Source organism: Oryctolagus cuniculus, chromosome 4 (assembly GCF_964237555.1).
Source record: "Oryctolagus cuniculus chromosome 4, mOryCun1.1, whole genome shotgun sequence".
Lineage (NCBI taxonomy): Eukaryota > Metazoa > Chordata > Mammalia > Lagomorpha > Leporidae > Oryctolagus > Oryctolagus cuniculus.
Window position 1 is genome coordinate 129,483,521 of NC_091435.1, and position 102,836 is coordinate 129,586,356.

Consider the following 102,836-nt stretch of genomic DNA (forward strand, 5'->3'; position numbering starts at 1 on the left):
AAACATTAATGTGCAGACTGCTTTTTTGTTTGCCAATTTCATTTCCTTTGGGTAAATTCCAAGGAGTGGGATGGCTGGGTTGAATGGTAGGGTTATCTTCAGGTTTCTGAGGAATCTCCAGACTGACTTCCATAGTGGCTTGACCAGCTTGCATTCCCACCAACAGTGGGTTAGTGTCCCTTTTTCCCCACATCCTCTCCAGCATCTATTGTTGGTAGATTTCTGAATGTGAGCCATTCTAACTGGGGTGAGGTGGAACCTCATTGTGGTTTTGATTTGCATTTCCCTGATGGCTAGTGATCTTGAACATTTTTTCATGTGCCTGTTGGCCATTTGGATTTCCTCTTTTGAAAAATGTCTATTGAGGTCCTTGGCCCATCTCTTAAGTGGGTTGTTTGTTTTGATGTTGTGGAGTTTCTTGATTTCTTTGTAGATTCTGGTTATCAACCCTTTATCAGTTGCATAGTTTGCAAATATATTTTCCCATTCTGTCGGTTGTCTATTCACTTCCCTGACTGTTTCTTTTGCAATACAGAAACTTCTCAATTTGATGCAATCCCAAATGTTAATTTTGGCTTTGACTGCCGGTGCTTCTGGGGTCTTTTCCAAGAAGAAATTGCCAGTACCTATATCTTGCAGGGTTTTTCCAATGCTCTCTAATAATTTGATGGTGTCAGGTCATAGATTTAAATCTTTAATCCATGTTGAGTGGATTTTTGTGTAAGGTGAAAGGTAGGGGTCTTGCTTCATGATTCTGCACGTGGAAATCCAATTTTCCCAGCACCATTTATTGAATAGACTGTCCTTACTCCAGGGATTGGTTTTGGACCCTTGTTCAAATATGAGTTGGCTGTAGATGTTTGGATTGATTTCTGGTGTTTCAATTCTGTTCCATTGGTCTATCCATCTGTTTCTGTACCAGTACCATGCTGTTTTGATTACAACTGCCCTGTAGTATGTCCTGAAATCTGGTATTGTGATGCCTCCAGCTTCATTTTTGTTGTACAAGATTGCTTTAGCTATTCGAGGTCTCCTGTGTCTCCATATAAATTTCAGCATCATTTTTTCTAGATCTGAGAAGAAGGTCTTCGGTATCTCGATTGGTATTGCATTGAATCTATAAATTGCTTTTGGGAGAATGGACATTTTGATGATATTGATTCTTCCAATCCATGAGCATGGAAGATTTTTCCATTTCTTGGTATCCTCTTCTATTTCTTTCTTTAAGGTTTTGTAATTTTCATCGTAGAGATCTTTAACGTCCTTGGTTAAGTTTATTCCAAGGTATTTGATTGTTTTTGTAGCTATTGTGAATGGGATTGATCTTAGAAGTTCTTCCTCAGCCATGGCATTGTCTGTGTATACAAAGGCTGTTGATTTTTGTGCATTGATTTTATATCCTGCCACTTTGCCAAAATCTTCTATGAGTTCCAATAGTCTCTTAGTAGAGTTCTTTGGGTCCCCTAAATAAAGAATCATATCATCTGCAAAGAGGGATAGTTTGAGTTCTTCCTTCCCAATTTGCATCCCTTTAATTTCTTTTTCTTGCCTAATAGCTCTGGCTAGAACCTCCAGAACTATATTGAATAGCAGTGGTGAGAGTGGGCATCCCTGTCTGGTACCAGAGCTCAGTGGAAATGCTTCCAAGTTTTCCCCATTCAATAGCATGTTGGCTGTGGGTTTTTCATAGATTGCTTTGATTGTATTGAGGAATGTTCCTTCCAAACCCAGTTTGCTTAGAGTTTTCATCATGAAAGGGTGTTGTATTTTATCAAATGCTTTCTCGGCATCTATTGAGATAATCATATGGTTTTTCTTCTGCAGTCTGTTAATGTGGTGTATCACATTGATTGATTTGCGAATGTTGAACCATCCCTGCATACCAGGGATACATCCTACTTGGTCTGGGTGGATGATCTTTCTGATGTGTTGTTGCATTCTATTGGCGAGAATTTTATTGAGGATTTTTGCATCTATGTTCATCAGGGATATTGGTCTGTAATTCTCTTTCAGTGCTGCATCTTTTTCCAGCTTAGAAATTAAGGTGATGCTGGCTTCATAGAAAGAATTTGGGAGGATTCCCTCTTCTTCGATTGTTCTGAATAGTTTGAGAAGAATTGGAGTTAGTTCTTCTTTAAATGTCTGGTAGAATTCAGCAGTGAATCCATCTGGTCCTGGGCTTTTCTTTGTTGGGAGGGCCTTTATTACTGTTTCAATTTCTGTCTCAGTTATGGGTCTGTTTAGGTTTTCGATGTCTTCCTGGTTCAATTTAGGTAGATTGCATGTGTCCAGGAATCTATCCATTTCTGATAGGTTTCCCTGTTTGCTGGCATACAAGTCCTTGTAGTAATTTCTGATGATTCTTTTTATTTCTGTGGTGTCTGTTGTTACGTTTCCTTTTTCATCTCTGATTTTATTGATTTGGGTCTTTTCTCTTCTTTTTTTAGTTAGTTGGGCCAATGGGGTGTCAATTTTGTTTATTTTTTCAAAAAACCAGCTCCTCGTTTGGCTGATTTTTTGTAATGTTTTTCTTGATTCAATCCTGTTGATTTCTTCTCTGATTTTAATTATTTCTCTTCTCCTACTAGATTTGGGTCTGGTTTTGCTGCAGTTTTTCTAGATCCTTGAGATGCGTTGAAAGCTCATCTATTTTGTGCCTTTCCAATTTCTTGATGTAGGCACCTATTGATATAAACTTTCCTCTTAACACTGCTTTTGCTGCATCCCATAAGTTTTGGTATGTTGTGCTGTTATCCTCATTTACTTCCAGAAAATTTTTGATTTCTCGTTTAATTTCTTCTATGACCCATTGTTCATTCAGGAGCATGTTGTTCAATCTCCATGTGTTTGCGTATGCTCTAGGGATTCCTGAGTTGCTAGTTTCCAACTTCATTTCTTTATGATCTGAGAAGCTGCATGGTATGATTCTAATTCTTTTGAATTTGCTGAGACTTGCTTTATGGCCTAGTATGTGGTCAATCCTAGAGAAGGTTCCATGTACTGCTGAGAAGAATGTGAAGTCTGTAGATGTAGGATTGAAAGTTCTGTAGATATCTGTTAGATCCATTTGGGCTATAGTGTCGTTTAAATCTACTGTATCCTTGTTGATCTTCTGTCCTATTGATCTGTCTATTTCTGAGAGTGGAGTATTGAAGTCCCCCAGTACTATTGTATTGGGGTCTAAGTCTCCCTTTAAGTCCATTAACAAATCTTTTAGATAAACCGGTGCCCTGTAGTTAGGTGCATATACATTGATAATTGTTATATCTTCTTGTTGTATTGATCCCTTAACTGGTGAGATCACAGTGGAAAGAATGGGTCATCAAAGAAGGAGGTACCTTTCTCTGAAGGGAGGAGAGAACTTCCACTTTGACCATGGCCTTGTCTAAAAATGATCAGAGTCAGTGAACCCAGGGGGCTTCCATAGCCTTGGAAACTCATGACAAGAGCCTAGGGTGATTACTGATGCCATAAACAAGAGTGTCAGTTTGTTAAGTCAACAACAGGAGTCACTGTGCACTTACTCCTCATGTAGGATCTTTTCCTTAGTGTGCTGTACATTGAGATTTAATGCTATAACTAGTACTCAAACAGTATTTTTCACTTTATGTTTCTGTGTGGGAGCAAACTGTTGAAATCTTTACTTAATGTATGCTAAACTGATCTTCTGTATATAAAGAGAATCGAAAATGAATCTTGACATGAATGGAAGGGGAGAGGGAGTGGATAAGGGTAGGGTTGCGGGTTGGAGGGACGTTATGGGGGGAAGTTATTGTAATCAATATTCTGTACTTTGGAAATTTATATTCATTAAATAAAAGTTAAAAAAAATCAAAAAAAATTAGAGGAGAAATCAACAAAATTGAAACCAAAAAAAGTACAAAAGATCAGCAAAATGAAGAGCTGGTGTTTTGAAAAAATAATCAAAATTGACACACCATTGGCCCAACTAACTAAAAAAAGGATAGAGAAGACTCAAATCAATAAAAATCAGAGATGGAAAAGGAAATGCAACACTAAACACCACAGAAATAAAAAGAATCATCAGAAACCACTACAAAGTGCTATATGCCAACAAACTGGGAAACCTAGAAGAAATATGTAGATTTCTGGACACATAAAACTTACCTAAATTGAGGCATGAAGATAAAGAAAATCGAAACAAAACCATAACCAAGACAGAAACTGAATCAGTAATAAAGGCCCTCCCAAGGAAGAAGAGCCCAGGACTGGACAGCTTCAATGCTGAATTCTACCAGATATTTAAAGAAGAACTAACCCCAATTCTTCTCAAATTATTCAAAACAATTGAAAGTAAAGGAATCCTCTCAAATTCTTTATATAAAGCCAAGATCACCTTAATTCCTAAACCACCGAAAAGACGCAACAATGAAATCTCAAATTGAGAAGCTTCTGTTCAGGAAAAGAAACAGTCAGGAAAGTGAAGAAGCAACCAACAGAATGGGAGAAATTATTTACAAACTGTACAACTATTAAAGGATTAATAACCAGAATCTACAAAGAGATCAAGAAACTCCATAACAACAAAACAAACAACCCAGTTAAAAGATGGGCCAAGGACTTAAACAGACAGTTTTCTGAAGAGGAAATCCAAGTGGCCAACAGACACATAAAAAAATGTTTGGGATCACTAACTCTCAGGGAAATGCAAATCAAAATCACAATTAGAACAGCTTTCATACAGCAGTTAGAATGGCTTTCATACAGCAATCAACAAACAAATGCTAGAGAGGATGTGGGGAAAAAGGCACCCTACTCCACGGTTGGTGGGATGTACACTGGTAAAGCCACTACAGAAGACAGTATGAAGGTACCTCAAAAATCTGAAAATAGACCTACTGTATTACCCAGCCATCCCACTCCTGGGAATTTACCCAAGGGAAATGAAATCAGTAAACAGGAGAGCTATCTTAACCTCTATGTTTATAGCAGCTCAATTCACAATAGCTAAGAAATGGAATCAACCTAAATACCCATCAACTGAAGACTGGATAAAGAAATTATGGGATATGAGGTCGGCGCTGTGGTGCAGTGGGTTAATGCCCTGGCCTGACATTCTGGCATCCCATATGGGCGCTGGTTCGAGACCTGGCTGCTCCACTTCTGATGCAGCTCTCTGCTATGGCCTGGGAAAGCAGTAGAAGATGGCCCAAGTCCTTGGGCCCCTGCACCCACATGGAAGACCCAGAAGACTCTCCTGGCTCCTGGCTTCTGATTGGCGCAGCTGCCATTGCAGCCAATTGGGGAGTGAACCAGCAGATGGAAGACCTCTCTCTCTCTCTCTCTCTGACTCTCCTCTCTCTGTGTATCTCTGACTTTCAAATAAATAAATAATCTTAAAAAAAAAGAAATTATGGGATTTGTACACTATGGAATACTACACAGCAGAAAAAAAATAAATGAAATCCAGTCATTTGTAACAGAAATGTATCAATCTAGGAAACTTCATACTTAATGAAATAACTTAGTCGCAAAGGGAAAAATGTTCTCCCTGATCTGTGAGAATTAATAGTGTTCCTATAATGAAAGCTATAGAAGTGAAATTCACACTTTTAGAAACAATGACTTGAATAGCCCTAATCCTGATTTTCAAAGGACAATTTTTTATTTTTATTTTTTATTTCCTTTTTTTCTTTGTTTTCCCTTTTTTCTTCTTCCTACTATATGTTGAACTCTTTACGTAACATAGAGTCAATTATAAGCATATTAAATCAATTGAAAATAGATCACAGTTAAGAATAAGAGGGATAATAAGAGAGGGAGGAGGTATTTTATAACTGTAAAGCTGTATAGCTCTGCACACAGTCCTACGAACAATAGAAGTCACTGTGCACTTACTACCCACATAGGACCTCTGTCCTTAATGAGTTGTACTATGATAATTAACTGCAAAACTTGTTCTCAAACTGTACTTTATATGTTGGGTGTGTATGTGGGTGCAAACTGTAGAAATCTGTACTTAGTATAGAGATGGTCCTCTGGATATAAATGAACTATAAGGAACTATAATCAAGAAGGAGATGGGAGAAAGAGTAGGAGGTGGGATGGGAGACAGGGTGGGAGGGCGGGTATGGGGGAAAGAACCACTACATTCCTAAAGTTGTACCTATGAAAAATGCATTCATTAAATAAAAGCTTTAAAATAAAAATAAATAAATAAAATCAACATCTAAAAATAAAAAGCATTTGTATACACAAACAATGCCATGGCTGAAAAAGCACTTGTAATATCAGACCTCTTTACAATAGCTACAAACAAATCAAATACATTGGAGTACATTGAAACAAAGATATGAAAAATCTCTGCAAAGAAACTACAAAACAATATGGAAAGAAATAGACAATAGAAAAAATGGAAAATCCATCCATATTAATGGATTGAAGAATTAATATCAATAAAATGTCCATACAACCTGAAACAATTTATAAAGATTCAATGCATTCCTAATCAAAATACCAAGGAGATTCTTCTTTGATCTAGAAAAAGACCTTAAAATTCATATGGAAACAAAGAAGATCCTGAATAGCTAAAGAAATCTTAAACAATTAAAACAAGGCAGGAGCCATCACAATACCAGATTTCAAGACATACTGGAGGTAGTTATAATCAAAAAAGCCTGGTACTGGCAAAAAAAAATAGACATGTAGAACACTGGAACAGATAATAAGCCCCAGAAATAAATCCATACATCTATAGCGAACTAATATTTGAAAAATGAGATAAAAATCACTCCCTGGAGAAAGGATGTCTCATCAAAAAATGATCGCTGCATGCAGAAATATGAAACAAGACCCATTACCTTACACTCTATTCAAAAATTAATTCACAATGGATCAGGGATCTAAATCTAAGACCTGAAACTATCCTATTACTTAAAAAAAAAAACAGGTGAACTCTGCAAGACATTGGACTAGGCAAAGTCTTCTTGGATAAGACCCCAGAGCCCAGGCAATAAAAACAAAAACAGACAAGTGTAATTACAACAACCTAAGAAGCCTCTGTACAACAAAGGAAACACTCAACAAAATGAAGAGGCCACAGACAGAATGGTATAAAATATTTGTGAACTATACATATGATAAAGGATAGAAGACACTCAAGAAATTCAACATTCAGAAAACAACAATCCAGGTAAGAAAGGGGCAAAAGACATGATGAGGCATTTTTCAAAGCATAAAATACAATGGCCAACAGGCACATGAAAAAATGCTCAGGATCAATAACCATCAGGTAAATGAAAATGAAAACCACAATGAGATATCACCTCACCATAATTATCAAAAAAAAATGCTGGAAAGGATGTGGCAAAAAATGTACCATAATGCACTGTTGGATGGAATGTAAACTAGTACAACCATATGGAAGATAGCATGGGAAGTCCTCATATATCTGAAAATAGATCTATCATGTCACCCAGCCATCCTGCTCCTGGGAATTTATTCAATAGAAATCAACATATGAAAGAGTTATCTGCACCCATATGTTTATAGCAGCTCAATTAACAATAGCTAAGATCTGAAATTGACACCTGAGATTTGATTGCTGTTTATGGCCTTTGTCTATACTCCTGTGGAACAGTAGTCTTTCTAATTGTAACTGACTGAAATCTTTATTTAGTGGAGGATTAAGCTTGTGATTATAAAGTAAACTGAAAGTATATTACTGCAAAAAATTTTTAAAAAGGGAAGGAAAGAAGATGGAGGGAGGGTAGGAAATATCATTATGTGCTTAAAATTGTACCTATGAAGTACAATAAATCTATTCTCTTTATATAAATAAAAAATTATTTTTAATGAGTATATTTATTCAATAGACTTTCAGAAATTAGAATAGCAAAAAACTGTTCCACTTAGGCTTTGAGCAATAAAAGATTTCTTTTCTCTTTAAAATCAAAGAAAATAAGCATATTTTAACATATTTTTACAGTATTCTAGTTGTTTCAAAAATTGGGGTTAAGATAAGTCTCTTCTTCGGAAGGTTGAAATTGAAAGTCAAGTACTTATTTTATTAATTAAATGAACATTAAGGTAAATGTCATTACAATCAGAATTTTATCTATGAGTGACATGAAATCTGTTCTCTTTTTTTACCATTAGTGACATGACAATTGAAAAATACATATGTAATAGATTAAAATTTTAGCCACAAAAATAAAAAGACAAAATGAACATATATTAAACTTCAAGGATCTTTTTGTATAGTACTATGGATTTGAATACATGGATATATATAGCAAGGTGCATAATAGTTCCATCACTCCCCAATACTAGCGTGTACTATACTTCTGAGGTCACACATTTTCCCCACTGCTAACCCTTGATAACTACTGATCTATTTTTCATGTTGAGAGATTTCTTTCTTTTTAAAAATATTCTACCATAGATCAATTTATTTTATTTTATTAATTTGAAAGGCAAAAAGAGAAGAGGGATGGGCAGCAGAAAGACTGAGAAAGAGCTCCCATCCCGATTCACACCCCAAATGCCTGCAACAGCCTGTGCTGGACCAGGCCAAAGCCAAGAGCCAGGATCCCAACCTGAGTATTCTATATAGGTCAGCAACCCAACTTCTAGGGCCATCACCACTATTTCTTAAGGCCTTGATCAACAGGAAGAAGAATCAGGAGTAGAGATGGGACTCAGACTCAAGCACCGTCATGCAATGCAGGCATCCTTGGTAGCATTTTAACTATGAGACCAAATATCTGCCCCCAAATAACTGACTTTTTTATATAGGAAGTTATCTATTATTTATCACAATCAGAGTTTTTATAGCACATTTAATTTAAGAATATTGGAACAGCAAAGGCAATAAGAAATGCTTATTCTTTTCCAGCTAATTCTGGAAATAAGTCATAATGACTTTACATAATATTTGGTTACTGGTTTGAACTCAACATTGCATTTTTTATCTACAAATTATAGTACCAAAGATCCCTTTTTGTTCAATGTCATTTAAGTGTGGGATTTCCACTGCTTCATTTCATTTAATCTGATGTGTAAATTCTCGTGAAAGCCATTCATTCTCATTATTTGTACTGGTTTGTCTTTGGCAAAAGACTCAAGAGCCTTCTTTCATTGTATTGAAAGCCAGTAGTATTGTTATATTACAATGTACTAACATTATTTTTCATACATAAAACTGAAAGCTGTTAGCAATATTATATTCCTTCAATGGTTAAATAATCCATGTACTTCATCATATTTTTAATATCAATTCAGTTTTTTTCACTTCATAAATACTGTTTCTGACAGTTGCCACTGTATTAATTATGGGAGATCTGGAAATTTTCTTATAAGTAAATAAACATACTATTATCATGAAAGAGTTTCTTATTCATCCAAATTGTTGTTGAACTTTAAAATGTCAAAAAATTATTTCTAGTTTCTGCATATTCAAATGTCTTATATACAGTAGTTTTAAAAAGTGTGTATTTGATCTATTCATCTATCTCAAAAGAGTAAAAGCAACAAAAAAGTTGAAAAATGTGTAGAAAGAAATAATAAAGGTAACAGCAATAATTAATGAAGTAAACATAAAATAAATAGGATCGATAAAAAGACAGAGAGGCATTGAAAACAATAAATAAATATATAAATCTTTGAGCGGCTCTACAGGGAACTCATAACATAAATGAAAAAGAGACAGCACTCCAAACTCTACTGGCATTGACCAATATAAAATATAATAAACAATACGATGGGGACTGGCACTGTGGTGCAGCGGGTTAAATCCCTGGCCTGAAGCGCCGGCATCTCATATGGGCACTGGTTCTAGTCCTGGCTGCTCCACTTCTGATCCAGCTCTCTGATATGGCCTGGAAAGCAGTAGAAGATGCCCAAGTGCTTGGGCCCCTGCACCTGCATGGGAGACCCAGAAGAGTCTCCTGGCTCCTGGCTTCGGATCAGCTCAGCTCTGGCCATTGCAGCCATCTGGGGAGTGAACCAGTGGATGGGAGACCTCTCTCTGTATCTCTACCTCTCTCTCTGTAACTCTATCTTTCAAATAAACAAAATAAATCTTTAAAAAAAAGCAATAGGATGACTATAAACTTGAAATCTTGGATGAATTGGCTAAATTCCTTGGAAATAAAAAAGATTACTAAAGCAACTTAGGATTAAAATTTTAAACAGTCTGATTATAAATAAAACTATGTAGGGTTTTAACGTGTAACTTTAAGAGTTTTCTATAACAGATACCACAGGCATGATGGGTTGATTGCTGAATTTTTCAAAACTCTGAACAAAGAAATACAATGAGGCTTATACAAACTTTTCAAAGAAGAAAAAGCAAGTAGATAGGGTACTCTTTATGAATCATTTTATGAGACCAGCTGAACACAGAAACAAAAATATGTCAAGACCAAAAAAAAGAAAGTTAATAAACAAAAATGTCTCATGAAAGTGAGGATAATAATTGCTAACACTCTACAAATAATTTTATATTACATACAAAATACATTTAGAATGGGTTTTAAATTATTTCATATACAACATGTATAAACAAAATAAGCTAAACTTATAGGTCATATTTAGCTGAGGAAAATATGATAAATTCTATAGATGAAGAAAAAGCATTTGAAATAATTAATCATATGATAATATTAATTTCCTTAACAAACAAGCAATAGAAGTAAAAATCTGCAACCAAATAATGGAAAACCTAGGCCTAATATAACATCAAATGTATTAGTGAAATATAAATTCCATTACCCTTAAAATTAGGAAAAAGTTAAGATACTTGTTCTGCCTCTCAAATGTACCTGTTTTGGAGGTTTTAGTCAACGCTATTAGGCAAGGAAAATCAAATCACACCGTCAAAATCAAAATCAGTCACACAGACTGAACAGAATTAAAACAGTCTTTCTTGGAAGATGATATTTTCACATAATATGAATTCCTATGGAATTTGGAAACAAAATCATAATAAATAAATTTACCAAATACCTAATATATGAGGAGCATTCAAAAAGTTCCTGGAAAACAATTATGAAAAAAATATGTATAAGTCTCAAAAAATATTTTGAGTCAAAATAAATAGTGTTGAATTCCATTTCCATGAACTTACTGAAGTACCCTCATGTAAGACTAATACTAAAATATGACATTCTACTGGGTGATCTGAAAATGTCAGACTCAAATTACAGTAACAGTAAGATATTCACCTTGCACAAATAAACAACACAATGCACACCTGTATGTATGTCACTATAAGAATCTTTTTTTTTCCCCTGTGGGTGGCAAGGGCATAATCCAGAAGTATTCACATTTCCAGATTTCAGGATCTGACAACAGTAGCCACATCTTCCCTTTCATTTCAGAGTTTAAGTCCTCTCGCTTTGTTCCATTCCTATGTTTATAGGAATGGAGCTGTGAGGAAAGGCAATGAAAGAAACAAACAAACAAAAAAGCTATTATGAAATTAGAAGAGGCACAAAATGTTCACAGAATTCAATGCATGAACAATTTTCCAAAAACTCTGTTATATATTAATTGCCTTCTGATGGATGCTTGAAAGAATGTCTGATTTCAAACGAACAAGTAGACACAACATTTTTTCAGGGATTTGCTGGACTGTGAACATTCACACACAGACAATATTCTTCTTTACTGCATTTCCAACAGCTTAGCTTGATTCAGTTTATTATGCTTAATACTCAGATCCATACTAGCATGCTAGAGATTTCTTTTCAAGCAATAAATCTTCAACTTCTTATTTTAGGTTTTGACTCAGCAAAAGGTCTGAAGAAGTGACTTGTTTTTGAGAAACTGAGATAATATATATGACAGATTTTTGGAAAAAAAAGTTTTACCCCATATTCACATGTGCTTCATTACTGAGTGCATATTTTTTCCTTATTTTTCCTTTTCCCACTCTCTACTACTACACTTTCTGTGCCTATCTTGAAACTGTCTTCCTTAATTTGCCAATAATCATTCTTATTTCTCAACTTCAGTAAGTTTTACTGCTTATTAGGGCCAACATAAGTATAATAAATTATAAGTAAGGGGAAAATAGACAAATTACACTGATAAAATTTAATAATCAGCTCAGAGATATACAGCAACTGTTATAAATGATTCAAATCTAAATTTTGACAACATAAATTATATTTTTCTTTGCAACACAGCTACAAAGTATTCACAAGTTATAACTCACTGCAATATATATTCATATATTATTTATAAGTTTTTATCCAACCAGTCAATGTACTTGTCTCTTATCCTACGACCTAGATGTAAATAAAATGGTGATGTCATATATGATAAAGCTCCATGGAATCCATTCTCCATATGGTCATGAGCAACTTGAACTCCAACATTTCGCAGTCTTGAAACATACATAAGTCCATCATCTCTTATGAGATCATGTTGACAGGTAAGGATATAGGTTAGTGGCAACTTCTGTAACTGGGAATCATTGGCCAACAAGGGTGATGCTCTGTCATCCATAAGTGCTGGCAATGAAAAACTAGCTCTTCCAAGAATTGGTTCAGTATAAATGTAGTCCTTCTTATAGTTCGCAGGAAGAAGAGTACTCCAGTTAACAAACTTAAATAGATGTCTTGATTCCAGGGGCATATACTGGTTTCTTCTCATTGCCTCGGGGAGTGTTTGATCCCTGGTGAAATACAGACTGACCAGCTTTATGGCCATTTCCCGTGTCAGAATTACACCATGCTCATTTTCTCGGTGAGATGGCAAGTAAGAATCAATTGCCTGTAAGGCAGGGTAAAGTAAAGCATGTGCTTTGATTTTATGTTCTATTTCAGGATCATTCTGTACCTAAAATACAAATAGTAATACATTGTAAGGCAAAGATTTCTACAACCAGGAGGAGAAATCTAACTTTAAACATGAGATAAGCCATTCTACATAAATTGGCAATGATAAACTGTAATTATTTTCACAATATTTATAATATCTTTCATTGGCATGAAAAACTCATGCTCTTTTCAAACACTAAAGTTTTTAAATAATGATAGAGTGAGTGAGAAAGAAAGAGAAAGAGAATGGGAGAGATAGAAAAACACAGAAACAGAAAAAGTAAAAGAGGAGAGAGAAACACAGTGGAAATAACCTGATCCTAAATGGATTCTAGGGGAAATTGATAGTATGCTCATATTAAAGTTTGTAAAAATTCTTTCTGACTGAAGCTAACCAAAGTAAATGAAATAAACATAATACTTAACTAGTATTATTTTAATGTTTATTTTTAAAAAATAACAAAATAATAATTTTAACATTTTGCCAATATGAAAATGTTTAAAATCTTGAAACATTTTTTTAAATGTGGGACAATTTTAAAATAATATATTTGATTATTAGGCAAACATTCACAACATCATACCATAAATTCATGAAACATTACACAGATGCAAAATACATGGACAAAATTGGAGGGAAATGCCAAGCATTACTTTCTGAGAGAATGGTGGAGTGTTTGGAAAACAAAAGGAGAAAACTATGAAAAAAATATGTTGAGGTTCACGAAGTTTGATATGCGGGAAAAACATATAGATTATTTTGCAAGGAACCCCTATACCTTGGCAGAGAAGCAGAGTATGTTGAAGCCCCATCTATGGCCCTGCAGACTGCAAGAGAAAACTTTGAATTAATCTTATAGGAGCTATTGTCTCCACCAGAGGCTGCATCTGCAGCAATGTCATCTGAACAAAGGAAAACACCCACTGCTGTTCCAAGTGAAAACCTCAGGATAAGAGAATGTGTCTCTAAACCACAGCAGCACCTTAACCACTAGACTAAACATGTGCTCCATTCTAAATTCTTCAAAATGGCATAAGAGTTTTTCATGGATTTGTCCCAAATTTTGGTATAAACATATGGACAACAGAACAATTTTTTTTCATAGTGTCAATAAACTACTCTCTTGATGTCCATAATATCAGTGGTATGGCCTATAACTTGAAGAACCAGTTACAGATTCAAATAGAGTGATTAAGAAGCCTATGTCACAGATCCAGCTCCTGACTCTAGCTTCTTGTTGAATGCAGATCTTTGGAGTAAGTGGAAAATATATTTGAAATTAATAAAACAAAATTTTGAAGTGAAGTGGGCCAGCACCATTTCACTCTTACATCAGTTTCTCTGTTCATAAACAGTCTTCATAGGTGTCTTGAGTTGGGAGAGATGATTGCTTGAGATAAAGCTGGTAAAGGTCAAAGAAGAAATTTTTCATGACTATTCCCTGCATGGAGAGGCCTGCATCAATGTATAACTGAACTATTCAAAACCTATTCAAAGGAATTCTCTGTAGTGGATACCTATGCTTTGTATAAAGCTCACTTCATTCAGTCCAATGTGTTGGTAAATTCTTTCCAAATGCCCTGTGACCACCAACTGGGCATAAAATTTGCCTTTACATTGGTAAGTTCCTCATGTCAAAGGGTTATATTGAAGTCCCTATATTGAGACTCTCATCAACTACTACCCTTCTCAATACAGTCACTGGTTGACACGGGATGGGATCCTACCATTAAGCCCCCAGGATCGGATGTGTGTTTCTCCAAAGTCCTGCACATCCACACGAATTGATGCACGACCTATCACCCAGAGAAAGATGGATATATGCAAAATAATATCTGTGGATAATTTTTAAAGATATATTTATTTATTTGAAAGGCAGAGTTTTAAAAAGGGAGAGGCAGAGAGAGAGAGAGAGAGAGAGATTTGTCTTCTGTCCACTGGTTCACTCCCCAGATGACCACAATAGCCGGAACTGCGCTATCCAAAGCCAAAGCCAGTAGTCAGGAGCTTCTTCCAGGTCTCTCACATGAGTGCAGAGGCCCAAGAACTTGGGCCATCCTCCACTGTTTTCCCAGGCCATAACAGAGAGCTAGAGAAGAAGTGGAGCAGCTGGGACTCGAACCAGTGCCTCTACAGGATGCTGGCACTGCAGGCACGGCTTTACCCATTTTGGATGAATTTTTTTTCCCACAAAACTTGGCATATATGTTATTTTCAACCCAGACATCTAGCATTGTAACGGTTGTGATTGCTATCCCACTAGAAGGATTTAGACAAAGCCTGTGAATAAGCCATCAAGCATAACACAGGAAATATTGGTTCAGCTCCAGTTTTGTTTGAGGATGCAGAGATGGTGTTTGGACAAACATCTTAGTAACCTGTGGCCAGGAATATGGCTCAGGCCCATTAAGTATTCACAATAAAGGATCTCTGCAGACTTTTCTCATTTCCTTGGACCAGGAACCATGGAGAGAAACAAACAGTGACTATGTAAACAGGGAGAGGACCGGATGAACCCACCCACACCCTACTTGGGCAAACAAATTAAACACATCTGAATCCATAGATGAGTAATCATTTACTACTGGTTCCAGAGGAGTGCAGGGACAATGTCTTTAAATGTGTTCCATAGATTCACATTAAGAATAATCTGTGGGATTGTGTTGTTATATGATGGACCAGGTTAAAGGAAGTTGCTAATCAGAAAACAGAAATTGAAGAAAGGCAAGGAATTCAAACCCTGAGATATTTTGATGGATGAGGAAAGCAGAAATATAGATGTGATGTCAGGGTTTAAAAGCATGGTATATATGTATCAGTGAATATGACCTATGTCCATATATATCAGATTCCAAAGCACTTAGAGTCTAGATGGGGATATGCATATGCAACAAATAATGGGATAACTACTATGCTCTAGTAATGTATAAATTGTTCCCAGTAACATACAGAAAAAAAGAGAATAGATTTGCTTGGAGGAAAGTCTGGCTTATACAGAACACCAAGGAAGAAATCAATTTGGGTATCTGAATTCAGAGATCAGGACAGTTTTCTCAGAGGAAGTTTCAGATTTCATAGTCTTCAACATATAAATCATAACTACAGACTTAAGAAATGGCAGAGAATGGTATAAAAGACAAAATAACCCATGTGTCTTTTTAGAGTCCACAAACTATTGATCTATCAGCAGCGAAGTTTTACTGACACCACAGGTTTTTTTTTAATTTTATTTATTTATTTATTTATTTTATTTTTTGACAGGCAGAGTGGACAGTGAGAGAGAGAGAGAGAGAGAGAAAGGTCTTCCTTTTCCGTTGGTTCACCCCCCAATGGCCGCCGTGGCCAGCGCACCGCACTGACCGGAAGCCAGGAGCCAGGTGCTTCTCTTGGTCTTTCATGCGGGTGCAGGGCCCAAGGACTTGGGCCATCCTCCACTGCATTCCCAGGCCATAGCAGAGAGCTGGACTGGAAGAGGAGCAACCAGGACAGAATCCGGCACCCTGACCCGGTGTGCTGGCGCCGCAGGCGGAGGATTAGCCTATTGAGCTACAGGGGCACCGGCTGACACCATGGTTTGTAAGCATTAAATCTGTAATATATTGCCAATCAATTGTAACATTATGAGACTATAAGAAAGCTTTATATTCATCATAAAGTAAAAGTTGGTTCTGGTGACTCGGATAAACCTAGTGAAAAGAAAAATTTTTGGATCAAAATATGACTCAGGTAGAAAGTTTTGTAGTCTGTTCTCACTTCAGCAGCACCTATACTAAAAATAGAAAGTTTTGCAGTGCAAGAAGAATACATATCTTAAAGTATGATCATATAGATAAATATGAAATGGTAAAAGAAATCATGTTTGTAAATACTATTTAAGTACATTGAGTTCTGATGCACTATTACCAGCAGCAACAATCCCTTTGAACAGACAGAACATACTGTGTAAATAGATGCTATGTTCCTTTATACTTCATTAAGGGACTAGAATGAAGGTTAATTTTAATTGAGAACAATTCACTACAGATTTTACTGAGACTCGCTTCTGTTTCTGATGCCTGTGTTAATATTTATGATTAGCCTGTTGGAAAGCTATAAGGAGCTATAAGGTAGGCCTTTCCATCTTCATAATCTTTATGGCTATATAATTATTTAAATTAAGCTTCTTTACAAAGAGAAGCAAATGCATCAAATATGCAGGTATGTCAAGATGTTGCTTGATTACTGCTGAGTAATTATTAAATATTTTTCAGAATCTACACTTGCAAAACCAGTTCCAGATAAAATTTAAGGTCAGCTTGCTCTGCAACATGTTATAGCACTTAATATAATAATCTCAAAGCAGGGAACTCTTCAATATTAACCTTCCTTACTACCAGACCACCCAACTCCATAAGATCCTTCAAATAAACAATGCTATTTGTAAGATACAGCAAATTAGTTCAGGCTGCAAGATAACTCAGGAATCAATCAGTCAATAGTTTCAAACTTTCTTTTTGATAATGAAATTCTTCTTTATTTTTAGAAAATCTACATAGAACTCTAACCCCAAAGGGGATTAAGGTGGAGCAAGTTGGATTAAGGGGTGACCTTTGGTACAGAATCAAAGGTGAGGCTTTGCTATCATAGCTGCTTGGAATCTACAGTATGGTTTGTGTGTGTGTGTGTGTGTGTGTGTGTGTGATGTTACTGATTACTATATATGAGAACACTCAAAAAGCCAATAAAAGGACCCCAGCAGCTGAGAACATATGCACCAGCATTGGAAAGTGAGGTAAGACCAGACTACTGCAGCCCATGCCACTGGTGATAAAGTGACAGGAAGAGCCTAGTGGGAACACGCCTTGGAGCCCCATGGAGGATAGTGTACCAGCCAATCTAGAGGAGAAAAAAAAGGAGGGATACATTTCTCTCTCTCCAGTCACCTTACAACGGCATCCTGTAACAAGCCAATAGAGGGGGGTACCATTTTGGACATATGTAATAGCTGCACCAGCTTGCGTCATGCTCAGCAACCAGCAGAGTGGAGACTCCTGACTCTGCTGGGGAGAATTAACAGAGTTCTGGGTCCATGTGACTGTGGGAAACTTGTGTGCTAGGACTGAATAAAACTGAGGCTGTGTGGGAAGTCTCATAGTGTAGCTGGGACTGTGGGTAGTCACTGTGGGAGACTCCACATGCTCAGGGCTTCCTAGTTCACTGGTGAGGGACATTGCTGGGGAATCTGAGCTTACACTGAGGACTGCACAGATTCTTTGTGTGGTCCTTGGGGCAGAGCAGATGAATATTACAAGCACTGGGGCTAGCACTCAGGCACTGGTCTCCTTAGAGGAGAGGAGCTCAGCTGAGCGAAATAAATTTCCCTTCTGATTAAAAAAAAGAGGATATTTACCACACCAAACTTGGGTATGTCACATTAGACATGCCCTTCACCCTGGAGAACTGAATAGAGCTCCTTGACCACACTCATGACATGCCTCTAGATATTCACTGAAAGCAGACTCTCCACTTAGCCACAGAGGAGGCATAGTACAAAGATAAAAGCCACCACAGGTAAAAAAAAGGAAGAAACCAACAAGTATCTCTACAAATGCTGAAATAAGAAACAAGAATAAGAATAAGGAACACAACATGGCATCCCCAAATAAACACAACACTTCAATACTAGATTGTGAAGATGATGAGACTGAAGAAATGCCAGAAATTGAACTAAAAAAATTGATCATAAGATTATATAGAAATAATCAGAAGCAAATGCAAGAACTACTGAAATCTGTAGATGACATGAAAGAAAATTTCTCCCGCAAAATTGAGATCTTAAAGAGAAAGCAAAATGAAATGAAGAATTCAATATAACAAATTTAAAAATGCAGTGGAAAGCCTTAACAACAGAATCTGTGAAGCAGAAGAAAGAATATTCAACTTAGAAGACAAAACAATCCAAAAACAAAAAGAAGAAATTAGAAAAATAAAATCACTGTTAGGAATCTACAGGATACTATCAAACAATGCAACATACTGGTTCTAAAAGTTCCTGAAGGCACAGAAAGACAGAAAGGGTTACAAGGGCTTTTTAGTGAAATAATAACAGAAAACGTCCATAATTTGGAGAAAGGAAGAGACATTCAAGTACAGAAAGCACATTAAACTCCTAATAGCCATGACCAGAAAAGATCTTCACCACAACACATGGTAGTCACTCTCCACAATAAAACATTAAAATAAAGATTTTAAAATGTGCATGAGAGGGGCCAGTGCTATGGCGCAGCAGGTTAATGCCCTGGCCTGAAGCGCCAACATCCCACAACTGAGAATTTACCCAAGGGAAATGAAATCAGTGATTAAGAGTTTTCGGAACCCCCATGATTATTGCAGCTCAGTTCACAAGAGCTAAGACACAGAATCAACCTAAATGTCTGTCAACTGAATAAGCCTGGATAAAGAAATTATAGGATATGTACACTGTGAATACTACACAGTAGTAAAAAAAATGAAACCCAGTCATTTGCAATAAAATGAATGAATCTGGAAAACATCATACTTAGTGAAATACCCCAACCCAAAGGGACAAATACCATTTGTTCTCCCTGATCTGTAATAACTAATAGAGCACCTAAAACAAAATCTGTAGAAGTGAAATTGACACTTTGAAAAGGGATGATTTGAGCTGCCCTTGTCTTGACTGTCGAGGAACAGTTTCTTTTTTTTTTCATTTTTTTCTTCATACTATTTCTTGAACTCTTTACTTAGCATAGAGTTAATCAAATGTGTATAAAGTGAATTGAGGATGGATCTCAGTAAAAAATAAGAATGGGAATAAGAGAGGGAGGAGGAATTTTATAACTGTAAAGTTTTATAGTTTTGCATTAATTCCTATGGAGTTACTTCTAATGGTACAGTTTAAAACCTTGTCATGGGACCCCAAATCTCATTAAGCTTGGTGGTAAAAATGCCATCTTAAGTGTTAAAGTGATCATATTATTAATGTTAACATATAAATAGATAGGATTAAGTGTTAAAGTAATCATATAAGAAGGATCAAGTGTCTGGCAATAATAACAGATAGAATTAAAAAGGAGAGAATGTTCCAACATGGGAAGTAGACTCATAGAATGACAATTGCTTTAAATAAAACTCTGACCTCAGAATCAGCCCTTAAGGCTTCCTGGTCTGGTTGAAAAGCCTGTGAGAGCATTTCAGACATGGAAAGCCAAGACACTGTGGCAAAAAAAAAAAAAAAAAAATATTCTACATGAAGGATCTCTGTGAGACCCCAACTGAAAGAAGTGGCCACCAAAGAAGGATGTACTTTTCTCTAAAGGGAGGAGAGAACTTCCACTTTGCATATGGCCTTGTTGAAATAATGACAGCATCTGTGGATTCAAAAGCATTCTATATCCTAGGCAGCTCATGTCAAGAGCCTCGGGTGGTCATACATAAGAGTGTTAATTGTTAAATTAAAAATAGAAGTCACTGTGGGTTTTTTTTTATTTATTTATTTATTTTTATTTGTTTGACAGGTAGAGTTATAGACAGTGAGAGAGAGACAGAGAGAAAGGTCTTCCTTCCGTTGGTTCACCCCACCAAATAGTTGTTATGGCCTGCGTGCTGCACTGATCCGAAGCCAGCAGCCAGGTGCTTCCTCCTGGTCTCCCATGCAGGTGTAGGCACCCAAGTACTTGGGCCATCCTCCACAGCAGAGAGCTGGACTGGAAGAGGAGCAACTGGGACTAGAACCAGGCACTAATATGGGATGCCAGAAGCGCTGGCGGAGGATTAACCAAGTGAGCCATGGCATTTTTAAATTAACTTTAGGAGAAATAAAATTTCATAACAGGCAGTCATCCTAGCCAGTAAAGTGTTTCCTTTTGTTCAGGCCCACTTTGATATGTTCCAAGGTGTTCTAAAGTTTCTTCATAATGATTTTCCATATTTTTTGTTAATTTTATTTCTATATATTTAATTTTCTTTGATACCATGGTAAATGGGTTATCCTCTACTGCTGCATTTGATTAGAACCCAAACCCGGTGCCAATGTGGGATCCAGCACCGCAGGCGGAGGATTACCCAAGTGATCCACTGCGCTGGCCCCACAATAGGAGTCACTGTGTTAACAATAGGAGTCACTGTGCACTAACTCTCCATGTAGGTCATTTGGGACCTCTGTCCTCAATGAGTTGCATTATGAGAGTTAACTGTAACACTAGTTCTGTGTGTGTGTGTGCGCGCACACACACAAATTGTTGACATCTTTACTTAGTATAGAATTGGTCTTCTGTGTACAGTTAATTGAAAATGAATCTTAATGGAGAATGGGACTGGGAAGGGGAGAGGGAGGAGAAAGGGTGTAAGGCTGGGTGGGAGGGTGGGTATGGTGGGAAGAATAAGTATATTCCTAAAAGTTTACTTATGAAATTTGTATTCCCTAAAAAATAAATCAATTAACCAAAAAGCCAATAGAAAAATGGTATTAAAAGATTAGCTTATTTTAGTCCAAAAGTTTTTTTTAATTCACACATAGTTTTGTTTTTATTATACATTTTTCATGAACTTCTGAAATACCCCCTGGTAAGCATGGGTTTAAAAGTTTTTGCCCAAAATAAACTTACCTTTTAATTCTACAAAGTTTTTGTAAGCCTCATAGATTGATAGATAGACAGATAGATAGATATAGGTACATGTACATGTATATGTATATGTGTGTACATGTTCGTATATATGAGTAGATATTCATATAACTGTGTTTATACATGGATATAACTGTATGTGCATGTGTATATAAATGTGAATATGTGTACATATACATATATGTATGTGTGAACTATAAATTTCTAAGTGCTCTAATTTAGTATTTTTTTAATACTTCAGAGGAAGTAAATGGAAAAACTGACAGATGGAGAGGTATCTGGTCTGATATTTTGCTTTTTATTTCTTCACAGCACCCGTCTGAGGATTTATTTAACCAGGAAGAGGATCGTTGAGAGTGGCACCCCTGCAAAAATGTATGAAAGATCTGGGGGGCTATGAAAAAGGGGTGATAAATATGTACATGGGACCTCCCTTCTCTAGCCCCCTCCTGCAGCCCTAGGAGGGCATGAGGACATGTGTGGTAGGTGAGAAGAGGGGGGCACTATGGCCTGTGGTTTAGTGAGCTCTTGGGGAGGCAGCCCAGGGGCCTAGAGGCCCTGAAGGGGCAATGGTGCACCTCGGGAAATCTGGATCTGAACTCTGGACCTTGCTGTCATGTACACACACAGACACTCACCCCTCTCTCAAGGGGCTGGTCACTGCTGCCCTCCCAGTGACCCCACGGTCCATGGGACCTGTGCTCTCCTTGGGGGTTCCAGCTTCTGCTCCTGGGTTCCATAACCTCAGAGGTGGCTGTTGAGGTCACAACCTTTGCCCTCCAGACCTGGCTTAAAACCTCAGCCCTGGCCAGGGCCATGGCTCACTTGGTTAATCATCCGCCTGCAGCACCAGCATCCCATATGGGTACCAGGTTCTAGTCCCGGTTGCTCCTCTTCCAGTCCAGCTCTCTGCTGTGGCCTGGGAGTGCAGTGGAGGATGGCCCAAGTGCTTGGGCCCCTGTAACCGCATGGGAGACCAGAAGCACCTGGCTCCTGGCTTCGGATTGGCACAGCGCAAGCCATGGCAGTCATTTGGGGAGTGAACCAATGGAAGGAAGACCTTTCTCTCTGTCTCTCTCTTACTGTCTGTAACTCTGCCAAAAAAAAAAAAAAAAAAAAAAAAAAAAAAAAAAAAAAAACACCTCAGCCCTAGGACTTTGTCCAAAGGAAGGAAGGAAGGGGGGATGGAGCTTTGCCCCTGGCTCTCCTCTCCCTCACCTGTCAGCCTGTGCAGGGCCAGTGGCCTTGGGTGGGGAACCGGGCTGGGGTTCTAGTACAAGTGGAGGTGGTGCCCCCAACAGGGCTCCCAGTGGGGTCTTGCAGAGGAGGTGAGGGGTTCCTTGGGCCACAGTGGGCGGTGGTGGAGGTGCCATGCGGCTGTAGAGCAGGGGATGAGCTGGCTCCAGGCCGCAGAGACAGGCAGCAGCCACAGCCCCAGGGCACATCAGCTCCTCCCCTGACTCATAGAAGTGGTGTGGCTGGGCGAGGCACAGGGGCCCTGCCAGCCAGGTGGGCTCTAGAAAGCCAGGCAGCCATCTGAGGGGCTGGGACCCAGGTAGGGGGGCGGCCGCGGCTTCTCCTTCCACAGAGGAAGACTTTGAGTCATATTACTTAAAGTACAGAGCAGCTTCCCACCTCCAAAAAAAGAATGAAGAATACTAGCTTCATCACACTTCTCTCTTTAAAAAGTGGAGAAAGTTGATATAATGAGCAAATATAAGAAAATAAACAGCATTCTTAAAAAGCATTAAGGCCATGAAAGGTAATGAAATACAAGCAGACTGTCACAAATTAAAGGAGACTAGTGAGATATGACAACTAGATGCAACATGAAAATCTAGATTGGAACCCAAAAGGTACCATAGTAGAAAAACTGATGAAGTTCCTAAAAAGTCTAGCTTAATTACTTATGCTGTGATCCTACTCTGGGATTCCAGGATGATGGAATAGGGAAAGGACATACTGCTTTAGGCGAGGGGAAACAATAACTAAAAAGTGAAGAGAGTGCATTCCCAGGGGAGAGTTGGAGAGAAATCTGCAGTGGAAATTTTACAGAGGGAAGAGAAATGCCATGGATCAGCGTGGATGGTCTGGATATGCAGCAACTAGCCAGAGGAAGTGCCACCTTTGTAAAGCAAAGTGAGAGCAGCCTGAAGTAGCCCATGCCACTGGCAATGTAGCTGGAGAGCTTGCCTAGTGGAGTATGCCATCTTTGAGTCCGGCCTGGAACCCTTAAGAGGACAGTGTACCACCTAACCCAGCAAAAAAAGAGTATGTTTCTTTCTCCTCATCCCCCCCACAAATGGCATCTGGGGACTGGCTGTGAGAGGGCACCACTTTGACATCAGTAGTGGCAATAGATGTTCATGTGTGTGCACCCAGCTACTGGCGGGGCCAAGGTGCCATCTTGACACCACTAGTAGCTGCAGCAGGTCAGGTACATGTGTGTGACCCAGGGATTTTACCAGAGGGGAAAACTGGTGTTCCACACTGAGAGTCAGGCTGGGAGGATTCACTGGGGGTGGGCACTCATGTAGGATTGTGAGGTGCCCTCTGCTTCTCAACATACCACAGGTTCCAGGGCTTAAACTGCCAAGGCAGAGCATACACAGGCAGCTGGCTCTGGGAATGTCTGCCTCTCAGAGGATGGGGTGGGCTAGTGGGTGCCTCTCCACCCTGTCATTGTGGGAGTTTTGTGTGTTGAGACTGTGGGAACTCTGTGATTGCATCATAGGGCATAGAGTATAGATAGGTCACTGGGCAACCAGGTCCACACACTCAGAGCTCCCTGTCTGAGGTGGGTCACTGTAGCAGGATCCACATTCACACAAGGACTGCAAATATCCTTCATGTGACAGCACGGGTGAGTGTTGCATCCACTGGGGGCTAACCCAGGGCATTGATCACCTTGGAAGAGAGGAGGTGAGGGTGTGATTATATCAACAGAGGAGATCATATCTTCTTCCCTGCTGACAATAGAGGTGACCTACCACATGCAACTTGGGTACCAGCCTGGATACTCACCCCACTCTGGAGCACTGATAAGAACTCCCTGGCCACACCCAGCACATGCCTCTGGGTACTCACTGAAACAGCAGACACTAAACTAAGTCACAGAGGCATAGTTCAAAGGAAAAAAGCCATTGGAGGAGAAAAACAGAAAGAACTTCCACAAATGCCTAAAAATAAACACAGAAACTCAAGAAACAAGAATAAGGAAGACAATATGACTCCCACAAAGGAACACAGCAACAATACAATATTAGAATGTGAAGACAAAGAGATGGATGAAATGCCTAAAAAGGAATTCAAAAGATTAATGATAGGATTACTCAGAAGCAATGAGAAGCAAATTCCTGAGTTAAAAAAATCCATATGGGGCCAGCGCTGTGGCATAGCAGGTAAAGCTGCCACCTGCAGTGCCGACATCCCATATGGGCACTGGTTCATGTCTCAGCTGCTCCACTTCCAGTCCAGCTTTCTGCTATGGCCTAGGAAAGCAGTAGAAGATGGCCTAAGTCCTTGGACCCCTGAATCCACGTGGGAGACCCAGAAGAAGCAGAGTTGTGGCCATCTGGGCAGTGAATCAGCAGATGGAAGAACCTCTATCTCTCTCTGGCTCTCCTTCTCTCTGTGTAACTCAGACTTTCAAATAAATAAATAAATCTTTTTTAAAAGAAATCCACACACGACATCAAAGAAAAATCATCCATGAGACTGAGATTGTGAGGAGAATTCAAACTGAAATATTAGAAATGAAGATTTCAATGTCAAATAAAAAATACAGTGGAGCATGTTATCCTGAGTGGTTTTTCATGTGTCTGTAGTCCATTTGAATTTCATAATTTGAAAAATTTTTGTTCATTTCTTTAATTTTTAAAGACTTATTTTTATTTTTTGACAGAGTTACAGAGAGAGGTAGACACACACACACAAACACACACACACACACACAGAAAGAGAGAGAGAGGTCTTCTACCTACTGGTTTGCTCACCAAATGGCTGCAATGGCCAGAGCTGAGCCGATCTTAAACTAGGAGCCAGGAGATTTTTCTGGGTCTCCCATGTGGCTTATGAGCCCAAAGACTTGGGCCATCTTCCTCTGCTTTCCCAGGCACATTAGCATGGAGCTGGATCAGAAGTGGAGCAGCCGGGACTCAAACAGGTACCCATATGGGATGCTGGCACTGCAGGCCAGGGCTTTAAACCACTGCACCACAGAGCCAGCCCCTTTTTTGCCATTTCTTAACTGGATTGGCTTTGTTGTTGTTGTTCAATTTTTTGAGTTCTTTATAGGACCTGGATTATTAATTTTTTTCATTTTCAATTATCTTTATATACAGAAGTTCAACTTGGTATATACTAAGTAAAGATTTCAACAGTTTGCACCCACACAGATACACAAAGTATAAAGTACTGTTTGAGTAGTAGTTTTACCATTAATTTGCATAGTACAACACATTAAAGACAGAGATCCTACATGGGGAGCAAGCATACAGTGACTCCCATTGTTGATTTAATTAACACTCTTATTTATGACATTAGTATTCACCTGAGGCTCTTATCCTGAGCTGCCAAGGCAATGGAAGGCTCTTGAGTTCACAAACTCCAACCTTATTCAGACAAGGCCATAGTCAAAGTGGAAGTTCTCTCCTCCCTTCAGAGAAAGATACCTCCTTCTTTGATGGCCCATTCTTTCGTCTGGGATCTGACTCACAGAGATCTTTCATTTAGGTCATTTTTATTTGCCACAGTGTCTTGGCTTTCTATGCCTGAGGAACTCTCATGAGCTTTTTACCCAGATTTGAGTGCCTTAAGGGCTGATTCTGAGGCCAGAGTGCTTTATCCATCACATAGTTTGCAAATATTTTCTGCTGTTCTATCAGTTATGACTTTGTTGAGTGTTTCCTTTACAGAGCAGAATAATGTTAGCTTAACATAATCTTATTTGACTATTTTTGCTTTTATTGACTGTTCTTCTGGGTTTTTTTCCAAGAAGTCTTTGCCTATGCCAATGTCTTGCAGAGTATACCCAAAGTTCTTTTCTAGTAATTTGATGATATCAGATTGTAGATTTACATCTTTAATTCTTGGATCCATTTTGAGTTGATTTTTGCATACTGTGTAAGGTCAGGGTTTTATTTCATACTTCTGCATGCATAGATAAAATTTTCCCAGTGCCATTTGTTGAAGACATTGTCCTTTCTCTAGGGACTGATTTTAGCTTGTCTGTCAAATAATTAGTTGGTTGTAGTTGAGGGGATTAATTTCTTGGTTTTTTATTCCATTCCAATGATCTACATATCAATTTTTATGCCAGTACCAGAATGTTTTGATTATAACTGCCTTGTGAAATATCTTGAAATTTGGTATTATGATGCCTCCAGTTTTGTCTTTGTTTTTAAGGTTGCTTCATCTATTAAGGTCTCTCATCAATTTTAGCATCACTTTTTCTAAGTCTGAGCAGAGTATCCTCAGTATTTTGATTGGGATCACATTGAATCTTTAAATCATTTTGTATGGACGTTTTGCATAGATAAAATAGTGTCAACATTTTGATGGTATCCATTCTTAGAATCCATGAACATGGAAGATTTTTCCATTATTGTGTGTGTTTTCTATTTATTTCTTTAATGTTTTGTAATTTTCATTATAGAGATCTTTTACATTCTTACCAACAGACATAAAAAATTACTCAGGGTCACTAATCATCAGGGAAGTGAAAATAAAAACCACAATGATGTTTCACCTCACCCCAGTTAAAATGGCCATCATCCAAAAACCAAAAAATAAATACTGATAAGGATGCATGGAAAAAGGTACCCTAATGCACTATTGGTATAAATGTAAACTAGTACAACCATTACCAAAGACAGTATGAAGATTCCTCAGAAATCTAAAAGTAGATCTACTATATGACCCAGCCATCCCACTCCTGGGAATTTACCCCAATGAAATAAAATCAGTATATGAAAGAGTTATTTGTACGCCCATTTTTTTAGCTCAATTCACAATAGCTAAGATATGAAATCAACCCAATTGTCCATCGATGGGTGACTGGTAAAGAAAATGTGATAAATATATACCCTATGGAATACTACTCATCCATAAAAAAGAGTGGAATCCTTTCTTTTGAAACAAAATGGATGCAACCAGAAACCATTATATTTAGTGAAATTAGCCTCTCAATCTAAAAATTCAAATATCATGTTTTCTCTGATATGTGATAGCTAATATAGGTTATTTAAAAATTATAAAACAACATCTTGTGATATGATTGTTATTTTTATCCCTTGTTTATATTCCTGTGGAACCATGGTCTTCCCATTTTTTAACTTGTTGAATATTATGGTTAATGGTGAATTAAGCCTTTGGTTATAGAGTGGACTGAAGTATCTTTGCAAATATTAAAGAAAAAAATAAAGGAAGAAAGGCAGGAGATTGAGGAAGGTAGAATGGGAGAGAGGGGAGTAGAGTTATCTTCTTAGAATTGTAATTATAAAATACATGAAATCTGTTCGCTCTATACTAATAAAAATAAATAAGTTAAAAAACAGTTGAATCCAGCATAGTATTGGCATAAGATAAGCATACAGGTCAATGGAAAAGGAACATTCAGAAAAAGATTATGGTCAATAGAATTTCTACAAAGTACCATGGTAATTCAATGGGCAAGGATGGTCTTTAACTACTGGCGCCATAAGAACTAGATATCTGTGTGGAAATGAGAAATGAGCCTCAACCTCTACCTCCTTTGCTGAACACAAAAATAATGTACCTTTTGAGTCACTGCTGCTGTTAACGCACCTCCAGAACTGTCTCCTGAAATACAGATTCGGGTAGGATCCACTCTATATTTTGTAAGAATTTTATCCTGAAGAAAATACTTGACTACAGTTAGGCAGTCTTCAAACTGTGCTGGAAAGTGGTGTTGAGGAGCTAGTCTATAGCTTCAAAAAAGAACAATGAAACATTAGGTTTGCATCTGTTCAAACGGTGCTCAGTGACCAAATAAATGCAATTTAACACTTATTGTTCAATCGCTTTAAAACAAAGTATGAATTTTCTACTAATATTACTTGCTTAAAATATTGAATTGAAAGTGAAACATGTTTTTCAGTCTTGTACCTGAAGTCCATGAATGGTGTTGTGTAAGCAGATTCATGGGAGTGGTATGATCTCCCTGGGTATTGTAAGCAAAAACCTAGGCCAAGCGCATTTTGGATTGGAGATGTTCTATAACTTACATCATGTTCTCAGTATAACAGGTGATCCAAGCATTTTGGAAATCAATTTTTTAAAAAGTATCAAGAATTTGCTTAAAGGCAACAGATCTCAGTGTATATTCTAGCCAAATGTACTATATTTCAAAGACATTTAGATAAAAATTCTACAAGATGGCAACACATACATGAATAATTGAATAATTGAAATCTAAATTAAAATATTGAAATGCAAATAACACTAAAATAGCCTAGGGATTTTGCCGGTTTCTGTTCAATGAATTTTTAAAGCAAGTTATATCCAATTATTTTTAATGGATATTTCCCTAATATATGTGGGTCAGTAAAGCCAGAATTGTACTCTGTTAGCCTGTTCTCAGAGCTGAAGTATTATTTTCTTCAGGGTGATAAAATCTATTAATATTTATACTTGATATTAAATATTGGCTATAGAGTTCTTAGAATTCTATGATAGGCCGGCGCCGTGGCTCAATAGGCTAATCCTCTGCCTTGCAGTGCCGGCACACCGGGTTCTAGTCCTGGTCGGGGCGCTGGATTCTGTCCCAATTGCCCCTCTTCCAGGCCAGCTCTCTGCTCTGGCCAGGGAGTGCAGTGGAGGATGGCCCAAGTCCTTGGGCCCTGCACCCCATGGGAGACCAGGATAAGTACCTGGCTCCTGCCACTGGATCAGCGTGGTGCGCCGGCCACAGCCCGCTGGCTGCGGCGGCCATTGGAGGGTGAACCAACGGCAAAGGAAGACCTTTCTCTCTGTCTCTCTCTCTCACTGTCCACTCTGCCTGTCAAAATAAATAAATAAATAAATAAATAGGGCATAAATAAATAAATAAATAGGGCAAAAAGGAAGACCTTTCTCTTTGTCTCTCTCTCTCTCACTGGCCACTCTGCCTGTCAAAAAAAAAAAAAAAAAAAAAAAGAATTCTATGATAAATTGTATCTAGAAAGTTCTAAATAAAATGTAAAACATATATAGATGTATCTGGAACATTAGATATGTTGTGTGCATTACTTGAAATGCACCATATTTAAGGTATTTTAGGAATAAATATCAACAAAATTTGTAAGGATTCATACTATATAAAGCAGAAAAAATTGTATCACTGTATTAAAACAGGTAAAATTAAAATACACAATGGTGATAATGATAAAAGGTTGAAGTTCTTTTAGGTGCCCTTCTGATATAAGTATAATGAATATAAAAGCAAACATTCTATTTAAGTGATTAAATCTTAACTCTTTTTAACCTTCTATAACTTCCAAGTTAAAAAATACATAAATAAATAGAACCAAAACCGCTAAATCTTATAAAATTTTTTGTATCAGAAATCTGTAATATTTTTGTAATTATTGTTATTTTTATGGAGTAGAAAAATGTAGAAGAAAATATTCTTCCAGAGGATGGCAGATATCCTAATTTATCCTAGATTTCAGAAATCCAAAGTATACTAGTATGGATATGAAATTACTGTTCCAGCTTAAGACACTCTGGTATATTCTAGACAAATCCAAGTATAAAACCACTTTTCTTAAGCATGGCTTAATATTCTCAGCTAGTCCTAATCTTTATCACCTTCATCATTCCAAACAAGAATTATTCTTAAGTTAAGCATTTTCTTACCAGCCAAAATATGACTCAATATCCCAAATGCATAATGATTAATTTACTTTCTGTTGTCCAGGTGTTACACAACTAGAGACTTATAGCATTTGAATTTTATGTAGTTAGAGCAGTAGTTATTCCAAGAAAACTCTTTTGGGTATAACTGGGAGATTCCCACATTTCTGGGAGAATAATTGGTTATTGGACCCTTCCAAGGAGCAGTCTATGTCACAATGGTAATGAGGAAACAAATTAATTTTTTAAAATCATATTTGAAGCATATCTGACTTGATTTAAAATAAAACCTCTATTGGACGAAGGTAAAAATCAAAGTTGCCAAAGGAAAACATTCTCTTACTCTACTCCTACGACGACAGCATCTAGTGTCTTTGCCGTCCATCTGTTTAGGAAGTCGAGAGCCGTCTGCTCTGAAATGAAGAAACAAAAGTCAAAATAATACTTTCAAATAAAAAAACCTTAAATTATAATTATAAACAGAGAAAGAAATGTGAGCACTGCACAGGAATCTCTATTTCACACTCTTGTTTCAATGAGGGGGACTAGAATCAACATCACATGGTCTGCTCACCCTAGTATTGCCAGTCACTCTCTCCAGAGGAGAAAGATGACTTTGCAAATAAGTATTTAAGGGAGAAAAATTAGTCTTGGCTCATTTTAATTTTTCATTGCCATCAGCTCTCTGTACACAACAACGCTTCTCCAGTGCCTCTGTGGCCTTTTGCATTCTCTATTTTTCTGCAACTCTAGGCAGCAAGTTCCATAGGGAGTGTGTGTGTGATTGGACAGTAGGGTAGACCACAATGACTGGTTAATCTCTGTAACTAAAACATGACATGCCAACCACCTACATATGTTTTCTCCAAAACTTTCATTGGAAACAACAATAATAATATTTTGACTTTCATTAACTTGAATTCTGTGTATAATCTTTCATTTGGTTCTAAACTCAGGAAAAAAAATTATAAATGATTTCTGACTTAATACAGTTTAACTTATTATGTTTTTACTTTACCATGCTGCATAAGTGATAAGCATTCCAAAGAAATGGTACTGCAAATTTTTAATTTTCCCGAGCTAGCAATATGCTTTTAGATTTCTGCCTTGAGATAGAATTGTAAGCTAATGCAAGTGTTAAGAGCACTTAAGGTAGGAAGCTGTTGTTTGGTAGGTCACATGTATTAACTACAGTTTTGACTTACTTATTTTCAGTTCACAATAGCTTTATTAAAACATGACCCAATTTTAAGTTGCAAGGCATCTGTAACAGTATGTATTGACTCCCTAAAACAACAGTGGTCAATAACATAATTCCTCAAAACTTCCATTCTCTTTCAATATGCCACAATAGGAAATGGCCAAAATAAACTTAGTATTAAGGCAGAAGCTTAGGAACAGCAACTAGCTTTTGAGAAAGCCTGTTCCAAACCAATGTAAGTCTTAGATGTACAGATGAGTCTTGGCATGCTTGCATACAAGCCATTGACTGTCTCCCAATACTCATACATACAGACACACTCCACATCTTTCTCCAAGTATCCAAAAATCTGATTTACCAGTGCCATGGTCAAAGCACCTTAGCAAATTATGTGACATCTGATACTGCTTTCTTTTTTATACAAGACCCTAGAAATTCAGAGAATTCTAGAATTATGCTCAATTTCCAAACTTTTTTAAGTCTTCTCTGGCACATTGACAAAATTTCAAGTTAGATACATCAAACTTAATATTTGGTGCATAACAACCTGGAAAACAGAAAAGTAAATCACTTAGTCTTTTAGTTAGAAAAATAATATTTCCAGGGCTGGTGCTGTGGTGTAGCCGGCAAAGCTACTGCCTGTCACGCCAGCATCCCGTAAGGCACCATTTCAAGATGCAGATGCTCCACTTTCTATCCTGCCCCCTGCTAATGCTCCTGGGAAAGCATCAGAACATGGTTCACATGCTTGGGCCCCTGCACCCACGTGGGGGACCCAGAAGAAGCTCCTGGCTCCTGTTTTCAGGTTAGCCCAGCTTTGTCAGTTTTGGCCACTTGGGAACTAAACCAACAGATGGAAGATCTTTCTCTCAGTCTCTCCTTTTCTCTGTAACTGCCTTTTAAATAAATAAATAAATCTGTAAACAAAAGAAAAAGAACGTTTCCATTAAATGTTGAATTGATAATTTGGGGAGGGGAGGGCAATACACAGATAAAGACCAAAATGTGCAAGATGTAAAAGCACTCTATCTTTTACATTTAATTTTTAAAGATTTATTTATTTACTTGCAAGAGTGACAGAGAGAGAGGGGGAGAGAGAGAAAGAGATTTTCCATCCACTGGTCACTACCTCAGATGGCTGCAAGAGCCAGGACTGAGCAGAGTCAAAGCAAGGAGCAGGAACTCCATCCTGGTCTCCCATGTGGGTAACAGGGACTCAGCTACTTCAGCCATTGTTTGTTGCTTCCTAGGCAAACTAGAGAGAGCTAGATTGGAAGCACTGAGTAGCCAGTAATCAAACAAGCACTCTGATGTGTGATGCAGCTGTCCCAAGTCGGTGCTTAACCAACTGCACCACAGTTCTGGCCCTTTGACCTTCATTTGTAAAGCCCCTCAATGATTATATTTCAATGATTACATGTGTCTTTATTTTTACATCCAAATTATTTTTAAATTACCTTTCAACTAAAATCAAATCAAGATTTTTTTTGTGTTTTATTCTTATCTCAAAGTGTCCCAACTCACACAGTATTTGCTGATGTAATCTACGGTCATGTTTTTCCTTCATTCCATGCCCATTCATTGATGTGTAGCATGTGTAGGAACAAGTTAGAAACAAGAAGATATTAGGATAAATGCTGATAAAACAAGAACCAAGGAATTATATTTAAAAAACTACCAAAGCCAAATTTTCCTAGATTTCTTAATTTTAAAAGAAATTTTAGGGGCCGGCGCTGTGGCACAATGGTTAACGCCCTGGCCTGAAGCGCTGGCATCTCATATGGGTGCCAGTTCTAGTCCTGGCTGCTCCTCTTCCAGTCCAGCTCTCTGCTATGGCCTGGGATAGCAGTGGAGGATGGCCCAAGTCCTTGAGCCCCTGCATCCACGAAGGAGACCCAGAAGCTCCTGGCTCCTGGCTTCAGATCGGCATAGCTCTGGCTGCGCAGCCATCTGGGGAGTGAACCAGCAGGTGGAAGACTTCTCTCTCTGTCAAAAAAAAAAAAAAAAAAAAAAGAAGAAGAAGAAGGAAGAAACACTGGAACAAAAGAAAAAGAAGATAAATTGAAAATTGCAAACAGCAGAAAACAGCCAGAGATCTCACGCCCACAGACACACAGATGTACACATGAGAAAAAAACAGATTTTATCTGAAGGTAACAGGTGAGTCATCTTCTGGGGGTAAAATATGAAAGATGTTCTAAAATAAGTACCGTTGCAGGGAGAAAGGACAATGCATGAAGTCTTTAGGGAACTAAAAGTAACTCAGTATTGTTGAAAGTAGCGGATGAAGCAAAGTTGAACAGGGAGGCGGTGGAGACATCAAGAAAAGGTGTCTGTGCAAGATGAAGTACTAAATTATGGATATAAAGTCAAACTGTTAGGAAGGAAAATAAATGAGATATGCTAATTGAGTGCGGGCACTAAGAAGCAGTAAAGAACAATAAACAATTGTCACTAAGAACATTCACAAGATTTATATGTTGGTCTTGATAAATGGTGGGTTTTCGTTTCCTTAAGACTGTTTGGACATAAGATAAACTGTATTTGGTCATATATAAGCTCAAGTGGTTTGTGGTCTGTGGTCCATCTAGACATACATATCTAATTGGTTGCATATGTTTGATTCAAAACTCAAGAACAGTATCAGAGGAGAGAGACCTGCATGCCAATAGCATGAGGGTAATTGCAGAATGAGGGATTAGAGTAGAGTTCCAAAAGTCAGAACCACGCAAGGGAGAGAATTTGGGGGCAGAAGGATATTTAAGATATTGATGAAGAGTAAGTATAGACAGCACGTCATTCTTTTCTTTTCTTTTTAAACTATAGGTGAGGGTAGAATAAAGAGAGCAATAACCAGCAGGATTGCTGAGCCAAACACAGCAAGACATCGGTTACAGAGCGGTGCTACGACCAGCAACAACTGGAAATTAATTTGAAATGCAAATTCTCTGGCTCCACCATTGATTTACTGAATCAAAAATTCTTGATCTGCATAACTCACCCTACCAGCTGTTTCTGAGCCTCTAAAATTCGTGAATCTCTGTCTTTGGGCTTTAGCCCTTACAGGCTGGAGATGACTGATCTCCCCTTCCTTGTCACAGTATGTGCTATAGAATTCACTTTCTCGGTTTCCTTCAGAGGTGTTCAAAAGGAAAACTCTTTTAATGAGGATTTCCTCAAGATATACAGAACACAGCAGAACACACACTTCTCTAGATATTATAAAATTCACCTTTCAAGTGCATGTCCCAAAGAGGGTCTTTATCTTTACTGCATCACATTATCTACGCCTAGAACTGCTTTCACTAACTACATGTCTTTGTGTCAATCTGTTAGCCTGTACTTATGAGGATTATCATAAAAATTAATAGCTCATTGTAAGGGTGTTTTAAGATGCTCTTCATGTAGTAGAAAGTCTTTTTGTAACAAAGAGCTGAATTTCTTATTTCAGTCTTAGAATCTATCTACTTTTACATTTTCTTGTTATTTGGGTTTGCTTGTTTTGTTTTACTTTGTTTTTTTGCTTTGAGGACTCTAAAAAATAAAATATATGTGAGATAGAGTAGCATCCCTATTTCCTCCTGGCATTCTCCCTTTGCCTGGTAATTGTTCTTGTATTGCTTTCTACCTTCCTATTCTGTGAACTTTGAGTGGTAACGGATAAAATAGTCTGGCAAGTGTAACATGATTCTAATTTGTTTCAGGACTGTACAAACCAAACCAAGCAAAGGACATAAATGTGCTCTATAATTGATTATATTTGTTTTTCATGTTAGCTGTTAGAAAACTGGGTAGGAGAAAACTAGAAAGCCAGAATTGCAGCCTAACCAATTTGGCATTTTGTACATTAATCTATTCTACACTAATATTTGATTAAGTACAGCTTGCTATAGTACCCATATCTTTATGAGATTATCAAGCAATTTTTAACTAAATGAGACTTAGAGAAATACAGAGTGACTTCAATTCAGTTTCATTTATTATTTGTTGACCTTCCTCAATTCCATTTATTTGTTTAATTTTATTATTTTCTTAGATAAAACAGTGGCCTATATGCAAGCATCACTCTATGACTGAATTCTCCAAAGTTTTAATAAGGATAATTTTATTGATTTTTTTTTATTTTGCAACATAGTCTTGTAGAATCATCACTGGAGGCAAGCAGACACCCTACACTTCACGGGAAGGGTCTATTATTGTGATACTCTACTTTGTTTTTTCCTCTTAGATTCAAGACGAGCCACAGCATTCTAAACAGCCACCATTAATATTATTGTTATTAGTAAATGCAAAATTCCCTTTGTAGTAACTAATATATTTCTTATTTGATTTTTAAAACATCTGTATCACTTCAGTGCCCTTATTTATCAATATATTATGATTAAAAAGAAAAATGTTTTAGTAACTGACTTGTTCATGCCTTATTTTCCTTTGATATATGAGCATGTTTATTCAATATGAAAGCACAGAATAAAATGCTGAACAAAACAAAAGTATATTCAAAATCTTCATGATACTGGCAAATTATATTTATGTGCATGATTATGTTTCCCTTAGAATTATAATATTTATAATCATATTTAAATGTGTCCACATGAACATAGTGTATGCATGTTTAAGCATGTATATTTATATAAAATGTTTCCTGTATCAAAAACACAATGAGTTATACTTTTTCCTTATATAATGAACTTACTGAAGCTTCCAAAACAGAAAGCACCACCATGAATATAGATTACAGCTCGTCTTGGGGTTTCTGACTTTCTCTTCGGCACGTACAGACGTACTGGGATGTCAACAAATGTAGTATCAGTCACTGTGACGTACTCATCTGACTGTGGTTCAGTATAATCCAGATGGAATATCATGGAAATAAACTCTTCATATCTCATGATACCTATATTTTCAAAACATATGGCCTGTAAAAACAAACAAAATTGAACACGTGGATCTTTACATAACATTAAAATAAAGAGAAAGCAAAAAAGGAAGTAAACAGAAGAAACACATACATGAAGAAATACAATGTTTATAAACCTTATTTGCAAATAAATCTCTGAAGTTCTTATTATATAACCTTGATTCCTTTGAAAATTTTAAATATTTATTTATTTATTTTAGATTAAAAATTATCTAACTCAAAAACCGTCTTAGGGACAGAGGTTTGGACTAGTGGTGAAGAGATCTGACATCCCATGTCAAAAGTGCCTGAGTGCAACTCCCAGTTCTGCTCAGATTGCAGCTTCCTGTTAATACTCAACCTGGGAAGCAGAGATGATGGCTCCAGCAGCTGAGTGAGTCCCTGCCACCATTCAAGAGGTCTGGATTAAGTGCCTGGCTCCCAGCCTCTGCCTAGCCATTACAGACACTTGGGCAATGCACCAGCAACAGGGATCTATCCCTCTCTCTCTCTCTCACCCCCTCACTCCCTACCTTCCCCCCTCCCTCACACTCTCCCTCTCAAATAAAAAGTAAATTTAAAAATACTTTATCAAAAATCATCTTTTCTAGATGTTTCTGACTACTGATTGTTTCTTCATTAAACAATTCTATTGAAAAATATCCAAGTATTATAATTCTTTTTGTAGGCATGCTGTTATGTTTTATAGTTCATTTTACTTAACCCCAAATTTTAAGTATCATCATGTGAACACACTATTAATGATCCAAGTTTCCTGATTTTAAACTGCAAATATGGTGCTGGCGCTGTGACAGAGCGGGTTAATGCCCTGGCCTGAAATGCCGGCATCCCATATGGGTGCTGGTTCGAAACCCGGATGCTCTACTTCTTGTCCAGCTCTCTGCTGTGGCCTGGGAAAGCAGTGGAAGATGGCCCAAGTCCTTGGGCCCCTGAACCCACATGTAAGACCCGGAGGAAGCTCCTGGCTCCTGGCTTTGGATCAGCGCAGCTCCGGCCATTGCGGCCAGCTGGGGAGTGAACCATCAGATGTAAAACCTCTCTCTCTTTCTCTCTCTCTCTCTCTCTCTCTCTTTTTCTCCTCTCTGTGTAACTCTGACTTTTTTTTTTAAACTTTTATTTAATGAATATAAATTTCCAAAGTACGGCTTATGGATTAAAATGGCTCCCCCCACATAACGTCCCTCCCACCCGCAACCCTCCCCTTACCCACTCCCTCTCCCCTTCCATTCACATCAAGATTCATTTTCAATTCTCTTTATATACAGAAGACCAGTTTAGCATACATTAAGTAAAGATTTCAACAGTTTGCTCCCACACAGAAACATAAAGTGAAAAATACTGTTTGAGTACTAGTTATAGCATTAAATCTCAATGTATAGCACACTAAGGACAAAGATCCTACATGAGGAGTAAATGCACAGTGACTCCTGTTGCTGACTTAACAAATTGACACTCTTGTTTATGGCATCAGTAATTACCCTAGGCTCTTGTCATGAGCTGCCAAGGCTATGGAAGCCCCCTGAGTTCACTGACTCTGATAATTTTTAGACAAGGCCATGGTCAAAATGGAAGTTCTCTCCTCCCTTCAGAGAAAGATACCTCCTTCTTTGATGACCCATTCTTTCCACTGGGATCTCACTCATGGAGATCTTTCATTTAGGTTTTTTTTTTTTTCCCCCCAGAGTGTATTGGCTTTCCATGCCTGAAATACTCTCATGGGCTTTTCAGCCAGATCCGCATGCCTTAAGGGCTGATTCTGAGGCCAGAGTGCTGTCTAGGACATCTGCCATTCTACGGGTCTGCTGTGTATCTCACTTCCCATGCTGGATCATTCTCTCCCCCCTTACCTCAATCGGTAGAGTTAGAAAGATACCAGGGGATTCTAATTCAATCCCATCAAGGTGGCATGTACCAATGCCATCTCACTAGTCCCAGTGATCAATTTCTGTTCACAATTGATCATAATGATAGGACTAAGAACCAAAGGGATCACATAAACAAGAATAGTGTCTGCAAATACTAGCTGATAGAACTCTGACTTTTTTTAATATTACTTTCAAGTAAAATAAATAAATTTAAAAAAACTCCAGATATATCAATCCCTTTTGCCTGTGTCTGTCACAAATCCTATATTTGAAGAAAGCTCATATTTCTGACCAGGTTTCCTAGGACTTTTGTCTAAGATTCTTGGGCAGTTCACTCAAAACAAAAACCGTGCATGGTCCATAATGTTAAATATCCTTTATCATTATAATTATTGGAAAGAATTTGAGGTATTTACATGATATTGCAGAACATTTAATCAATAAACTTTCATGGTAAGAAACATGGATAAACTGTTACAGTCAGTGAAGGCGAAAGACAAACCTATACCCACGTTCCTAGACCAGCCCCTTATTACCACATACTAGTGAATTCTCTCCGTACCTCACTTTCCTTATCTATGCAGTGATAATATTAATATTAATTTTATTACTAATAATAAATCCCTCAGTGGGCTGCAATGTAGTTTAAATTAGTAGTTTCATTAGACAGAGAGGACTGTCTGGTACATGCTAAGTATTCAAAATTTTAAGTACTCTCCACTAATGAAAATTCTTGAATATTATTATACTAATTGAGTATAATTAAGCAGACTATCTTTACAGCAAATTTTTGGTAACTAATTTAATTTACTTAATTTTTCTTATGGTGAATTGACATTTAAAACATAGATTTTTGGCAAATGCCTTGTTTCTCATTTCTAGCATTTTCATTTTTAAGTAGATATTTAAGACTTTATTTTAGAATTAAATAAAAACTGCTTAGAGACTCGTTTGTGCTCTTTTAGGCACTCCTAGCATATATGGTCTTTCATTCTCAGATGAATCCTGTACGGTATTTATTATTAATGTCTCCATTTAATAAGTAAAAAATTGACAATGAAGTGTTAAGTAAAATTCCCATGGTTAGACATAATTTCTTTCACCAGCTCTGCTTTCCAATACAACATATGACTGACTTCATAGCAATGCCTGTATTTTTCGAGACACTTTACCAGGAACTCTCATTTTCATTTCCCTGTCATATGTAAAAAATTTATTATTTGTACTGGCATAACTACTCAAGTCAGAAAAATTAGTCCTGACAATTACAAAATTGTTTCCCTAGAACAATCAAAGGCTTTTAAATTTACTAAAATAATCTTTAAATATTTTGTGTTTTTTCTTATTATCTCTTTAAAAGTAAAAACTAATCTATATAAAATATCAAATACATGAAGTGTACAATTATATTACAGCTAGACAAGGATAAGATTATTTGAAGCAAAGAAAGTGAAGGTAGAGTTTTAGAGTTGGATGTTTTGATAATGTTGTTATTTGGATGATATTGTCAATATCATTCCCTCTGAGTTTTAAATACATATGAATAATCAAGGAACATAACATAGCAGTTTTCTGTGGACCTAATATTTGTTTACCTACATATTCTTTCACTGACATTAAATCGAGGAATAAGAGCATTAGTGAGAGACACTGTTATGGAAAAAAGTGACAATTTGGAAGTGACTAGAAAAATAAAAGGATTTCATGAAGCTAAACCCCTTCCCCTAATGCCTTTGATGTAGACTTGGCAGACATCAGTCAGAGTTGGCTGTAGTTTCACAGAACTAGTGCTTCTCATTCAAAGTATTGTGAGAGAGCTTCTCCCTCTTACAACGCAGTTTCCTCTCTCTTTTTCTGCATCTATTGTTATTATTGCCTTCTTTTAGCCTCTTGTTACTGTCATCAAAGACTCTTTGTGGGAACAAACTGGTTTGGTAGAAAGAGTATGAGTTTTTCAATACAGCAGTCCTGGCTTCCCATTATACTTGTTATTTTCCACTTTCATGTACTTTCTTGTATCTCCTTCTTCTCCTCTATAAATTAATAAAAAGAACTACAGCATAATGGGGAATGGGGGGGGGTTATATGCACATGTATATATATAGAGAGAGGGATATATAGAGATATATATGTATATACAGTTGAAGAGTTCAAGAATGTTAGTTTCTAACTACAGGGGAGTTACTTTTGATGAAGTCATAATTCTCTGTACATATTCAAAGTAAATTAATCTCTAAAATTAAGCAACATAGTGTTAAAAATGGACAATGGAAGCCATTGAAATAGTAAAAGACCTAAATTAACATCAAACAGGTGTAAACATCCTTAACAATTATCTACATAATATGTGATGATTATTTAGATTGACACTGAAAATTCAAGTCAAAGTCAAGCTATCAAATAAGCCTTAAAGCTTTTCCCTTCAACAATATCATTCTTTAATGAATATTACAATATATGGAGACCTTACATTTATACATAAACTTCTTGAAAACAAGAAAGTTTTTCTCACTGTCTTTTATACACATTCAGCAAATTTTATTCATTTATGATATTTGATTAACTTAGTTTAGAAAAATGAACAACAAATGATTCTTCAAAAATGATAATATTAATACTGTTAAAGTCAAAAACATTGATTTTTGGTTAATCAAGTATCTCAATCTCCAGGAAAAAAAAAAGTGTTTATCTTACCATGAATGTACAAGTTTTAGCAATTGTATCCAAGACCATTACTTTCCAGCTTTCTTCAATGTTGGCCGGTAGGGGTGTATAAATATGAGAGACAAAGATAACACAAAACATCCCCAAACAGAGAGTTTTCAACCCCATAATAATCCTTTTTCCAGCTTTTTCACAGTGCTGAGATTATTTGTTTTCTATATACACTGAATAATAAGCAGCAAACCAAACATAGACCAGAGGCCCTGTCAGGAAATATCATCATCTTCACGACGTGGAGATAATTTTCAATTCAAGCATTGCAACATCAGTATTAACTAGTTTTTCAGATAGACAGACTTTGTAAAACAGATGTTGTCATTCAACAGGTCATGCAGGTATTACTGCATGCAGTGAGAGCCTCCTACCATGTTTCTTCACCTTGCAATACCATAATCAGCACAAAATAATTTTTGTTGAGTCTTAAATCAGAGACTAAATGAAAGCACTGATTAACCCATGAAGTAAAATTTTATGATTAGTTACAATATTTTGTAGAAATTTGGGGGGGGGCAGCACTGTGGCATAGCAGGTAAAGCTGCTACCTGCAGCGCTGGCATCCCATATAGCGCCAATTCAAATTCCAACTGCTCCACTTCGGATCCAGCTCTCTGCATTGGCCTGGGAAAGCAGTAGAAGATGGCCCAAGTCCTTGGGCCTCTGCACCTACATGTGAGACCAGGGAGAAACTCCTGGCTTCGGATCAGCACAGCTCTGGCCCGGCCATTGTGGCCAACTGGGGAGTGAACCAACAAATGGAAGACCTCTCTCTCTCTCTCTCTCTCACTCTCTGCCTTTGCCTCTCTTTAACTCTGTCTTTCAAATAAATAAATAAATCTTTAATTTTTTTAAGTTTAAACAAATTTGGAATTAATATAAAGAGAATGGAGTTAATAGAGTTCATGTGTACAATTCTAATTATACTCCTCTTCTTCTCTTCTTCCCTCTATTTTCTCCCTCCCTCCCTTCTTCCCTCTTTCTTTCCTTTTCTTTTTTCTTCTTTATTTCTTTTCTTTCCTTTTAAATTTTCAGATAATACATGTTTAATTTACATTATAATCAAAGGCTTATTGCTCTAATAAATAAAGAATTCAACCAGTTAAAAACCCGTAGTTCAGCAAAAATATAGGCCACGGCTATAAACAATAATCAAATGAAAAGATGCTTATTTCACTTGTACACAGTAAATTTTAAAATAATCATAGATTATTCAAGCTTTGTATCATATTGCTTTTAACCATTCATCTGAAAAGATGTAAACAAAATTTGACAGAACCATACTTGATATTAGTCAAAAGCCAAGCTCATGCCAGTATTATTATTGACCATGTTAACAAGCTGTGCATGTGATGAGCTTGGTTTTGGCACAACAGATAGGGCACATACGCAAGTTTCATCATTCACCAAGCTAGAAGTTTACAGTAAGTTAAGTTACAATGTTTCAAAACCACACTGTATTTTTCAAGAGGATTACATAGTGTTATCCTAAATTTATGTGGCAACTTGACTGGGCTAAAGGATGACCAGATGGCTAGAAAACTGAGTACGTCTGTAAGAGTGTTTCCAGGAGAGATTAGCACTTGAGCTTGTAGACTGAGTAAAGAAGATTATCCTTATGGATGTGGATGAGCACTATTGAATCCACAGAGGGCCCAGCTGCAATGAAGTGTAGAGGAAAGATGAATTTACACTCTCTGAGTTAGGATGTTTTGATAACTGCAACTCATATTAATACTGCTTATATTAGCTTTTCATTATGACAATTAATTGCTCGTGGCAACTAATTTTATAAAGAGAAAAAGTATTTGGCTCAAAGTTTTGGAAGTTCAAATCCAAGATCAGTCAGTGCCATTGGTTTGTGGCAGAAAACAACATGCAGGGAACATGCATTGGATGGAACAAGTTGTCTCATCTTGAGCTAGGGATAGAAAGACTTGGTGGCGCCAAGCTCAAATCAAACAAGCTTCTGAGAGAACAACCATGCACATGCATGCCACAATAATCTAAGGACCTCAGACTAGGCGTCATCTCCTAAAAGTTCCACACTACCCATGGATAGCACTAATCTGGAGACCACACCTTTAACATGTGAATGGGCTGTTGGAGAAATTCAAAGTCCAAACCATAGCACAGCTTCAGCATCCATTTTCTTGCACCATCTCTGGCTTGTCACCACTAATCTACATAACAGAGATGGTCTCCAACCAGTTACTATTTCTGTGATCTATGTATGTAAATCCCCATACCCTGAATCACTTAATTGTGATACTTTTGTTTTATATCCAGTGAACCCAAAAAAGTGACTCCTAAGTTCCTGTGCATTTTTTCCCTTAAAATAACAAATCCTGATTAAAGATCTCTCTCTCTCTCTCTCTGTGTATGTGTGTGTGTGTGTGTTTCAAACAAATAAATAAAAATAAATTTAAAATTTTTTTGAAGAAAAACATGGAGAAAGTTTAGAGTGTAGGACTTCAGATCTCACTATCTGGGACTGATATTGTTGTGCAGCAGGTTAAGACATAACCAGGGATGCCAGTATCACATATGGCCACTGGTTCAAGTGCCATCTACTGCATTTCTGATCCAGCTCCCTGCTAATGTGCCCAGGAGAGCACTGGATGATGATCCAAGTGCTTTGTCTCACCTAAGTAATGTTCTAGACCCCAATAAAAGCTTCAGCCCACAGGTGTCTACCTCTTTCTCCTCATTTTCATCAGTGGTCAAGAGTTCTTCCTAGCTCCTCCTTTCCCACTGGCCTTGAAACTTGTGTTGTTCTTTTCCTGGGAACTGCAAGTTAATAAACTTAATCGTTTGATATGCCAGTCTAAATATTCCTCAGTGTACTCTACCTGACAATACCAAAAAATATGTAATAATCAAAATAGACATGCATCTTTTTCAGGCCTTGGGTTTGGGGCTCTAAGACTGTATTGCTCAGCTTTATCGTTACCTTACCTAAAATATTTGAGAGGAGCGTCTAAGGAAGAAAGACATATTTTGGCTTACAGTTAAGCCACTACAGAAGTCAGTTTGGAGATTCCTCAGAAACCTGAATATAACCCTACCATTCAACCCAGCCATCCCACTCCTTGGAATTTACCCAAAGGAAATGAAATTGGCAAACAAAAAAGCTGTCTGCACCTTAATGTTTATTGCAGCTCAATTCACAATAGCTAAGACCTGCAACCAACCCAAATGCCCATCAACAGTAGACTGGATAAAGAAATTATGGGACATGTACTCTATAGAATAATATACAGCAGTCAAAAACAGTGAAACCCGGTCATTTGCAAAAAGATGGAGGAATTTAGAAAACATCATGCTGAGTGAATTAAGCCAGTCCCAAAGGGACAAATATCATATGTTCTCCCTGATCGGCAACAACTAACTGAGCACCAAAGGGGAAACTTGTTGAAGTGAAATGGACACTATGAGAAACAGTGACTTGATCAGCTCTTGTCCTGACTGTTGATGTACAATGTAATACTTTATCCATTTGAGTATTTTTTTTTGTTCTAGTACTACTGGTTGAACTCTGTAATTAACACACAATTATTCTTAGGTGTTTAATTTTTAACTGAAAAGTGATCCCTGTTAGGAATCTGGAAACCATTATGCTGAGTGAAATAAGCCAGTCCCAAAGGGACAAATACCATATGTTCTCCTTGATAGGTGACAACTAACTGAGCACCAAAAAGAAAACCTGTTAAAGTGAAATGAACACTATGAGAAATGGTGACTTGAGCATCCCTTGCCCTGACTGTTGATGAACAACTTGATATGTTATCCCTCTTTGTATTTTTTTTGTTTGTTCTACTTAATACTTTTGGTTGAATATTGTAATCAATACACAGTTATTCTCAAGTGTTGAAACTTAACTGAAAAGTGATCGCTGTCAAATATAAGAGTGGGAATAAGAGAGGGAAGAGATGTGCAATTCGGGACATGCTCAAGCTGACTTACCTCAAACGGTAGAGTTAGAAACATGCCAGGGGATTCCAATTCAATCCCATCAAGGTGGCATGTACCAATGCCATCTCACTAGTCCCAGTGATCAATTTCTGTTCACAATTGATCAGAATGATAGGACTAAGAGCCAAAGGGAGCACATAAAGAAGACTAGTGTTGGCAAATACTAGCTGATAGAATAAAAAAGGGAGAAAACAATCCAACATGGGAAGCGAGATACACAGCAGACCCATAGAATGGCAGATATCCTAAACAGCACTCTGGCCTCAGAATCAGCCCTAAAGGCATTCCAATCTGGCTGAAAAGCCCATGAGAGTATTGCAGGCATGAAAGCCAAAACACTTTGGCAAAAAAAAAAAAAAAAAAAAAAAAAAAAAAAAAAAAAACACCCTACATGAAAGATCTCCGCGAGTCAGATCCCAGTGAAAAGAACAGGTCATCAAGCCGGCGCCGCGGCTCAATAGGCTAATCCTCCGCCTAGCGGCGCCGGCACACCGGGTTCTAGTCCCAGTCGGGGCGCCGGATTCTGTCCCGGTTGCCCCTCTTCCAGGCCAGCCCTCTGCTGTGGCCAGGGAGTGCAGTGGAGGATGGCCCAGGTGCTTGGGCCCTGCACCCCATGGGAGACCAGGAAAAGCACCTGGCTCCTGGCTCCTGCCATCGGATCAGCGCGGTGCGCCGGCCGCGGCGGCCATTGGAGGGTGAACCAACGGCAAAGGAAGACCTTTCTCTCTGTCTCTCTCTCTCACTGTCCACTCTGCCTGTCAAAAAAAATAATAAAAAATAAAAAAAAAAAAAAAGAACAGGTCATCAAAGAAGGAGGTATCTTTCTCTGAAGGGAGGAGAGAACTTCCATTTTGACTACGACCTTGTCTACATATGATCAGAGTTGGTGAACTCAAAAGGCTTCCATAGCCTTGGCAGCTCATGACAAGAGCCTGGGGTGATTACTGATGCCATAAACAAGAGTGTCAATTTGTTAAGTCAACAACAGGAGTCACTGTGCACTTACTCCTCATGTAGGATCTTTGTCCTTAGTGTGCTGTACATTGAGATTTAATGCTATAACTAGTACTCAAACAGTATTTTTCACTTTGTGTTTCTATGTGGGTGCAAACTGTTGAAATCTTTACTTAATATATGCTAAACTGATCTTCTGTATATAAAGAGAATTGAAAACGAATCTTGATGTGAATGGAAGGGGGGAGGGAGAGGGAAAGGGGAGGGTTGTGGGTGGGAGGGAAGTTATGGGGGGAGCCATTGTAATCCATAAGCTGTACTTTGGAAATTTATATTCATTAAATAAAAGTTAAAAAAAAAGAACTTAATCCATATACAATAGGAACCCAAGAAATGAGAAAAAAAGGGTCTATAAAAAGCAAACAGTGTAATGGAACAGTCCCTCAACTATAAATAAATGATGTCATAAAGAATCACAGTTGATAGTGAAAAAAAGAATTTTTAAAAGCCCTTAAAATATTAGAAAATTGAATGCTACAATAAAAAATAAGATTATTCACTGTGATCAGGGGGGATTGAGTCCAAATATGCAAAGACAGTTTAGCATATACAAACCAATAAATATAATACATTACACAAAAATAGGAAGGACAAAAATCATATGGTTATCTCAATATATAAAGAAAATGCATTCAATAAAATTCTACATCACTTCATCATAAAAGCTGTCAATGGATTAATATAAAAGGAACACTCTTAAACATAATGAACAAACCCACAGCCAACATCACACTGAATGAAGAAAAAGTTAAAAGCATTTCCTCTAAGATCTGCAACAAGGTAAGGATGTCCACATTTACCACTCATAAACAACACAGTACTAGAACTCAGCCACATAAACTAGTAAAGTGAAAGAAATAAAAGCCATATGAAAGGGTTGTAAAGAAGTAATTTGGGGCAGGAGCTGTGGCTCAGCTCATTAAGCTGCCGCTGCCGTGCTGGCATCCCATATGGGTGCTGGTTCCAATCCTGGCAGCTCTGCTTCCAATCCAGCTCCCTGCTAAAGGCCTGGAAAAGCAGCGGAAGATGGCCCAAGTGCTTGGGCCCCTATATCTATGTGGGAGACCTAGAAAAGGCTCCTGGTTCCTGGCTTTGGCCTGGTCCAGCCCAGCCATTGCAGCTATTTAGGAAGTAAATCAGAAGATGGAAGATTCTCTCTCTCTCTCTCTTACTCTCTCTGACTCTCTCCTTTGACTTTCAAATAAATAAATAAATCCTAAAAAAGTCAAACCATCCATTCACAGATATGATTCTACACATAAAAACACCTGAAAATTTCACCTAAAGGTATTAGAACTGTTAAATGAATTCAGTAAAAATGCTGTATAGAAAATCAATACACAAAAACTAGTAATCTTTTAAAAATCAGTAAAGAATTTGCTGATAAAGCAATCAAGAAAGTAATCTTATTAACAACATCTATCCCTGTGCCCCAAAAAACTCTGCGGATAAATTTAATCAAGGAAGCAAAGCACTGCAACAGTGAAAACTACAAAACACTGATGAAAGAAGCTGAAGAGGATTAAGAAAAAGAAAAGACACGTCCTATTCCTGAGTTAGAGGATTTAGTATTATCCAAATGTGCATATTCCTTGAAGTGATTTACCCATTCAATGTGACCTTATTGACAGAACTAGAAAAACAATCCTATAATTCATGTGGAAGCAAAAACAACCTTAAAACAATTTTGAACAACAACAACAAAAACGCTGGAAGCATCACAATACCTCTTCTTGAGATATACAATAGGGTTACATCAACCAACACAACATGATACTGGCATAAAAACACCAACACACAGATCAGTGGAACAGAATAGAGATTCCAAAATTGAATCCACATATTTATGGCCAACTAATGCTTGACAAAATGGAGAAAGGACATCCTTTCTGGATACATATGTAGAAAAACAAAGCTTGACTCCTGTCACTCACCCTGCATAAAAAAAATAAACTCAAAAAGGATTAAAAGACCTAAATGCAACATTTGAAATTATGAAATTAGTCAAAACATACGGGAAACATTTTAAGACATTAGTATAAGCAATGAGGTTTTTGGATAAGTCCTACAGCACAGGGAAGAAGAGTCAATCTAGACAAATTAAACCGTATAAACTAAAAAGATTCTATACAGCATAGGAAACAATCAACAGAGTGAAGAGTCAACCAACAGAATGGGAGAAAATATTTGTTAACAATTCATCTGACAAAGGATTAATACCAGGAATATATAAGGAATTCAAAAAGTTCTATAACCTACAAGACGCAGAATAATACAGTTTTAAAATGATTAATCATATGCAAAGATATTTATGCAAAGAAGAAATGAAAATGGCCAACACATATATAGAAAATTGCTCAAGCCATAAGGGAGATGCAAGTCTGGGCCACAATGAGACATCATCTCACCCCAGTTAGAATGGCTACTATCAAGAAAAATACAATCAATGTCACTAAAGATGTGCAGAAAAGAACATTCTTGGTGGGAACACAAATTAATATAGATATTAGAGATGGCCATACATTGTTTCCTCAAAACAACTAAAAATAGAATTGTCAAAGATCCATCTATCCCACTCTGATTATATAGCCAAAAGAAGAGAAATAACTGTATCAAGAGAGACCTGCACCCTCATGTTTATTACTGCACTGTTTACAATAGCTAACATATTTAATCAACTTAGGCACCTATCAATGAATGAATGGAGAAAGAAATGTGATATATGTACATAATGGAATATCATTCAGCCTTAAAAAATAATTGAGTCATCATTTATAGGAATTTGGTGGAAATATGACATCATGTTAAGTAAAATAATCCGTACAAATATGTGCAAGTGAGAAAAAACATCATGAATGTAAAATATTGGTTTTATAGACTGGGAAGAGGATTGAGGAGGATAGAAGGAGGTTAAGTATCAGGTATCAAAGCAAAGTTAGGGCCAGCGCCGTGGCTCACTTGGCTAATCCTCCACCTGTGGTGCCAGCACCCCAGGTTCTAGTCCCAGTTGGGGCACTGGGTACTAGTCCCAGTTGCTCCTCTTCCAGTCCAACTCTCTGCTGTGGCCCGAGAGGACAGCGGAGTATGGCCCAAGTGCTTGGGTCCCTGCACCCGCATGGGAGACTGGAAAGTAGTACCCAGCTCCTGGCTTTGGAGTGGCACAGCGCCGGCCATAGCGGCCATTAGTTGAGTGAATCAACGGAAGGAAGACCTTTCTCTCTGTCTCTCTCTCACTGTCTATAACTCTCTCTCTCTGTCTCTCTCTCTCACTGTCTAAATCTGCCTGGCAAAAAAAAAAAAAAAAAAAAAAAGCAAAGTTAGATACAATAAATATGTTCCAATATTTTGTACATAGTGAAGTGACTATAGTGGATAATAACCAGTTATGTATTTTATGAACAAATAGAAAAAAATTAAAGCTTCAAGCATAAAGAACTGATAAGGAGCTTAAAATGCAATTTACCCTGATTTGATCAATATACATTGTATACATGCATTGGAATATCACACTGTACCTTATATTTGTGTACAATTATGTGTTAATCAAAACTTTTTAAAATTTTTAAAAAGGTATATATGGAGTATTATGCAGTCTTAAAAGCGATATTATGACATATGCTAAAACATGTAGGAACCTCATGTTTTAGACACAAAAAAACAAATGATCATTATAAAGTAGTTAAAATCATAGAAGCAAAAAAAAGTTGTTCACAGGTTTCAGTGGAAAAAGAGAAATAATGTTAAATTACTATTACTATAGAGATTCAGCGTTGTAAGAAGAAAAAGTTCTATAGCACTGTTACACACTAATGTGAATATAAAGCTACTGAATTAAACACTTAAAGACTGGTGCGGGTACATTAAATATTATGTTTTTACCACTATTAAAGATAAATGTGAAGTAGTTCTTATGAATATATCTGTAATAAAGGTTGCCTTTAGTTAAAAATAAATGAAATAGTATGGAAGGTTTTTTAAATATACATCTATATACTGGTCACAACAATCAAATCTAAAACACAGTACCAAAAAAACTGACATTCAATATGTGGCAAATGTATCCCAGAAAATTACAAAAAGGAAGCTGGTATAGACACATTGCTAATCTTCAAAATAGACTCAAGGCAAAAATAATTTCTGTACATTGAGTCACTAACAACAACAAAAAAAAAACTTGCCTAGTAGATAGAACAATAACAATTCCAGAATTATAACTAATCTCAAGATACGAAAGCAAAAACATTAACAGAATTCAAAGAGAAACTGACAGATGCATTCCATTTATAAGAGATTTTTAACACACTTCTTCCTGTAATTAAGAGACCAAAACAAAAATGCATCACAATGTGGAAGATATGCACCACACAGTCTTAAGTTCAAATTGACAGAATAGGTAGACGCTTTCATCTCCAACAATTGAAAATACACAATCTTTTGAAGCATACACATCATACAGACGGATTTAGAACACTAGCTAATAAACCTAACATCAACACATATTGTGGGATTGTAACAGACTAATCATATTATGAGGCCACATTGAAATTAGCTTAAAAATCTCATCAGGCCATCAGTGAAACAGAAAATACTTAGAGCTAAGTGCCTGGCCTGGGCGAAGCTGGATGACCAGAAGCCGCTTTCCTAGAAGAGCTGCCCCACTGCCCTTGCCCCTGGGCCCAGGCTTCGACCGACACCGTCTGCTTGCACGAGGAATACCGCTGAGACAGGGAGCACCTAGCACCGGGGGCCTTGCACCGTGCGTGCTGCATGCAGCCCAGTGCCCTGGACCCGCGGGACCGTGGGCATGTCTCCGGCGCACCCCAGCACCGCAGGCCCCCTGCGGGCCCAGCAAGTCCTAACCAGCCTAAGGCATACCACTTTCTGTTACTGCCGCCTCTGGGCACCCGAGAGTTCCTGCTGCATGCCCAGGCATCCCCCCAGCACTGGACGCACCTGCCGGTCCCCCACGTCTGCCTTCAGCCTTCAGGAATCCACATTTTGTCACCTTTGAGAGCACCAATTTCATGTTCCACAGACGTGCCATAGTGTGCAGCTGGACCTGAGGGTGCAGGCCCAGGCCCAGCCCTGGATGACATTCAAGGGCACAAGAGCCCCGGGGTCCCAGGGCTGGCAGCAGTGGCCGTGCAGTGCAACAGGCCAACCCGGATGTGGTGGAAGTGCTTCCGGCCCACAGCGCCAGGGTCCTGGGATACGGCTGAACCAGGAAGTACTCAGATTCGCTGACCAGAGCTGGATGGACCGTTAGAGCATTTTCCTGTTGATGGCTACAGGCGGCAGTCAGTCATGCTGGCGTCGGGGGCCAGCCTGGAAGTCAGCACCCAGGGCGTGTTCCTCAAGGTGGGCTCCCTTAGGCCCAAGAAGCTCCCAACACTCACCCACAGCCCCTCGGGATGCCAGCAACTCCACAAACGACTTCACCCAGCGCCAACTGGCCAGTGCTGTTCCTGAGCCCCCGTGTCCAGCAGCTGTTCCAGGTTGGAGCTCAAGGGACCATAGGCAACCCGCAACTCCTGGCTCCCGGTCCGCAGCTTCCTGCAATGACCCGACCATGACTCCAACTTCCCATCAAGGGACAGCCGAAGCCTGGGATTCACATGAACCGACTTCCTAAGACTCAGGAAAGTTACCCATTGAGGATGAAGTCGTGACTAAATCATTGAAATACATTTGCCTAGCTAAAACTTGAATATTCAACTAATTTGGAATAGCAGTAAAAAGTAATCAGTATTTTGCTTACCACTTTTCAATATTAGCTTTTAATGTTAATTTTTACTTTCTCCAGAGACGGAAAATAAGACAAACCTTACTGATGTGTGGTTCAGCCTATTACAATGATTCCACAATGAAACAAATTGATCTACCTGTATGTCTATACTCACTTCCAGTAATCTTGAATTAAGAAATTTTAGCTAGATGAAGAATCCTACAGATTTTCACTATTAAACACTCAATTCCATTCAGATTCTATTATAAAAATTTCCTAAAACTTGAAATTTTTTGGCTTACTCATGTTGAAACCACCTTGATTACAATAAAAGTGAAAGCTTTCTAGAAAGATAAATATGTTACATACACATAAAATTATTTAGCAATTGAGAACAAATAAATAAATTTAAAAACCATAATCTAAAAAATGTTAACTATAAAATTTTAATGTGATCAGCAATGTTTGATTTTATATTCCAGCTTTAGTGCAGCTAAAATTAAATAATGGAAAACTTATGTTGTTTTAGTAACTAAAACTCAAGACAGTAGAGATAATTATTATTTTATGTTTCACATTTTTGACTATTTTTTGTTCCAACACTATTAATCAACAAAGTAACCATTCCTGTGACATTTAACAAGTAAATTATGTTTTGGTTTGAAACATTAGTGCAAAGTCTCAGTGGTTCAGAGGGGTAAACAGTTTGCAGTAAAACTGTGATATCCAAAGAAAGAAATGGCATTTTAAAATGTTTAATGATAGGCCAAAAATATATTATTCTTCTATATAAGAGTCTAACTCTTCAAATTAAATTTATAAACATAAGAATTTTTAAATTGATTAAAAATTGTTTTTTCTTTATTTGTTGAATTTTTTTCTCCTCATTCAGAAAACACAAGAACAATTTTCCTTTAAGGTTTGCATTTTTTTTAGCATTCATTCAACCAAATTTATTTTTTAAAGGTATTAATCTGCCTACATTAAGCTTATACCTTTCTTTCTTTCTTTTTTTTTTCTTTTTTTCTTTTTTTTTTTTTTTTTTTTTTTGGACAGGCAGAGTTAGACAGTGAGAGAGAGACAGAGAGAAAGGTCTTCCTTCTGTTGGTTCACCCCTCAAATGGCCGCTTAAGATTGACTCTAAAAATAGCCTGACAATTCACATAAATAGCTAAAGAAATGAATCTGTATAAATGTATGTCAAATTTTAAGCTGCTGGGCTTGAAACACTGGGTTTGGATATGGACAGGTGTGCTATTCTGCTATTTTTTAAAAATTTTATTTATTTATTTGAAAGGCAGAGTTACAGAGAGGCAGAGGCAGAGAGAGCGAGAGAGAGAGTCTTTCATCTGCCAGTTCACTCCCCAGATGGCCACAACAGCTGGAGCTGTGCCAATCCGAAGTCATGAGCCAGGAATTTCATTCAGGTCTCCCACATGGGTGCAGGGGCACAAGGACTTGGGCCATCTTCTGCTTTCCCAGACCATAGCAGAGAACTGGATCACAGTGGAGCAGCCAGGACTTGAACCTGTGCCCATGTGGAATGCTGGTGCTGGAGGAGGCAGTTTTACCAGCTAAGCCACAGCGCTGCCCCCAATTAGGTTAAATTTGACTTAAATTTGGGGAGCATCTTGGCTTTTGATGTTTTATTCTGACATTTAATCAGAAAGTTATGATTTTTTTTTATGCAATAAGCTGACCTAAAAGTACAGAATTTGTAAAAATGAAGGAAATTCCAAATTATATATTGGCACATAAATTACTTTATATAATACATATATAATAGCCATGAAAATAATTATATATAAATGCAATTTAAAATCTCTGACTCCTGCTTGATTTTCTTAAAGGTAATAACTGATATTACAAGCTGTATTAAGAAGAATATATCAGTATCAATCTAGAAGGTAAAATAAACATGTAGCAAATATTAAGGTCAGAGATAGATCATACTGTATGAAATTTAGTTTACATTGATGAAAAGTTTTTGCTTCTGCCCATTTTCATTTTTACTTAAGCATGAGTGCTACACTAGCTACAATTTAAATCATACAAAGTGTTATTTTTATTGAGATTTCAAATCTTCAGTAGGCATGATCCAAAAGAAAAAAAATACATATCCCTTTAAAAAAAAAAAAAAAGGAAGAAGAGTCAATATAATCTGAATGGGCTTTTTCTGCCAGGTTCACTTTCCAATCCATTTTCCCTCCCAGTCTTTCTTCTAGCCCTCATCATTTCACAGCAAATTGCCCAGAGTATACCTTCTGGAGTAGCCAGTGATGAAACCTGAATCTCAAACACTATGCTGAAGAAGTGTAGAGTAAATAATTTTAGTAATCTGTAAGACAGCTGCATGCAGTGTAAACTGTGTTATAACAGCACCAACTATTTATAAAAACCAAGCACTCCTTCCCATAGCCTTTTATATTGCTGCAGTCTCTCATTCCCATAATTCTGCATATTCCTTGAATGTGAAGGCAGTGCAAACCTGTTTCCAGTGGGTAAAGTATAACATCAAAGACTGGCAGTAAAGTTAGCAATAAGTTCTGAAAAATAAGCATCCAACATATTCTGCACGGGGCTACCGTTCTCTACTAAGCGGCTATTGTAAGTCTTTCTTTTTAGAATTAGGAGAACAAACATCTGAATGAGCTGATGATGTGATGAAGAATGCTGTACAGCACCGTGGAGAAGGTCGAGGAAAGAAGCAGAAGTCGTTTGCTATAGGCACTCCCAAAGCTGTCACTTCTCCAATTCCTTCTTTAACACATTCCAAAATGCCAGTATGTCTCGAATTATTTCACTCCATACTATTTCAATAAAAAGGTATCACTACTAAATTAGTTAGGGATTTCAATAGACGGTGTTCTATTTGTCCAGGATTCCATTTGTGTGAAACCTCCCTTCGCAAAGATGTGAATTCACTAATTATGCCTTCTGCCCCAAGTGTGACTCCTTGGACAATAAACGTACTCCCCATTACTTTCCACAGGGCTCTTGGTCCCTGAGTTTTGTTGAAGCTGTACATAATACTGATGCCTGTAAATGGAATGAAATGATAAGGCCGGTCATGGTAATAAACCTGACATTGATGGCGTAGGACATTGCAAGGAAGGGCCAATGCATTGTCTGTAAAAAGACTTGCAAGTCCAATACCAAATCCAGCGAGTGCATTCAACTGCTCTGCCCCTAAAGCCACCGCCGCCCCTGCCAGGAAAAGGCTCCTTGCGGGGCCTTTGTGCGGTGTGGAGGAGGAGGGCACAGCGAGCCCCGGACCCTTCTCGTCCCAGTGCAGGCTGGCTGCCCGGCAGTCTGGGGCAAGCATCACCCAGTGGCCCAGGTCCGGGCTGGAGCTGAAAGACCTTGAAGGCAAAGTGCCCGCTAAAGCCCTACTCCTCCCGGGCCCTGCGCAGTAGCCCAAGCCACCGAATCCATCCGGGTGCCTCGAATCCATGTCAGAGCTGCAGCACGAGGAGAGCCTACCTGGCTCCCACCGTTACCTGACCGAGTGACCTAGGACAGTCGCTCCTGCCACGGCCCTGGTGTGTGAGGGGGAGATTGGAAGGGGGGATTCTAACAACTGGAAGTCTCAAGTTACATTTTATTAGGCCCATGAGAACCGTTACTACAAGCAGAAAGACCCAGGGCAGGACCCTAGTAATTCAGGTAAGAAATTAGTAAAGAGGCGAAAGGAATATCCTTCAGGCAGCCTCACCATTTGCAGCTGGTTGGTCTGCTTCTGGTTCTTTTCCTCTTGTGTTTCTACAACACCTGATGTGTTCTTCCAGGTATAATAGGAAGAACTGGCAATGGCACGTGCTCCCAGAGGGCTAAAAGAAAGCCTAGAGTAGCTCTGTTTTTCGAAAACTCCTTCTTGGGGGAGTGGAGGGATTGCTGTTGAGCTGCCAAGGCAGTGACGGTGTACCGTGGTCAGAGTGGTTTTTTTTTTTTTGTTTTTTGTTTTTTGTTTTTTGTTTTTTAAATGGCCACTGACTCTTATGTATGGTACTAAAGAGCTCATGAAAGTCATGAACCCAGACGTTATATGTGAGTCAAATGGAACCGCCTAAGCTTCTGCTGGCTAATACCACTATTGAGAGCTTTATCAGAAGATTAGACCAAGAGGAAGAAAGAATTTCTGACCTCAATATCAATATTGCCGCAAATATAGCTTTGTAAAACTTTGTTTTATTCCTTTGTCAAACCAGTGGTTAAGAATATTATACTATAGTTTAAATGATTTGAGATTACTTTAAAATTTACTGTATATGAGTGAAATGGTCATTTTTCCATTCAATTAGTATTTATAGTCATTGTCTATATTCCCATAAAATAGGGCATTTTTTGTTTGCTTTTTTTTTTTACTTGCTAAACTTCTTATTTGGTGAAGTATAAAGCCCTTTTACTGTTTTGTAAATGTAAAATATGTTATCTCAGAAACTAAAAAAAAAAAAAAAGAAAGGAGGAAAGAAGGAGGAGGGAAATAGGAGTACAGAAGGAGGGAGGGAACAAGGGAGGAAGGGAATATCATTATGTTCTTAGAATTGTATCTGCAGGGGCTGGCTCTGTGATGCCGATGAACAGATACAGACTTGCAATTTTGAATAAATGCATTTGGTGGATGTTTCAGTGATATAAATGTTCAAGCTCAGAGAGGTTGGCACACTTCCATGGAAATTTCATATTGCCATGGACTCCAATAAATAGGCATGTAGGTTTCAGGTACTTGTTATATCATTCTACTATTAGGCTAAAGACTTTAAAAGTAGTGTCTGATACCAAGTTTGATTAATAGCTTTCAGCTCCTGATGCTTCAAAGGGCATTATTCAATGTTGATGACTTCAGGGTCACCTTGACTAAAGGGGCCAAACAACCATCCAATCATCCCCAGTATCCAAAGACGCCCACCAGGTGTTTGGCATTGATTTTATCAGTGGGTGACACCAAGGCCAACAACTTGTGCTTCACTCTATCACATTTCTTCAAAGCAATACAAAAACTGGACAACGATACAGACTAAAGATTGTTCAGAATGCTCCATCCAATCACTTCTATGGGTCAAATTAAGATCCCTCAAGAAGTTTATGGAACAACAGAATTTAAGAATATGTTTATTTGGTTGCAAAAATTGTTTTAATATTAATGCATGAGTTTTTCTTAATACAGATTTTCCATGAACCTTTCAAAAAATCCTCATAATCATAGCCAAAGAAAGAGAAATGACCTGCAAAAACAGCTTCATTGGCTGCACAATGTGTAATGAGGCATTTGTTTTGCATAGACATAATTCAATCAAATGGCAGCCTGATGGCTGAGGCTCATTTATTGTCAACCTCTGTACTTGAGTGATAATGTTTAGTTCAAGGTGGCCTGCATAACTAATGAACTGTAGCCTAGCCTGCTGTGTAAACAAAATGAAACCTAACCTCAAAGTATACTTTTATTTTATTTTTTTAGCTTTTATTTAATAAATATAAATTTCCAAAGTACAGTTTATGAATTACAATGGCTTCCCCCCCCCATAAGTTCTTTTTTTTTATTATTTAATAAATGTGAGTTTACAAAGTGCAACCTCCCCTCCCTCCCGCGGCCTTCCCCTCTCTCACTCCCTCTCCCATCCCGCCCTTCATCGAGTTTCATTTTCAATCACCTTCATATACAGAAGATCAACTTAGTATACACTAAGCAAGGATTTCAACAGGCTGCACTCACACAACCGCACAAGGTACAGGGCATTGTTCGACTAGTAGTGTTGTTTTTAAGTTTCATAGTAAAACACATTAAGGACAGAGATCCTACGTGGGGAGCCTGTACTCAGTGATTCCCGTTGTTGCTTTTACAATTGGCACTCTTATTTATGACGTCAGCAATCACCCGAGACTCTTGCTATGAGCTGTCTAGGCTATGGAAGCCCCTTGAGTTCACCGACTCTGAACTTGTTTAGTCAAGGCCATATCACAGTGGAGGTTCCTTCCTCCCTTCAGAGAAAGGCGCCTCCCTCCTTGATGTCCTGTTCCTTCTGCTGGGGTCTTGTTCACCAGGATCTTTCATTTAGATTGCTTTTTGCCACCGTGTCATGGCTTCCCATGCCTATGAGACTCTCATGGACCTTTTAGCCAGATTCGAATGTCCCAAGGGTTGATTCTGAGGCAGGAGTGCTGTTTTGGGCATTTGCCATTCTATGAGTCTGCTGTGTGTCCTGCTTTCCCCCCAGGATCGTACTCTCCCTTTTATTTCTATTCTTCATTGTTTTCTTACACTGGTCTTATTTGTGAAATCTCTTCGACACTTACCCTATCTTTTTGATTGGTTTGTATTTATACTTATCACTTTACCAAGTGCACTGGAATTGGTACCTGCCTCCTTGGTAAGATTGAGCTGAAATCCCCTGGCACATTTCTAGTTCCACCATTGGAGGTAAGTCTGAGTGAGCATGTGCCAACCTATACATCTCCTCCCTCTCTTATTCCCACTCCTATGTTTAACGGAGATCACTTTTCTGTTAATTTTAAACACCTAAGAATGATTGTGCATTGATTACAGAGTTCAACCAGTGGTCTTATGTAGAACAAACAGAGCAACAACAACAACAACAAAAATACTAAAAGGAATAAAATAGTAAGTTGTTCCTCAACAGTCTAGACAAGGGCTGCTCATGTCATTGTCTCTCATAGTGTCCATTTCCCTTCAATGGGTATCATTTCAAATGCTCGTTTAGATGCCATCGATCAGAGAGAACATATGATATTTGTTCCTTTTGGACTGGCTTATTTCACTCAGCATGATGTTTTCCGGCTTCTTGCATTTTGTTGTAAATGCCCAGATTTCATTGTTTTTTACTGCTGTATAGTGTTCCATAGAGTACATATCCCATAGTTTCTTTATCCAGTCATCCGTTGATGGACATTTAGGTTGATTCCATGTCCTAGCTATTGTGAATTGAGCTGCAACAAATATTGAGGTGCAAATGGCTCTTTTTTCTCCCCTTTAATTCCATTTGGGTATATTCCAAGGAGTGGGATGGCTGGGTCCTGTGATAGTGCTATATTCAGGTTTCTAAGGACTCTCCAAACTGTCTTCCATAGTGGCTTTACCAGTTTGCATTCCCACCAACAGTGGATTAGTGTCCCTTTTTCCCCACATCCTTGCCAGCATCTGTTGTTGGTTGATTTCTGTATGTAAGTCAATCTAACTGGAGTGAGGTGAAACCTCATTGTGGTTTTGATCTGCATTTCCCTGATGGCTAGGGATCCTGAGCATTTTTTCATGTGTCTGTTGGCCATTTGGATTTCCTTTTGGAAAAATGTCTGTTAAGGTCTTTGGCCCATCTTTTTATTGGGTTGTTTGTTTTGATGCTGTGGTGTTTCTTGATCATTTTATAGATTCTAGTTGTTAATCCTTTATCTGTTGTGTAGTTAGCGAATAACGTCTCCCATTCTGTTGGGTGCCTCTTCACTTTCCTGACTGTTTCCTTTGCTGTAAGGAAACTCTTCAATTTGAGGTAATCCCATTTGTTTATTTTATCTTTGATTACCCATGCCTCTGGAGTCTTCTCCAGGGATTCTTCACCTGTTCCAATATCTTGAAGGGTTTTCCCTATGCTCTCAATTAGTTTCATGGTGTCGTGGCACATCTCTAGTTCTTTGATCCATGTTGAGTGGATTTTTGTATAAGGTGTAAGGCAGGGGTATTGCTTCATACTTTGACATGTGGACATCCAGTTTTCCCAGCACCATTTGTTGAAGAGGCTGTTCTTGTTCCAGGGGTTGGTTTTAGGTCCTTTGTCGAATATGAGTTGGCTGTAGATGTTTGGATTGATCTCCGATGTTTCTATTCTGTTCCATTGGTCTATCCATCTGTTTTTGTACCAGTACCAGGCTGTTTTGATTATAACTGCCCTGTAGTATGTCTTGAAGTCTGGAATTGTGATGCCTCAAGCCTTGTTTTTATTGTAAAGGATTGCTTTAGCTATTATCGGTCTCCTGTTTCTCCATATGAATTTCAGCATCATTTTTTCTAGGTCTTTGAAGAATGACTTTGGTATTTTGATTGGTATTGCATTGAACTTGTAAATTGCTTTGGGGAGAATGGACATTTTGATGATATTGATTCTTCCAATCCATGAGAATGGCAGGTTTTTCCATTTTTGTGTCGTCTTCAATTTCTTTCTTTAGTGTTTTGTAATTTTCATTATAGAGGTCTTTGACATCCTTGGTTAAATTTATTCCAAGGTACTTTATTGTTTTTGTGGCTATTGTGAATGGGATTGATCTTAGAAGTTCTTCCTCGGCCCTGGCATTATCCGTGTATACAAAGACTGTTGATTTCTGAGCGTTGACTTTGTATCCTGCTACTTTACCAAACTGTTCTACGAGTTCCAATAGTCTCTTATAGGAGTTTATCGGGTCCCCTATATATAGTATCATGTCATCTGCAAACAGGGATAGTTTAACTTCTTCCTTTCCCATTTGTATCCCTTTAATTTCTTTTTCTTGCCTGATGGCCCTGGCTAACACTTCTAGGACTCTATTGAATAGCAATGGTGAGAGTGGGCATCCCTGTCTGGTGCCAGTTTTCAATGGAAATGCCTCCAACTTTTCCCCATTCAATATGATGCTGGCCATTGGTTTATCATAGACTGCCTTAATTGTGTTGAGGAATGTTCCTTCTAACCCCATTTGCTTAGAGTTTTCATCATGAACGGGTGTTGTATTTTGTCAAATGCTTTCTCTGCATCTATTGAGATAATCATATGATTTTTGTTTCTCAATTTATCAATGTGATGTATTACATTGATTGACTTTCGAATATTGAACCATCCCTGCATACCAGGGATAAATCCCACTTGGTCCAGGTGAATGATCTTTCTGAGGTGCAGTTGGATTCGGTTTGCCAGAATTTTGTTGAGTATTTTTGCATCTATGTTCATCAGGGAGATAGGTCTGCAGTTTTCTTTCTCTGTTGTGTCTTTTCCGGGCTTAGGAATTAAGGTGATATTGGCTTCGTAGAAAGAATTTGGGAGGATTCCCTCCCTTTCAATCGTTTTGAATAATTTGAGAATAACTGGGGTTAGTTGTTCTATAAATGTCTGGTAAAATTCGGTGGTGAAGGCATCCGGTCCTGGGCTCTTGTTTTTCGGTAGTGAGTTTATTACTGATTCAATTTCTTCCATGGTTACAGGTCTGTGTAGATTTTCTATATCTTCACGGCTCAGTTTAGGAAGGTTGTATGTGTCCAGGAATCTATCCATTTCTTCCAGGTTCCCCAATTTGTTAGCATACATCTCTTTGTAGTGGTTTCTGATGATTCTTTTTATTTCTGTTGTGTCTGTTGTTACGTTTCCATTACAATCTTTGATTTTACAGATTTGGGTCTTCTCTCTCCTTTTTTTGGTTAGTTGGGCCAATGGTGTGTCGATTTTGTTTATTTTTTCAAAGAACCAGCTCCTGGTTTTGTTGATCTTTTGTATTTTGTTTGTTTGTTTGTTTCAATTCTGTTTATTTCTTCTCTGATCTTTAGTATTTCTTTCCTCCTTCTGGATTTGGGCTTGATTGGCTGCTTTTTTCTAAATCCTTGAGGTGCATGGAGAGTTCATTTGTTTGGTTCCTTTCCAGCTTCTTGATGTAGGCACCAATTGCTATAAACTTTCCTCTTAGCACTGCTTTTGCTGTGTCCCACAGGTTTTGATAGGTTGTGTTGTCATTTTCATTTGTTTCTAGAAATCTTTTGATTTCTCTTTTAATTTCTTCGATGACCCACTGTTCGTTTAGGATCATGTTGTCCATTCTCCATGTTTGCATATGGTGTAGAGATTCTTGGGTTATTGATTTTGAGTTTCACTGAGCTGTGGTCTGAGAAGCTGCATGGTATAGTTTCAATTGTTTTGAATTTGTTGAGGCTCCCTTTATGGCCTAGCATATGGTCAGTCCTAGAGAATGTTCCATGTACTGGGGAGAAATACATGAACTCTGTAGCTGTGGGGTGGAAGGTTCTGAAGATATCTATTAGGTGTATTTGGTCTATAGCGTCAATTAGCTCTGTTGTTTCCTTGTTGAATTTCTGTCTGGTTGATCTGTCCATTGGTGAGAGTGGGGTGTTGAAGTCCCCTGTTACTATTGTATTTGAATCTATATCTCCCTTTAAATCCTTTAGTAATTCTTTCAGGTAGCCAGGCGCCCTGTAATTAGGTGCATATACATTTATAATAGTAATGTCTTCCTGTTGGATAGATCCTTTAATCATTATATAGTGCCCTTCTCTGTCTCTTTTAATAGTTTTTATGTTAAAGTCTATTTTATCTGATATTAGGATGGCCACACCAGCTCTTTTTTGATTTCTGTTAGCTTGGAGTATCTTTTTCCATCCTTTCACTTTCAGTCTGCGTGCATCTTTGCTGATAAGGTGTGTCTCCTGAAGGCAGCATATAGATGGATTCTCTTTCTTGATCCAATCAGCTAGTCTATGTCTCTTGGTAGTAGAATTAAGACCATTCACATTCAGTGTGATTATTGTTAAGTTCTGTCTTTTCCCATTCATGTTTCCTGAAACGAGCTGTTTATGTATTTTGAACTTTGTAGGTTACTCTACATTCGCTTTTTTTTTTGTAGTGAAGTTCTTGTTTTTGTATTTCTGTGTGCAGCATGTCTTTGAGAAAGTGTTGTAGGGTTGGACATGTGGATACAAATTCTTTCAGTTTCTGTTTGTCTTGGAAGATCTTTATTTCCCCTTCAATCATAAATGATAGCTTTGCAGGGTATAGATTCTAGGTTGGCATTGTTTGTCTTTTTTTTTTTTTTTTTTTTTTTGACAGGCAGAGTAGACAGTGAGAGAGAGAGAGAGACAGAGAGAAAGCTCTTCCTTTTGCCGTTGGTTCACCCTCCAATGGCCGCCATGGCCGGCACACTGTGGCCGGCACACCACGGCCGGCGCACCGCGCTGATCTGAAGGCAGGAGCCAGGTGCTTATCCTGGTCTCCGATGGGGTGCAGAGCCCAAGCATTTGGGCCACCCTCCACTGCCTTCCCCAGGCCACGGCAGAGAGCTGGCCTAGAAGAGGAGCAACCGGGACAGAATCCGGTGCCCCGACCGGGACTAGAACCCATTGTGCCGGCACTGCAAGGCGGAGGATTAGCTTATTTAGCCGTGGTGCCGGCCCATTGTTTGTCTTTTAAAACTTGAAATATATCATGCCATTGTCTCCTTGCCTGTAGTGTTTGTGATGAGAAGTCTGGGGTGAGTCTGATTAACTTACCCCTGAATGTGATTTGTCGTTTTTCTCTGGCACATTTTAGGATTTGTTCTTTGTGTGTCACTGAGCTGGGTGTTGCCACAATGTGTCGTGGTGAATTTCTCTTCTGGTCTACCCTGTTCGGAGTCCTGGCTATCTGTTGAATTTGCCTGTTATTATCCAGCTGCGTTTGTTTGAAGTTTCCTGATATTATTTCATTGAAAACACCTTCTAATCCATTCTCTCTTTCTACCCCCTCAGGGACTCCTATTATCTGAACATTACACTGTTTGATTGAATCTTGTAGGTCTCTGACCATATTTTTTAATTTTTTAATTTCTTCTTCCTGTGTTTGAACTGACTGTATTATTTCTGGAAGTTTGCCTTCGAATTCTGATATTCGGTCTTCTATTTCATCTGTTTAATTTCCGAGGGATTCCATGGTGTTTTTTATATGGTCAATTGAGTTTTTCATTTCCAGTATTTCATTCTGGCTTCTCTTTAGGATCTCTAATCCTTGGGCTTGTTTTTCATTCAGCTCTCGACACTGTTTCTCATTATTTTTAAGTGTTCTGATTATTAATTTTCAGAATTCTTTTTCTGGCATGGTTTCAAATTCTTCTTCTTCTTCAGCCTCTGTTATGGTTGGTTTAGCCTGCTCCATTGATGAGTTTATATGTTCTTCTATATTCTTATTGTGGGTTTTTGTTTTGTTTTTTGGCATTCCATCTGGGTGGTTTTTCAGGTTGATTTCCCTCTGCTATAGGCTGCTGTGAGTCTGTACCAATATCCAGTGTAAGCAGGCTGCTCTGCCTTCTAGAACTTGTTTATTTATTTATTATTGACTTATTTATTTATTTATTTTTGTAACTTGAGTGGGCTGGTGTCAGGGCTTTGAGGTGCCAATCTCCACCCCTTGGGGGCCGGTTCCCTTGTTCCTGTGTTAGCCTTATGTGTCTGTGCCTGGGGTTCGTTGGTCAGCCGCTCTCTCTCACTACACCTCCTGCGTGAGGAGTGCCAAGTAGCTCCAGATTACCTTTGGACTCCGCCCCTGCTGCTTCCTCCTTCAGAGCAGAGGCCAGCCTCCTTTAAGCCCAAATGTAAACAAACAGGATGGCTGCACTCTGCCCGCTGCAGCTCTGATTGTGGGTTGGGCAGCTCCTAAGGATCCTGGCATTTTTGATCCCTCAGTTCATCCCCCTGGATCCTGCCCTCTTCCTGCGGGGGCTATTCAATTTCTTTTTCTTCTGGTAACTTGAGTAGACTGGTGTCAGGGCTTTGAGCTGCCCTCCCTCACTGCTTGCCCCCTGTGCGAGGAGTGTCATGTCGCTCCACTCCACCTTTGGGCTCCAGGCTCCGCCTCTGAAGGTTAGTGCAGAGGCAGAGGCAGTTCTCCTTTAAACCCGAATGTAAACAAACAAGAGGGCTGCTTCCCGCCCACTGCAGCTCCGATTTGGGGGAGTGTCTAGGCAGCAAGGGATCCTCGCTTGTTTAGTCCCTCAATTTGTCCCCCTGAATCGCGCACTCTTTCCACAGGCGCTACTCACTCTGTTCTGTTTTCTATTTCCTCCCCCACTCAGTTGTGCCTGTCTCAGTGTCTGTCCCAGGATGGGTTGTGGGAGGGGCGGCGGCGGCTGTTGCCGAAGTGCTGGGGGAGCGCCCTGTCTCACCTAGGCTTCCAGCACTGGTGCGTACACACTCCTGCTGCTGTCATGCGCTTCAGGCATCTGTGTCCTCCTCGCAGGTCCACCCTGTCTCCCCAGTTTCGGAAGAGCTTCCCTTTCCCTGAAACTACAAATTCTCACCGCTCTTTGAACCTTCCCTTCCCGCACCATCGGTGTGCTCCCTCCCTATTCTGCCATCTTCCCGACAATCGCCCAAAGTATATTTTTATATACTCAGCATTTGAATTTCACAGAAGAGCCTTATATGGTGAAATGTGCTGAAAGACTAGTGAGCGATTATTGTTGAAATGACCAAAAGGCAAGTGATAAAACTGCAGATGAAAATTATAAAAATATTATATGATTTTATTATCAATGAAGTTCACAATATACAATTAAACTTACATAGTACCAAATGTACTCATTATTAATGAAGACACAAAACATGGAAATCAATGCCATGTAAACAGTAGTGCCACTGAGACTTTAGAAAATTAGACATTGCTCATATTGCCCCCTGGTAAGAATTTATTTTAATTGTGAGATTGATGTATGTACCCTGATAAGAGTGTAGGATCCCATTAAGGAAGCCAATAGATCTGGAGATCTAGTTATTTATGTAGCTCTGTGAGAGTAACTAATTCACTCCAGAAATTCAAAATAATAGAATAAATAATTCTGAGTTTCATATACAGTTGATAAAATAATTTATTGGATTAGTAATTAGTATGTAGCAGCTACAGTTTGAACATGATTTGGCTCTCAAATTCATGCAGAGTTTAGACTCAAGAGTCATAAGTTATGGTACTAAGAGAATGAAAACTTAAGTCAATCATGGTGGTTGGAGATGGGGCCTCTGAGGAATGATTAGATTGGATGTGGTCGTTTGGTGGCTCTCATTATCTAATCATGGTGGCTTTATCAATATAGTCATAGATACACGCACTCTCTCCATGTAATGCTCTGTTTTTTGGGGGGACTCTGCCTACAACAATGCCATCCACAGGTGCTAAACTAATAGGCTGCCCAATCTGAGACTGTGAATCTCCAAAGCAATAAACCTCCTTTCTTCATAAGCAGCTTGTCTTAAGTATTTCATTGTAGAAATTAAAATGTGAGCAATACAATAGCAATCAATGCAATTAATCACCTATTTTCAAGACCAATATTGCTAAAAATTTGAGTGTCAAATATTTAGACTATAGAAAAAATTTATAGTCCAGATATTAACTTTTTCCTTGTGTAATAAAGGAAACCAAGAATACGCAAGCTTACTTTGTATGGAATATGTGAAAAAAAAAAAAAACAAGAAAATTTATACTAACCAGAACCAATTAATGTATGGACTTTGTCTAATCAAAGAAAAAATGCTGCAATATAGTATAGTGCCCTCCATAAAGATATCATTGTGATTTTCTTTCCATACACTTTCTCCTTACTCATCACTACTATTCCTATCACTGTCTGCAAATCATCCTGCTTAGTTTGCCTATAACCATACTCACATTTTGTCTTTGAGTATTATTGGTACATACTTAGGATTTATCAAGAAGAATAATATTATTTGATGGAAATAATACAGTGAATGTATTCATTTTAGTAAGACTTAGATTTAGTAGAGAAATTAAGTAACTTTTCCAAGATACATAACAACCTTTATTTTGATTTAAACTTAGGTTTGTCCCAAACTCAAATCATATATCTGTCCAGTAAACTCACAATTCAAAATACAATCTTTGAAGTACAATATGAACTGAACTGATTAGATAGCTACATGCACTATTTACAGGTTTTATAGGTTTTCTTCTAACCAACTAATATATTTATCTTGTATTTTTATGCCAAGATCTAAATAAAGTGGCAATGTCATAAGTGATAGAGCTCCGTGGAATCCATTCTCCAAGTGGACATGAGTAACTTGAACTCCAACATTTTGAAGTCGTGTGACATAGATAAGTCCATCATCCCTTAGGATATCATGTTCACAGGTGACAATATAAGTTAATGGCAACTTTCGTAACTGGGAATCCTCATCTATTAAGGGTGATAACCTACTATCCATAAGTGCTGGATATGAAGGGTTAAGTCTTCCAAGAATTGGTTCAGTATAAACATGGTTCTTTCTAAACTTCTCAGGAAGAAGAGTACTCCAGTTGACATACTTGAAAAGATGTCTTGATTCCTCAGGCATATGTTGGTTTATTCTTATTGCCTGGGGCAGTGCTTTATCTTTAGTCACATATAGGCTTCCCAATCTAACTGCCACATCCCTTGATAGAATTGGACCTTGCTCATAGTCTTGGTGAGAGGGCATTGAAATATCAAGCATCTGTAAGAAAGGGTAAATTAAAGCTTGTGCCTTAATTTTAATTTTGAATTCTGGGTCACTCTGTATCTGAAAAAAAAATAAAGTATGAATACGTCAAAGGCTATTCAACTATAGCAGCATGGGTTTGTATTCAATGATCTGAGGTAAATAAAGCTATAAAATTGTAATAGTACCTAATGATTATTTTCATATTTATATTTTACTTTATAAACATTAAAATATGTCATTCTACTTTCATTCTACCTCTCTCTCTCTCTCTCTCTCACACACACACACACACATACATACATCTTTACTCACATATGACCACCAAATAGAAATATGATTATGAAATTCCCAAAGAAGATGACAAATTTTCTATATTGAAAAAGCACCTGGACCTTAAGTAACCCAACTGATTAAAAGAATAAATATAATAATTTAAAATCAACGTCTAAACAGTTATTAACCAAATTTGAAAGGAAATAGTCTCAATATACAATTACTTTTGGAACAAAAGAGTGTAATGTGATAGAAAATAAAGAGTAACTTATGAAAGTTTCAAGAGGAGGAAAAGATATGAAACATTGTATTTTGAGCCTCTCTTTCTTAACAGGGATGAGAAGCATCTTGAGGTCTTGGCTAGAGTTGATTTCCCTTTCCTTTTCTTTTTTTAATTCTGCCCATTACAGGAGAGAACCAATTATGTAAGCTGCAAATCAGCCTCTGCAACAAAGATATCTGAACAAATGTATATATGTCTGCCACTATTCTACAGGAAAGTCTCAAGATCTGAAAGTTGTTTTTCATACTCCAACTCTCACCAGTAGCTGACTTACACTCGATGAGAATTATTTAAAATCTCTATTGTATGTCACAAAGACCAAAATGCACAACCAATGTATATAGATCCCACAACTTCAAAATGAAAATGAGTAAAGAGAAAGTCTCCTGACAGAATCTCCCCCATGCCCTTCATCCCTCTCCAGTCTCCCTTGACTGATAATTTACTAAAAAACTGTCATCTCATAAGGTGAGTAGAAGAAACAGCACTGAGCATAGAACCTAAAATGAGGCAGAGCATCACCTGCTACCTTCTCAGGTTAGTAACAGACATGATATACCACATACCCTCCAAAAATGAGTTAGCAGTTAGCAGATTCCACTGGTTCAAGAGGTATCAAGAGAACAGGCATGCTATCTTTTTCCTCTCCAAGTTAGACATGTCTTTATTTCTACATTGAAATAGAAATTTAGAAATATAGAAATTTTTATATTTCTACATTGAAATTTCTAGAAGTAATTTAGATTGTATTTTAACTCCTCTGCTATATATGCCCATAATCTTTGTTTCTCATGTGTCAAATGTAAAATTTTATTTTGTTACAAATATTTCAACTTTTATGTCTATAATCCCTTTCTTATTTTGTCTGCTAACCCAGGATTCAATTTCTTCCTTATCTTTCTAGCTTCTTTCAAGATTCAAGTCAAATTCAACCTTTGTCAAAAAACTAATAGAGAATCTGCTCACATTGTACAGTCAGCAGTGTTGCACCAGGCACAATCACTGTGTTATCAATGTGTGTGGAACTCTCTCTGTATTCAGTACAAGTTTAAATTTATTCATAAACTAGTATATATGGTGATACGTTCAGTACATAATCAAAATGATCTCTTCTTTTCTTAAACTCACAGAGTGATTAATCTCAAACTTAATCATGTAGGCCAATTTTCATTTTATTAAAACCTGTAGGCTGGCGCCGTGGCTCACTTGTCTAATCCTTTGCCTGCGGTGCTGGCACCCTGGGTTCTAGTCCCAGCTGGGGTGCCAGATTCTGTCCCGGTTCCTCCTCTTCCAGTCCATCTCTCTGCTGTGGCCCGGGAAGACAGTGGAGGATGGCCCAAGTGCTTGGGCCCTGCACCTGCATGGGAAACCAGGAGGAAGCACCTGGCTCCTGGGTTCAGATCAGCGCAGCGTGCCGGCCATAGCGGCCATTGGGGGTGGGGGCGGGTAAACCAATGGGAGGAAGACCTTTCTCTCTGTCTCTCTCTCTCACTATCTAACTCTGCCTGTCAAAACACACACACACACACACACACACACACACACACACCTGTATATAGTGTTACCCCTTATAGTAAATTGCATATAATGTTATAAATTAAAGTAGTATAAAGTATTATGTCTGAGCCATCATAATCTCTGTCTCTCCCTCTCTTTTTTTTTAAGATTTGTTTATTTATTTGAAAGTCAGAATTATACAGAGAGAGGAGAGGCAGAGAGAGAGAGGCCTTCCATCCACTGGTTTACTCCCCAATTGGCCACAATGGCCAGAGCTGCACTGATCCAAAGCCAGGAGCCAGGAGCTTCCTCCGGATCTCCCACATGGGTGCAGGAGCCCAAGGACTTGGGCCATCCTCCACTGCTATCCCAAGCCATAGCAGAGAGCTGGATCTGAAGAGGAGCAGCTGAGACTAGAACCGGCACCCATATGGGATGCTGGCACTGCAGGCCAAGGCGTTAACCCGCTGCACCACAGCACTGGCCCCTCTCCCTCTCTTTCTTTCTTCCTACCAATCATACTTCCAAGTTTAATAATATGTATATGATAAATATGATATATTAATTTTATGTGATGCATATCCATTAATTTCTTAAATACTGATATATTAATATAATGTATTATATATTATACATGAAATATATGATAAGTGAAAATATATATATTGCATACATGTTAGTGAAGAAAAATAGAAAGGTGAATGAATTAATATTGTTACTCAGACTTCCACTCTTTAAACAGGAAATATGCTATCCTTGTAACCAAAAACAGTGTTGGAAAAGTAATACCAGGAATATGACAAGTAGATTTCTATAATAACCCTTGTTTATTGAAGAATGCATGGCCAAGTTGCTTTGTCTTAGTGTCATAAGCTCTCAAAGAGCACAGAGAAACCAGAAAGCAGGGGAGCAATGAAGCAATGTCATTTAGCCCCCCCAACACACAAGCCCTGAAAGAAGGGAGGACCCTGGGAAGTGAATAGCACACAAGTGAATACACATTTACTAACTCATGGACAAATTATGTGTATTTGAGTGCAAGGAAGTGACTTATTGAACTAAAGATGTGATTACTTCAAAACCAAGTAGGAATAAAAACGCAAGGTCAAGAAAGAGACCACATAGAATACATTATATTCTTACCCTTGCCTTTCAGAACAAAAGTGAAATTGTTGAATTAATATTTGATTATTTTTCACTACAATTAGGATTTCTGGTAACTCAGGATATAAAGGGCTGGTGTTACATTTAACAGAGGCTCTCCTCATTTTGCTAATTCCTGAAGCACTCCAATCATACAGTATGGTACTGAACAATTCATCTTTAGTAGGAAGGATTCACAGTGCTACTCCTTATTGAAGCAATCCAATTTCAATGTCAAACTCTTTATATTTGTTGTTGATCATGCTGTTTAAGTTAATGTCTTCAAAAACTTGATTTACTTAGGTAAAGATTAATTCCCACCATTTGGGCTGACTTTAAGGGCATGAGTCAAGTACTGGTACATGGATGACCCGCTGTGCAAAGTACTTCATGCATGGTTACCTCAGCAGTCACAATCCTAACCTGAAATTCTTAATAATTTCATCTTCTATCTTGTTTTGTAGTTGAAGTCCAACAGTACAATGAAGCAGCTATGTGGGCAGGGAAGGCAGCATATATATTTATACCTCATTTGAATATAAAATTCACAATTGCTAGTTCCACAATGTACTTAGCTTAGCTTTTATTCTATCTGAGCCTTGCTGAACTACCTCACAAACTGGATCTACCAGAATTCTGTTCCCATGTTCTGTACAAACTTGATTGGTTCTAAATAAGCACAGGGTCTGACAGCCTTAAGAAGTCAATCTTTCCGTTGGAACCAGAACTCACTGTAAATGTAGAGGAAATGCAAACAACCAATGAACCCTATCATATGCTTTCTTATTCATATGGCATCCTTATTTTAGCCAGAGTACAAATAATGACACAGAAAGAAAAGAGAAGATAGTGCAAACCATAGATTCTCTTACTTTCAATCATCCCCTAATCATCGATAAAATGGAGGTAGAGAGTGTTGGTAGAATGTGTGCATATCAATAGTGAAATAACAATTTTATGTGCATTTCCAATATCTTCTGGTAAGAACAAAATACATATGCACATATAAGCCACAAAACATCAGTGATTCTGCTTATGTGTTAAATGTGCATATTTGCATTCAAAACTAGCATAGCATAACATAAATATGAACTTCAAAATTCATGCTAATAAATTAAAATTTTAAATTCCTTTTCCTAGATGGCAGTTATGTCACTTATATTTATAAGTAGGGAATCATTACAGGAAAAGCTTCATGCATTTATACCTTTAACAACAACTTTTCTAGCTTTTTGAAGAAATGGTCCTGCATTTTCATTTGACCCTGACCCCAGAAGTTATTTAGCCAGCTCCCTATTATATGAGTTTGAAGGCCACCTTCAGGGCCAGGTTAAAAAGGGCTTTCCATGTCCTGTTCCAGACTTGATTACCAGAGGTAACCTTCTAAGCAATAATGGGTCTGTGGAAACCATGCTGAAAATCCTTTCCACAGATTTGGCAAGAGATTTTAAGGATAGGAGTGAAGCAGTAGGAATGGGAGAAGGGAATATTTGTGAGATATTCAAAGTTATAATGATTGGTGTTTTTTGGATAAGACACAGATGATTTCCTAGAATTCATTTAAAATTTTTGGAGGTCAGGAATTTCAATTTAAAAAGTGTCTGTCTGTCTGTCTGTGTGTATGTGTGTGCATGCTTTCATTGTAAAACACTGCTATAGGCATCTCGTGAAGGTGATGTTGCTCTTCATCCCTAACATACCAGTGATGTTCTTGATCACCTTGGTATCTGTACTTATTATCCCATGATTTCACAGCATCACCAATTGCCACTCCCTTTTGACCTCTTTGAATTAGACGCTGTTGTTTCACCCCCAGACTGGTTTTCAATTCTGCGCACCAACAGGTTCTGGCCCTGCCCTGTGGGAGTTATGTAATTTGGATGTTGTTGCAACATGCTGAAAAGTTCTGCTCTATGACTTTAATTCTTGCTCAGAGAGGTCCATAGTACTCAGTGGATCCATTGTCTTTAACATTGTCTCTCAAGGCAGTAGCTTTCATGAACACCTCTGTCATTTATTTAGCCTGCTCTGGAAAACCTGAAGAATACTGAATATGACCTCATGTCCCAGATGGCTTTGAGATCACCAGAACACAACTCGGGCTGAATGTCCTATTCAAGAGTCATATTCCATTCCCTCACCACTCATCTCACCATCCTTGGGCTTTCTTCACTTCATCTGTGGATTGATCACTGATCCAGAAGTACAACTCTCACTTGGTCAGTGGTTTGGTAAGCAGTATTCTTTGTCCTTGGAGTCTTACCCTCCCCCATGTACAGCCATGGAATGACGACTGTATGTAGAATATCCATCAAGCATTTGACTTAGTGAGAAATCTTGCTTATCTAACTTATCTATTTTTTTTCTCTACCATGGGCTACCATGAATGAATGACTACCAATGAGAGAAGGATGTTAGCTTTATCCCAGAAGACACACTCAGTCCAGCTGAGGGCTATAGGACTTCCACTTAGGGCTTTCCAGGGTGCTCAGTATTGCAAAACTACTGCCTGACTGACTCCATCTTCTTTACCTTGTGGATTTATCCTTTCTATTTCTGCTCCCTACTTTAGCTATGAAATTTCAAATCCCCCTATGTGCCTCTGAAGTAAGACACTAAAACAGTTTTAGAATCAGAAGCATGCTCATGGTGATATGATATCCAAGTCCAATACCCAATCCACCAAGGGAAAGAGGCAAAAGGCTGTATCACTCAATATTTGAAAATATAAGCTTTGGGGTTGTTCATATGTAAGTGTGAGCCTTGATTTTTTACAACATATTAATTTATGGTACTTAGCAAGTTACCTCACCTTTCAAAATCTTAGTTTCCTAATCTCTATAGAGGAAATAGTTTTCACCAGTGCTATATGTATATTTTTTGTGTGTAGCGAAAAGGAGATTATGCTAACGAACAAGAGTTCTAAAACTATAGTAAGTGCTCAATAAATATTAATTATATTTAAGATCGGCCGGTGCTGTGGCTCAATAGGCTAATCCTCCGCCTTGCGGCGCCGGCACACCGGGTTCTAGTCCCGGTCGGGGCACCGGATTCTGTCCCGGTTGCCCCTCTTCCAGGCCAGCTCTCTGCTGTGGCCAGGGAGTGCAGTGGAGGATGGCCCAAGTGCTTGGGCCCTGCACCTGCATGGGAGACCAGGAGAAGCACCTGGCTCCTGCCTTCAGATCAGCGCGGTGCACCGGCCGTGGTGGCCATTGGAGGGTGAACCAACGGCAAAAGGAAGACCTTTCTCTCTGTCTCTCTCTCTCACTGTCCACTCTGCCTGTCAAAAAAAATATAATTACATTGAAGATTGTCAAGGAGGCCTACAAAATAGTTATCTGCTATGAACATATTCATGTTTTAAGTGGAGTATGATGTGATCTGGCAGAAGAAAAGAAATAGTAAATGTCAAATTTAAACCAAGAAAAAATATTTTAAGACATCAGTTCTATAAGATATTAAATCATAACAAAGATTAAAAAGTAGCACAGGGGTATTAGTGCATTAATAATTTTAGGAGTAGAATGACATGTACACATACATAGATAAGAGATATTCTTTCTATTAAATAAAACTTTATCAAATTTTTTTTGACAGGTAGAGTTAGACAGTGAGAGAGAGAGAAAGGTCTTCCTTTTTCCATTGGTTCACCCCCAAATGGCTGCTAAGGCCGGCACACTGTGTCGATCCGAAGCCAGGAGACAGGTGCTTCCTCCTGGTCTCCCATGCAGGTGCAGGGACCCAAGCACTTGGGTTATTCTCCGCTGCCCTCCCGGGCCACAGCAGAGAGCTGGACTGGAAGAGGAGCAATTGGGACTAGTACCCGGTGCCCCAACCAGAACTAGAACCTGGGGTGCCAATGCTGCAGGCAGAGGATTAACCAAGTGAGCCATGATGCCAGCCTAAATTTAAATTTAAAGAAAAGAAATAGAAAATTCAAAATCACATAAATAATATGGACTCAAAAAATATAGAAAATGTTAATATCTTTGGTTAGCAATTGATAATTGTTAATTACAAAAAAAATTTAGGAAACAAATTAACATAAGCCATGCATAGTGAGTCAACTGAAAAAGAAATCAAATCCCTTATATGTATTATTGCCAGTAAAAATATTCTATTTTGGCAGCAATGAAAAAATACATTAATATAAGATCCTTATGATTATGGCTATATAAGAATATGAAATGAAGTAGACTCTGATTTACATTTTTTATGCCTAAGCTAATCTCTTACATTTGTTTGGCAAAAATATGTCTTCTAGCCTTAGTCATTATGATTTTCCACCTCTGAGAAACTATCTGAAGGTACTAAGCCTGAATATGGAAAAAGTGACATATCCCAAGAATTTCTTTACACTATAATTCACAATAAAATTTGTTAATAATGAGTTATGTGCTTATTTAAAACTTGGTTATATGTCTTTTGAGCGTCTCCTCTCTTTTTTGTGTTTTTCTTTCAGAAAAACCACTTCCTGCTCTAGAGGTTTGCTGATAACTTACTATATTCTTCACAAAGCCTCTATTTGTATAATGAGGGTCCCATCAAATGGAGCATTAAGATAAATAACTCCAGAGAAGGCTTTGAGCTTTTATAACTTCATATGGGTTGGTATATTTGGAATTTATGTTATTAATTAGAATTATGCAATAATTTCATAATGGAAGGGGAAGTTGTCTTAAAATGGGAAGTGACTAGTCTAGAGAGAGATGCTATACACTACTGATGCTATTGGAGTCAACTTCAAAGAACCAAAAGCAAAAGTAAAGTATGTAGATTTCTTGCATACAGACCTATGTTCCAAGAAAAACTAGATATATGCACCCAACCCCTTCCTCTGCCCTCTACACTAGCCAAGTTCTCCCAGAATTGCTTCCTCCCTGTGTTAAGAACTTTCTCTGGCTAAATCCCTGCTGGTGGATTTGTTGATGCCAAAGATGTTCTCAACACAGACAGGGAAGATTTTAAACCATAGTCAAAACCCATTGGCTTCATTTGCATGAAGATTCATAGCAGGGCAGCTCTGAGATGATGAAAAGAAGGAGATGTAGGCTTATTTTCCTTGTTTTGCATACTAAATGTGATGTCAAGAGATCACTATCATTCATTTTGTTTTATTTTTATTTAAAGTTGTAAAAACAACTTAATGAACTTTTGAGACCATATTCACTTTGTAAGTAGAGGTCAGTCTGCACACTGTAATAGTACCTCTCTGCTTAGGCTAATTTTGTTCCATTAAAAAAAGTTTCAAAGGTGAGAACTATGTATTGGCCTGAATCCATTTAAAAACATATCATTTGTTTGGTGAGCTATTTCAATACACACAGAAAGTGTTTTTTTAACATGAGACCATTTTTCTCTTTATCACAGTAGTGGTTTTTCTATATAGGTATGACACATGGCCCAAATGTTATCTTAAGATATCCTTCAGGGTCTAAAACATCAATTGCAATGAATTTAATTGCTAAGAAGATCTTACAACTACTTACAGAGAAAAATAAGCACCAAGTCATTTTAAATACTGGTTCCTAAGCATTGCAGTATTTTTCTTAAAATTATAAGAGTAAATAGGCTTATTCAGCATTATATTTATTGCCCCCTCAGAGCTTTTAAAGCCATATCTATCTAAAGGCAAAATTATGCAAAGAAGGATAGAGAGTTGTTTGGTTAGGAGTGGGTTCTTTTCCATTCCCCAGGTCAAAGTATAAGACTAAGACTCATACAAATATTGTAAATAGAATAAAATTATTCTTTTGTGCTAGAATATGTGATGTGTGTATGTGCATATGTGTGTGTGTGCATATGTGTGTGTGTGTTATAAACATACCAGTTGAGTTGCTTTTGCGGCCAGCATACCCCCGGAACTATCTCCAGTTAAACAGATTCGGGTGGGATCCACTCCATATTTCTCAACAACGTTATCCTGTAGAAAGAACTTGACCGCAGAAACCGCATCTTCAAGGAGAACTGGGAATTGATATTGAGGAGCTAATCTGAAGCTTCAGGAGAGAAAAAAAAAAAAACAGAGCCACAAAGCATGCATGACTAAGCTTAGGCTGTGAATCTAAATCAGCCAACAGATCCACTGATCAAAACTGGTTGTGCTTCAAATCTTTAACTTCATCAAACCTGGGCTTACTACTAACTTGTATTTTAAAGTCAGAAGTGATTACTGGCATAAAAGTTGTAAAATGTATGTTCTGCAGGGATGAGAGAGAAAGGATCTATGCATGGAAGATATTCAGCACAAGAACAACTAGTGGTAAAGCTGTTCAGCAGCATTCATCCAGTTCTTAATGTGGTAGGTGACTCAGAAGTTTCAGAACCATTGATGGGAAGGCAGAGGACATTTTAGAAGCAAAAAATCCAGGAGAAAACTTTTTTCGGTGTCTTACATTACAAATTTATGAAAATCAAAAATCTGTGAAACAGTATATTTTATTTCATTTCATAAGCACTATGTAAACATTTGATTTTAAAAACTCATGGAATTAAAATAAGTATGGCAAGGAGATTTTTCTTAATTATTGCATGTTCATTTGTAAAACAAATTATTGCAGTATCTTTTAATGCATATGTATATGTATATATATATATGTAGTTTGTGGAAAATTATATTAAAAGTATAAATTTATTTTACTGTAAAATTTTAAAGAAAAAAATTTCAAATATATGGATAATTTGTATTATGAAATGCTTGTGTCAAAAACATTTTTGCACCAAAATAAATTCATACTTTTAATTCCATTTTTCCACAAAATTTTTGAAGTACCCTATGTATAGGTATATGTAAATACATATATATACATATGGGCATAGAAACACATATACATTATCTTCTGTTACAGACACACTCCTATTTGATTGCCTTTTTAAATATATCTATAGTATTAATCACAATAGCCATAAGAATTAGAGAATTATAAATATCTCAATACCAACCATTTAATGTTGGTCAGATAGCTCTTTGAAACCTCATCACACTGTAATTTGTATCTAAAATATTACATAATCTAAACCTAGTAATATAAAAATGTAATTGTTACCTTAAATGTTCTTCAGGATAAATAACAATAAATATATTAAGTAATTGATAGAATTTTTAGGTCAAGTACAACATATATCATCATTTTAAAAATGATGAAGTGTCGTTGGCATTGTGGTACAGCAGGTTAAGTCAGTTCCTGCAATGCCAGCATCCCATATGGGCACTGGTTCGTGCCATGGCTGCTCCACTTCTGATCTAGCATCCTACTAATGCATGTGGGGAAGCAGCAGAAGATGGTCCAAGTGCTTGGGCCCCTGCACCCACATGGAAGACTCAAATGACATTCTAGCCTGGCTTCAGCTTGGCCCAGTCCCAAGTAAATAAATAAATCTTTAAAAAAATAATGAAGTGATATCCTGAATTAAAATAATAAAAGGAATCTTAGGCTATCTTTTAATTAAAACTCTGGTTACTATAAAAGAGTAATAATGACCAGGGCAGCACTGATTCTATTTGTATGCTTTATTTGACGTTCATTATACTGCTCTTCAGCCAAGTCGTGCCACCACATTGTCTCCTCAGCATCTGGCTACCGGTCTCTGAGCACATTTCTGCTGAAAATGGTGGTTTAAAAGTCCAGAGTACACTCAAATTAGTCAGTAAGTGCTGGACTTTCACAATTCTCTCTGGCATATTCTTGGAAATTTGGACAAAAAGCATAATATATTAAAATCTCTTGCTCTGAGAATAACTTGACATGATCAGATAGTTCAACTTTTGTCACCTGATGTTCCTCTAACTAAAGAGGTCTACACAATTTATCCTTTTATTCCCAGTTCAACCTAAACATAGCATCCCAAATGTTCAATGGTAAGCTTCCCATTTCTAGGTATGTTACCTGGTGATTAAATCAGTCCTCTAGAACCTGAGCTTTATGTCCTTATAGATTATCTCAGCTTGTTGCCAACAACATTCACTCTCTTGTATCCCTCAGAGTAGTCAAGGTAGACTTGACCATTTGAAGGAAACATATAATGCTAATAAAAATATCGATAGAAACTGCAAAAGCCTAGGGTCAAGTCATTTTTGAGGTTTGGGTGATTTGCTTTGGAAATAAAACTTGTGTCAACAAGACAAGGATTGTAGTATTAATAAATTTTTTTAACTTTTATTTAGTAGATGTAAATTTCCAAAGTACAGTTTATGGATTACAATGGCTTTTTCTCCCCCATAACTTCCCTCCCACCTGCAACCCTCCCATCTCCTGCTCCCTCTCTCATTCCATTCACATCAAGATTCATTTTCGATTATCTTTATATGCAGAAGATCTATTTAGTATATATTAAGTAAAGATTTCATCAGTTTGCCCCCACACAAAACACAAATTGCCAAATACTGTTTGAGCACTAGTCATATCATTAATTCACATTGAACTACACATTAAAGACAGAGATCCTACATGGGGAGTAAGTGCACAGTGATTCCTGTTGTTGACTTAATAATTTGACACTCTTGTTTAAGGCTTCTGCAATCTCCCCAGGCTCTAGTCATGAGTTGCCAAGGCCATGGAAGCCCCCTGAGCTCGCCAACTTTGATCTTATTTCAACAAGGCCACAGTCAAAGTGGAAGTTCTCTCCTCCCTTCAGAGAAAGGTACGTCCCTCTTTGATGGCCCGTTCTTTCCACTGGGATCTCACTCGCAGAGGTCTTTCATTTAGGTTTTTTTTTTTTTTTCCAGAGTGTCTTGGCTTTCCATGCCTAAAATACTCTCATGGGCTCTTCAGTATTTTTGTTTGTTCTACTTAATACCATTGGTTGAGCTATGTAATTAATACACAATTATTTTTAGGTGTTTAAAGTTAACTGAAAAGTGATCTCTGTTAAATATAAGAGTGGGAATAAGAGAGGGAGGGGATGTACAATTTGGGACATGCTCAAGCTGACTTACCCCAAGTAGTGGAGTTAGAAATGTGCCAGGGGATTCCAATTCAATCCCATCAAGGTTGCATGTACCAATGCCACCTCACTAGTCCAAGTGATCAATTTCAGGTCACAATAGACCATAATGATAGGTCTAAGAGTCAAAGGGATCACATAAACAAGACTAGTGTCTGCTAATACTAACTGATAGAATAAAAGAGGGAGAGAACCATCCAACATGGGAAGCGGGATACACAGCAGATTCATAGAATGGCAGTTGTCCTAAACAGCACTCTGGCCTCAGAATCAGCCTTTAAGGCATTCGGATCTGTAGTATTAATAAATATATTTAAATATTTTTCTCTTACTCCACTCCAACGACAACAGCGTCAAGTTTGTTGACTGTCCGTCTACTCAGGGAGTCATAAGGTGTCTGCTCTGAAAATAAATAAACAAACAAACATAAAAGTAAACTGTGTAAATAAAGAGCATTGGAAAACCACTCATACTCATGAAATCTGGTAGAAATATGGATTTGGTTAATTGATGGAATCCCCCATGGTCCTCAATTCTATTGCCAAGTGCAGGGACTTCTGACAGAGTAACAAAACCTTACTGACCTTTCACCTACTAAATCATTCCTCACCAAAGTCAGCGAAAAGATACATGATTGGTAACAATTAGTGAGGAAGTTTGTCATGCCCTGTTGATGCATTTGGTTGGTGTCCAAACGTTCCTTCCAGGTTCACTGTGCTGCATACTTTGATAGGCATCAGACACCATAGATGGCCCAGATATGTCATGCTGTGCTCCTTTCCCTCACTGGTTATATCAACCAGAAGCTGTTGTTGTGCATATAGCTATTAGTAAATAGCTAATAATCAAGGATAACCCATTAGCAAGACCTATGGACTCGTTCTCCAAGATTTTATCAGTAGTAGATACAATATATGGACGCTCCCCTTTTTAAATGTCTACTTCTCGGTATTTTAAGAACTGAGAACAAAGAAAGTGTATCTTCATACTCTGTAACTGAAACACTTAACTATCATTCCATCCAATAAAACTCTGTTATGACAGAATAAGACAGAACCTGGAATTAAGCTGAAGGTAATACTATATCAGTATTATATATAAGCTAATTACGGATTAAATGTGGTTGTTAAATACTTAAAACAAAAGCAGTGTAAAGATAAACAAGATTGGGTAAAATTTGTGATAAAATACCATTCGAAGTTAATGTCAAAATTTCTTTCATTCGATATATATTTATTCATTCATTCAACAGGCACTAATTCAGCATTCAATCTGCAGAAGGCTGTCTGGCATGTACTAATGATTGAAAGATAAGGATATGATGGCTGCTATCATATGGGGAAGGATAATGTAGGGAAAGATATTTAAAGGTCAAAACTCATGAAAATATATGGAGATGTCAAGGAAATAAGTACCATTACATACAATTGAGATTAAAATTTAGAGAGGAGAAGGGGGCTGAAAATTGGATAACAGAGGAAAATAGGTCTCTGAACTTGGATGCTACACTAAGTGTTTCTTTATCTACAAGTGGTGGATAATACTTAAAACATATAGTAAGATTATACATACAGCCATATTTGCAAATCCTAAAGCAAAAATCAGTAATAGAGCTATACAGATGAGGACATGGTAGTAAATAAGAAAAGAATACACAACAGAAAGGAATCTAAATTATCAATAATTGTCTTTACCATGGATGGAAATGGGAAGATGTGTAGAAGAAATGATGACAATAAAAGGACTTTAATTGTAATTGATCATTTAATTGATCATTGTGGCCATTTACTGACAGAAAAAAAAGCTGAGGAGCATTTTCTTTACTTATTTTTTGGAGTTATCGTTGTTGTTCCTTTATTTTCTGGAACTATTAGAAGGTAGAAATGATTATGTTTGCTAACCTTGAGAATGTGTTAACCCTGAACGCGCCCAATCTTGTCTGATCTCGGAATGTGTTAGGTTTAACCCCATTTTATTGTTTCTTAGCTGGGTTAAGCTAGAGATTGTGTTAAACTGAGATCAGCTGTGATTCTCCCAGCTGTACTGCGTTTTTCAGCAGCTGTTTATATTGCTCTAATGTTAAGGAATATTATTATAAAGGAGACACAGAGCCAAAATTCAACATGAATGTGGGGAGGAGGGTATTAAAGGCAAAATAAAAGGATATTTTAGGGTAAAAAAAAAAACTGAAGATGAACTACTGGGGAACACAAGCATTTGTAAAGAGTAAAGAGAGAACCTGTTTTTCAGTGTTTGTTTTGTTTCAAAGAGAAGGGTAAATGAAGAGACAGGGAAAGGAGACACAAAAAATTTCAAAGAAACTTATTTGACAGAAACCAAAGGAACCAACAGTTTCAGCAAAATAGAGTAGAATGGCTATCCTCAAATTACACAACTTGAAAAAAATTAATCAAGTAGCATGTTTGTAGATAGAAGAACAAAAGAGAAATATTGATAAAATCAAAAGATGAAATAGGAGGAAATTTGATCTCTAGCAAAATAGAGATTAAAATATTCTTTCATAAGGCTTATGTAGAAAGAATAAAGGATAGGATACTTAAGGTACGAATGATATTTAAGATGTATGTTGTGGGTGGCAGGGAGCAGGGGAGTGGCATGACAAGGTGCAGAATTTATGAACATACATACTCGGTAACTGATGAAGAAGGAGGAGATAGGCTTGGGGAGAGTGCTGAAAGCTGAGTGATAACATTGAGGGAGCCGGGAGGAAGCATCTACCTCTGAAACAGCATCTTTCAGCCACATTGAGAGCATGATGGGATGGCCTCATGAGTAATTCAATGATTAAATCTGAGGTCCTACCAATATGCCTGGGCTTGACCATTGATTTCAGCACTTGCTAGCTTAGGACTTTGGCAAAATTACTTCATCTTCTATATCTGTTTCCTCACCTACAAAATTGTGGCAATAATATCCTGAGTAGGTGTTTACCTGGCAAAGTGAAAGCTGGCCACCCAATTGATTGCAAAAGCATGTTTGCTTGTTTTTAAATGTTATGGAGCATGGAACCAAAATTCTGAATATAATGATCAGACTAAGGGTTCTTTGAAGAAAGGCATCATATAACTTGCTTTATATCTTCTAAGTACCTAGTATAATATCCTTTGAAATCTTTGTTGGGTAGTGACTGTAATATTCACCAACAGTCTAAAAAACATTGTATGAATGGAGTGTGCATGTGTGAGTGAGCTATTCAACTGCACCTCTTGGAATCATCACTGAATATTAGATGGGAATGCAGATTTCAAGAAAGGAGCTGATTTTCCAGTTATATTTGTGGGGAGCAACCCGGACTGGACTGAGTTCCTGGAATTAAGACTTATTCTATGCATCTGCTCTCCCACAATATGGCGCTGGGAGAGGAGGCAACAGCTTCTACCCAGCTGCCTCTCACCAACTTGACAAGCTGCAGGACCTGCTCCTGATTGGAGGAGAGCAGCGTACTCGGCGTGTGGGCAGCCGAGTTAGGATTGGCAGAGGAGGACTATAAAGGAGGAGAGAGACGGCATGCACCAGGAACATCTAAGGGGAACATCTAAGGGGAACACCTGTGCAGCCCCCGAGAGAGCCGGCCGGCGGTGTGCCGCTCCCCCACGGAAGTGGGGAATGTGGCAGGGGGAATCGCCCTTCCACAGAGGTGGAAGGACCAGCAGCCAACCCGGGAAGGACCAGCAGCAAACCCGGGGAGGGCCGAGCAGACAGAAGAACAGCGCAGGGTCCTGTGTCGTTCCTCCACGAAGAGGGGGAGCGACATAATGGTGCCGTGACTCGGATAGGAAGCCTAGGCAGGGTTTTGTGTCGTTCCTCCACAAAGACGGGGAGCGACATAATGGTGCCGTGACTCGGATAGGAAACCTAAGAGGGAAGAAACGGGAAGAAGTGGAAAATACCGGAGAGAGAGACTAGCAAAGAGCCTAGGGAAAAGCCGGACAGAAAAGGTGCCGGAAGAAGCTATCGAAAGCCTAGGCATAACTCGGATACGGACTGTGGGAAAGAAGTTAGGATTTAAAGTGAAAGCAAGAAGAAACTTAGACTCAGATACGGACTGCAGGTTGAAAGTGAAAGTGAAACCTATAAGAAACTTAGACTTGGATACGGACTGTGGGGAGAGGCCAGGAGAAATGAGGGAGGAATATTGTTGGAAGAAAACTTAGGGAAACATACCGGGTAGAGAAAAATGTTAGGGAGGATGAAGCCGTGAGTGCAGGCCAAGGCGGAAACGGAAGCCATCTTGGAATTCTTCAAGTCAGCCCGGGGAGCAAGAGGCGAAGATCTGGAACCAGAGGCAGAGACGTGGGCCCCCAGGTTGGAATTCGCCAGGTTAGTCCGGGGAACTTGGACTGAATACCGGTGGTGGCGGAAACGTGAGCTACGCTGTGTGATTCGCGGAAGCCGCCGCGTGCAGAGAGAGCACGGGGCGTGAATAGATAGGGAACGCGGGGCTGGCGCGAGGCCGTGGTTCAGACGCGAAGGGGCGTGGAGACCGCGGAGTGTGCGCGCGAAGCAGAGCCGCGCAGAGCCAGGAGCCCGCACAGATGAGAGAAGCGCGGGCTGAAGTGGCTCAGAGCTGGGAAGCCACCAAGAAGCAGCCTCGGAGCGGGCGCCGGGAAGCTGCAGGGATAAGAGAAACAGAAGTTTAGAAGTAAAATGAGAGAAATAGGAATGCTGGAAGGTAGATGTAAAATAGGAGAAATAGGAATGCCCGGAGATAGAGAAATAGAGAAAGGCCTCCCCACAACACAGCAATGAGAGAGCTTGGATTCGGTCTGCCTGATTAGGAAGGCTGTGAGCACCTGCGGGCGGCTAGCAGCTTATGCGCCGCAGGTCACCGAAGACAGGCACGTTATCAACACCAATAAGTCACCCCACAACATGGCAATGAGAGAGCTTGGATTCAGTCTGCCTGATTAGTGAGGCGATGAGCACCTGCGGGCGGCTAGCAGCTTATGCGCCGCAGGTCACCGAAGACAGGCACGAATTAACATCAATAAGTCTCCCCACAATACCTTGGATTCGGTCTGCCTGATTAGTAAGGCGGTAAGCACCAGTAGGCAGCTCGACCAGAGTATGAGCTGCAGGTCACCGAAGATAGGCATGAACCAACACTAATAAGTCTCCCCACAATACGGCAATGAGAAGGCTTGGATTCGGTTTGCCTGATAGGGCTTGTAAGCACCTGCATGCAGTTCTAGCAGAGTAGAGCATGCGCTGCAGGGCACCGAACACAGGCACGCATCAGCGCCTAAAAACCTCCTCACAACATGGCGAAGAGAGGACCCGGATTCGGTTTGCCTGATTGATAGGACTTGTAAGCACCTGTGGGCAACTCTAGCAAGCAGAGCAGAGTGTGTGCTGCGGGGCACCGAAGACAGGCGCGTGTCAACGCCAAAAAATAAAAAGAAAGGGGGATCTGTGGGGAGCAACCCGGACTGGACTGAGTTCCTGGAATTAAGACTTATTCTATGCATCTGCTCCCCCACAGAATGGCGCTGGGAGAGGAGGAAAACAGCTTCTACACAGCTGCCTCCAGTTCAACCAATAAACTGTAGGACCTGCTCCTGATTGCAGGAGAGCAGCGCACTCAGCGTGTGGGTAGCAGAGTTGGGATTGGAGGAAGAGGACTATAAAGGAGGAGAGAGACAACATGCACCGGGAACATCTAAGGGGAACACCTGTGCAGCCCCCGAGAGAGCCGGCCGGCGGTGTGCCGCTCCCCCGCGGAAGTGGGGAATGTGGCAGGGGGAATCGCCCTTCCACAGAGGTGGAAGGACCAGCAGCCAACCCGGGAAGGACCAGCAGCAAACCTGGGGAGGGCCGAGCAGACAGAAGAACAGCGCAGGGTCCTGTGTCGTTCCTCCACGAAGAGGGGGAGCAATATAATGGTGCCGTGACTCGGATAGGAAGCCTAGGCAGGGTTTTGTGTCGTTCCTCCACGAAGACGGGGAGCGACAATATTTGGTCTTTTCTTTTTAGATAAAAGTTAAGCATTAAATTCTAAGCCTCAGCGTTATTGTTGTATATCAGTCCACAATTTGAATAGGTGCTTGCTACTTGGTGACTACAAATTATAGCATTTCTGATCTAACATTAAAACATCTTGCTCACTGAACCTGAAGTATGATCCTTTAGTGATTTCAAACTTGTTTCAGGTTTACTGTTTGAACCTTCCATTCTATGCCATCAATCTAACTTTATTTAAAATCAAATATTTTTACAGATGTCTTAAAATAATATACTATGTGTGCCAAGTTTTATTTGAAGACATATCTGTGAACTGTGATTGATATAGTCTACCATCTCAGTATGGTATATCCATATACTCATAAAAATAAATATTATATCAATAAATTTCCATCAATATTACATATATTCATTTAATACATTTTAATATGAATATCAAAACATGTATAAAACAAATAAACATATAAATATTAAATAAAATGTACTTACTGCAACTTCCTAAGACAAAGGCACCACCATGAAGAAAAATTACAGCTGGTCTCTGTCTTTCTGATTTTCTCTTGGGTAAGTACAAACGTACTGGAATGTCACCAAATGCTGTATCTGTCACTGTAACATTCTCGTCTGAAACTGGTTTTGTATAATCCAGTGACAATAACATTAAAAATAATTCTTCATATTTCATGACACCTATAGTTTCAAATAACAGAGCCTATCAAAACAGAACAAAAGTTAAAGTTTAGAACCTTATGACTTTTAGTAAAATCAAATGCACATAAAGTTGTAGTGATAAAGGAAAATTAAATAATATAATAGTGTTGCAGAAGTCTAATTGCACATCCTAAATCAAGCATTATTGTTTCTTAGGAAATCTGAAGTAGGCAGCATTTGAGAACAAGAGTGTTAATTTACTGCTAGTGAATTTCACGTTGGTTGAGTTCTAAACTTTTATGTAAAAATTATTTTAGAAATAACAGATTTTATACTTCCTTCTATGAATATTCTCAAAATTTTATTTTTGGTCATTCAATTTAACTTAAAATGTATAAAGCACCTAGTAAAAACTATATGTTAATAAATTGCTTCCATTTTTAGCTACAAATATGCTCTTTTCCTTAAAAATGAATTTTTTTTTTTTTTGCCAGAGCGTCTTGGCTTTCCATGCCTAAAATACTCTCATGGGCTGTTCAGCCAGATCTGACTGCCTTAAGGGCTGATTCTGAGGCCAGAGTGCTATTTAGGACATCTGCCATTCTATGAGTCTGCTGTGTATCCCACTTCCCATGTTGGATCGTTCTCTCCCTTTTTTATTCTATCAGTTAGTATTAGCAGACACTAGTCTTGTTTGTGTGATCCCTTTGACTCTTAGACCTATCAGTGTGATCAAAGAAGACCTAAATGAAAGATCTCTGTGAGTGAGATCCCAGTGGAAAGAACAGGGCCATCAAAGAAGGAGGTACCTTTCTCTGAAGGGAGGAGAGAACTTCCACTTTGACTGTGGCCTTGTCTGAATAAGATCGAAATCGGTGAACTCAAAAGGCTTCCATAGCCTTGGCAACTCATGAAGAGAGCCTAGGGAGATTACTGACGCCTTAAACAAGATTGTCAAATTGTTAAGTCAACAACAGGAGTCACTGTGTACTTACTCCTCATGTGGGATCTGTCCTTAATGTGTTGTCCAATGTGAAGTAATTCTATAACTAGTACTGAAACAGTATTTTACACTTTGTGTTTCTGTGTGAGTGCAAACTTATGAAATCTTTACTTAATATATACTAAATCGATCTTCTGTATATAAAGATAATTGAAAATGAATCTTGATGTGAATGGAATGGGAGAGGGAGCGGGAGATGGGAGGGGTGCGAGTGAGAGGTAAATTATGGGGGGGGGGGAGCCATTGTAATCCATAAACTGTACTTTGGAAATTTATATTTACTAAGTAAAAGTTAAAAAATGAATTTTTTAAAAATTTTATACTATTGAAATAAAGCACTCTTTAGCATTTTTGATATTTTCAAAATTGTCTGTTTACAGTTCACATGGAAGGAATCCTGTGGGGAGCAACCCGGACTAGACTGAGTTACTGGAATTAAGACTTATTCTATGCATCTGCTCTCCCACAATATGGCGCTGGGAGAGAAGTAAACAGCTTCCGCACAGCTGCCTCCAGTTCAACCAATTAACTGTAGGACTTGCTCCTGATTGGAGAGCAGCGTACTCGGCGTGTGGGCAGCCGAGTTGGGATTGGCGGAGGAGGACTATAAAGGAGGAGAGAGATGGCATGCACCGGGAACATCTATGGGGAACATCTAAGGGGAACACCCGTGCAGCCCCCGAGAGAACCGGCCGGCAGTGTGCCGCTCCCCTGCGGAAGTGGGGAATGTGGCCAGGGGGAACTGCCCTTCCACGGAGGTGGAAGGGATAGTAGCCAACCCGGGAAGAACCAGCAGCAAACCCGGGGAGGGCCGAGCAGATGAAAGAACAGCGCAGGGTCCTGTGTCGTTCCTCCACGAAGAGGGGGAGCGACATAATGGTGCCGTGACTCGGATATGAAGCCTAGGCAGGGTTTAGTGTCGTTCCTCCACGAAGAGGGGGAGCGACAGAATCCTGCAACAGAACATGACAGAGCACTGAAGATTATGCGTGTCTGAGGATGCTAAGATTTTACAATACATGACAACTCATTTATCCCAGATACTTTAATAATGATGATGGAAGTCCATTTTACTAATCAAAGTAGTTAGCAAATCAAGGTGTAAACTCTTTTTCTAGCACAGTGCTGTACATCTTCTCTTCTATATAATTAATTAATAAATTACTTAAAAAATCCTGTGATAAATGAGGGGTCAGTGTTGTGGAGCTGTAACTGATGCCATTCACAGTGGCAGCATCCAGTATTGGAGTGTGAGTTGAGTCCCACCTGCTCTGGGTCCACTGCAGCTTCCTGATAACATGACTGGGAGTGCAGTGATAACAGGAAGGCAGTGAAGGATTGCCCAAGTGCTTGGGCCCCTGTCATCCACAAGGGAGACTCAGCTCTTGGTTTTGGCCTGGCCCAGGCCTAGCTCTTGCAGCCATTTAGGGGAGTGAAACAGTGAAATGAAGATCTCTCTCTCTCTCTCTCTCTCTCTCTCTCTCTCATCTTTATCTGTATCTATCTTTCTGTCTCTCTCTGACACTGCCTTTCAAGTGAATAAAACTTTAAAAATATTAGAAATTAAAGAAAAGGAGATTACTAAGAGAAAACAATCAAACAGGAGTTCTGTGATAGAAAGAACTTGACTTTGACCTTGAAAAATGACAGATGAATGTGGAATAAATGTACAATATGTGACATATGTTTTATGGCGTCACACCATCTCAAAACTTGTACTGACATATGCCCTATTTATTTATTTATTTATTTATTTTGACAGGCAGAGTGGACAGTGAGAGAGAGAGACAGAGAGAAAGGTCTTCCTTTGCCGTTGGTTCACCCTCCAATGGCCGCCGCAGCCAGCGGGCTGTGGCCGGCGCACCACGCTGATCAGATGGCAGGAGTCAGATACTTATCCTGGTCTCCCATGGGGTGCAGGGCCCAAGGACTTGGGCCATCCTCCACTGCACTCCCTGGCCAGAGCAGAGAGCTGGCCTGGAAGAGGGGCAACTGGGACAGAATCCGGTGCCCCGACCGGGACTAGAACCCGGTGTGCCTGCGCCGCAAGGCTGAGGATTAGCCTAATGAGCTGCGGCGCCGGCCGACATATGCCCTCTTTAAAGTTGCTTTGATACCATTAAGCTTTCAATCTGATGCACACACACATACACACACATACATACAAAGATTTGTGAAACAGATATCACATGCGATTCCTAAGGCATACTGTCTTTATAGTTTTGAAGTAGACAAGGTCTGAGAGATAATATTTAAAATGCTGGAGCTAGCACTCTGGTGCAGATCAATGCCCTGGCCTGAGGCACTGGCATCCCATATGGACAACGGTTCGAGAACAGGCTGCCCCTCTTCTGATCCAGTTCTTTGCTATGGCCTGGGAAAGCAGAAGAAGATGGCCCAAGTCCTTGGGCCCCTGCACCTATGTGGGAGACCCAGAAGAAGATCCTGGCTCCCGGCTCCCGGCTTCGGGTCAGCACAGCTCTGGCCATTGCGGCCAATTGGGGAGTGAACCAGCGGTTCACTCTCTCTCTCTCTCTCTCAAATAAATAAATAAATCTTTAAAATGCTATATTGTAGATGCCTGTTACCTTTACAAGCAAAATAGACATAAATACTTCTTTTGGCAATAGTGTACTAATTGACTTTAGGGAACTGCTATCTTTCTATTAGTCGAAGCCTTTGATGGACTATTTGATCAAGATGATAACCATTCATTAATCAAGAGATGAGAAGTAAGCCCAAGGAAAACTTTGTTTTTCTTGCAAAGTAAATTTTAAGCAGAGAGACAAAAGGAATAAGGACAGAGATTAATTATCACCACAGTTGCACCTTGCAAATGTAATGCTTTATTGTTATTTTTTTGCTAGCTACCAACTTCTTTGGTGCTGCTGACTTCTCTAGAAACTAAAATTGTAACTATCTTTTTTTAAATTTTATGTGCTTCCCAAATGTTATCAAAAACTTCCCAGCCTCATCATCACTAATGTTATTATCAAAGTCATTATTATCGTTTCCTTAAATTAGTTAGGATCGATTCACTTTTCTGGCTTATTGTAAAGACAAAAAGCAGAAACCCAAACTCCACTTGTTACCTGCAAGCAGGTTGACAATATTTTGACACATGGAAGATGACTTAGTGGTGGACTGAGAGTGTCTATCCTGCACATCACTTCTAATGAAAGATTGCCACTCCCAAAATGGCAATATGGTTAATCTAAAATATTGGTGTTCATAGGTCAAATGGCATAAGAAAGTTTTATCATTGAAAATGCCCTACTTTCTTTTTATTTTTAAAGAGTATTTAATTATTTATTTGAAAGTCAGAATTACACAGAGAGAGGCGAGGGGGGGAGAGAGAGAGAGAGAGAGAGAGAGAGAGAGAGAGTCTTCCATCCCCTGGTTCACTCCCTAATCGGCCGCAACAGCCGGAGTTGTGCTGATATGAAGCCAGGAGCCAAGAGCCTCTTTCTGGTCTTCCTAGGCAGGTGCAGGGACCCAAGGACTTGGGCATCCTCCTCCAGAGAGCTGGATCAGAAGTGGAGCAGCCAGGACACGAACTGGTGCCCATTTGGGATGCTGGCACTGCAGGTGATGGCTTTACCCACTATTCCACAGTGCTGGTCCTGCCCTACTTTCTAAGTAACATGCCTGATTTGAGAGATTCTTCCTTCCATTATGTCTTTCACAAAATAACAATCCAATTTCCTCAAACATCTCTTCCACTTGTGGGAATGTAGAAAATTAGATGTGTGTGTTCAAAAATCGCTTGGCCCAATTCCCTGATCTTAGTTAAACACACAATGAGACCTAGGTTGTGAAATGTTATACCTGTGCTTCCACCCTTCCTCCTCCCCTCTCTCCTATTCCAACTCTTAATTTTTACAACAATCTATTTTCAGTTTACTTTATACTTACAAGATTAACCCTACAGTAATTAAAGAGCTCAACAAACAATATGAGGAGAAAAGACAGTGTCCCTCAACATCAGAGACAAGGGCTGTAAACAACTTCTCATTCTCTTGTTATTGTCTTTCACAGAGTAGAAGTTTTTAATGAGGTTTTAATGAAATTCAACTTGTCAAATTATTTCTCATGGATCATACCTTTGGTGTTATATCTAAAGTCATTGGCATACCCAAGGTCACCCAGATTTCTCACTTGACTTGTCAATGACTCTGTTGATTTTGTCTGCTTATAGCAGTAGGTCCAATCTGATTACTTATTTTACTTTCATTTGTCATTTCCTTCTATAACAGTTATACTTACTTACTATCTGTTAATAGATAACTCAGAAGATGAAGTGAGTGGTAGAGCTCAAGGTTATTGAAGAAATTAAAAGATATTAATTTCATTCTTCCCTCATTTTATTTTATTAATTTGTTTAGTATTTGTCAAAGAAGTCTTGAATGCAAGTCCCATAATTTATTTGCTTTGTTCTCTCAACATCCATAAGCTCTGAATTAATATGTTTAAAACCAAATTATAGAAAAATCATCTTACCTAAGATGCCTTGCCAAAGAATGTACTCAGGGAATGCAAACATTTTCAGATTAACTACAAATCAGTTTATGCTATGGTCTTCTAGAATACCTTTAATGAATAAAATGCACTTGTCTCATGCAAGTATATTTATGAATTTGATGTTTTCTTATTAATTTATTTGCTTTCAATTCAAGAATATGCACCCAATAGATATATTTGTAAATTGTTGACTCTTATTTTGATGGAAAGATTAAAATTATACATTCTGGTGTATAACTTTCAGTTCTGACCATGATGGAGCAAGTTCATTTAAGACCACTCTTCTATTGATTATGTCTATCTTCAAACAATACAAATGAAACTGGATGCTCTGAAAAGTAAAGAAGATGAGGAGGTGGAAGAGGAAGAAGGAGTTTTGAAGAGGATAAAGTGGAAAGTCAAAACTTGAATGCAGATTCGTAAGAGAGTGTGTGAGTTTCAATTTTTTTCTTTTCTAGCTTTTACCTGAAGCCATTAAGCCCCAGAATGACACACTGAGAGTGAAAGCGAATGTTCCAAGAGAAGCCCTCTATTTCCAGGTATTGTTCTGATTCATGTGTCTTATTCCTCACCATGTTTTGACTGTAGGGGGAAGGGAGGCTGTGGTCCCCATGTTCATATCCCTTATTTTTCTCTTTTTCTCTCTCTCCATGACCCAAGGCTGGTTCCCTTGGTGGAGCTGTCTGTTCACCATAGTGGAGGTGCAAACATGTAAAATCCTGTGTGAAGACTCTCTTGCCAGAGAAACTGTGAAAAGGGATGTTGATTGTCAAAGAATAAAAAGGGATCCAATATTATTTCTTCTTTACTTTTCTTTCAAACTTTCATCCTGAAAGTGGATCCCAGTATGTGAAAGTATGTGACACAGGCTGGTGCCGCAGCTCAATAGGCTAATCCTCCGCCTGCGGAGCCAGCACCCCGGGTTCTACTCCCAGTCAAGGCGCCGGATTCTGTCCTGGTTGCTCCTCTTCCAGTCCAGCTCTCTGCTGTGGCCCGGGAGTGCAGTGGAGGATGGCCCAGGTCCTTGGGCCTTGCACTTGCATGGGAGACCAGGAGGAAGCACCTGGCTTCAGATCAGCGCAGCGCACTGGCTGCAGCGCGCCTGCCATAGCACCCACTTGAGGGGTGAACCTACGGAAAAGGAAGACCTTTCTCTCTCTCTCTCTCTCTCTCACTGTCTAACTCTGCCTGTCAAAAAAATAAAAAATAAATAAAAATAAAAATAAAAAAAGAAAGTATGTGACATCATCGTTAACTAAACCCCTAGGTAGAAATATTCTTTTTGTCAGAAACACAAGCAAAAGAAGATACTTGGAGCCATAGTGTTGAGGGAAACCCCAGAGAAGAAAGAACTGTGGAAGAGTGTTCCTAAATTCCACAAGTGAAAAGACATATGTTCTGGGATTGCACCAAACAGAATAGTGTTAAGAAAAATCAATGAAGCATCCCAAAGGTTTTGATAATTGAAGGCAATGTAAGTAAGTAGCCAATCCTTAGCCCAACATCTAAGCGGTAGATTACACAAACACAAATAGCATGAGAAAAGCTTTGAAAACTCAACAAACTCAAAAGTCAATTTTTCCACAGAAGAACGAACAGATCTTTCAGCCTATATTTAACATGACATTGCCTCCCAATACAAAATGAGAACAAAGAAAAATATACTCTTTGTAGAAATTTAGAAGGTCCTTTGGTCTCATACCAAAATATTCAAAATGTCCAGGATGTAACATATAATTATTTGACATAAAAGGAACAAGACAATTGAGACCCTCACCATAAGGAAAGCACAATAAACAGATACAAATCTTGAGATAATCCAGATGTGAAATCAAATATTCAAAGCAACTGCTATAACCACCCTCTGAAAGGTAAAGATGAGTTCTCTTGCAGTAAATGGAGTCATAGTCATCCTCAAGAAAGAAATACAAAGTGTAAAGAGTAACTGAGTGAAAATTTTAGAACTAAAACAAAAATCTATAAAATAAAAAAATTCATTGGGTGGGCTCAATAGAAAAAGAAAGACAGAGAAAAATTTAGTGAATGTGAAGACAGATCAAAATAAATTGTATAATGTAAAAATAAAAATTAAATAGAGCATATTCAGGGACCCATGGAACCATATAAAAGGTTTAATGCTTGTACATTAGAGCCAAAAAGAGGGGAACTATCACCATAGAAAAAATATTTGACAAAGGAATGGCTTAAAATGCCTACAATTTGTTGAGATATACTAAATAGTACAGATCCAAGAAGCTTGGCAATGCTTAAAAAGGAAAAACTCAGAAATACAAATGGCCAGCAAATACATGAAAAAAAAACTGCTTTGTATCAATAGCCATCAGTGAAATAAAATAAAAACCACAATGTGATATCAGCTCACTCCAGTGAGAACGGTTGCTATCAAAGAGTCAAAAAAATAACAAATGTTGGTGAGGATGGGGATAAAAGGAAAACCTCATACTTTATTGGTGAGAATCCAAATTAGTACACCCATTGTAGAAACCATGTATAGAGATTCTTCAGAAGACTAAACACATATGTCTATGACCCAGCTATTCTACTTCAAAGAAAATATTCAAAGTAAAGTGAATATGAAAGAGATACTTATGCCCTATGTTTGCTGCAGCAATATTTACAGTAGCAAAGATTTCCAGCTAACATGAATGTTCATCAGTGGGTTACTGGATGAAGAAAATGTGTTATACTTACAAAATAGAACATTACTCGACCATAAAAAAATGGAATCCTGACATTTACTACAAAATGGATGCAATTGGAGATCACTGTGTTAAGTGAAATAAGTCAGACACAGAAAGGCAAATAACACATGTTTCTCTCTTATGTTAATGTTGGAATATTATTCTTTTTATTTTGTTATATTATTATTTTGCCATATTAATGTCACACTATTTTGGTATATACATATTTACATGCTACCTTCATTGAGTTATGCTCTTTTTAAGGTAATATACCTTTTTCTCTCCTTTTATGCTTTGTGTCATTAATCTCACATTATGTGATATTATTTTATCCACCTCTGCTTCAAAAATGGAATGTATGTTTATATGTATTTATAAAGTTTATATATGAAGCAAATTAGACAAAATGTTAAAAATCATTAAATCTATATGTGCAGATTGAACTTTTTCAATTTTCTGCTTTATTTAAGATGTTTAAATAAAGGGAAAAAGTAAATTTTAAAAACAAAACAGAAAAGACAATGCATGGATTTAAAATTTTTGCACCAAAATAAATCTGTTTAATTTTTAAGCTTTTATTCATTTTTTTAAATTTTGTTTGAAAAGCAGAGAGGCAGAGGGAAATCTTCCATCTATTGGTTCACTTACCAACTATACACAATAGCTAGGGCTGGGCGATTTCAAAGCTTAGAGCCTAGAACTCAATCCAGGTCTTCTATGTGGGTGGCAGGGACCCAAGGACCTGGACCTTCTGCCTTCCAAGCAGCATATTAGCAACAAGATGAATCTGTAGTAGAATAGCCAGGTCTCAAACCCAGGTACTCCAGTATAGGATTTAGACATCCCAAAAGGCAACTTAAACTCCACCAAAAATGCCTGCCCCTAAATTTATCTTTTATTTCATTTTCTGTGAGATTTTTGAAGTGCCCTTCTGTGTAAATTCAACATAAATGATAATTATAAGGGGTAAAGTGTAAAGAAACTGATGTGGTTTAAAATATCTATGTTTTACATAATGCAGTAAACAAGTCTAAGTAAGCTGTAAAAGTTACTGTGATCAGTAGAAAATACAATTTTCAAAAGAACATGATGAAATATATATATGCATATAATATAACAATTAAAATGAAATACCAGTCACATAACCTAAAGGAAGGCAAGAAACTAAGTAAGAAGAATTAAAACAAAAAATATATAATTTTAGTACCAACTGCAAACAAGTCAAAGATCATAATACAAGATACTGAACAATGAGATGCTTTAAAAAACAGTCAAATACATAATTATATCAGGGTTTTCAAAAAGTTCATGAAAATATGTATTATGGAAAAAATATCCATGGATTTAAAAAATTTTAATCAAAATACATTTACTTTTTAAATCCACTTTCCATGAAATTTTTGAAGCATCCTCATATGCTATCTATAAAAACTTTGTCTTAAATATAATGATATAATTTTAAAATAGCAGGATAAAACAGTTATATAAACTATGTAGTTAGTGTTCCAATACATGAATGTCTCACAGTTTGTCTCTACTAACCAGTTGAAGGATATTTAGGTTGGTTTCCACTTTGAGATAGATAAGAATAAAGCTTCTGAAATACATACAGGCTCTGTGTAAACAATAATTCCAATTTATGATGAATAAATGCCTAGAACTAGATTTGTTGAGTCATATTACAAATGGCCATAGCTTATATAGCATAATTAACATAAAATTATGGTGGCTAAGAGGTCAGAGTAGGCCTCCATCTAATTAAAACTGTCAGGGATAAAGACATACATTGCATAATGATTAAGAAAAAGCTATTCACCAAGAAGAAAATAATGAAAAATTAACAAGCCTCTAGTAATAGACATCCAAAATGCATGAAGCAAAACCCATGTAATTGGAGATAAATATGTAATAATCCAAAATTATACTTGAGACTTCTCACTTGAAAAATTAGAGAGGAAATAATCAAATTATTTTTAAAACTGAACAACTTCATTTTGAAGGTAAAGATCAATAACTCTTACAATCTGACTTTAAAATTTACCCAAGAAACTATGTTAGTCCATATTATGTAGTACTGCTGAAATGCTAGGTGTAGATAAAGAGAAGAGAATGGAGTCAGAAAGAAGCCAATATACATATGTTCAGCTCACCATTTCTTTTTTACAAAGACAATTGAATTTTTTAAAAAATTAAAGTAATAAGGGCTGGAAAGAATGCATGACAACTGGAACTGAAACATGTTGCTGATGGGAATACAAAGTGGCAAGTCTTTTTGGAAAACTCTCACTTTCCTACAAGGTTTAATAGCTGTTTGCAGTATGACTCAACAAATCTAATTCTAGGTATTTGTTCAATATACATTGGAATTTTTGCTCACACAGAGCCAGTATGTTTCAGAAGTTTTATTCATAACTGTCCTAAAGTGAAAACCAACCTAAATATCCTTTAATGATTATTACAGACAAAGTGTGATACATCTATATATTGGAATGCTAACCGTATAGCTTATTCAATTTTTGATACTCAACATCATAAATCACTCTCAAAATGATGTGCTAAGTAAAAGAAGCCAGACAAACAAAAGGCCATGTGCAGTATGATCCCATTAATGTGATAAGGAAAGGACAAATTGTAAGGACTTACACAGATCAGAGTGTGCACAATACCCTGGTTCACCCTGTCTTCTTAAAAATTCTAACTACCTCGTTTGTACACAATGAGCTTTCCAGAGAATACATGATATAAGCTATCACAACATACTAAATGCAAAACCAGATATGGGAATCCAGGTATTCTCCAAAAAGAAATATTAAAGAAATTTGAGGGGCCGGCGCCATGGCTCACTTGGTTAATCCTCCGCCTTCAGCGCCGGCATCCCATATGGGCATCGGGTTCTAGTCCCGGTTGCTCCTCTTCCAGTCCAGCTCTCTGCTGTGGCCCGGGAGGGCAGAGGAGGATGGCCCAAGTGTTTGGGCTCCATGATCTCCACATGGGAGACCAGGAAGAAGCACCTGGCTCCTGGCTTTGGATCGGTGCAGCGCCAGCCGTAGCAGCCATTTGGGGAGTAAACCAAAGGAAGGAAGACCTTTCTCTTTGTCTCTTTCTCTCACTGTCTATAACTCTACCTGTCAAATAAAATAAAATTGAAAAAATAGAAAACAATGCCATTATCATAGTTACTTTTTCCTATTAAAATACATTTCATTTTAGTAAAAATATACAATTTACTTATATTTCTAAAGCAATTAATATTGATAAATATAACATACATAAAAAGGCTCTTTGAGGTCCTTAGTAATTTAAGGAATATAAAGAGTTCCCGAGATATAAAAGTTTGAAAACCTACTTAAAAAGAGAAAGACATTAGGACGGTAAAAGTATTAAATGTACATCAAGTTGTAAAAACAGTTACTATACATGTAAGCTCTAAGAGATGTATAAGACTAAGTTACCTCAGGAAGGTCAAATATAATCAAGTTATTTAACTATCCCCCAGATTTTCTGTTAGATAGTGTAATTCTTATCTTTATGACACTACGTGGACTTCAGATAAAGACTCAGCAAGAATTTTATCTCTTTCCCTGCTTTGTACAGATTCAAGTAAATATATTGTTAATTAAACATATGAATTTTATTTGTCTAATTTGTTCTAAAAGGAAACCAAAATATCTTCCAGAGACTGAAAGAAAACGTATAAGTATTTGTGACAATGCCTCTCAGTTCCCTAGATTGGGGGGAGGTGATTACCGTAATTGAAGTCATTTTTATAGCAGCATCCGCAAGCATTACTTTCCAAGGTTCTTCAATATTTTCTGGTAAGGGAGTGTAAATATAATAAGCAAACAGAACACAAGACACTCCAAAGCACAGACTTTTGCACCACATGATATTCTCCCAACCTCTGTATAGGGATGACTTTAATGTCATCCCATTATATACTGAGTGGTAAATAGGAGGACAAAGGTAGACGTGCACCTTCTGCAATGATATGACTGTTTTAGCCATGTTGACTTAACATTCAGTTCCAAGGTTAACAGTGGCAGTAGTAACCAGTTCTGCAATCACACAGTCTTTTTGAGGCCGAATTCATAGTATTTCCTATCAACTACACAGAGATCACAAACAACTTAAAATGCTAGCAGAAGTCTTCTTTCATCCTAGGACACCATCATTGTCCCAGCACAAGTCACTTTATCAAATCCTTGGAAGAGCATAGAATCACAAAATTTTTCTTTTGGTGGTTTTGCAGATATTAGTGGGAAGAGGTAAGTAGCAAAACAAAACAAAACCTGTCTGGTGACATTTAGTCAGCCTCAAGGATAATCCCTTTGGCATAGAATATTGAGAAAATCAAAATCCACTGTGATTAGCTCAGCTTTAAACAAAAGAGGACATTGATATTCTTGTTCACAGCCCAGAATTCACTTATCTAAAGCAGAAATAAATATGTAGCGTTAACCTTACACTAGACTTGAAAAGTTTCAAATCCATTTAGATAAACAGGTAAGGAGAGTCTCATGATTACTCTTTCACTGCCTTGAAAGAACTTCTTGACAGTAGCATCCACAGGGGATACAGGGCACTCAAGAGAAAGTCAAAAGTGAATATGATTTCCTGGGATTGGGAGACAGACTTGGAAATCCTGGGACACAAAATAGCTACAGTTCACAGGACAGAAAGCCATAGCTGAAAGGCTCATACATCTGCATCGTGTGACCCTTGCCTGCCCCTTCTCCTTCTACGCACAAAATTAACTTCCAGAAGCAATGTAAGTGGAAAAGAAGGAAAACTCCAAAAAAAACCAGAAAGAAACAAGTGGACTGTTTAGAAAACCCAGATTGAAGGAACAACACAGCAGTGTGGCGTTTTCAATGCCCCTACCCAACATCAGAAGCCCAGGACTGGCTGTCCTCCAAACAGAAGGTGACCGGGCAGATTTGTTCCATTACAAGACTCAGTGGAGTGTCATCAACAATCTCAGGTGTAGTAAGAACATTGTCCAGAGAAATGCCCCTGCCAAGAAGAAGCCCCAGTAAATGCTCCCCTTCTCATCTGAGCCTGAGAGTCCTTTTCTCCACCCAGAGACACCAAGTGACCAGGTGTTGCTTGTAAGGGTGATACCATCACAATCATTGGCCTAGCACAGGAAGCCTCTCTGTTTATGTGGTCTTAGGCTCTCCTCTCACCCAGAAATAGTGAATTGCTGAGTAGCAGGTGCAATTGAAATCCTGCTACAAGCACCATGACTAGGAAGACGTTTCATCATCATAGTGCAAATATTTGTCTTCCTTACCCAGTTTCACAGTCTTGGGTCACTTTCTAAGTACTCCAGTGAGTGAAGCTTAATTTTCCCTCGGGCAGAGCTATCAGGTACTAGTGTGACCCTAAATGGCACCGGATTAATCAAGACGTTCAAAATCTCTGATAATTAAATCATCATTGGGACTACAGCCTACAAAAGTAGGTCAGTACCTATCTGCTGATCCTAAAAAGGATTACTACCAAAAGAAAAAGATTTAAGTAGGAATCAGAATCTATTAAGCTAATAATAAAAATGTACAGCATATAACAAAAGATAATAACCCATAATACCAAAAAAATCCAAATATCCTAGATAATCAGAAAGAAAAATCTGGTCAGTAAAACAGCAGAATAGCAAGTTTTCTCCTTTAGACCCATGCACAGAAAAAACAACTAGCAATTTCTCAGACAAAAGAATGCCTCTGTAAAAAGCCCAGAGCACAGGGATGAGGCTAAAGCAATTCTTGTAATTACAAAAATGTAGAAAAGCTACCTTAGAAGGGTCAGAGGACCACTTTCACTGTGACCTTGCTGCCCCTCTCCCAGGCTAACACAGCATTGGCAACCAGGCTCCTCTGTCTACAGTTAGTTTCTCTTCTGGAGAAGAGACTGGAGTGGACAACTCACTTACCTACTGACCTGAGGAACTTCCCAGGGAAACCATTCCTATCTAACATCATGAGAAACAATAGGGGCACTGGCAGAGCTAGACACCACCTGGAGGCAAAAAAGGGAGTGGAGCTCACAGCAACTAGTGCATACATCTTGGCAATAGCACTGCAAGCCGGGACAGCAGTTACCCCCAATAGACATCTCAGCCAGTGCCTCTGCCCACCTGAAGAGCTGATGTGCGGGTCCTGTCCAGAGAGGCAGCGGGGTCAGTAGATCTGCTGGATTTTGGTCACTAGCCAGTGCCCTGGCCCAGTCCCAGAACCCAGCATACATCTCCACCTGAACATGTAACCTAGCCTATAGCCCCACCCATTCCTGTAGCATAGCCTGCAACCATCCAATTGTGAAGCACAATTCCAAACAGCAGTGCATATGTCATTGTAACTGTATCTAATCAGCCAGGATGGTAAACAGACATAACCTTTGAGCAGCAAATCCTGGACTCTGATCCACCACACAACATAATAGAAGACCATGCTAAGCAATAAATAAAAAATCTTAATTTAACAAATAAAAACATTGCTATCCAGAAATTCCCCTTTCTAAACAATGTCCACCTATGTGTCAATTATGGCATTTAGACTCATGAATTCAGCATATAAATTCTTTTTTTTTAAGTGTTTTTTTTTTTAACTTTCATTTTATGAATTGAAATTTCCAAAGTACGATTTATGGATTACAATGGCTTCCCCCCCATACCGTCCCTCCCACCCACAACCCTCCCCTTTCCCGCTCCCTCTCCCCTTCCATTCACATCAAGATTCATTTTCGATTATCTTAATATACAGAAGATCAGCTTAGTATACATTAAGTAAGGATTACAACAGTTTGCTCCCACACAGAAATATAAAGTGAAAAATAATAGATGATTTTTTTTAAATGATGATGAAATCAGTTCAGACCTATTGTCATGTTTAATCCCAGTGAGAGTCAAGTTGGGAGTTGATAATTTCTTTTTTTTTTTTACAGAGGATCAGTTTAGTATGCATTAAGTAAAGATTTCAGCCGGCGCCGTGGCTCAATAGGCTAATCCTCCACCTTGCGGCGCCGGCACACCGGGTTCTAGTCCCGGTTGGGGCGCCGGATTCTGTCCCGGTTGCCCCTCTTCCAGGCCAGCTCTCTGCTATGGCCAGGGAGTGCAGTGGAGGATGGCCCAGGTGCTTGGGCCCTGCACCCCATGGGAGACCAGGAAAAGCACCTGGCTCCTGGCTCCTGCCAGGATCAGCGCGGTGCGCCGGCTGCAGCGGCGGCCATTGGAGGGTGAACCAGCGGCAAAGGAAGACCTTTCTCTCTCTGTCTCTCTCTCTCACTGTCCACTCTGCCTGTCAAAAAAAAAAAAAAAAAAAAAAAAAAAAAAAAAAAAAAAAGATTTCAACAGTTTGCACCCCCATAGAAACACAAAGTGAAATATATTGTTTGAGTACTCATTATAGCATTAAATCTCAATGCACAGCACATTAAGGACAGAGATCCTACATGAGGAGTAAGTGCACAGTGACTCCTGTTGTTGACTTTACCAATTGACACTCCTGTCTATGGCATCAGTAATCTCCCTATGCTCCAGTCATGAGTTTCCAAGGCTATGGAAGCCCTCTGAGTTCTCCGACTCTTATCTTGTTTAGACAAGGTCATAATCAAAGTGGAGGTTCTCTCCTCCCTTCAGAGAAAGGTACCTCCTTCTTTGAAGACCTGTTCTTTCCACTGGGATCTCACTCACAGAGATCTTTTTCCAGAGTGTCTTGGCTTTCCATGCCTGAAATACTCTCATGGGCTTTTCAGCCAGATTGGAATGCCTTTAGGGCTGATTCTGAGGCCAGAGTGCTATTTAGGACATCTGCCATTCTATGAGTCTGCTGAGTATCTCACTTCCCATGTTGGATCACTCTCCCCTTTATTTATTCTATCGGTTAATGTTAGCAGGTACTAGACTTGTTTATGTGCTCCCTTTGACACTTAGTCCTTTCATTATGATCAATTGTGAACTGAAATTGATCACTTGGACTAGTGAGATGGCATTGGTACATGCCACCTTGATGGGATTGAATTGAAATCCCCTGGTATGTTTCTAACTCTACCATTTGGGGCAAGTCAGCTTGAGCATGTCCCAAATTATACATCTCTTCCCTCTCTTATTCCCACTCTTATGTTTAACAGGGATCACATTTCAGTTAATTTTCAACACTTAAGAATAACTGTGTATTAATTACAGAATTAAACCAGTCACATTAAGTAGAACAGACAAAAAAACTACTAAGAGGGATAATGTATTAAGTTGTTCATTAACAGTCAGGGCTATGCTGATCAAGTCACCGTTTCCCATAGTGTCCATTTCACTTCAACAGGTTTCCTTTTTGGTGTTCAGTCAGTTGTCGCCGATCAGGGAGAACATATGGTATTTGTCCCTTTGGGACTGGCTTATTTCACTCAGCATGATGTGTTCCAGATTCCTCCATTTTGTTGCAAATGACTGGATTTCGTTGTTTCTTACTGTGGTATAGTATTCTAAAGAGTACATATCCCATAATTTCTTTATCCAGTCTACCGTTGATGGGCATTTAGGTTGGTTCCAGGTCTTAGCTATTGTGAATTGAGCTGCAATAAACATTAGGGTGCAGACCGCTTTTTTGTTTGCCAATTTAAATTCCTTTGGGTAAATTCCAAGGAGTGGGATGGCTGGGTCGAACGGTAGGGTTATCTTCAGGTTTCTGAGGAATCTCCAGACTGACTTCCATAGTGGCTTGACCAGTTTGCATTCCCACCAACAGTGGGTTAGTGTCCCTTTTTCCCCACATCCTCGCCAGCATCTGTTGTTGGTAGATTTCTGAATGTGAGCCATTCTAACCGGGGTGAGGTGAAACCTCATTGTGGTTTTGATTTGCATTTCCCTGATTGCTAGTGACCTTGAACATTTTTTCATGTGCCTGTTGGCCATTTGGATTTCCTCTTTTGAAAAATGTCTATTGAGGTCC

The 102,836-nt window shown here is 38.4% G+C and overlaps 2 protein-coding genes, 1 long non-coding RNA gene and 1 pseudogene across 11 annotated transcripts; 1 reads left to right on the forward strand and 3 right to left on the reverse strand.

The window, feature by feature from the left end:
* Positions 1–7,904: 7,904 nt before the first annotated feature.
* LOC103350418 (arylacetamide deacetylase-like 2) lies at positions 7,905–41,218 on the reverse strand. The gene is made up of 5 exons (XM_017346847.3): positions 40,951–41,218; positions 36,167–36,389; positions 30,613–30,682; positions 28,192–28,363; positions 7,905–12,807 (listed from the first exon to the last, which is right to left on the reverse strand). Exons 1-5 carry the CDS (start codon positions 41,086–41,088, stop codon positions 12,205–12,207), a joined length of 1,206 nt encoding a protein of 401 aa, XP_017202336.3. The 5' UTR covers positions 41,089–41,218; the 3' UTR covers positions 7,905–12,204.
* A 12,763-nt stretch (positions 41,219–53,981) lies between these two features.
* LOC100340931 (mitochondrial outer membrane protein SLC25A46 pseudogene) lies at positions 53,982–55,142 on the reverse strand (annotated as a pseudogene).
* Positions 55,143–55,145: 3 nt separating this feature from the next.
* LOC103350417 (uncharacterized) lies at positions 55,146–91,989 on the forward strand. Of its 9 annotated transcripts, XR_011388131.1 has the most exons (10): positions 55,146–55,354; positions 66,426–66,567; positions 67,580–67,989; positions 72,115–72,323; positions 74,555–74,699; positions 76,299–76,393; positions 78,602–78,732; positions 87,052–91,530; positions 91,651–91,731; positions 91,853–91,989. It is a non-coding gene; the product is annotated as an uncharacterized lncRNA (long non-coding RNA). The 9 variants fall into 9 exon arrangements; XR_011388126.1 differs by having other exon boundaries at positions 87,052–91,731; XR_011388132.1 differs by lacking the exon at positions 78,602–78,732 and having other exon boundaries at positions 91,437–91,530.
* Positions 66,242–97,779, reverse strand: LOC100346730 (arylacetamide deacetylase-like 2). The gene is made up of 5 exons (XM_002716282.4): positions 97,642–97,779; positions 85,507–85,729; positions 79,368–79,437; positions 75,920–76,091; positions 66,242–66,974 (listed from the first exon to the last, which is right to left on the reverse strand). Exons 1-5 carry the CDS (start codon positions 97,777–97,779, stop codon positions 66,372–66,374), a joined length of 1,206 nt encoding a protein of 401 aa, XP_002716328.3. The 3' UTR covers positions 66,242–66,371.
* Positions 97,780–102,836: the final 5,057 nt, after the last annotated feature.

Excerpts from the sequence above, each read along its gene's own strand:
- LOC100346730 (XM_002716282.4), bottom strand. The coding sequence starts at position 97,779 with ATGTGGTGCAAAAGTCTGTGCTTTGGAGTGTCTTGTGTTCTGTTTGCT. Across the intron at positions 85,730-97,641 it reads TAAAAATGACTTCAATTACG|GCTCTGTTATTTGAAACTAT; the intron begins GTAATCACCTCC and ends CTGTTTTGATAG. Across the intron at positions 79,438-85,506 it reads CTTTGTCTTAGGAAGTTGCA|AGCAGACACCTTATGACTCC; the intron begins GTAAGTACATTT and ends ATTTATTTTCAG.
- LOC103350418 (XM_017346847.3), bottom strand. The coding sequence starts at position 41,088 with ATGGGGTTGAAAACTCTCTGTTTGGGGATGTTTTGTGTTATCTTTGTC. Across the intron at positions 28,364-30,612 it reads GCTGTCGTCGTAGGAGTAGA|CTATAGACTAGCTCCTCAAC; the intron begins GTAAGAGAATGT and ends TCTTTTTTGAAG. Across the intron at positions 12,808-28,191 it reads CAGCAGCAGTGACTCAAAAG|GTACAGAATGATCCTGAAAT; the intron begins GTACATTATTTT and ends TTTGTATTTTAG.